This window comes from Pelophylax lessonae (genome assembly GCF_965119305.1).
Source record: "Pelophylax lessonae genome assembly, chromosome: 13".
Taxonomy (NCBI): Eukaryota; Metazoa; Chordata; class Amphibia; order Anura; family Ranidae; genus Pelophylax; species Pelophylax lessonae.
Genome location: NC_138780.1, coordinates 13,832,233 through 13,976,411, shown reverse-complemented (window position 1 = coordinate 13,976,411; position 144,179 = coordinate 13,832,233). Strand labels below are relative to the sequence as shown.

At 44.8% G+C, this 144,179-nt stretch overlaps 2 protein-coding genes across 3 annotated transcripts; one reads left to right on the top strand and one right to left on the bottom strand.

Moving 5' to 3' along the window:
• Positions 1 to 32,928: 32,928 nt before the first annotated feature.
• Positions 32,929 to 91,723, top strand: LOC309543454 (uncharacterized protein). 2 transcript variants are annotated; one of them, XM_082242932.1, is made up of 5 exons: positions 32,929 to 33,039; positions 63,954 to 64,262; positions 66,347 to 66,667; positions 81,879 to 81,953; positions 91,347 to 91,723. In XM_082242932.1, the coding sequence occupies exons 1-5, from the start codon at positions 32,988 to 32,990 to the stop codon at positions 91,502 to 91,504; spliced, it is 915 nt and encodes a 304-aa protein (XP_082099058.1). In that variant the 5' UTR covers positions 32,929 to 32,987; the 3' UTR covers positions 91,505 to 91,723. The 2 variants fall into 2 exon arrangements, with proteins under 2 accessions (XP_082099058.1, XP_082099059.1); XM_082242933.1 differs by lacking the exon at positions 81,879 to 81,953.
• A 28,399-nt stretch (positions 91,724 to 120,122) lies between these two features.
• Positions 120,123 to 143,254, bottom strand: LOC309569090 (uncharacterized protein). Its single transcript, XM_082274854.1, has 5 exons — positions 143,174 to 143,254; positions 126,053 to 126,128; positions 123,169 to 123,853; positions 121,563 to 121,609; positions 120,123 to 120,688 (listed from the first exon to the last, which is right to left on the bottom strand). The coding sequence occupies exons 2-5, from the start codon at positions 126,093 to 126,095 to the stop codon at positions 120,141 to 120,143; spliced, it is 1,323 nt and encodes a 440-aa protein (XP_082130980.1). The 5' UTR covers positions 126,096 to 126,128; positions 143,174 to 143,254; the 3' UTR covers positions 120,123 to 120,140.
• Between the last annotated feature and the right edge of the window lie 925 nt (positions 143,255 to 144,179).

Sequence of the window (144,179 nt, the reverse complement as noted above, 5' to 3'; positions counted from 1 at the left end):
CCAAATCCCTTGGACTGTTTATTGAGTAACAAGTAACTGGGACTAAGGATGGATGTGTGAAAAATCCCCATAGTGACTGTTTGCAGGTACAGGGCCGGTCCGAGGCGGGTGCACGGGGTGCATCGCACCCAGGCGCCGCGAGCTGAGGCGCAGGAGGGGCGCCGAAGCTCCAGTGACAGTGCCGGTGTTCTAAAAGTTAATACACAGCTGACAGAGAGGAGGCAGCAGGACTGGTTGCTTAGCTGGGAGGAGGCGGGATGGAGAGAAGACATTCTCGGGTCTGAGAGGAGGCGGGACGGATTGCTTAGCTGGGAGGAGACGGGACGGAGGTAGAGAAAAAATGTAATCAGCAAGCTCTGCATTATTACAATTATGCTCGACCTCCGTCCCGCCTCCTCCCAGCTAAGCAGTTCGTCCCGCCTCCGCACCGCCTCCTCTCAGACCGAGGATGTCTTCTCTCCATCCTGCCTCCTCCCAGCTAAGCACTTCATCCCGCCTCCGCCCCGCCTCCTCTCAGACCCGAGGATGTCTTCTCTGCATCCCACCTCCTCCCAGCTAAGAACTTCGTCCCGCCTCCGCCCCGCCTCCTCTCCGTCCTGTCTCCTCTCAGCTAAGTAATCAGCAGTCCCGCCTCCTGTCCTCTCTGTCAGCAGTGATGTAATGGTGCCGGCGGGGCGCCATTTTTAAATCTAAAGTAAACTGCAGTGGCCCAGCAATGGCGCGTGCCTCTCATCACGGCCAGGTAAGACCCCTCCACAGCTTCTGACCACCTCCCCCTGTACCATGCCCGCATCCTCAGACGTCTCCCCCTGTACCATGTCCGCAGCCTCAGACGTCTCCCCCTGTACCATGTCCGCAGCCTCAGACGTCTCCCCCTGTACCATGCCTGCAGCCTCAGACGTCTCCCCCTGTACCATGCCTGCAGTCTCAGACATCTCCCCCTGTACCATGCCCGCATCCTCAGACGTCTCCCCCTGTACCATATCCGCAGCCTCAGACGTCTCCCCCTGTACCATGCCCGCAGCCTCAGATGTCTCCCCCTGTACCATGCCCGCAGCCTCAGACGTCTCCCCCTGTACCATGTCCGCAGCCTCAGACGTCTCCCCCTGTACCATGCCTGCAGTCTCAGACATCTCCCCCTGTACCATGCCCGCATCCTCAGACGTCTCCCCCTGTACCATGCCCGCATCCTCAGACGTCTCCCCCTGTACCATGTCCGCAGCCTCAGACGTCTCCCCCTGTACCATGCCCGCAGCCTCAGATGTCTCCCCCTGTACCATGCCCGCAGCCTCAGACGTCTCCCCCTGTACCATGTCCGCAGCCTCAGACGTCTCCCCCTGTACCATGCCTGCAGCCTCAGACGTCTCCCCCTGTACCATGCCTGCAGTCTCAGACATCTCCCCCTGTACCATGCCCGCATCCTCAGACGTCTCCCCCTGTACCATGTCCGCAGCCTCAGACATCTCCCCCCTGTTCCATGTCCACAGCCTCAGACATCTCCCCCCTGTACCATGTCTGCAGCCTCAGACATCTCCCCCCAGTACCATGTCTGCAGCCTCAAACATCTCCCCCCAGTACCATGTCTGCAGCCTCAGACATCTCCCCCCTGTACCATGCCCGCAGCCTCAGACATCTCCCCCCACTGTACCATGTCCGCAGCCTCAAATATCTCCCCCCTGTTCCATGTCCACAGCCTCAGACATCTCCCCCCTGTACCATGCCCGCAGCCTCAGACATCTCCCCCCTGTAAAATGCCCGCAGCCTCAGACATCTCCCCCCCTGTACCATGCCCGCAGCCTCAGACATCTCCCCCCCTGTACCATGCCCGCAGCCTCAGACATCTCCCCCACTGTACCATGTCCGCAGCCTCAGACATCTCCCCCCCCCCCTGTACCATGTCCGCAGCCTCAGACATCTCCCCCCCTGTACCATGTCCGCAGCCTCTAACCATCTCCCCCTGTACCATGTCCACAGCCTCTAACAATCTCCCCCCTGTACCATGTCCACAGCCTCTAACCATCTCCCCCTGTACCATGTCCACAGCCTCTAACCATCTCCCCCTGTACCATGTCCACAGCCTCTAACCATCTCCCCCTGTACCATGTCCACAGCCTCTAACCATCTCCCGCTGTACCTTGCCCGCAGCCTCAGACATCTCCCCCCTGTACCATGTCCGCAGCCTCAGACATCTCCCCCACTGTACCATGCCTGCAGCCTCAGACATCTCCCCCACTGTACCATGCCTGCAGCCTCAGACATCTCACCCCTGTACCATGTCTGCAGTCTCAGACATCTCACCCCTGTACCATGTCTGCAGCCTCAGACATCTCCCCCCTGTACCATGCCCGCAGCCTCAGACATCTCCCCCACTGTACCATGTCCACAGCCTCAGACATCTCCCACCCCCCCTGTACCATGTCCGCAGCCTCAGACATCTCCCCCCCCCCTGTACCATGTCCGCAGCCTCAGACATCCCCCCCCCTGTACCATGTCTGCAGCCTCTAACCATCTCCCCCCTGTACCATGTCCACAGCCTCTAACAATCTCCCCCCTGTACCATGTCCACAGCCTCTAACCATCTCCCCCTGTACCATGTCCACAGCCTCTAACCATCTCCCCCTGTACCATGTCCACAGCCTCTAACCATCTTACCCCTGTACCATGTCCACAGCCTCTAACCATCTCACCCCTGTACCATGTCCACAGCCTCTAACCATCTCCCCCTGTACCATGGCCATTTGGTGGGCACTGATAAGGCTGCATTTGGTGGGCACTGGTAGGCTGCATTTGGTTGGCACTGGTAGGCTGCATTTGGTGGGCACTGATGAGGCTGCATTTGGTGGGCACTGATCAGTCTGCATTGATCTCTTGTATCAAGTCTGCAGTCTCTGACCATCTCCTGTTTGGGGGCTCTGTCTAACAGACTCTCTAACAGATGCCCTCTCTGTGTCCATTAGATAGACCCCCCTCCAGTTCCCATTAGAGTACTCTGCTTCTCTTACTGTAATTTGTTTATTGTTAAGAGATCGCGGGAGTGTCCCGCGGTAAGGAAGACGTCTTAGGGGAGCATCTCTGTGTTTGAGCCATTGCCATAGAAACATTTGTAAAGGGGAGGAGTTAGTAAGATGACTACGCCCACGTGGGGGCGCCAGAAAAATTTCTGCACCCAGGCGCCTGTGACCCTAGGATCGGCCCTGTGCAGGTAATCAGTAGAGACTCAAGAATTCATCACATTTCCTCAATTACACCCTACTTACTACCTGCCCCCCCTCCTTTTTTTCTCTCCTTTCCCTTCTGGATCCCCCCCCTTCTCTCTCCCTCCCTTCCTTCTCCATGCCAGCTATGCCCACCATCCTACCCCCCTCCCCCCCCCTTCTTGTGTACTCAAACTGTCAACTTTATACTACACTTGTGTACAGTACAACTACCTTTGTCATCTTTTTTTTTTTTTTTTGGTGAGAAAAGATTTTTCGATTTACCTCTTGCACGTATTGCACGACGATGACTGCTGTTCTTATATCTCAACACATTGTAATGCCGTTGATATAAGATGGAGTTTAAATAACTGATGTGGGATTTATTTCCTCCACCCTTGGACTTTATATGGACTGTTCTTACGCACCTATCTCTCCACCAGGAATGTATGCACCGTGTACTCTAACCTGCTTTTCTCACATGTCTGTTACGCAATTTGTTTATGTTGTAACTTAACTTTGCTTTTATTGAGTGTGAAACATGTTCACGTTGTTCCTTTTACCTAAATAAAGAATTTGAAAAAAAAAAAAAAAATTCATCACACCGCAAGCCCTACAGGGACAGTGCTACAAATATACACTTGGGCTGGGTTTAAACTCAATGGCGGCTGGTGCTCAAAATTTTTGGGGGGGCGCAAACAGAAAAATGAGTGACCAGCGTGCCCCCTTCAATGCAGAGTGACCACAGCGTGCCCCCAATCAATGCAGAGTGACCACAGCGTGCCCCCCATCAATGTAGAGTGCCACAACGTGCCCCCAATCAATGCAGAGTGCCACAGCATGCCCCCAATCAATGCAGAGTGCCACAGCGTGGCCCCAGCAATGCAGAGTGCCACAGCGTGCCCCCAATCAATGCAGAGTGCCGCACCATGTCCCCAATCAATGCAGAGTGCCACAGCGTGCCCCCAATCAATGCAGAGTGCCACAGCATACCCCCAATCAATGCAGATTGCCACAGCATGCCCCCAATCAATGCAGAGTGCCACAGAGTGCTACAGCGTGCCCCCAATCAATGCAGAGTGCCACAGCGTGCTCCCAATCAATGCAGAGTGCCACAGCGTGCAGAGTGACCAGTTCACTTACCTGATCCAGCGGCGGCTTCTCCTCAGTCTCTCCGCGTCTCCCGTCGACGTCCTCCTCCTCCTCGGCCAATGGCAAAGGTTCGCCTTTCGGCCAATCAGGAAATGGGACCCGCTTCCTGATTGGCCAGGAGGAGGATCCGTGTGACAATAGCGAATATTCATTAGCTATTGTCACACAATGGGTGGGCCCGGGGCGCAGAGCACCCTTTACTGAAGCTTATTAGAGCCTCTGGCTCTAATCACGTGCTTCAGAAAAAAAAAAAAAAAAAAACATTAAACTCCATGTGTCTGGCGCCCCGCATGCAGATTAGGGGGCCGGATGCATGGATGGGGGGGGGGGGGGGCGGCGCCCCTGCGCCCCCAAAACACCAGCCACCACTGTTCAAACTTGAAACGGATGCAGCTGACAGCAGGGGTCCGGTGTGTCCCTGTTCTCGTTTCAGGGATGAATCAGGCCTACATTTTGGCTGAATTCGGACCTAAAACGGAGCCAAAGATGCACAGGTCCCCTGTGCAATCCGCTCTGCAGCTGCCCCGGAGATATGTGAACCTGCTCCATTAGGAGCCCATCGCAGTCTCCTGTCATGCGAATTGAAAACCCAGCCTTAACTGATTTTTTTTCAGCAAAAACATGAGTCAGAATACATTTTGGCCTAAATTTATTAGGAAATTACATTATTTTTAATTGGGTATGTTTTATAACAGTAAGCAGAAAATATATTTTTTGTCTTTTTAAATATTTCAGTCTTTTCGTTTTTATATAGCAAAAAAAAATTAATAAAAGTGGTGATTAAATACCACCAAAAGAAAGCTCTATTTGTGTGAAAAAATTATATACAGTATATATATTTAATTTGGGTTCAGCCTTGCATGACCGAGAAATTGCCAGTTAACCACTTAAGGACAGGAATGTTTTACCCCATTAATGACCAGGACATTTTTTGCGATTCGGCACTGCATTACCTTAACTGGCAATTGCGCGGTCATGTGACGCTGTACCTAAATAAAATTGCCCTGTTTTTCCCCACAAATAGAGCTTTCTTTTGGTGGTATTTGATCACCTCTGCGGTTTTTCTTTTTTGAGCTATAAATAAAAAAAGGTGACAATTCTGAAAAAAATATTTTTTATTTTCTGCTATAAAACATATTCAATAAAAAAAAAATGTAAAAATAAAATTTTTCATCAATTTAGGCCAATATGTATTCTGCCACATATTTTTGGTAAACAAAATCCCAATAAAGCCCCGTACACACGTACCGATGGTCGGCTTACAAATGTTCCTCTTTTCTCCCCGGGATGTCGGTGTCTGCTGAAAAGTGCAAAGACAGCACAAGGACAGCACAAGAATTTTGTCCGCCGACTGCAGAAGTGATGTCATGTAATGGTTAACTTTCCCTGTGTTTTCTATTTTCTGAGCATGCCCAGTCTTGCAAATCTGCGGTCTGTCGGCCGAATTGTGTACTGACAGGCGAACAATCGTCCGTTCTGGTGTCGGCATACAAATATTTTCATGTTTGCAAGAAAGACTTTTGTCCGCGGATTGTGCGCAGACATCTGTCGGAGGCACCATACTAACACGCGTACAATCGGCAGATCCTTCGTCCACCGACGTTTGTATGCCGACGATCGGTACGTGTGTACGGGCCTTAAGTGTATACTGATTGGTCTGCGCAAAAGTTCTCACATCTACAAACTAGGGGAAAGATTTATGTCATTTGTATTTATTTAATTTTGTTTTACTAGTAATGGTGGCAATCTGCGATTTTTAGCGGGACTGCGACGGACTTGCAGCGGACAGATCGGACCCCTAACTGACACTTTTGAGAGGACCAGTAACATTACTACAGTGATCAGTGCTAAAAATATGCACTGTTACTGTACTAAGGGGTGAACAAAGGGTTAAGTGTGTGTGTGTGGGGGGGGGGGGGGATGGATTTACTAGATGAACATAGAGACCTGTGTTCCTGAATAGCAAGTGTTCATCTCTGTCTCTATGGGGAGTGATTGCTGGTGGCCAGCGGACATCGTGTCCGGCGGATCCGCTGATTGGCTGCCCCTCTGGCCAATTGGTGCGCGTGCCCCTAGTGTCTTGTCTATTACGTGAAACGACGTACGGGGACTTAACAATTAATGACACCGTAAGCGCACTGCAATGTGCGCTTGTGCGCGTGTTCTCAGAATGCTCAGATGTGCACAGAGCCTTATAGCTGCAGGCACTGTGGAAAAATTAATCTTCAAAGGTCACATCAGAAACACTGAAGCTGCGTAGGTCATTCTCTCAGCAGCTCAGCTCTCACTGCCAGCCATGACTCAGCAGCACCCACCTCCACCACAGAAACACTCAAACCAGCCCATCATGAATTCAAATGTTCACATGTAAGTTGACCCTTATTGACCCTGATGGGCTCTTTAGAGGCCTGTTCACTAGAGATGTGCACAATGGAAACATTTGTTTAAATTAGGATTTGTTAGTTACGTTAAATAATTCAATAATTTAGTTTCTTGAAAAGAAACAAACAACAAAAGAAACAAACACCACCCAGGGTGGTGTTTGAGATACGTAATTTCCAGTAGAGCGCAAATTGGCAATTCCTATACAATAAATGCTGATTCCTGTCTTCTTTGACGTAAGTGCGATACAACCTTCTTTTTTACATAAATGATTTGAAATACTGCACCATAAGAGTGTTTCTTCTTCTCCTTCCTCTATATGGCAACACTGGAGCTTTGATTTAGCTATTTATATACATATTGAATGGATGATAGCAGCTGTTTGAAAACTTTCCTGTGACCTCATGTATGACATCTTGGATTTTCCCAAATAGGCAATTTGACTCCCGGTAATAGGGGTCAATTAAGTCTGGTGAGTGTATATTGCATCTGCATGGTGGTGGAGAGGAACCTTTCCTATACTCACTGAGGACGCTATTCACGTATGGGATATATATTAACTTCACAATTTTTATGTATTTTTTAAAATTTAAATGAAGATGTATTCATTTATTTGTCTATTCACTACTGTTTATTCACTATGGTGATATGTATTTTATGATGTAAGAGTGCAGTTTCTTTGTTTCTTTTCAAAGTATAGGTGTTTTTTACCCTTTAAAACACAAAGCTCTTTATTGTAGTTTATTTGTTTTTTGGTTATTGAACCTATTGGGTTTCTATATTTTCTTTTAATAATTTAGTTTCATCATATTCTTTATGTTAGAATATTTCTATTCTTTTCTTTTTGGTTTTATTCTATTCTATTTTATTTTCTATTCTATTCTATTCATTTATTTGCTATTATATTCTGTTTTATTCTATTATTTTGTTTTCTATTCTATTCTAATCTATTCTATTTTCTTCTAATCTATTCTATTCTGCTCTTTTCTTTTTGTTTACAAGTTTAAATCAATATTTTTTGCTAGAAAATTACTTATAACCCCTAAATATTTTATATATATATATATATATATATATATATATATATATATATATATATATATATATATATATATATATATATATATATATATATATATATATATATATATATACATATATATAGTCCACGTGTGGTAAATTCAGTTGCTTGGACATGATTTGGAAAGGCACACACCTGTCTATATAAGGTCCCAAAGGTAACAGTACATGTCAGAGCACAAACCAAGCCATGAAGTCCAAGGAATTGTCTGTTGACCTCCGAGACAGGATTGTATGGAGGCACAGATCTGGGGAAGGGTACAGAGAAATTTCTGCAGCATTGAAGGTCCCAATGAGCACAGTGGCCTCTATCATCCATAAATGGAGGAATTTTGGACCACCAGGATTCTACCTAGAGCGGGCCACCAGTCCAAACTGAGTGATCGGGGGAGAAGGACCTTAGTCAAGGAGGTTACCAAGAACCCGACTGTCCCTCTGACAGAGCTCCAGCATTTCTCTGTGGAGAGAGGAGAACCTTCCAGCACTCCACCAATCAGGCCTGTATGGTAGAATGGCCAGACAGAAGCCACTCCTCAGTAAAAGGCACATGACAGCCCGCCTGGAGTTTGTCAAATGGCACGCCCCCATACAGTTAGAAACATGCCCCTAGGTACACATTTAACCCTTTGATCACGCCTGGGTTAACCCCTTTCCTGCCAGTGTCATTAGTACAGTGACAGTGCATATTTTTAGCACTGATTACTGTAGTAATGTCACTGGTCCCCCCAAAAGTGTCAAAAATGTCAGTTAGGGGTCCGATCTGTCCGCCGCAATGTCGCAGTCCTGCAAAAAATCGCAGATCGCCGCCATTATTTTATTCTTTTTTTTACTAATAATGGTGGCGATCTGCGATTTTTTTGCAGGACTGCGGACATTGCGGCGGACAGATCGGTTGCAGACAACAAATTGGGCTAAAATGTTTAGATTTTTTAATTTTTTTTTTTTGGGGGGGGGGGGGGGGGGGGAGTGTCATATAGCAGAATGTGAAAAGTATTGTTTTTTTTTTCAGAATTGTTGCTTTTTTTTGTTTATAGCGCAAAAAATAAAAATCGCACAGGTGATCAAATACCACCAAAAGAAAACTCTATTTGTGGGGAAAAAAGGACATCGATTTTATTTGGATTTCGGTACAGCGTTGCATGACCGCGCAATTGTCCGTTAAAGTAACTCAGTGCCGAATCGCAAAAAACTGGCCTGGTCATTAAGGGGGCAAATCCTATCGGTCCAGAAGTGGTTAATCATTGCTGTGTTTTTTATTGTTTGCTAAAGAAATAAAAAAGGCCAAAAATTTTGAAAAATATTTTTTTATAGTTTGTTATAACATTTTGCAAACAGGTAATTTTTCTCCTTCACTGATGTGCACTAATAGGCTGCGCTGGTGAAGCTGCACTGATGGGCACTGATAGGCTGCACTGATGACTTTACAAAAGGGATAATTTTGGAGTATCTGTACTGTCCTGCCATTTTCGGACCCCAAGAATTGAGATCGGCCGTTAGTACATCAGGATTGATTCATTTTCATGAAATCTCTTGTTGCTGGTGGAGGATCTTTTGATACTGAGGGTTAATTGTTGCTAGAAGGGATCTACTGTTTGGGGAGGGGTCCACTGTTGCTGGCTGCTAGAGAGTCTATTGATGTTGGCTGCTGGGAGATCTTTTGCTGCTGCTGGGGGTCTATTGCTGCTGGGGGGGGGGGGGTCTATTGCTGCTGGCTGTGGGGGATCTATTTTATTGCTTTTCTTGTTATCATAACCTAATCCTATACATTCCAATACAAAATTATACTTGGCCCTATATTCTCTAAAAGGGACTGTACTGGAAGCTGGGTAGGGGGTGGAACCAAGGGTCAGTGCTCGGAGGTTGGAAGGGGTGGAACCAAGGGTTAGTTGCTCGTAGGTGATTAGGGGGCGGAGGCACAAAGTAACTTAGAAGGGGGAGTTCCTGCACCTATTCTCTGAGAAAAAAAGCCCTGTATATATATATATATATATATATATATATATATATATATATATATATATATACAGTATACATATATATATATATATATATATATATATATATATATATATATATATATATGTCCCATAGTTTGTGGACTCTATAACTTTCCTACGGGCTAAATAATATACACTGATTTGGGTTATTTTCAACAACGAAATGTAGTATAATATGTTTTGGCTTACATTTATGAAAAAAATTATTTATTTGCTAAATTTATAACAGAAACGAAGAAAACCTTTTTTTTTTTTGTTTATTTTCCAAAAAAATAACTAAAACCCATCAGAGTCGGTTCACACTACTTCGACTTGTCAATCCTGACAAGTAGCTCCCAATGCTGTGCAATGGAACCATTCTAATCAGAGCAACTCAAGTCGCTCCGACTTAGAAAAAGGGTCCTGCACTATTTTTTGGCAAAGTCGGAGCGACTTGCATTGACTTCTATTATGAGAAGTCGTTTGCAAGCCGCGATGAAGTCGCGCTGCACGGGCGACTTCAAAGTCGCCCAAAGTCAGGGGCGACCTTATGTCAGATTAGTGTGAACCGGCTCTCAAAGTAACATCAAAATGAAGATCTATTTGTGTGAAAAAAAAAAATTATCAAAATGTCATAAGGGTACAGTGTTGCATGACGGCGCAATTGTCATTCAAGGATGCGACAGTGTTGAAAGCTGGAAGTTGGCCTGGTCACGAAGGGGGGGGGGGGGGTTAAAATATAAAGTATTGAAGCAGTTAAAGTTCTAATTCCTTTCCCAACAGATTCCATAAATTAATTACTGTATGTATAGTGAGAAAAACACATGCTTTTTGTTTAAGGCTCCATTCACACCTGGGCGTTTTCAGCTCCAAAAACGCTCAAAAGAAACGTTTCCAAAATGCCCAACAAGTAAAACCCCATTAATTTAAATGGCCCCTGTTCACATCTGAGCGTTTTAACGCCTGAAGCAAAACACCCAACGCTCAAAAAAGTACATGAGCTTCTTTTTGGGCAGATTATAGGCGTTTTTCATTGGTCTCTATTCAATCTAAAAACGCCTGCACAAAAAACGCCTGTAAAACGCCTGCAAAAACGCCCATAAAAACGCCTGAAAAAACGCCTGAAACAAAAACGCCCAGGTGTGACTGGAGCCGTACATGGTAGTATGAATGGGCCCCTAAATAAATAACCAACTCCATGAGTTGCACATTTTAGTTGTTTTACGCCCTCTACAGGATGCATGTGTTGTAGCATGGGTGTTGCCGGTGGGTGAAATGTACAGAAGGAACGTTCCTACGGATTAATAAATACGTTAAAAGTCGCGGAGCCACGGCATGAGAGATAATTGAAACACACGTGAAAACATAAAGATAAAGCCGTCTACTTACTTTTTTTAAGACATTCTCAATCTTCATGCGTTGTTTTTTTAAATTTCTCCCTTTCCCTTCTCCAACTTATGCAGTTCAGCTCCTTTTACTTTCAGTTTGCAAAACACACCCCTCCCCTCCTTTCCAATAACATTCTGCATTGCTTCGTTTTATACTGCACATCATTTTTTTTTGTGTTTGTTAAAATCTGCATTTCTGGCTACAAAATTACTTAAAACCTCTAGAACATTATTTATTTTCTGAACCCAAAGACCTCCTAAGAATATACAGACGGTAGTTCGATTTTTTACATCGCGCTGATCTTTTAAAAAAAAAAAATATATATTTTTTTTTAAATAGAAGGCTGATAGATAAGAGCAAACACCGAGTGCAGTAAGGTGATAGTAGTATCAATGTTTTGGTGAAAATTTAAAAATTAGACTGATATTGTCAATAAAAAAAAAAACCTCAAATTTATTTCATTGCACACAAACACACACTTAATCCCAATTTTATTTTTTTGTACACAAAAAAAAAAAGAGGAGGTAGTGTGGGTTAAAAAGAAACGAAATCCGGCAAGCCTTAAAACTGCGTGTGTCCGCAAAATGGCAAAAAATATGACCGTTTTTTTGTCATCCTCATTTTGGAGAAAACTGTAAATATAGAACCCGGAATTATTGATCTCACTTCAAGGTTGACTTGGATATACTGTATAACTTGTGTAGAAAATCGCTGTTTGCATATATGTGCGCAAACAATGCATGAGTTTGCAATTGTGGGTGTATACAGGGTGACAGTGTTACCATATATCCACTTACCGCATATCAACGTACCGGTACGTTGGTACACTTTGCGGGGTTATACCGGGATGATGCCTCTAGTTAGAGGCATCATCCCGGTACCGTGGTTTGAAGCCGACGGTCGGCTTTCCGTCGGTAACGACCGATGCGGCTCGGGAGCCGCTCAATCGTTACCCGGGGGGGGGGGGGCTTCCCCCCCCTCCCGCCGCCTTCCGTGGCAGCACCCAGCCGGTAACCGTACCGGCTGGATGGAGTCCCGATGAATGCCGGAAACGGCATCGATCGGGTCTCTGATGACGTAACCCGGAGGCGGCGTCCATGACGTCACTTCCGGGTTACTGTGCTGCAAAAGGCGGCAGATTTGAAAAACGGCTGTATGCAAAAATGCCGTTTTCTGCGTTTTACATACAGGGAAGTGTAGTGGAGAGGTTTGGGGTCTTTTAGACCCTCGATCTCTCCATAAAGAGTACCTGTCACTACATATTGGTGTCACAAGGGATGTTTACATTGCTTGTGACAGCAATAAAAGTGATCAGACTTTTTATTTTTTTTTAAAACTGTAATAAAGTTAAAAAAAAAAGAAAAAATAAATAGGAAAAAAAAAAAATAATTTAGCCGCCCCGTCACCGTTAGCTCGCGCACAAAAAAAAACATATACGCAAGTCGAGCCGCAAATTAAATCGCTGTTCAAACCACACATGTGAGGAATAATTTTAAAAAAAAGAGCTACACTCTAACTCTAAACTGGTAACCGTTAAATAAATTTAAATCGTCGCAGATTGAGATCTCTATTGACCGTAGTTTGTCGCCATCCCACGGGGGGGGGGGGGGCGTAATTTTAAACCGTAACATGTTGGGTATCTATTTACACGGCGTGACACCATCTTTCACAATATACAAAAAAATTCAATAAAAAGAAATATTCAGCGCTGGACTCTTGTACACACCACTAATAAATGGACCAGCAGCTAAGCACTCAAGGGCAATATCTCCAAAACACCTTCTGAATACATAATAGAAAAATAGTGCAGCGCAATCCTAGTGGTAAAATTATAAAATCATGCAGAGTCCCAGTGTTAATAGGTGTCCATATAAACAGATAAAAGTCTCCAGTGTAAAGTGGTCCTAGGGCAATTCCATAAGGTGCTTGTCTCCACGAGTGCTCATGCAATCCCACCACCTGTTCACACTGCCGCTCACCTTAACAAAGAGACCCTACAGGGTCAACCAGCATTTCATCTCAAAATCAAAGCATCCTCACACTTTCTTCCTTAAGCGTAGTAAATGATTACACCTCCGATGCACTGTCAGCTCCTCAAACAATGTTACCAATATGTGTAGGAGACAAGAAAAAACGATCTAATGCTCTCTGTATGCAATCAAGCACTCTTTAATCCATATAAGAAAACAACTCACATTTTTGAAGAAAATAACAGCGCATATCTGCAGAGTTTGCAAGCAGGCGTGCATCAGGTCCACCAACCCGGAAGAGTGAGAGGCGGCCGCGGGTCACGTGACATCCCTCGTACGCGTTACGTCCGTGAAAATAAGCGGGACTTCTTCAGCAAGGGTCACGTACCATACTGCGGACCCGTCTTTTATGACAATATGATCTGCCCACCTCCTGTCTTCAATTAACTAATCAGTATGATTCCAAATGGAAACAGGAAACAGGAAGTGATGTACACAGGAAGTGATGTACACAGGAAGTGATGTACACAGGAAGTGATGTACACAGGAAGTGATGTACACAGGAAGTGATGTAAACTAAGGGCAGGAAGTAAACACTGCATGACCCTTAAGCCAGGACCAGCCTGTATTCTTATATGCAGTGTGTACGGGCAATTTAAAAACTTTCCACAAGAACCAGCTTGTGGAAATACATTAAATACAATTTAATAAATATACTATGCCCAAATTTAAAATAATACATCTTCCCATAATCCAAAGGATTCAATGGGTGGTAATCGTCATTGTGACTCCGGCTAAATCTCAACTCTCCACTAGATGGCGTATCTGAGCATTGCCTAATCATAAATGTGAACAATAAGTGACATATACACAATAATGCACATAAAATTATTAAAATTACAAAATATAAACCGCAATGTGAATACTATAAAAGACAAAGAACAAAGCAATAAATATATTCCCTATAAAATATAAAATATAAGAATATGGGAACATTAAAAAGGCAAAAAATATCTCATCGGTCAGAAATAAAACAGTTGAGATCAAACTCAACATTGAGTCCTAATGGCGTTAAAACTTTACATTCAAAAATCCAATAAGACTCCCGTTGACTCAACTGTCTAATAAAATTCCCACCTCTCCAGTGTGGGTGGACTCTCTCTATTCCCCAGAATTGCAACCCACTGGGATTTTTTTGATGGAATTTTTTAAAATGTCTTGAGACACTATGCGTTTCTAAACCTTTACGGATATTAGTGATATGCTCGCCCACCCTGACGTGTAAAGCACGAGAGGTACGTCCTATGTACTGAAGGCGGCATTCACACTGTAACATGTACACCACCCCTTGCGTTTTACAGGTGATCAGATTTTTGATGTTATATGATTTATTAGTAGCAGTAGCTACAAATTCTTTTCGTTTCTTTAGGTTCTTCTTGCAGCTCTTACAGGTAGCACATTTCCCACATGTATAGGTGCCAGAAAGAAAAGAAAAAATATGATTCTCCCTGATACGAGGTGGGTCAACAACCCCAGGCGCGATTTTATCTCGCAGTGAAGGGGCCTTCCGGTAGATAAACTTAGGGAATTCTGTCAGATGGGGTCCTAGAATTTTGTCCTCTTTAAGGATAGGCCAATACTTTTTAACAATACGTTCTACTTTTTTGTAGTGTATATTGTAATCAAAAATTATTCTGTAACCTGGATCCACTGGATTAATTTTGTCTCCATTCAGGAGAGTATCGCGGTTACTCCTTCCCACATCCTCCAATTCTTTTCTAATGGGGTCCTTTTTGTATCCTTTCTCAAGAAAACGCTTTTCCAAAACCTTTGATTGTACTTGATAGTCACTATCCGAAGCGCAATTGCGTCTTAATCTAGTGAATTGTCCCCTTGGAATGTTGCAAAGCCACATCTGGTGGTGACAACTATCCAAGGGGATAAATGCATTCCTATCAGTAGGTTTGAAAAAATTCCTTGTTCTCAAGGCGCCTTCGTGTTTATAAATCTCAAGATCGAGAAAGGCAATCTTTTCCTTCTCCAAATTCCATGTTAAAGTGATATTTTTGGTGTTACTATTCAACCTATCCATAAATGTTTGCAGATCTGCCATGTCTCCTTCCCATACCATAAAAATATCATCAATATAACGTCTGTAACAAATAAGTTCCTGTGGTAGGGTGCCAAATACAGCCTCTTCCTCCCAGTGGGCCATGAAAAGATTGGCCACACTGGGAGCAAACTTGGCCCCCATCGCTACTCCCCTTGTTTGGAGGTAGTAGCGATGGTCGTACCAGAAATAATTCCTGTTTAAACAGAAGTTCAAACTTCTGTATAGGAATCTTTTGTGTTTATTAGTCAGAGTTGAAGTGGCTAGGGACCATTTGACTGCTGCTAAAGCGTCCTCATGTCCAATGATAGTGTATAAAGACCCAACGTCTGCTGTAATTAATACACTATCATTGGAACACGGCAAATCATTCAGGAGTTGGATCATATGCTTAGTGTCTCTCAGAAAGGATCTTGTTTCCCTCACAACTGGCTGTAGATAGTAATCAATATACTGGCCCAATCTTGAAGAAATGGAGTCTATTCCATTCACGATTGGGCGGCCAGGGGGGTTATCTGTACTTTTATGAATCTTAGGGAGACAATAGATAATTGGTCTTCTACAAAAAAGGGGATTAAGATACGAAGCCTCTTTATGACTCAATACCCCTTTTCTTTCTCCTTTTGTCACTAGAGAGTGCAATTCATCCTTAAACTCCAACATGGGATCATGGGGCAGGATCTGATAAGTGCTCCTGTCACCCAGGAGTCTCAGCATTTCCCCTCTGTAATAGGTTCCACTAAGGACTACCAAACCTCCTCCCTTATCGGCAGGCCGAATTACAATGTCACTCCTATTTTCAAGTGACTGAATCCCTCTTTTTATGTACTGGGGATCTGATACTCTTTTCACATTTAATTTCTCTAAGTCCCCACAGACCATGTTGCGGAACACTTCTAAATGTTTTATATCTTGGCCTGGGTTCCTTCTTGGAACCCTCATCTTCCAATATGGAAGGGGGGGGAAATGAAGAAATGGAAGCCTCCTCTTCTTCTAATAATATAAATGTAGAAAGGTCCCAGGGGTCTATACATCAAATTGTAACACCTCTGCCTCAACGTTCCCAGGTTTTCCATCAAAGAGGGAAGAAGGGAAAAAATAGGAGAGGACGGGGTAGGGGACATGACTATGGCCCCCCCTCGTTCTCTACATATGCCCCAATCCCTGACCCACCACCTCCACATAGAGATACCAATCAGTGGCAGATGGTTAGGGGAAGAGGAAGAGGAAGAGGGAGGGGAAGGGGTCGAGGAAACTATCACCCTTACCCAGCGAAGAGAGAAGGAGTTGATCTTTCAAGTAATAGATTTGCTCCTCTTCGAGATTATCAAGAGAATCAAGGGTACTCCAATCCGACCGCTTCTTCCTCTTCTTTTTTAGGGGGAGGGTCCCCTTGGAGGGGACCACAGACTCAGCTCCCCCCACGAGCATTCAGAACCCCGCAACTGGAACACCCCTGGAGAGGGAACCATCCTCAGTCAGGCAAACGAAAAAATCGAGAGGATGCAGGGGAGGACGAAAAGTCAAAAAAACAGAGACCTCGGTAGGAGCTGGAGTCTTTAACCTTAGCGGGATCCCACTCACAGAAGATGAGATGAGGGTTCTGGATAAGGGTTTGAAATTCGCCCCCATCAGAAATCTTAACAAATTTCAGACGTATATTAATATTCAAAAATTTACACGACAGTTGAATATTAAGAAATATTTCCTCTCCAATCCGATTACAAAAAATGCATCTTCTGATACAATTAATCAGTCTAATCTAAGGAATAAATCTACCTTTAACCCTCCAGGCCAAGATATAAAACATTTAGAAGTGTTCCGCAACATGGTCTGTGGGGACTTAGAGAAATTAAATGTGAAAAGAGTATCAGATCCCCAGTACATAAAAAGAGGGATTCAGTCACTTGAAAATAGGAGTGACATTGTAATTCGGCCTGCCGATAAGGGAGGAGGTTTGGTAGTCCTTAGTGGAACCTATTACAGAGGGGAAATGCTGAGACTCCTGGGTGACAGGAGCACTTATCAGATCCTGCCCCATGATCCCATGTTGGAGTTTAAGGATGAATTGCACTCTCTAGTGACAAAAGGAGAAAGAAAAGGGGTATTGAGTCATAAAGAGGCTTCGTATCTTAATCCCCTTTTTTGTAGAAGACCAATTATCTATTGTCTCCCTAAGATTCATAAAAGTACAGATAACCCCCCTGGCCGCCCAATCGTGAATGGAATAGACTCCATTTCTTCAAGATTGGGCCAGTATATTGATTACTATCTACAGCCAGTTGTGAGGGAAACAAGATCCTTTCTGAGAGACACTAAGCATATGATCCAACTCCTGAATGATTTGCCGTGTTCCAATGATAGTGTATTAATTACAGCAGACGTTGGGTCTTTATACACTATCATTGGACATGAGGACGCTTTAGCAGCAGTCAAATGGTCCCTAGCCACTTCAACTCTGACTAATAAACACAAAAGATTCCTATACAGAAGTTTGAACTTCTGTTTAAACAGGAATTATTTCTGGTACGACCATCGCTACTACCTCCAAACAAGGGGAGTAGCGATGGGGGCCAAGTTTGCTCCCAGTGTGGCCAATCTTTTCATGGCCCACTGGGAGGAAGAGGCTGTATTTGGCACCCTACCACAGGAACTTATTTGTTACAGACGTTATATTGATGATATTTTTATGGTATGGGAAGGAGACATGGCAGATCTGCAAACATTTATGGATAGGTTGAATAGTAACACCAAAAATATCACTTTAACATGGAATTTGGAGAAGGAAAAGATTGCCTTTCTCGATCTTGAGATTTATAAACACGAAGGCGCCTTGAGAACAAGGAATTTTTTCAAACCTACTGATAGGAATGCATTTATCCCCTTGGATAGTTGTCACCACCAGATGTGGCTTTGCAACATTCCAAGGGGACAATTCACTAGATTAAGACGCAATTGCGCTTCGGATAGTGACTATCAAGTACAATCAAAGGTTTTGGAAAAGCGTTTTCTTGAGAAAGGATACAAAAAGGACCCCATTAGAAAAGAACTGGAGGATGTGGGAAGGAGTAACCGCGATACTCTCCTGAATGGAGACAAAATTAATCCAGTGGATCCAGGTTACAGAATAATTTTTGATTACAATATACACTACAAAAAAGTAGAACGTATTGTTAAAAAGTATTGGCCTATCCTTAAAGAGGACAAAATTCTAGGACCCCATCTGACAGAATTCCCTAAGTTTATCTACCGGAAGGCCCCTTCACTGCGAGATAAAATCGCGCCTGGGGTTGTTGACCCACCTCGTATCAGGGAGAATCATATTTTTTCTTTTCTTTCTGGCACCTATACATGTGGGAAATGTGCTACCTGTAAGAGCTGCAAGAAGAACCTAAAGAAACGAAAAGAATTTGTAGCTACTGCTACTAATAAATCATATAACATCAAAAATCTGATCACCTGTAAAACGCAAGGGGTGGTGTACATGTTACAGTGTGAATGCCGCCTTCAGTACATAGGACGTACCTCTCGTGCTTTACACGTCAGGGTGGGCGAGCATATCACTAATATCCGTAAAGGTTTAGAAACGCATAGTGTCTCAAGACATTTTAAAAAATTCCATCAAAAAAATCCCAGTGGGTTGCAATTCTGGGGAATAGAGAGAGTCCACCCACACTGGAGAGGTGGGAATTTTATTAGACAGTTGAGTCAACGGGAGTCTTATTGGATTTTTGAATGTAAAGTTTTAACGCCATTAGGACTCAATGTTGAGTTTGATCTCAACTGTTTTATTTCTGACCGATGAGATATTTTTTGCCTTTTTAATGTTCCCATATTCTTATATTTTATATTTTATAGGGAATATATTTATTGCTTTGTTCTTTGTCTTTTATAGTATTCACATTGCGGTTTATATTTTGTAATTTTAATAATTTTATGTGCATTATTGTGTATATGTCACTTATTGTTCACATTTATGATTAGGCAATGCTCAGATACGCCATCTAGTGGAGAGTTGAGATTTAGCCGGAGTCACAATGACGATTACCACCCATTGAATCCTTTGGATTATGGGAAGATGTATTATTTTAAATTTGGGCATAGTATATTTATTAAATTGTATTTAATGTATTTCCACAAGCTGGTTCTTGTGGAAAGTTTTTAAATTGCCCGTACACACTGCATATAAGAATACAGGCTGGTCCTGGCTTAAGGGTCATGCAGTGTTTACTTCCTGCCCTTAGTTTACATCACTTCCTGTGTACATCACTTCCTGTGTACATCACTTCCTGTGTACATCACTTCCTGTGTACATCACTTCCTGTGTACATCACTTCCTGTGTACATCACTTCCTGTTTCCTGTTTCCATTTGGAATCATACTGATTAGTTAATTGAAGACAGGAGGTGGGCAGATCATATTGTCATAAAAGACGGGTCCGCAGTATGGTACGTGACCCTTGCTGAAGAAGTCCCGCTTATTTTCACGGACGTAACGCGTACGAGGGATGTCACGTGACCCGCGGCCGCCTCTCACTCTTCCGGGTTGGTGGACCTGATGCACGCCTGCTTGCAAACTCTGCAGATATGCGCTGTTATTTTCTTCAAAAATGTGAGTTGTTTTCTTATATGGATTAAAGAGTGCTTGATTGCATACAGAGAGCATTAGATCGTTTTTTCTTGTCTCCTACACATATTGGTAACATTGTTTGAGGAGCTGACAGTGCATCGGAGGTGTAATCATTTACTACGCTTAAGGAAGAAAGTGTGAGGATGCTTTGATTTTGAGATGAAATGCTGGTTGACCCTGTAGGGTCTCTTTGTTAAGGTGAGCGGCAGTGTGAACAGGTGGTGGGATTGCATGAGCACTCGTGGAGACAAGCACCTTATGGAATTGCCCTAGGACCACTTTACACTGGAGACTTTTATCTGTTTATATGGACACCTATTAACACTGGGACTCTGCATGATTTTATAATTTTACCACTAGGATTGCGCTGCACTATTTTTCTATTATACAAAAAAATTAGCTAACTTTACTGTTTAGTATTTTTTAAATGCAGTGAAATGTGATTTTTCAAATTTTTTCCAAAAAAATGGCGTTTTAAAGACCGCTGCGCAAATACTGCGTGACAAAAAATTTTGCAATGACTGACATTTTATTCTACAGAGTCTTTGCTAAAAAAATATATATAATGTTTGGGGGTTCTAAGTAGTTTTCTAGGAAAAAATACTGATTTTAACTTGTAAACAAAAAGTGTCCGAAATAGGGCTGGGGCTTAAGTGGATATACACTGCTCAGAAAAAATTAAAGGAACACATTTTAATCAGAGTGTAGCATCAAGTCAAGTAAGCTCCTAGGATATTGATCTGGTCAGTAAAGTAGCAGAGGGGAGTGTTAATCAGTTTCAGCTGCTTTGGTGGTAATGAAATTACCAAAAGGTGTACTAGATGGGCAACAATGTGACGACCTCCAAAACAGGAATGGTTTTACAGGTGGAGAACATTGGTATTATTTTTCCCTACTCATCTTTTCTGATTTTCCCTAGTTTTGCATTTGGCTCGGGTCAGTTGTCACTACTGGTAGTATGAGGCCATACCTGGACCCTATAAAGGTTGCACAGGCAGTCCAACTCCTCCAGGATGGCACATCAATACGTCCCATTGCCAGAAGGCTTGCTGTGTCTCCCAGCACAGTCAGAGCATGGTGGAGATTCCATGAGACAGGCAGTTACTCTAGGAGAGCTGGACAGGGCCGTAGAAGGTCCTTAACCCATCAGCAGGACCGGTATCTGCTCCTTTGTGCAAGGAGGAACGGATGAGCACTGCCAGAGCCCTACAAAATGACCTCCAGCAGGCCACTGGTGTGAATGTCTCTGACCAAACAATCAGAAACAGACTTCATGAGGGTGGCCTGACGGCCCGCCGTCCTCTAGTGGGCGCTGTGCTCACTGCACTGGAGCTCGATTGGCATTTGCCATTGAACACCAGAATTGGCAGGTCCACCACTGGCACCCTGTGCTTTTCACAGATGAGAGCAGGTTCACCCTGAGCACATGTGACAGACGTGAAAGGGTCTGGAGAAGCCGTGGAGAACGTTATGCTGCCTGTAATATCGTTCAGCGTGACTGGTTTGGTGGTGGGTCAGTGATGGTCTGGGAAAGCATAGTAAAAAACAGTGAGGTGTTGGCACTTAAAGGGTGTAAGAACAATTGTACTGCAATAAAAACAAATGGGAGGGGACAGGCACAGGGGGGGGGGATTAAAAGTCCATGTGCATAACACAGGGGATGGAGGGCATAGAAAGGACTGTATGAGAGTTCAACTGTGAGATCCAGAATAGTTCCAGGGGTGAATGGTTGCTGCTCAGGGCAGGCTCTCTGGAAGAGTGAAGTCAGTTCTGCATGGATATGAATAAAAGAAAGGAGAGCGCCTCTGAGTGCAATGAAATTTAGTACAGCATTAAAAATATAGTAACTCACATAAAGGTAAATTAATCAGCATGTGTTATGAACGTCAGTTGCTCCGGTGGTTCTCAGTCGGTGATCTGCAGGGCCCAGGGTGTCCTGTCAGACAAGAAGAGGCTTTCTGTTGTCCTCCGGGCTGGCCGGAGGTGGAGACCGCGAGGCGGAGGCTGGTGGCATCTGACGCCAGGATGAAGGGAAGTACGGGCGGAACGGGCTCCACCTCCCGACAGCCCGGTGTCAGGTCACCTGTGGCCAGGTGACAACTGCACCCTGTTGGAGACAGGGGTGCACCGCAGGGTAGTGAACCCAATAGCTGACTGCTGTGTATGGACAGGAAACGTGAGCCCAAGATTCCCCAGGGCGCGAAGTCTAAGACCCAGCAGGTGTTCACCAGAGCCTCTAGTGGTGAGGATGGAGTTCGCTGCAACTGGGCCCAATTCGCGGCCCCTGGGGTCCCCCGGGTCACGCTCCGTAGGGAGAGAGGGGAAGCAGCCAAAGAGACGAGCCAAAGTCGGTACACAGAAAGGTGGAAGTAGCACACGGCAGACAGGAACACAAGCTAACAAACACTGTTGAACAGCAAAGCAGACCTGCAGTGCACTGGTTAATATATACTTCCTGGAATGGCCTGGGGTGGAGCCAAACAGGGAGGAGAGATGATAAAAAGCAGCCAGAAGGAGAGTCTAGCCTCTAATGCAGACATAGAGGAGAAGGTAAGCTGCCAGACACTATTGCATGTCCATGACAGTACCCTCCCTCTTACGAGGCCTCCCCCTTCCCCGCCTGGGCCTGGGTTTAGAGGGAAACTTCAGATGAAACCTTTTTAACAGATGAGATGCAAAGACCTCCGATGCAGGGGCTCAAGACCTCTCCTTAGGACCAAAGCCTTTCCAATGAACAAGGTACTGAAGAACGCCTCTACAGAGTCGGGAATCCAGAACTTGACTGACCTCGTATTCCTGATTATCCTCAGAGATGGGTACCATGGTAGGGAGAGGACTAGAGAACTTATTGAGGACTAAAGGCTTCAAAAGGGCAACATGGAAGGTGTTAGCGATTTTGAGGCTTTTGGGGATCTGAAGTTTGAAACAAACCGGATTCAGTTTAGAAGTTATAGTGTATGGACCAATGAATCTTGGAGCAAACTTCAGGGAAGGCACTCGAAGCTTGATGTTCCTGGTGGAGAGCCAAACTTTGTCCCCTGGCTGAAGAGAAGGTGGTTTACGCCTGCGGCGGTCAGCAAAGCCTTTGAATTTGTCGGCAGCTGCCCAGAGGGAATCATGAACGTCACTCCAGATAGAATTGAAGGACTCCTGAGTAGGGTTGAGCGAACACGGACTGTATTATTCGGGTCCGTACCGGATATTTGGATTTTTGTTACCCGGACACGGAACCGAAAACTTTAATGTATATTCGGGTTTAAAATCCGTGTTCGGTAATTTTATTTCCTGTTTTGTATGTAATGGCGCGGTTTTAATGGCGCGGTTTCAACAGCCAATCAACAAGCGCTTAACTGGTGTGCCATAGAAGCCATCACAGCTATGCCTACTAATGGCATGGCTGTGATTGGCCAGCTGAAGCATGTGACCCAGGTCTTTATAAGCTAGAGACACAGCGCGGTGTGCATCAGTCTGTTCTAGTGTAGGGAGAGAGCACACACAACGGTGCTGGCTGCTGCTGCTTAGGGACAGAGACAGGAAAAAAAAACATTGTGGCTGAAATGAATGTAGGGACAGGTCGGAGTGTAGGCAGGGAAAGATAGAAAAGCATTTTAGGGACAGGCTGGAGAGAGTAGGCAGGGAGAGATTAGGAGACACGGGACAGAACAATCAACCGTTAGCGATCTACATCGATTTTGCTGTGTGGGGGGTGGTGCAGTGAACGATCTTTTTGCCCTCACTTGAGCCCACTGAGAAGGAGGAGGGAGAAAAAAAAATATTTTTATCAGTCTGTTGTGTGCAACGTTCAGCTATATTTTACTACACAGTGCTGTTTTAATCTGCTATTTAAAAATTACAAATTTAAAGGGGAATTTTTTTTTTTTTCCCTTCATAGCCTACTGCTGACCGTGACATAAAACATAAGACACTGCTGTGTTCACATGTGCTATTGAAAAATCACCAATTAAAGTGAAAAATAATTATTCATTTTTTCATTCATACGTTACTGTGACATACAGCCTTTACACACAGTGCTGTTCTAATTTGCTATTTAAAAATTACAAATTTAAAGGGAGTCTGTGTTTGTATGTGGGAGATACACCGTTTTATATACTTTTTTCTATTCCGCTATTCAATATACACCCTTTTGGGGTGAAAAAATGAAATTGCGGCATAGTCTGTATCGGTACGTGTGAGAGACACCTTTTAAATTTGTTTGGCGCATCTCCTTCCACCGCCGAGGATTGCAGGGCGCTTCAGTTTGCCTCCTGTTCCGAAGTCCTCCTACTCCTCTTCCTCATCCTCATCCTCCGTTTAGGGTACAAAAAATTGTAATCGGGGCCTAGTCTGTGTTTGTACGTGTGAGATACACCGTTTTATATACTTTTTTCTATTCCGCTATTCAATATACACCCTTTTGGGGTGAAAAAAATTAAATTGCGTCATAGTCTGTATCTGTACGTGTGAGATACACCTTTTAAATTTGTTTGGCGCATCTCATTCCACCGCCGAGGATTGCAGGGCGCTTCAGTTTGCCTCCTGTTCCGAAGTCCTCCTACTCCTCTTCCTCATCCTCCCTTTAGGGTACAAAAAATTGTAATCGGGGCCTAGTCTGTGTTTGTACGTGTGAGATACACCGTTTTATATACTTTTTTCTATTCCGCTATTCAATATACACCCTTTTGGGGTGAAAAAAATTAAATTGCAGCATAGTCTGTATCGGTACGTGTGAGATACACCTTTTAAATTTGTTTGGCGCATCTCCTTCCACCGCCAAGGATTGCAGGGGGCTTCAGTTTGCCTCCTGTTCCGAAGTCCTCCTACTCCTCTTCCTGATCCTCATCCTCCCTTTAGGGTACAAAAATTTTTAATCGGGGCCTAGTCTGTGTTTGTACGTGTGAGATACCCCGTTTTATATACTTTTTTCTATTCCGCTATTCAATATACACCCTTTTGGGGTGAAAAAAATTAAATTGCGGCATAGTCTGTATTGGTACGTGTGAGATACACCTTTTAAATTTGTTTGGCGCATCTCCTTCCACCGCCGAGGATTGCAGGGCGCTTCAGTTTGCCTCCTGTTCCGAAGTCCTCCTACTCCTCTTCCTCATCCTCATCCTCCCTTTAGGGTACAAAAAATTGTAACCGGGGCCTAGTCTGTGTTTGTACGTGTGAGATACACCGTTTTATATACTTTTTTCTATTCCGCTATTCAGTATACACCCTTTTGGGGTAAAAAAAATTAAATTGCGGCATAGTTTGCATATTTGATTGTGAGATACACCCGTGGGATACTGTTGTTGTTTTGTTCCGCTATTCAATAAACACCTTTCTAGGGCAAGATCATAAATTACAGAAATATGAGGAGAACGTCAAAAAGGGCCGTTGCCTGGGTCGTGGTGCTGCTGGTAGAGCTCCTGTTGCAAGGAGAGGACGTGGTCGATCTGTGCCAGCTACACGCACAAGTGAAACACCTTCCTCAAGTGTGAGTAGGCGACAGAACCTGCAGCAGTATTTGGTAGGGCATCATGCGCCTCTACAAGTGTTGAGGCAAGAACAAGTACAGGCGATAGTAGATTGGGTTGCTGACAGTGCCTCCAGTTCCTTCACATTGTCTCCCACCCAGTCTACTGGAGAAAGGTCAGAGTTGGCACCTGCAGCCGATGTCCAACCGTCTTTCACCTCACCCCCTTGCAAATCAGGCAAGCAGTCTGAGCCCCAAGTCATGCAGCAGTCTCTTCTTCTTTTTGATGACTCTATCAGCAGGGTTTCCCAGGGCCATCCACCTAGCCCTGCCCCAGAAGTGGAAGAGATTGAGTGCAGCGATGCCCAACCACTTATTTCTCAAGATGAGTACATGGAAGGACCATCGCAGCACGTCTCCGATGATGACGAAACGCAGGTGTCAACTGCTGCGGCAGAATTGTGGAGACCGACAAGGAGGGCAGGGGTGAAGACTGGGTGGAAGATGATGTGGAGGACGATGAGGTCCTCGACCCCACATGGAATGAAGGTCATGCAGGTGACCTGAGTAGTTTGGAGGAAGAGGCGGTGGTCGCACAGAGCCACCTAAACAGCAGAAGAGGGAGCAGGGTGCAGAAGCGGAGCGGCCGTGCCCTAGACACTACGCCTGCTACTGCCCAACACAGCAAGGGACCGAGCGCACCAAAGCCAGGTCAAAGGAGTTCTCTAGCGTGGAAGTTCTTCAGACAATGTGCTGATGACAGGACAAAAGGTGGTTTGCACGCTGTGCAATCAGAGCCTGAAGCGAGGCATAAACCTTCTCAACCTGAGCACAACCTGCATGATCAGGCATCTAAGTGCAAAGCACGAGCTGCAGTGGAGTAGACACCTTCAAAACCAAGAAAGGTCTCTGGCTCCTCCTGCTTCCTCTTCTGCTGCAGTCTCGGCCTCTTCATCCACCTCTGTAGTGATACCGGCACCTGCCACCCCGCAAACAGAGGATCTGTCAGCAACACCACCACCTGGGTCACCAACCATCTCCACAATGTCCCGTGGAAGCGTTCAGCTTTCCATCTCCCAAACACTTCAGAGGAAGAGGAAGTACCCCCCTACCCAGCCACGATCCCTGGCCCTGAATGCCAGCATTTCAAAATTCTTGGCCTTTGAAATGCTGTTATTCCGTCTGGTGGAGACGCACAGTTTTAAAAGACTTATGTCGGTGGCTGTCCCACAGTACGTCGTGCCCAGCCGCCACTACTTTTCCAGGCAAGCCATCCCTTCCCTGCACAACCAAGTGGGGGAAAAAATCAGGTGTGCACTGCGCAGCGCCATTTGTGGCAAGGTCCACCTAACTACCGATACGTGGACAAGTAAGCACGGTCAGGGGCGTTATATCTCCCTAAAGGCACACTGGGTAAATGCAGTAGCGGCTGGGCCTGAGGCGGATAGCAATTTGGCGCATGTCCTTCCACCACCAAGGATTGCAGGGCGCTTCAGTTTGCCTCCTGTTCCTAACTTCTCCTACTCCGCTTCCTTATCCTCTACCGCCTCCTCATCTGGTCAGCGTAACACCTTCACCACCAACTGCAGCACAGCCAGGGGTAAACGACAGCAGGCAGTTTTAAAACTTGCCTGTTTGGGGGAAAAACCACACACCGCGCAGGAGGAGGAGCATGAAACAGCAGATCGATGAGTGGTTGCTGCCAGCGAGCCTCAAGCCCGGCCTGGTGGTGTGTGATAACGGGCGAAATCTCATAGCAGCTCTGGGCCTAGCCAGTTTGACGCACATCCCTTGCCTGGTGCATGTGCTGAATTTGGTGGTGCAGAGGTTCCTTAAAAATTACCCCTATATGTCAGAGCTGCTGCAGAATGTGCGGGCCGTCTGTGCGCACTTTCTGCGTTCTCACCCTGCTGCTGCTCGCCAGAATTAGGTCTCCTCAAGAGAGGTCCAGAGACAAAGGCCTGTTTCAGATCGTGAAATGCAGCGACTGCTTCGGGGGGGGGGGCAGACTTTGACATTAGCACCCTTCTTGGTCAAAGTGATAATAGGCGCAGCAATGGAAGAGTAATTCCTTATAAACTGCCTAGAATCATTTGTGAAGCCAAGAAAGCGCTGTGTGGCCTTAAGGCTAGCAGGAAGAGGCCAGTTGGTAATAGCTAAGACCTTCCCAGGATCCATACGAAGACCCAAACTTGAGACAAAGCATCCTAGAAATAGGACGTCAGAACATTCAAAGGAACATTTTTCTAGCTTGGCATAGAGATTATTCTCTCTAAGGCGCTGGAGTACAGTGCGGGCATGGTTTCTGTCGACACAGAGATTTTCAGAAAAGATAAGAATGTCATCCAGATAGATGACAACAAACTGGTACAGTAGGTCCCTGAAGATTTCATTGACAAAGTTTTGAAACACAGCTGGGGCATTACACAGCCCAAAAGGCATGACCAGGTATTCGTAATGGCCGTCTCGAGTGTTAAACGCAGTCTTCCATTCATCACCTTCTCGAATTCGAATGAGGTTGTACACCTCTCTGAGATCCAACTTGGTGAAAATGGAGGCACCCTTCAACCTATCGAATAGTTCAGATATTAAGGGTAAGGGGTATCGATTCTTAATAGTAACAGCGTTTAAGCCTCGATAATCAATGCAGGGTCTGAAGGTACCATCCTTCTTGGTGACAAAAAAGAACCCTGCTCCTGCAGGTGATGAGGATTTCTGGATGAAACCTCTCTCAAGATTCTCTGCAACATACTTAGACATGGCCTGGGTCTCTGGGATGGACAAAGGGTGGGTACGACCCCTGGGCAGAGTTTCCCCGAGAACAAGGTCAATGGCACAGTCAAAAGACCTGTGGGGAGGAAGCACCTCAGCTGATTTCTTACAGAACACGTCCCGGTAATCGCTGTATTCAGTGGGAAGACCAGAAGATACCAATGTGGTAGCAACCGGAAGTCTCTCCTTTGGTGTCACCTTGGAAAGACATAACGAGAAACATGAGGGGCCCCAAGCCAGGATCTGCCCAGAGACCCAGTCCACATGGGGAGAGTAGAGCTGTAGCCAAGGAAGGCCCAATACAATGGGGGTAGAGGCTTTGGGTAGGATAAGAAAGGATATCCACTCCTGGTGGAGAATCCCTACCAACATCCTAATAGGTAGTGTCTAGAAGCGAATAGGACCCCCTGGAAGAACAGTGCCATCAATTGCCGAGACTACCAATGGCGTAGAGAGGGGTGAAAGGGTGAGCTTCATAGAAGAAGCAGTTCTCCAGTCCATAAAGTTGCCGGTAGCCCCGGAATCCAGATATGCAAAGGTCGATTGGGGAGAAGTGCTTACATGAAGGGACACCGAAAGATGAAGATGGGAAGGTGATGTTTCTGGGTCCAATACTCCACCTTCCAAATGTATTAGACCCGAGCGTTTCCCGGGCGAAGCGAGCAGGAGTCATGAAAGTGGCCCTTGCCTCCACAATAGAGACACAAGCCCAATGTTCTGCGCCTAGCACGTTCCTCGGGGGTTAGTCTGGTCCGGCCCAGCTGCATGGGTTCCTCAGTAGGCAGAGGATGCTCCACAGGACGAAGTGAGGGAAGCTCAGACTGGCTAGGACCTCTCCTGAAAACTAATATCGATCTGGTTGCATAAGGAGATGACATCGTCCAGACCGACGGGGATGGTTCTTCCCGCTAATTCGTCCTTCACTCGGTCAGAGAGGATACGGAACTGGAGAGCATATTGTTCCACTGAACGGGATTCTTGGCGGAGACGTAAAAGAGCACTAGCCTTCTGAAGAAACCCGAGCCGGCTCCTCGAAGATGAAGTCAGACAGGTTGGAAACTACCGAATCATTCTTCTCCCATGGGGGGCAGCCCAGGCTAGAGCTTCATTGGAAAGGAGGGAAATAATATAGGCTACCTTTGCCCGATCTGACAGGAAGTTTTGCGGCTGAAGCTCAAAATGGATGGTGCATTGGCTAAGAAACCCCCTGCAGGCCTTGGAGTCTCCAGAAAAACAGATTGGAGGAGGTAGTTTCAGCGAATGCGAGTCTGTGACTGGCACGACAGGCCCAGCCACTGGTTGTGCTTGGGGTTGCGGGGTTGAATGGCCCCAATGCTCACCTAACTTAACCTAAATCCAATAGAAAAACTCTGGGACATTATGTTTCGGTCCATCCGACGTCGCCAGGTTACACCGCAATCATTTCAGGAGCTCAGTGATGCCCTGGTCCAGATCTGGGAGGAAATACCCCAGGACACTATCTGTCGTCTCATTAGGAGCATGTCCCAACGTTGTCAGGCATGCATACAAGCACGTGGGGGCCATACAAACTACTGAGGACCATTCTGAGTTGCTGCAATGACATTTCAGAAAAATTGACTCACCTGCTGCATAATTTTTTAACTTTGATTTTTGGTGTGTCTTTGAATTCAGCCCTCTGTAGGGTGATAATTTTCATTTCCATCAAACGAAGTGGTATCCTTTCCTTCCTAAAACATTACCTAATCCATGCCAGTATAGATCCTAACACATTACCCAGTCCATACCAGTATAGATCCTAACACATTACCCAGTCCATATCAGTATAGACCCTAACACATTACCCAGTCCATACCAGTATAGATCCTAACACATTACCCAGTCTATATCAGTATAGACCCTAACTTATTACCCAGTCCATACCAGTATAGACCCTAACACATTACCCAGTCCATACCAGTATAGACCCTAACACATTACCCAGTCCATACCAGTATAGATCCTAACACATTACCCAGTCCATACCAGTATAGATCCTAACACATTACCCAGTCCATACCAGTATAGATCCTAACACATTACCCAGTCCATACCAGTATAGACCCTAACACATTACCTAGTTCATACCAGTATGGATCCTAACACATTACTCAGTCCATACCAGTATAGATATCCAGCATGATATTTTTCCGCATTGAAACCTGATGTGTTTTCAAAGTGTTTCTTTCATTTTTTTTGAGCAGTGTGAATAGATATCCCCCACCGGCAGCTGATTGGCTCAGGACTGACAGCCTCCTTCAGGGTTTAGATTAAATCTAGAGGTCTAGAGTCATTGTGTTGCTTTTTTGGGGTATCCTGTTTCCTAACCCTCTCTCCCCTGGAGTTTGTGCAAATAAAATCACTCAAGCAAAGATTGACGGAGTGGTTAATTGATTGCCACAGATGAGTGCTTTGGGGCAGCTGTAGGACAGTTTACCTCTAGAAAGTCTAGGATGGCACAATAAAGTGGTTGTAAAGCTTTACATATAGCCAGTGGCCTCAGGTGAAACACAAGAGGTGAAAAAAATCCTCCTACATAAGTTGTACCTGTTTATTTGCAGTCTTCTCTTCTCTACATGCGTTCAAAATTGCTTAATTTATAAAGCTTATCTCAGAAAGAAGGGAGTGGAGAGCTGAAATTACTCACTGCAAAGCTCAGTGAGGAGAGCTCTGAGAGCTGATTGGAGGAAAGGGGCACACCTTCCTCCACACAGCACACAGAAACAGAGTTGGAGCTGTCAATCACTTGGAGATCCCTCCCCTGTCACCTTTTTTCTCTTGGTGTCAGGAAAACTTTTTAAAGTGATTCATACTGATAGCAAAGGAACGAGGCAGCAGACAGAAATTACACTTATGTGTTGTTATTTGAAACAAATATTACATAGTTACATAGTTACATAGTTAGTGAGGTTATAAAAAGACATCAGTCCATCCAATACACACTATAGAGGGATATGCTTTGTTCATATTTCATATCTGAGGTTTAAAACTACTTTAAATCCAGCTGCCATTTAGGGAATAAGGACTACACTTGAAGTAGGAGATAAACTGAACCAAGAAGAATAATTGACATAAGACCAAAAATGTTATTTTTTTGTACATTTACCTGACATAGTTACATAGGTAATCGGTGTGAAAAAAGACATCTAGTCCATCTAGTTCAGGGGTGTCAAACTCAATTTCATTGTGGGCCACATCAGCATTATGGTTGTCCTCAAAGGTTGAATCTGTAAGACTACATAAATCCGTGCCAGGCTTATTTTCTCAGAGAATAGGTGCAGGAACTCAATCACGCCCCCATCAAATGATGGGTGTGGCCAAATTGCAATGGGAGGATCTTAAAGGGGCAATAGGAGTGTGTTGTGGAGTTCAGGAGTGCACTATGTACAGAGTGCAGGGTTGAGGAGTGCGCTATTGACAGAGTGCAGAGTTCAGGAGTGCGCTACATACAGAGTGCAAATTCCAGGAGTGCCCTATTTACAGAGTGCAGAGTTCAGGAGTGTGCTACATGCAGATCTCAGGAGTGCATACACACAGAGTTCAGGAGTGCACTATGTACAGAGTGCAGATTTTAGGAGTGTGCTACATGCAGATTTCAGGAGTGCACTACGTACAGAGTGCAAAGTTCAGGAGTGCGATACGTACAGAGTGCAGATTCCAGGAGTGCGCAGTGCAGAGTTCAGGAGTGCGTTACTTACAGCGTTCAGAGTTCAGGAGTGTGCTATGTGCAGAGCTCAGGAGTGCAAATGTACAGAGTTCAGGAGTGCACTACGTACAGAGTGCAGAGTTCAGGAGTGCGCTACATGCAGAGTTCAAGAGTGCACTACGTACAGAGTGCAGAGTTTGAGAGTGCGCTATGTACAGAGTTCAGGAGTGCGCTACATTCAGAGTTCAGGAGTGTGCTATGTACAGAGTGCTGAGTTCAGGGGTGCGCTACGTACAGAGTGCAGATTCCAGGAGTGCGCTATTCACAGAGTGCAGCGTTCAGGAGTGCGCTACGTACAGAGTGCAGAGTTCAGGAGTGCACTTCATAAAGATTTCAGGGTTCAGTGGTACGCTATGTACAGAGTGCAGGTTCAGAGGTGAGCTACATACAGAGTGCAGGGTTTAGGGGTGCACTACGTACAGAGTTCAGGGTTCAGAGGTGCGCTACGTACAGAGTGCAGGGTTTAGGGGTTTGCTATGCGTAATGTGCAGGAATCTGCTCTCTTCCACAGGCTGCTCACATCTCACTTCCACCCCTACCCCTGTGTGCAAGGTCCACATAAAAAGGCCTGGAGGGCCAGATTCGGCCAGTGGGCCTTGTGTTTGACACATGTGATCTAATTCAACCAACAGATACAAAAGGAGTAATTCATAAATAAAATCGCATAAAGCCTCCTAAAGTAGATCTTTCAATAAAAGTTTTTTTTTAAATGACATTGGGGTTGAGTTTTATAACCATTTTAGATTTAAATCTTGCACAGTGGAGTTCTTTTATTATTCGTAACCCTTCCTGTAGTGTTATTTCCAGCCACATGTTAAAAATGAGTGTGACCAACACATCTGAAACAAAAACACCAAAGCGTGTCAGGTGTTTACATTTTCTTTCTTCAGGGGGTATCTGTGTATTCTGAAAAGATCCGACAAGGGAGAATTGTCCATCTTGTAATTGCAACAGCAAGTGGGTGGGGGTGGAGCTTATCGCTGAAGACCACAAGCGTGTTATACTTCTTGAAACCTGAATGCTAGTGGGTGCTTGTGGTCTGGTTTTTTTTTTCTTCAGGAAATGGACAGTAATATTTTTCAACTTTAGATGCAAGAATTCAGTCCAAAGTTATGCAAAAATTTATAACTTCATGCTAAGCAAAGAACAGAATGAAGGGAACATTTTTACTCGTTGTAACACTCTTTTCCTTTCCTCAGAAAGGTAAGTTTTGTCAATTTATAAATATGTACAGTATTTATATATATATATATATATATATATATATATATATATATATATATATATATATATATAAATAATTGATGTCTGAGTCAGGATCCCCTGGGCGTTCTTCTATTTTTATTTTCCACTTGATACATTATTTGACTACGTCTCGAGAGTTGCTGAGTTGTTTATATGCATATGCTGGTAACCAATACTGCAACTCCGTGGTTGTTACTGATGGGTTAATAGCACATGGCGTCCTAGTTGGTTCCCTTGGTTACCTTTACCTGATAAATACCCGGAGACAGTCACGTAGCGGCTTACCCTTGAAAAAGTCACGTGTGTTTGTGACGCAACGCGTCGGGAGAAGCCGTGGTGACGTCACTTCTGGTCTACGGCCGAGACCGGAAGCATCAGAGTACACCGCATCGGCGGTTCTGTGTTTGTTCCACACGCATCTACCCATTTTTAACTGTAAGTTTTCTGCATTGTTTATTAAATATTACCCTGATTTACTGCACCATGAGAGTTCCCTCTTGTTTTCAATGAGCGATTGTCCCAGAATATGATGGTATATCGAATTGAATGAGGACATCGATAAAAGCGAAAGGAATCTTTTGGTTTATACTGTGGAGACCCTTATATCCACACCTAGAAGCCTTTTATTTATTGGAGGATATCGTGAGGTCCTGTATGGTGATTGATTGCACCAAAATGCTCATTTGAGTGGTAATGGAGGTGAGCGACCATTGCACTTAATGTTGGATGTTTTAGCTCACATACCATCGCACCTGGCTGTCACCGGAATCATTTTTTTTATAGTCACTGGATTATATATGGACTTTTGTCACTTTCACTTGAATATATCAGCACTTGAATATTGTTTATACTACTTTATACATGTCTTATGGAATTTTGTGATTTTATATTTATCCCTTGTTATTTATCATCTTAAGCATTTTTATAGTGCTTATCACCATATTTTTGCACCTTGTTTGCACACTGAATATTACCTCACTTGCACTTATTCAGCACAAGTTGCTTCACCGTCACTTTCTCAGCAACCCTTGCCTTGTTGCTCATCATCAGTGTGCATTCATTCAGCACTAATCACTTTATTCATCGTTTACTTTTTATGAGCTTTCTATTCACATTTATTACTTATTTATGATCGTTCACTGATCACTTCATCTTTTATCTATTTCATCAATTATATTAATTGTTCTTTGTTATTCATTAGCTTGCTTTTATTGCTGCATCATCATCTGCTTTTTATCACCTGTTTTTTACCTACATATCCAGCTATATTTACATATTTTATATATTCTTTGTGGTGTGGTCCACCATTCCCAAGAAATTGAGTGCTGAATCTCTCTACGTTACCCACTTTACCACCGGAGCATTTTGCTGTCTTACGTCTGGGCCACTTTTTGAGATTCGGCACTGTGCGAATTTAACTGACAATTGCGCGGTCGTGCGATGCTGTACCCAAACGAAATTTACGTCCTTTTTTTCCCACAAACAGAGCTTTCTTTTGGTGGTATTTGATCACCTGTGCGATTTTTACTTTTTGCGCTATAAACAAAAAAATGCGTTTATTTTGAAAAAATAACAATATTTTTAACATTTTTTTATATGAAATTCCCCCCAAAAAAATGTAAAAATCTAATTTTTTTTAAATTTTTGGCCAATTTGTTTTATGCTACCTATGTTTGGTAAAAAAAATCACAATAAGCGTATTTTGATTGGTTTGCGCAAAAGTTATTGCGTTTACTAACAAAGGGAAAGATTTCTGTCATTTTTGGTGTTTTTTTTTTTAACGCGTAATGGCGGCGATCTGCGATTTTTGTTGCGGGACTGCGACATTGCGGCGGACAGATCGGACCCTTGGCTGACATTTTTGACACTTTTGGGGGTACCAGTGACATTACTGCAGTAATCAGTGCTATATATATGCACTGTTACTGTAAAAATGACACTGGCAGGGAAGGGGTTAATTTTATTGGAGAGGGAGGGGTTAATGTATGCCTGGTGCTTACTAACGTGTGTGGGGGAAGGTGACTATGTGACACAAGGACAGATCGAGGGTTCAACTATGCTGAACCCTGCAATCTGACCCTGCCTGTCACTTAGGAGATCCTCCCGCTTGTGTTTACACAGGCGGGCGGATCTCCACACTCGATTCCCCGACGATCGGGGAAGAGCAGCGGCGATTGCCACAGCTCCTCCCCTGGCCCGACTCCTGCTGTGACTGAATACAGTGGGAGCGAGCCTCCGGCGGCGCGCGCGCGCCGCCGAGGAAGCGGAGTGTCTGGCGACGTAGGTCTACGTTGCCAAACGATAACGAACCACTTTGCCGCAGTAGGCTCAACGTGAGCAGACGGCAAGTGGTTAATATAAATAATTATTATTTTTTTAAATCAATTTACAAAATGCAAAGTGGGCGAACCTAAGAAAAAGCTAAATCAAATCAATGTTGGTGTGACTACCCTTTGGCTCCAATAAACAGCATTAATTCAAATTATCAAGCTCTTTTGAAGAAGCACAAAGTAACAGGCAACGCTGAGGACGGTAGACACAGTGGTCGGCCAAGGAAACCTAAAGCAGCAGACGAAAAAGACACATCATGCTTACTTCCCTTCAACATTGGAAGGTGTCCAGCAAGTGCCATCAGCACAGAAATGGTGGAAACCAGTGGGACCCAGGTACACCCATCTACTGTCTGAAGAAGTTTGGTCAGAAGTGGTCTTCATGGAAGAATTGTGGACAAAAAGCCAAATCCTTGAAGTGGAAACAAGGCTAAGAGACTCAACTATTCTGGAAAACATAGGAACTGGGGGACAGAAAAATGGCAGTAGGTGCTGGGGAATAATATGAAATATTTGGCTTTAACAGGAGGCAGTTTGTTCGCCAAGGGCTGGAGAGCGGTGTCTGCAGGCAACAGTAAAGCATGGTGGAGGCTCCTTGCAAGTTTGGGGCTGCATTTCTGCAAATGAAGTTGGAGATTTGGTCAGGATCATTGCTGAGAAATACAGGCAGATACTTATCCATCATGTCTTACCATCAGGAAGAAGCAAAGAAACAAATCACCGCTCAAAGTGCTGACAGCTGGGCCAGTAGGATTCCCAAGTAAACTGTAGTAGTCCTGCAAGACTGGGTGCTCACCAAGGTCCCCAACCTAAGAAGTCCATATGCATGTAAAAAGAAAGTGGCACTTCCAGTCTCAGGAAAGTATAGCAATGAATAAGCACGTGGTGTGAAACGCGTTTGCTGCTTTTCTGTTTGTCTTGCACATGTCGATGTTGAACTTTTTGATTTGAAGAAATAAAACTCAAGTTTCTACTTTCCTGAGACTGGAAGTGCAACTTTCTTTCTACATGCATTACCATCAGGAAGGCATGTGATTGGCCCCAAATGTATTCTGTAGGAGGGCAATGACCCCAAACATACAGCCAATGTCATTAAAAACTATCTTCAGTGTAAAGAAGAACAAGGAGTCCTGAAAGTGATGGTTTGGCCCCCACAAGGCCCTGATCTCACCATCATGGAGTCTGTCTGGCATTACATGAAGAGACAGAAGGATTTGAGGCAGCCGACATCCACAGAAGATATGTTCTTAGTTCTTCAAGATGTTTGGAACAACCTACCTGCCGAGTTCCTTCCAAAACTGTGTGCAAGTCTACCTAGAAGAGCTGATGCTGGTATGTAGGCAAAGGAGGGTCACCCCAAATATTGATTGAATTTTGATTTCTCTTCTGTTCGTGTCATTTCCATTTTGCCAACTGATCAAAAAAATAAACAACACTTCTATTTCTGAAAGCTTTCCTAATTTACAGCATTTTTCACACCCGCCTTAAACTTTTGCACAGTGCTGTATATTTACTATATAATGCATAATTAATATATAAATAAGTTTAGTCAATTGATTGATAACTTCTTCACAGAATCATTTGATTCTTTTATAGAAGATTTATTTTTTTCATCTCATCTGGATGTTCCTTGTTTAAGGTTGAATTTATTTTCAAACTAAGGCCCGGTTCACATTTCCGCTGCCTCAAAGTCACGCGACTTGGAAGCCGACATCTCAGCGTGACTTCGGCACAACCTGCATACGACTTCTTTAACCGCTTGCCGACCGCCGCAAGTAGATATACTGAGGCGGTCAGCCCCGGCCAGGCAGAGTGACGTATATATACGTCACTAGCCTGTGACTGGCTTGTGAGCCAATAGCGGGCGAGCGAACGCTCGCCCCGGCTCGCTCACTGAGGAGTCCGCGCGTGTGACCGGCGGACCCGATGTCCGCCGGTCACACTACAATCGTCGGTAGAGAGGGAGAAAGGCGGAGCGGCTTATGTAAACAAGCCGCCTGTCATTCTCCCCTGTGTAAAAATGGAGATCAGACGGTTCTACTATGTAGAACCGTTGATCTCTGTTTTTACAATAATAGACATGTCCAATCACAGTTAGAATCACGCCCCTAGGACACACTTAACCCCTCCCTCTCCAATACAGTTAACCCCTTCCCTGCCAGTGTCATTTTTACAGTAACAGTGCATATGTATAGCACTGATTACTCCAGTAATGTCACTGGTAACCCCAAAAGTGTCAAAAATGTCAGTCAAGGGTCCGATCTGTCCGCCGCAATGTTGCAGTCCCGCAAAAAAAAATCGCAGATGGCCGCCATTACTCGTTAAAAAAAAACACCAAAAATGACAAAAATCATTTCCCTTTGTTAGTAAACGCGATAACTTTTGCGCAAACAAATCAAAATACGCTTTTTGCGATTTTTTTACCAAACATATGTAGCATAAAACAAATTGGATGAAAATGTTAAAAAATTTAGATTTTTACATTTTTTTGGGGGGGAATTTCATATAAAAAATGTGAAAAATATTGTTATTTTTGCAAAATTGACGCTTTTTTTTGTTTATAGCGCATGATCAAAAAATCGCACAGGTGATCAAATACCACCAAAAGAAAGCTCTGTTTGTGGGAAAAAAAGGACGTGAAATTCGTTTAGGTACAGCGCCGCACGACCGCGCAATTGTCTGTTAAAGTGACGCAGTGCCGAATCGTGAAATAGGCCCTGGTCAGGAAGGGGGTAAAATCTTCCGGGGCTTAAGTGGTTAAATCAGTTAAAAGTCAGTGGTCAGGAAAGGTTTTCTTTTATTTTCAACATTAACAAAACTGCTCAGTGCTTTTTTCTTGGCATATTAAAGAAACACTTTGAATGCCCAAACAGCTCAAAATCCTTCGTCCGGTCATCAACACCACAGTCACTAAAAACATGTTAAGTATTTCCATTGTTAAACAGCCAGTGTCCTAAAAATCAGAACACACTGAGGTGTTTTAAGTGACTGTGGTGTCAGAAACACAATAGGCACATTATTTTGCTTTAACACATCTTGAGAAAATGCAAATGTAGCACCCTACAGGTAGGTGCTAGGTAAATGTATAGTGGGCCTTGTCTGCCTAACAGCAGGGCTGTGATTTATTTAGCTAGGGTGTCAGGGCTTCCAGAAGTGCCTGCTGATGGGAGAAGTGTCCCCACTGGCTCCTGTGAGAGGCTTCTCATAGGGCAGTGTGGGAAGCCCAATCAGGAGACACATCCCAGCTTGTAACTACCCCAGAAGGCAGATTATGCTGCAAAGGATTCTGGGAGTGGGTATAAGTTTGGGGGGAAGTGTGTGTCACGTTGTCTTTGGCTGGGGCAGAGTCCCTGGAAGGAGAGTGCGGCTTTCTCTCCTCCTGTCTGAGGAAGGTGGATGTCTCGGGGTGTCGCCTGAGTGTCCAGAGAGTGCTGAGTTGAGCTGAGGGGATCCGGTGTGCCGAGAGCCTGCGGAGAGTCAGAGGGGTCCAGTCCTAGGAAAGCCTACACGGGTCGTGAGTACTGAGGATTGCCCCTGGGGGTCTGCCTGAAGTTAGAGGTGACCACTCCGGAAGAGGTTCTGGGATCCAGTGTCAGCTAGCTGTAAAGGGGGTACTTAGGTTGGGGACCCTGAAGCTACAGAGGGGGTACATAGTCAGTGGACCCTGAAGTGTTCAAGGTTAAAGGGGGCACCTGCAGTTTGGGCGCTGAATTTCACAGAGCGTGCCAGTTAAAGTGACAGCTATACAGAATCCTACTATATACTACCTCAAGCTGTGTCAGGGGGGGGAAAATATTCAGTGACTTTCATAGTACAGCAATGTCAGGAGTTCTATAGTTCTCAGTCTTGGATCTTCTGGACTATAAGTCGAGGATTCAGCACTTCTTCTGTTCTTCAGAGTGTTCTCAGTGTCAGTGAGTGTTGGCTGGCGCCGGCTGGCGTCACAGAAGCGCCAACGGGCATTTCAGGAGTAAAAGTCCCAATTGTAATTAGTTTGAGCCGCAAGGAGTATCCCACTCATTCCCTTCTCCCATCCCCTAAATTCCAATTAAAAAACCACAAACAAAGATGCCGGACTTGTCGCTGCTTCAGTTGTCACACCCAGGGTCACAGCTCACATAGGCTGGAAAGGATTCCGGTACTAATGGCATATCCAAATCAGGCCATAGGCCTGGAAACCTTGCTACACAAATATTTAACAACTTAAAAATGTAAAGTCATTTCGAGTCATATGTCTCAAGTCAAAGTCAAGTCTCAAGTCATGAATACCAAGTCAAAGTCAAGTCAAGTCTTTTATTAATTTTAGTCAAGCAAGTCTCAAGTCCTCAAACTGGTGACTTAAGTCTGACTTAAGTCAAGTCATGTGACTCGAGTCCCCCACCTCTGGTGGGAGGTTAAATGCCTTGTCAAGCATGTGGTACTCAAATAGCTGGTGTTTTTAACACACAGTGCGATCTGTTTGTTATAGGGTGGCTGCTTTCTACTCTTTCATGATGGCTGCCTCTGGAGGACATCCTGCCTCATTGGAGTTGTGCCTCCCCCTCACTTTCCTCCTCTCCTCTATGTTGAAAAGGTAGTGAAGGGGCGTGTCCTGGACATGGGGGCGTGAGGAAGCACTTGGCCTGAGCTCCTGCCATCCCTCCCTGTACATCAGGTTTTAACTGCCTTTACAGACCCTGGAATGAGCTCTGGATGTAGGAGAGGACCCAGGAAACCTCTCCAGACCTCGCCCCGCTCGGAACTCCACCAATACTTTCCTGAGACCCGCTCCTCCTCAGCTCGAGCCGGGCAGCCCCGGACACGTGCGGCCTCCCTCGCGCCCATGTCTTCTGCTCCGGTGTCCCCGACGGCTCCTGTCCTCTTCCCCTCAGAGACTCAGTCGGCCTCCTCCTTGACTCCATCGATGGCCTCTGGTACGTCCGCCGATACCCGGGATGACGAGGGGGACCTTCGTGCCCTGATCCGGGCCTTGCCCACTAAGCGGGACTTTGAGGCCTTGGCCCTGCGCCTGGAAGAGGCCCACGCTAAAGACATCCAGGCTGTTCGGACTGACGTGACCCTGCTGGCTGATCGCGTTACTGCTGGGGAGTCTTCTGTTTCCTCCCTCGAGGCGTGGGGGTCCCGACTTGAAGAAGCACAGACGACACAGGCCTCCCATGTCACCGCCCTGCAGCTGCGCCTGGAAGAGATGGAGGACCGTAGCCGCAGGAATAACCTGAGACTGCGGGGCCTTCCGGAGGCTACGGGCCCGGAATCCCTCCAACCCACAGTTTTGGCAATCTGTCAACGGCTGGTCCCGGACGTCCCACTGACTGCTCTGGAGTTTGACCGTGTGCATAGAGTGCTGGGACCCCGCTCTTCTGACGCCGAACGACCGCGGGATGTGATCTGCTGGCTCCATCGCTATGCCCACAAAGATGCCATCGTACGGAAGGCCTGGGAGACCGGCGAGATAGACTTTGACGGAGCCAGTGTGAGGATTCTGCCTGACCTCTCCCGGGCTACGTTGCAGCGCAGGGCCCTGCTGCGCCCCTTACTGGAAAGGATTCGTCAGCTGGGCTGCACATACTGGTGGGGCTTCCCCATCTCCCTTACGGTCCATAAGGGCGCCTCATCGTATGCTGTACACCACCCGGAGGACCTCCCGGGTCTCTTTCGATTTTTGGACGCAGACCCGTTCCACATTCCCAACTGGCTACAGCATCTGCAGACCTCCACCCGCAGATTCCCAGCCACCCCTGGTCGGGAAAGAGGCTCTACTCCCCGAGCGCCTAGAAGCCGCCGTCGGCTGCAGACGGGACCGGAGGTACGTGAGGATTAAGTGCCCTGTAAGTTTTGCACCTGAACTGTGCCCGCTGTGACCGCTGCGAGAACTTTTGTTCCCTGTTTGGATGCCCCTGTGCCCCCACGGGTGAATGTTTCCCCGAACCCCATGCTTACCCTAGACTTAGTGCCTGTGCTCCGGAGCCTCCTGCACTTCACCCCCCTTTGCCCCGTGGCTGAGGTGCCCCCTGGGCCCCATGCTCCCCTGTTTCTTGAACTGCCAGCACCCAGAGACCTTTAGATACCCAGGTTTTGACTTTGAGGAACTGCTCCCGGGTGTCCCTGAGACCATTTACTGCTGAGCCCTGATCACGGATGGACGTCCCTACCGGAAAGGCTTTGATGCCTGCCAGCCTTGCCTGCTAGCTATGTTATCTGGTTTTTTTCTTTTACTGCATATATTGGGTGTTCTCTTCTTCTGCTGACTCAGGTTTATGCTGGGTCTCTTCCCCCAGGACCCCCCTTGCTTGTGGAGCCACGACCCCTTATTTACTGTTCTCTGGGAGGCTATCTGTTCTCGGGTGGGTGTCGGTGGGTGGTGTGACGGCTAGCTGGAGGATTACACTGCACAAAGATCATGTTTTTTCTGTATCCTCCTTCCCGCCGTCCTGGCCCCATGGGGGTTTTCCCCTCTGGGGGGGCGGGGTTGGACCTGCTATACCTGTGCTCGGTGGCGGTCTGGGGTTCCCCGGGAGGGGGCGGAGGGGCTAACCTTTGGTTCACGGGCCCCCTTTTGGGGGGGCTCCCAGATGCTCCGTGGTACATGCTGGCTGGGGATGACGGGGCTACCGAGGGGAACCGGTTGCTGGCCGCTGACTCCCCTGGGTTATTGTGGCCTTACTTTGGGGCTCGGGGGGGGGGCTTTGGGTTAAGTGGGGAACTGTCCCTATCCCTGGGCTGGGGGTGCGGCCCGGGTGCCGCGTCTGTGGTTTCTTCGGCTGTGGTTTGGACGGGATACTGGGGACCCCCCACCCCCCTGGCGGCGGCTGATTTGTGATTTGGGTTTTGGTCTTCATAGCTGGGTTACAGGGCTGTTCGGTTTGCATCTCACTTTGGGGTCAGGGTCCTTGGTCCTCGGGCATGCCCCCCCCTTCTCTGCCTGGGGCGGGGGTGCCCCGTGGATGAAGGATCCTTTCTCAGGGGTATATAATTATTTGCACTGATGTTTATGGCAGTTTACTTGTTTATGTTTCATTATCTGTTTGCACCCGATTGAGCACAGGGAGGGCTCTGGCCACGGACCCTGCCTTCTCCTGTGCTGTTACTGTTGTTTTCAGGTTCTAGTCCCCAATAGGCCTGCATCCCGTGGTTGGTTCTCTCTTATTTTGAGGGGATCCCGGGTGCCCTTTTTTCCGGTTTCTCTTAGTGTTCCCCCCTCCCTCCTTTTTCCGTTCCTCCCTCCTCCCCTCTGGGAGACCTCTTCTTCCCCTTCCTCTCCTCCTCCTCCCCCTTCCTCCTGCGCTCAGCTTCCGGCGACCTCTTTCTTGCCTCTTTCTGGGTCTCCTTTCCCCCCTCCTCTTTCTCTGTCTCGGCTTCCCCCTTTGTTTACCCACTGCTTTCTCTCTCTCCCTCCCCAGTCCTCATAGATCACGTGCGGGTGACCTCCCTCAATGCCAGAGGGCTGAATGTGCCAGAAAAAAGGTGCATGCTCCTAGGGGAGTTGAAACGCCTTCGTTCTGACATCGCCTTCATACAGGAAACTCATTTTAAAACGGGGGGCCTCCCCCTCCTCCAGAATCGATTCTTCCCTTGCACGTACCACGCAGCCAACTCGGAGACTAAGTCCAAGGGGGTGTCGGTGTTGATTTTGAACAGGCTTCCTTGGACCCTCCTGGATCGCCGGGAGGATCCGGGGGGCAGGTTTTTATTTTTGAAGGGCCGCGGAGGGGACGTAAAGGTTACCCTGGCCACCTTATATGCTCCAAATGTCCATCAGGACGTCTTCCTCCAGAAGACATTGACCTTGCTTCTGGATTTTGCTGAGGGCAAGCTTCTCCTGGGAGGAGACTGTAACCTCCCCCTTGACCCGTCCCTAGACACTTCCACTGGTTCATCGTCAGTCTCCCGAGGTACGCGCCGTCAGGTTCAGACGCTGCTCCATGACCTTCAGCTAGTGGACGCCTGGAGAGTCCTACATGCCAGGCAACGAGACTACACATTTTTCTCCAACCCGCACCAGGCGTATTCTCGTATCGACCTGTTCTTGCTCCCCCATCATCTCCTCTCGTCTACAGTGGGCGTGGAAATTGGATCCGTTACCTGGTCCGACCACGCACCGGTCACACTGACGGTTGGCCTCAGTGGCATTAGAGGGGAGGCTGACTGGCAGTGAAAACTGAATGAGGGCCTCCTGCAGGACCCCGAGGTGTTGGCAGACATCACCCTGCAACTTCAGTCATATTTCCAACTTAACGCCACCCAGGACATGGCTCCGGGAGTGGTGTGGGAGGCCCCCAGCCAGTGATCAGAGGGGTCCTTATCAGACATGGGGCTCGGATTAAACGGGCCAGGGATGCACGCCTGACAGAACTTTTGATGGAGGTGTCCACTCTGGAGAGCCGACACAAGCGGAGACCGACCTCGGAAGATGGGGTGCGGTTGGCTCATCTTAGAGACCAGATCGCGGACCTACTTCACTACAGGGCCAAGGCGGCCTTACAGCATTGTGGTAAAGTGATCTACGAATCGGGGGATAAGTGTGAGAAGATCCTGGCCAGGTCCCTTAGGGAAAGGCAGGCCGCCTCGTACATCCCCTACCTTGTTGGCCACGATGGCTCTAGAGTACATCTGCCCAAGGATATCTCAAGGTGTTTTTGGGACTTTTACTCCCGCCTCTATGGTCTACCCCCGCAGCGATCTCTGGAACCATCCTTGTCGTCATATTTGGACTCTGTGACACTTCCGCGCATACCGTCCCCAGACCGGGCAGCACTGGAGACACCCTTTACGCAAGAGGAACTGACTTCGGTTATTGCCTCGGTGAAGAAAGATAAAGCACCCAGGCCGGATGGCTTTACGGTGCTGTATTATCAGAAGCTTAGCTCCATACTGGTGCCGCCGCTGCTTGAACTCTTCAATACGGTGGGCCTCGAGTCCTCTTTCCGTGATACCTAAGGAGGGGAAAGACCCTTCTGCTTGCGGCAGTTACCGCCCAATATCCCTACTCAACACCGATCTTAAACTCTTCACCAAACTACTTGCTCTTCATCTCCAGTCTCACCTTCTGGACCTCGTCCACCAAGATCAGGTGGGCTTTGTCCCTACCCGAGAAGCCCGGGACAATACAACCAAGGTCATAAATCTGATCCACTATGCCAGGAGCTCGGCCACACCTTCTATATTTTTGAGCACAGATGCGGAAAAGGCGTTTGATAGGGTGAGTTGGCCGTATATGTTCGAGGTACTTCGCCGTTTTGGCTTCGGTCAGTGGATGCTGGCCTGGATCTCGAGCATATACACCAACCCCAGCGCCAGAGTAAAGGCGAATGGGGTCCTCTCGGACCCGATTCGCATTTCCAATGGGACGCGGCAGGGGTGCCCCCTCTCGCCGCTCCTCTTTGCGCTCTCCATGGAGCCCTTTCTTGCCAAGATCCGTGCTAACCCTGATGTGACGGGCCTGACGGTTGGAGACCTCACATACAAGATATCGGTTTATGCCGATGACCTCTTATTCTCCCTCTCACGGTCGTTGATTTCCCTGCCCTGCCTGTTGAAGGAATTTGCAGTGTTTGGCAAATTATCGCATCTGAAAATCAATTTCTCCAAGTCAGAGATCATGGGGGTGGCGCTGTCGGCGGAGCTTCGGGATCTACTGGCCCATAATTTCGCCTTCCGGTGAGTCACGGACGGCTTGAGATACCTGGGTACCTGGCTGTCTCCAAACCCGGCGGATCTGTTTCGGTTGAACTTCCCCCCTCTTCTGGCAGAGGTACGCACCTTACTTGGCAAATGGTCACGGGGATTGCACTCCTGGTTCGGCAGATGCAACATCTTGAAGATGTCGATCCTGCCCAAATTTCTTGTCCTATTCCAAATGTTACCGGTTTTCATCCCACCGGCCTTCCTCAAGAAGGTCGAATCTGTCTTTACCTCTTTCGTCTGGGCGGGGAAGCAGCCTCGGATGGCACGGCACCTACTCGTCTTACCTAAGGCCTACGGGGGCCTGGCGTTGCCGAAACCTCGACGCTACTATCAGGCCGCCATGCTGACTAGGTGCATTGACTGGGCACGGCATGCCGCTTTGAAACAGTGGGTTTCTTTGGAGATGTCTTTCTTTTCGTTTTACCTACCCAGAGCGCCGCTTCTCCATCGAGACCTCCCTGCCGCGGCAAAACTGCACCCCACGGTGGGGACGACGATACGAATCTGCGCATCGCTCGTGGCCAGTAAGAACCTTTCCGTTGCTCACTCCCCGCTTTTTCCACTTTTGGGCAACCTGAACTTTCTCCCGGGGTGTTCGCGAGATAGATTTGGGGACCTTCTACTAGAGGGGACCTTCCAGGTGTCGCACTTTTTGTTGGCCTCTGTCTGGCCAACTCTCTCCCACTTGACTGCACGGGCGGGCAAGTTTCGGTTGTCCAGGTGGCAGGCGCTTCAGTTACTCCACTTTTTCCGAATGCTCGGCCCCCCCTCTGGGTTTACAAGAGATCTGACGCCCTTTGAGCACCTTCTGGCCGCCCAGGGCCCTATGCCTCACACCCTATCCCAATTGTATGCTCTCCTTTCCCTCCCGCCTGATGACTTTGTTCTGCCAGGGATTTTGAAGTGGGAGGGGGAACTCCAGACGGTCTTTTCTGACTCGCAACGGTGTAACATGCTGCGATTTGCTCTCAAGTCCTCTATTTGCACGCGCATTCAAGAATCAAACTTTAAGATTTTAACTCACTGGTACTACACTCCCTCTAGACTCCACCGTGTCTTCCCCGAGACCTCGGACAGGTGTTGGCGCTGCCAAAGGGAGAAGGGGATTATGGCTCATATTTTTTGGAGTTGCCTCGCGTTACGCGACTTCTGGGGGGGGGGGGTGCGCGGGGTCATTCAGAAGATGACAGAATTTGTCGTCCCGGAGGACCCTGCCTTTTTCCTACTCCATTGCTCTAGGATTGCACCTAGGAAGTATAAGAGATCTGTGCTTCGACACCTCACGGATGCTGCTAAGTCCTGTATCAGTCTGTGCTGGAAATCCCCGACACCTCCGACTCTCTCCCTGTGGATTCGCAGGGTTAAATGGATCAATGATTTGGAGGACATGGTGCTCACTGCACAGGGGAGAAGAGAACGGTACTCCAAAACCTGGGCATGTTGGAACGAGTTCATTCTATCAGACGAGGGTCAGGCGCTGAGTGCCCCTGGCTCCTGAGAGGGAGTCCGGAGGTGGTGGGGTCACCCGCGCGAATCACCTTTCCTACTCTCTCCCAGCACTTACACCCCCCTCCCCCCCCCCTCTTTCCTTTCCCTGCACCTGTCTGCTCTTTGTCTGTTCCTTCCCTTCCCTCCCTGATTCTTCCCCTCCCTTCAGAGAAAAGCGTTATTTCTATCTCTAAGTTTAGCATGTACTCGCAATGGTGTGACTTTCCCTTTTATTGCATTTCACTGTTATCAGGAACAGATACTACTTCTTTTTCACGGTAATTGTTTGTTATTATGATTTGCTCTAGTCCTTCACTGATACGATGTGTATTATCCTAGTTTGATAACTGCTGGATATGTTTTTTGTTTGTGTGCATTGCCATGCCTTCGGTTTACTTTTTCCTGCCACGCCTACTTTGTATTGTGTCTGCTGTGATTTTATGTGCCATGCTACCTTTCTGTTTATGTTTGATCAATAAAGAATTTGAAAAAAAAGAAAAGGTAGTGAAAGGCTGGCCTAGAGATTCCATGGTAGAACACTGCTGACATTTTGCTGCTTCCTGTTACCTAATATGGAAGCTAAAATACGTAACTGTGAAGACTGTGAATTTGGTGGGGTTGATTTACTAAAGGAACAGAAAATGTATATCTCAAGTTGTGTTCATAACCATGCATTTTGTTTTTTTTTTTTAAGTTTTTACTTTTCACTTTTTTTTATTTTTTTTTCCTGTTTACTGAAGTTTAGACAAGGCAGAAAAAATGCCCACGCAGGGACAGGCATCAGCCAAACAAGCAGGTTGCAACCTATAGGCTATATTTTACAGTCAATAAAAAAGAATTAAAGAAATTAAAAAACACAATGCACAAAATCCAGTGTATGTGGCTCATATTCCAACCCAAACCTAATCACAAGGAGAAATCTATAGTGCCCAGCCGGGTCCCCCAACCCGCAAAAACTCGGAAGCATTCAAAAGTAGGATTACATTCTCATGAGGCATCAGACATGAATGCAGTACAATCATCATTCCTCAATCTCCCAACAAGCAGACCCGTGGAGAGGAGGAAACAGAGATTCCAGAGACTGACTGCACAACCTATAGGACTGATGCCCAGTATTGGGCAATAGGAGGGCAAACCCAAAAATTATGAGAGAAATCATCAGGAGAATAAATGCATCTCCAGCAGCACAGAGGGAAACTTGGATGCATTTTGTGCACCCGGTATGGGGTAAAATAATCCCTATGGACCATCCTAAATTGGATGATAAAAGAAAAAGAATTGGCAGCACTCCAGGTTGAGTCAAAATCCAGGTTTATTGACTGGACATCCAAATATGACAATCGTGACAAGGTAGACGCGTTTCACACACTGACTGTGTGCTTAATCATTACCTAATGATTAAGCACACAGTCAGTGTGTGAAACGCGTCTACCTTGTCACGATTGTCATATTTGGATGTCCAGTCAATAAACCTGGATTTTGACTCAACCTGGAGTGCTGCCAATTCTTTTTCTTTTATCAAGTTTTCACGGAGGCGAGCCGGGGCATGCACCTGTGTGAGTCATCAGGCAATTACACCACCTTGAGCAGTGACTCCTTGTCTGCTAAATTGGATGAGCCCGTCCCTTAGAGAAACCAATTGTTTTTTAATGAAAAATCCCATGTATTGGGCCAGTTGTCTCTATCCAGATATGGAATGTCAGTGAGCCACCATTGCCAAAAGGAGGTCAGTTCAGCCAAGGTGATCATGAACAGAGAACCTGTTCAAGGTCAGATGAAGAAAGCACAATAGAGAAGCGAGAAAATCAACTTGTGAATTTTTCTTTGCTTTTACTACTTTGCTTCCAGGACAATTTTTTAAATTTTTTATGCACATAGTAAAATCTGCATTTTTTTCCCTTAACCGCCTCCTTCCCACCATATAGTACAATGACGGCAGAGCGAGGCAGGTCTGCCCATTCAAACAGCGCATGGGCGCCATCGGGACCGCACAGCGCGACACTGTTGGTGGCGGCGTGTCCCCAGTACACAGTTTGTCACTGACAGGGGTAAACAGCCAATGACAGTGGCTGTTTACCACATGATCGGCCGTGATCCATTCACAGCCAAACAGAAATGTAAACACAGACCGGTAAATGGCTCTTAACGGCTCTTCTCTCCTCATACACCATTTGCAGTGTGAGGAAAGAAGAGCCAAGGATCAGTGAGTTACCGATCTGTGTATTGTCAGTGTACTGCACAAGCACATAATAAAGAGAACCTGTCACATTGCTCCATCAGCAGTGTAATAGTCCTCATCAGTGCCCAGCAGTGTTACTGTCGCCCCCCCAGTGCACCTGTCACCCATCAGTCACCACATCAGTGCCCATAAAGTGCACCTGTCATCCATCAGTGCTCATAAAGTGCACTTGTCACCATCAGAGACTGTCATCAGTGACCTTCACCTGTGCACCTGCCTATCATTGATCAGTCACCCATCAGTGACCATCGCCTGTTTCTCATCAGTCACCCATCAGTGACTGTCATCAGCCACCTATCAGTGACCATCACCTGTCACCCATCAGTGAACATAAAGTGCGCAGGTCACCATTGGAGACTGCCATCAGTGACCGTCAGCAGTGCACCTGTCATCCATCAGTGACCATTACGTGTCACTAGTGATCGACCGATATAGTTTTTTTATTGCCGATATTTTGGCCATCGCGTATCGGTATCGGCCAATATTTTCGTACATTAAATTAATTTTTTTTTTTGACAGGTACTGTTGAGGGATCTGGGGGTCTAAAAGACCCCAAACCCCTCATCTGCACTTAAAAGCATTCAAAACGCCAAGTTTGTCTGTTTTGAATGGTGTAATTTTTTTCAATTTGGCACCGAGTACCCGAAAGTGATGTCATGACATCACTTCTGGGTTTTTAGATGGAGACCCGATCAGAGCCGAATGCGGCTTTGATCAGGTCTTCTCTTCAAGCGGCCGTGCAGGCACGCGGAATGTGGCGGGCAGGGGGGCGACATCCCCTCCCGCTCCTTGTAATGACACCCACGCAGCTTATCAGCGACATCGGTTGTCATTACAAGACAACCGACCGTCGGCTATGGACGCCGGTACCAGGGTGATGCCTCTAGCTGCGGGCATCACTCTGGTACAAGCACTTTCCAAAATATCGGCAATATCGGCCACCTTGTTGGCTGATTCAGATATATTGGGGAAAGTGCATATCCGCCCCCAGTATATATCGGCTTTGCCGATAATTGGTCAATCCCTACCTATCACCCATCAGTGACCGTCACCTGTCACCCAGCAGTCACCCATCAATGACTGTCACCTGTCACCCATCAGTGCCCATAAAGTGCACCAGTCCCCATCAGAGACTGCCATCATTGACTGTCAGCGGTGCACCAGTCACCTATCAGTGACTAACTGTTGCCTGCCACCCATCAGTGACTGTCATCAGTCACCTATCAGTAACCTTCACCTGTCACCCATCAGTGACCATCACCTGCCACCCATCAGTGACTGTCAGCAGTCATCTGTCACCCATCGCACAGCCCATCACCAAAGTACCCGTCACACAGCCACCATCAGCATCATGTTCAAAAAATATTACAGCAGTGGGGAGGCATTCCAGATCCTCAGCATGACTGACAAGAGCAGGCTGGAGTTCTCACAGTCAGAGTCCATATCAGATTTTGAATCCAATTCGGTGTTTGAACAGTGTGAAAACAGTGGATTGGTAACTGAATCTGAGAAAAACTGGGAAGCTGCCAGAGATATACCCCAGGATGAAATTCCCAGTACCAGCATTGCAGTATCACCCCAAAGTACCGGCAAAAGAGTTTCAAATTCCCCCAAGCATCAGCACTGGAGTGTCACATCCCCCAGGAGTAAGGACCACTACATACCTCCCAGATGCTCTTGCCAACTCAAAATGGCTTCCTTTCAACTCGGGATCAGCAAGCACTGCCCCTTTCACAAAACAGCCCCCACCCCCCCCCCCACCCCACCCCCGAAAACCTTTGCTCTGATGCTGTTAGCCGACTTCATAAGAGACACTTACCAGACACCATTCCACTATCTGAAGCATGCCGATGGGGCCAAAAAAAGATGTTACATATGTAGCAAAAAAGGAGTGTGTCTCTCCAAACCCGGTCTATGTATTGGAGAGTGCTTCCGATGTTATCATACATCCCTAAAATATTAGCCCATATGTTTAACCATTTTCATCATCTGTGCTGACCATTTTCCATGTTTTCTCAAATAAACACGTCACTGCCTTCCACCTGAACTGACCTTGGCCTGTTTTTCATTCAGAAGGAGTAGCAGAACGTATTTTGGGGTGCAGTTTTTGCTATGTAAATGCTATGTGTTTCTTTACACATTTTGCAAAAACTTGTGGGAAAAAAAATGACATGTTTAAATGGCTCATTATGCCTCTTAGAATATACTTTGGGGTGTTTGCTTTCCAAAATGGTGTCATTTTGGGGGTGTTTCTATTGTCCAGGTGCCCCAGGGCTTTCAAAAGTGTGATAGGTCGTCATGACATTAGATATGTAATTTATGTCCCTAGAACACCCGACGGTGCTCCCTGCATTTTGGGCCTCTGTATGTGGCCAGGCTGTGAAAAAGTCTCACACATGTGGTATCGCTATACTCAGGATAGGGTTGCCACCTCATCTCTCTAAACCTGAACACATAATAATTACACAGGTTCTGTGTCTGATTAGGTGGTAATTAAAGTCACTTACTGTCAGGTCACCTGTGGTCAGGTGACAACTGCACCCTGTTGGAGGCAGGGGTGCACCGCAAGGTAGTGAACCCAGTAGCTGACTGCTGCGGATGGACAGAAACGTGAGCCCAAGATTCCCCAGGGCGCGGAGTCTAAGACCCAGCTGGTGTTTACCAGAGCCTCTAGATGGTGAGGGTGGACTTGGCTGCAGCTGGGCCCAGGTTGCAGCCCCTGGGGTCCCCTGGGTCACGCTCAGTAGGGAGAGAGGGGAAGCAGCCACTCAGGACACAAGGGATAGTGATGGGTAAGCCAAGGTCGGGACAACAGGCAGACGAGGGTAACCAAGGGACAGGCCAAAGGTCAGGGTCACATGCAAACAGGAGTGGTCAGAGACAAGCCAAAGTTGGTACACAGAAAGGTAGATGAAGCACATGGCAGAGAGGAACACAAACTAACAAACACTGTTGAACAGTAAAGCAGACCTGCAGTGCGCTGGTTAATATAGACTTCCTGGAATGGCCTGGGGTGGAGCCAAACAGGGAGGAGAGATGATAAAAAGGCAGCCAGAAGGAGAATCTGACCTCTAATGCAGACATGAAGGAGTAGGTAAGCTGCCAGACACTATTGCATATCCATGACACTTTCTGCCTTATCTGTATTAAATTAGCCTCAGAACCTGTGTAAATACTATGTGTTTGGGTTTAGAGGGATGAGGTGGCAGCCCCTAACTCAGGAGGAGTAGCAGAATGTGTTTTGGGGTGTAGTTGCAAGTATGCATATGCCATGTGAGAGAAATAACTTGTTAATGTGACAATTTTGTAAAAAAAAATAAAAATCTTCATTTTGCAAAGAATTGGGGGAAAAAAATTACAACTTAAAAAAACTCACCATGCATCTTACTAAAGACCTTGGAATATCTACTTTCCTAAAAGGGGTAATTTGGGGGGTATTTGTACTGTCCTGGCTTGTTAGTGTCTCAAGAAATGTGCCGTCAGCACATCAGGTGTGATCAATATTCAATGATTGGCACCATACATTGTAGACTCTATAACTTTCACAAGGATCAAATAATATATACTTATTTGAGTTATTTTTACCAAAGATATGTAGCAGTATAAATTTTGGCTAAAATTTATGAAGAAAAATTACTAATTTGCACAAATTTATAACAGAAACAAAGAAGAATTTGTTTTTGTTTTTTTTTTTACAAAATTTTAGCTGTCTTTTTTTATTTATAGCACAAAAAATAAAAAAGCCAGTAGTGATTAAACAACACCAAAAGAAAGCTCTATTTGTGTGGAAAAAAGGGACACAATTTTTATATGGGTACAGTGTTGCATGACTGAGTAATTGTCATTCAAAGTGTGAGAGCACTGAAAGCTGAAAATTGGCCTAGGCAGGAAGGGGGTGAAAGTGTCCAGTAGGCCACTGGTAAAACAATACTTCAAACCCTCAAAACAATAGTATACTTTCTGAAAGCAGATGCCCTGTAGAAAAAAATGGTGGCATGTGCAATTTTTAATGTTTGCCCAAATGTTTATTACATTTATTATTTCAAGAAAACTACACTAAAATTAATTTTAATGCACACAGATTTTTCTTGGTAAAATATAAAAGATGATATTGCATCATATAAATAGATACCAAACATGTCAAGACTGAAGATTGCATGCACACGAGAAATGGCGACAAGCTACGATATCTAAAATGTTTCATAGGTGATGCTTTAGGCTCCTTTCCCACGGGGCAGACTCCGCTTGTTGAGCGGGGGACCTGTCTGCTGATCCCCCACTGAGCAGTGCGGAGTGGGCAGATGACAGGTCCATATGCCCTTTACTTATTCAGAGTGGACACCGACACAGCTTTCTCTTCTCTATGGGCGGCTGAGTGTAAACAGACCTGCTGTCCTTTTTCAGTACCGTAAAAGTGATCAGGTGGCTGTAGAGCCACCTAGATCACTGTAACTAAACAGATGATCGCTGGCTATAAAAAATAACACCAGGATCATGGCTTCAGCCATGAGTTTGGTACAGTATAACAACTAGCTGACAGAGTTTATATAGAAGTATGGTGGCTAACAAGTTGTTAATGCTCATTATGTAAAAGAGAAATTGGACAAAGTTAGCTGTGTCCAAAAAAAATCAGGCAGAGGGTAAAGGACTTGTAACCAATATTGTCTGTTAACTCCTGCAACTGGTGTTTCTCATTACTGACTTACTGTAAGAAAAATCCAGTATGTATTAGAGTGAGAAGACTCATGCATGTGCATGCTCAAACTTCTAAACTAACTCTTACTGCAAGATGTGTAATAGCACAAACACACAAACATTTTATCTTGCATGCTCTGCACTGACATTGAAGACAAACTGTCTATATAAGCTATTTAAGACATGAAGTGATTGTTGAGTAGTCCTCAGCCAGTCCCTAAATTAACCTACATCCTTACCCGCTACCTCTGCCTTCCCATGCTTGCGCTTGACCTATCTTTTATTTCCTGTCTATCTGTTGTGACCATAGCCTATGGTATGACTCTGCATTCTGCCTCCTGGTTCAGTACATCGCTGCCTAACTGTGACCTAGCCTTGGCTTGTATGCTGACACTGCCTCTGCCTCACATCCCTGTAATTTACTGCCCAGCTGTTGCTGACCTTTGGCTTGTGTCCTGGCTTTGCTCCTGTCTTCTGATCAAGCGTTACCACATTCCAGCCTCTGTTCCTTGTCTGGTGATCCACAATCATCTGCATCTTGCAATCTACAGTTGGAGTTGCCCACTATATCAGCCCTCTTGCCACTCTGTGCCTTCACATTTCCTGTCACCACTACCAGGGAAGTTGGGCAAAAGGTGCAAGTGAAGCGTCTTCTCCAGTTGAATCTCCACCTGTGATACTTACCATGCCTTGTTCTGCACAGTGTCTCCATCTTGGTGGGGCATGGCTTTGCATTGTCATGTCAAAGCCTCCAAAAAGGAGAACACAGTCAGTGACCGGACAAGGTCATCCAGTGCCCAGAACTAAAATGGAAAACTGTGCCCCCCTTCCCCCCCACCTATCACCCCCACCTACTTCTGCTTCCTGTTTGAGGGAGAAGGGGTGGGGCCAATATATTAGCATGCACCAAAATGTTTTTGGCATGCAATTAAATAGTACCAATATTCGGTTTAATATTGGTGCACCTGGCAGCTAGATTAGCACTCCTTCGGAAGTGGAAATCTACTTCCCCTCCCACAATCTCAGAAGTACTTAGAATAACACATCTTCATTTCAGTTATGAAACTATGTTTGCCTCAACAATTGGCAAACACTTACGTATATCAGCTCTATGGCAACCATGGGCACATTGGTATGAGAATCAAGGTAAAACACTTGCTGGTTACGTTTGTAACACTTTATCTTTGTGAGTTATAATCTTATGGAACCTTTTCCTTCTATACTTACCTGTATCTGAACTCTAGTGACTGGATAGTCTTTATATTGTTTATACTGATAAATATATAAGCTGCTGCTCTGATGCTCCCACAAAGTTGGTTTTTGAATTTCTACACTACTTGTTTCTGTACTATCAAAATGTTTGATGATACTTTGTATATTATGTAATATTGAACATTAAAATTGGTGCACCAATATGGGACTAAGAGTGGCAAATTTTCCCAGTTTTGGTGGGTGCCTGAAAGGAAAAAAAATGTCCCTGCATTAGTGGCATCACTTAAATTTTAAAAATATGTACCAGAGTCAGTGGTGTGACCAAAATGAAAAATGTCGGTGGTGGAAGAAACACAAAGCTCCAGCCCTCATCCCACGTTACAGAGCTGTTCCCTTAGCCCCACCCTCTGTTACAAAGCTCTTCCCCTAAGCCCCACCAGTACAGAGCTCCCCCTCCCCAAAACCTCACTATAAAGCTCTTTCTTACCCCCCCCCCCTCCCTACACACCCTATCCATCTGTCCCACCTCCATCTACTTAGCCAGCCCTTTGTGTAGGAGGCACGCTGTCACTTGTAAACACAAATGCCGGCACAGGAAGTCAGCTTCTGTTTTTACAAGTGACTGCAGTGAGCAGAGTGCTAGTGCTGGAGGGGGTCATATTGAGTACCACCATGCTGTGGACAAAAAAACCTCCTAGGTAGGTGCTAGAGAGAGAGTATTGTTTTGGATCCTTTCTGCTTACCAGAAGGATTGCCAGGTAAATCTATATTGTTCTCTACCTACCAGAGAGCAGGATCTGCTAGTGAGGTCTGCTCATTGTGCTCTTGTGCAGCTCCGTTTGTCTGAAGTGTTTCACACTGGTATAGCAGGGAGGCACATTGGACAGTGGGAGGAAACCTGACAAATGAGTGCACAGGCATTTAGTACAGCCCTGGTGATTGGCAGAGGAAAGTGCATTGGTGCATGCTGGGATACTGTATAAATGCCAAGAGCACATGTGCTCGGGATCTTTCAACCGGAGGGAGGGGGTGGCTGCCTACTCCTCTGTAGAAGTTGCCATGCAGCCTCAGGTGGTCGACCTGAGGGCCTAAAGAGGTAGAGAGGAACTGAACCCTGGAGGTCCTGTAGAGCTGATTGGAAGGGGAGACACTGAAAGGATCTGATTCTGCATACAGTGAGTACAGATCTGTGTCAAGGGGCCTGATCTGAGGGGGGTCATCCCTGCAGCTAAAAGAATCAGTGGATGGGTGTCAGTAAAGGGGATGCTAGAAAGTATCCTGAAGATAATGTAGTTCACCAAGTATTTTGCTAGAGATAGAGTAAGGAGACTTAACCCTTTCCATACACAAGGCAGTATGGTCAAAGCAGTGTGACTGCTTCCACAAGTAGTCATGAGAGAGAACAAAGCCGCTCAGGTGTGTCAGTCCGACCTGGTGCTGGTAAGACCCGTCATCCGGATGATTGCAAGAAAAGTAGTGGAACCGCACTCAGGTAGATGAAAGCAATGGAATTACTTTATTCTTCAAATCATAGATGAACAGACAGTGCAGGGAACAGGTGATCCGAGGTTCACCTGTTCCCTGCACTGTCTGTTCATCTATGATTTGAAGAATAAAGTAATTCCATTGCTTTCATCTACCTGAGTGCGGTTCCACTACTTTTCTTGCTTCCACAAGTAACCTGGTGAAGCCAAGTGAGAGTTGTCCTTATCAACTGTAAATAGTTGAAGTTGGAGTATCCCACTATTCCCTTCTCCCCTCCAAGTTACACACTAAATTACACAATAAATACAAAAAAACAGCACCCCTGGACTGTTTTTTGAGTAATGAGCCATTGGAGGATGAATGTGTGAACTGTACCCTAAGGGACGGTCTGCAGGTATACAGAGGAGGCCCAACAAGTAATCATACAGCGGGGACATTGCTACATTGAGCAATACCACGATGCCTAGGTGAAAATTGGATTATCTAGAACCTGGACAATCCTTCTCGCTTTTCATTGACAGTCTTCATAGTGCATGTGCTGCTTCAATCCATATGTCAAGTCCACATAAGAAGGGCCAATCAAAAGATCCCCGAACTGACAAGTTCACCTTAAAAACCAAATTCTAAGACTCAAGTCGCTCCGACTTAGAAAAAGGTTCCTGCACTACTTGGGGGTGACTTCGGAGTGGCTTACATTGACTTTTATTAAAGGGAGCATGTCTCTTTGCAGGAGGGGGCATGCCTATTTGCTGAATTGGACATATCTCTTTGCTGGATTGGGGATGTCTCTTTGATGGATTGGGCATGTCTCCTTGCTGAGAATATGGGGATGTCTCTTTGCAGGATTGGGCTGTCTCTTTTCTATTTGAGGATGTTGCTTTGCTTTAAGGAAACGTCTCTTTGCTGGATAGGCGTGATTTTTTTTTTTTTTTTTTGAGGGGGCGCAGCGTTTTATTCCTTAACCCAGGCAGCACAATGTCTTGGGCCAACCCTGGTGTCAAAGTACTGTTAAGGCATGGGTGTGGCCTCTGATCTCCAAAATGGCAGCTTAGTCAGTGAGCTCTGCCAGACCCCCTGGAAAAACAGAGTAATAGGAGCCCTTCCATCTCTCTCTCGGCCGCATACATGTAGCAGGAGGCTCAGGCAATATTCAGGCATGACGTGGAGACGAAAAGGACCACTGGTAAAGCCCCGCAAGCTGACATGCTTCTTCCTGTTCGTGCCGAAAAGACCACAACAAAATGGCGGTGGAGCCCGCGCCTCACGGGTGAATGAACGGACCACGGCCTCGCCTCACAGCTCTGCAGTGCAGCAGCCCACACATACAAAGGACTTCCCAGGCAGTGGATCATCCTTGGCAGCCTATACTCCCACCACCAGAAGCCCTAAAAATCAAAACAGCGCACAGCGTCACCAGCAGGAAGAGTCTTGGCACAGGATATGGAGGTGAGTGTGCTGCAGGCTATACAGAGGCCTCTTACCTCAGATGCACCAGATCCCATGGCAGGATTACCTACATCTGGCCAGCCTGTATCCGACACTGTCTTAAAGGACATGTTAATGTAACTTAGTTCGTTCTTACACAACAACATGATCTCCACAGTTGGGAAATGTCAAGAGGAGGTTCAGATGCTAGGGGACAGAATTGACCTTGTAGAACAGGCTATGGGAGAATATTCTACCTCCTTTAACACCTTGGTGGATGCACACAGTGCACACAGCGATGAAATGTTATGGATGAAGGATAAAATAGCTTTCTTGGAGGATAGATCCAGGAGAAATAACTTAAAAATTAGAGAAATACCAGAACCGGTAACTCTACACAACTCCCCCAATATGTGCAAAAAAATTTTTCAACCCTGGCAACTACTCTGTCGGCCCTGGAACTCACAGTTGATAGGGTTCACAGAGTGCTGAAACCGTCGGTCCTGGCAGATGAAGTGCTCAGGGACGTCCTGCTAAGGTTACACTTCTATCGCGCAAAGGAAATTCTACTGGACACGTCCTGCAAACTTGACCAATGTCTGGCTCCTTATGCCTCCTTGCAGCTGCTCCCATATCTTTCCAGACACACTCTCCAGTGCCGGCGCAACTTGGCTACCATCAACAAGGCCTTACGTAACCACCATATTCCACACAAATGGAAGTACCCGCGTTTCTCTGTCCATCACCCACAATGGAGCTGCTATTTCTGTGTCATCTTTGGAAGAAGGGCTGTCGGGTCTTCCTCAATTAAAAATCATAAACTCACTTCCGGACCCCACTCAAGTCGAGAGGGCCCCACACACACAAGCAGAGTGGCAGATTGTGTCCCACAAGCAATCTTCGCAGAAGAAAAAATCTAATGGAGGCTCCTAAACAGCTGCCTTCTGCTCAACCATAGCTTTTTTTACTGGCTAAGATCAAACATGGATACCTATCCATTACCCTCTAGTTCATCTGAACATTGCGTAATGTTCACAAATCCCTCCTTGGTTCCTCTTTTTACCAGTTTATCACATTTGTTCCTACTTCAGTTCGTTGTATTTTGTTTCCATTTATGCTTCTCCGGTACACCAACAACCACCAGAGGACATCCTAAGCTATCTGTTTTTGAAGTAACTCAAGTCTACAAACAACCTGATCGTGCCTTCATACATCATCAAAATCTCTCCTCTTCCCCATGGAGAAGAAAAAGCTGGGTTCTACACCCACATTTCTGCATAATCTACAACATATCCATCACAGTAAGTGTTGACCTCCCTTCACATCACTTAACAAACCACCATGACCATTACACGTTTGTCTCTTAATGTTAAGGGCTTAAACCATCCAGCTAAGAGACATTCCATGTGTAAGGCCCTGAAGAGCCAGGCTGATATCCTGTACATACAGGAAACGCATTTTATCGCCTCAAATATCCTTAAATGTTCACACAGTCAATAACCACACATCTTCCTCTCCTGTTCATCACCTGAGAAAAAAATGGGCGGTAGGCTCCTAGCTTTAAGGAACACAATAGCTTTCCAGCTTAAACACTCTATTCTGGACAGTGAGGATCGATATGTTATAATCACATGTGACTTAAACACACTCCCTTACACCTTGGTAGCACTCTATGCTTCTAATATGCACCAAATGAGATTCATACGCAGACTGCTCAAACGTGTATCATCAATCAAAAATGGACACCTACTAATCTGCGGGGACTTTAATCTCATGACAGATCCCCACCTAGACTCTTTTGTTGGTATCAGGAAAGGAAGACCCTCATTACGTAATCTATTGCATGCTGTATGATGTTTGGAGGTGCCAGTACGCAAACGAAAAAGATTACACGTACTTCTACCCCCCCCCAGACATCATGCTTACTCCCGAATTGATATGTTTTTGTTTGATAAATGGTTGCTACAACAAATATCTCCCTCCAGCATTCATGAAATAACGTGGTCAGACAACACTGCTATCTCTAATGTTATTACAGAACAAGGTGCCACCTCTTCAAACTCCATTTGGCGTTGTAACATTAGACTATTGCCCGCACCCGAAAGCTCCAAACTCATTACCCAAAATCTCAAAGATTACTTTGCCTTCAATGCCAAGTCAGTTGAGAACCAATTTACTCTATGGAACATGCATAAAGCGTACATTAGGGGCATTCTCTTACAACAAGGAGCCAGAATCAAGAGATGCTATGATCTTCACCTAAATAAAATTACTGCAGAAATTCACAACTTAGAAATAAGTAACAAATCTTCACCATCATCGTTGTTATCTGCCTCCCTCGAAAAGCTCAGGGAAGAACTAAGCATCTATGCACTAAGAACTAAGAATTAATCAAAGGTATGATAAACACCTAAGACGCTTAAAGCTTAATCTATACGCTAACGCCAACTGAGCAGGGAAACTCCTGCCAAGTAGGGTTAAAGCAGCCCGTTCCAGGGCAAGATTAGAATACTTGATCCCCCCCGCTCACATTTATAAAATAATCAATCCTCAAGAAATCGCCAATCAGTTTGCAGACTACTATGGGGCACTATATAACCTCAAAGATGAACCCCACGCACCTCAACCTTCCAATGAAAACATTGCAGCCTTTCTTGAAGAACTAAACCTACCTCAACTGTCGGAACCACAACTTTCACAACTAAATTCTCCTTTCACTTCTAGCCAAATAGGGAAGATCATAACATCCCTACCAAATGGCAAAACCCCAGCCCCAGGACCTGACGGTCTCCCAAGTGAATATTACAAAACTTTCCATATGCTACTAACCCCATGCCTGTCTACAGTTTATACCACAGCTGCACAAATCTCTTTCTTTCCCCAAGAGACGCTCAAGGCATACGTGGTAACTTTACCCTAACCAGGGAAAGACCCCGTTGCCCCTGCTAATTTCACACCTATATCTCTCCTAAATTCTGATATAAAAATTTATGCCAAATTAGTAGCGCAACGTCTGTCCACCATAATACCTTCTCTTGTACAGAAAGACCAGATGGGTTTTGTTAAAGAGAGGCAATCTTCGAATGCAATCAGAAAAATTCTAAATGTTATACCTTTAGTGGAAAAAACTTGAACGCCTTCTCTGCTACTATTCATTGATGCAGAGAAGGCGTTCAATAGAGTTGACCGTCAATACATGTCATGCGTACTAACAAAGTTTGCTTTTCAGGGCTCCATCAGGGCGGAAATTCTTGCCCTGTACTCCCATCCTTCTGCCCAAGTATACACATCTGGCCTTATCTCTAAACCATTCACCATATCAAATGGAACTTGCCAGGGGTGCCCACTATCCCCCTCTATATTTAACCTCATGATAGAACCATTGGCAGATCCGCTCAAACCCTCCTATTACAGGTTTCCAGTTCCATAGCAGACCACATGTTTTTAACCTCTTTGCAGGAGATGATGTTATCCTCCTCCTAACAAACCCTATACTGTCATTACCCCAAGCAGATCAAATCCTAACATCATTTAGCTATATCTCTTATTACAAAGTCAATTTCTCTAAGTCCCTAATACTTGACCTGAGAGTCCTACCCAAAACTAAACAACACCTCCAAGACATAGGGCCTGATTCATAGTACCACTATTTGTCTTATTACCATTTACATGGAGCTCTCAAGGAGTGCCATACTTAGGTATCATCCTAACATCCTCATCAGCATCTCTTATCCAAACTAACTATACCCCCCTGGGCCAGAATATCAAGAGTCAGCTCCAGCACATATAACAAACTGAACTCTCCTGGGTGGGTAGACTAGCAGCCTTCAAAACAATAATTTTACCCCAGATCCTATGTCACTTTAGGGTGTTCCCCATCCCTGTCCCCCCCGTCATACCTCAAATCCTTAACAGGCTTATTAAACAACTTCATATGGAAATATATAAAACCAAGATATGTTCGCACAAACCTAGGTAGACAAAAATTCATGGGGGTATGGGGATGATAGACTTACATGATTACCTGTGGGCAGCACTGCTAGATCAACTGAAATACTGGTTTCAGAAACAGGAAGAACCACTATGGTTGGACATTGAGACAGCCTTGTCACCTACACCAGATCTCTCCTCCTTGTTAATATTTGACATGTGGAGGTCGTGAAATACATTCTCCCTTTTACCTTCTAGGGCAGCATCCTTACAAGCGTGGCAGCTCCTACTTAAACAATCTACAAAAGCATCACAGATTGAAGTGCCTGTCCTACCTGTCCAAGCATTAGAAACCATAATCCCCTTTCTGTATATAATCCTTCCACTTTACAAAACTCTGGTCCGACCACATCTGGAGTATTCTGTCCAGTTCTGGTCGCCAGTCCTCAGGAGGGATGTGTTGGAGCTGGAGAGAGTCCAGAGAAGGGCAACTAAACTAATTAGGGGATTGGAGGACCTTAATTATGAAGAGCGGCTGCAATCGCTTGATTTATTCTCCCTGGAGAAGAGACGCCTGAGAGGGGACATGATAGCAATTTATAAATACCTCAATGGTGATCTCAGCATAGAAAAAAAGCTATTCAGTCGAAAGGATTGCATGAGGACTCGAGGGCATACAATGCGATTAGAGGAGAAGCGTTTTAACCACAGGCAACGTGGGGGGTTCTTTACTGTTAGGGCTACAAGATTGTTGAATTCTCTACCACAAGAGGTGGTTTCTGCGGGAAGTATGGTGGCTTTCAAAAGACTCTTAGACGTACATCTCAAGGATCAGAACATTCAGGGAGATGATTACGGCCACACACACCTACACAGGTTGAACTAGATGGACTATTGTCTTTATTCATCCTCACCTACTATATGTAACTATGTATATAAAACCACTTCAATTAAGTGGCTTAAACAAAATACAGGACTTCTTCTCTGATGTCAAGCTTAAAAATTAGGAACGTCTGAAGGAAGAATTCCATCTTCTGAAAAACTGTCAATTGGCATTTCTCTGTATCCTGCACTTTTTGTCCAAACATTCCCTGCCAACATTAAATATTCTCCCTGGAGCATAGAAATTCCTCTACACACACACACATGTCCCCAAGGAAAGACATATCCCTATTCTACAACCTACTGCATGAAAAAATCCTCACTACAAAAAATCCCAGCACTTAAAATATGGGAGAAAGACTTAGATAAATCTTACTCTTTAAACCAGTGGCAAATTGCCCTCCAGTCAACTTATAAACTTTCAAAATGCAGCAATCACTGTGAAATGATGCTCAAAATCACGCATAGGTGACACTATACACCTTAAAAACTAGCCAAATATTCTCCAAACAAATCCCTAACTGTTGGCGTAAATGCGGACAAGTAGGTAGCCTACTACATATATTATGGGAATGTCAATGTCTCATCAGGAGTCAAATATTCCACCTAATATCCTCAATTACAGGAATTCTAAGCCCACCTAACCCAGGACTTGCTGTCCTAAATTTGGGAATAGACACATACCCAACCCCTATGAGACAGGTATTGAACCAAATACTATTAGCAGCACGTAACACTATTCTTAAGTAATGGAATTCTCAAAACTCTCCAAATATATATCAGGTTAAGTACCGTACACCTTAACCATACATCCGAAAGATTGCTAGCAGTTAATTAGTTGAGATGTAGTAAGTTTGATAAACATTCGTCATTCTGGACGGACAAATACGGTAATACTAAATAATATATCGGCATTGGGTTAAACTAAAACTTTACATGTTAATACAGATGCTCATACCCTCTCTGTTTTGTGTACCACTTCTTCTACACAGGTATTTCTTAGTTAAAACCTGTGAAACTAATGGTGGATCGCCTTGTCTCCCCTCCTCTTTCACAGTTTAATCCCATATGGGGTGTCGGGGGATGTGGAGCAATACCCTTCACCTTACGCCTTACAATTGGTATTGCTAGTATTTTTCTTATATGGCTGTTATTTGACTATGGCATATGACTCCACTTAAGTGTTTCTCTGTACTGTGTTCAAACTTATGACCATCCTGTTTATTTTTCCTGTTTTTTTTTTTTCTTTTTTAGGTAAACTTCAATAAAAACATAGAAATAAAAAAAAAAAGTACTGCTAAGGCGCAATTAACCTTTTCAAATTTTCTCTATAACATAGCAAATCTCTGTTTCATTTAAGGCAGCCCATTCAGTTGAATGAGCTGCCAACACACCACAATGGACCTAAAATCAGACATAATTTTTCATTATATTTATTACATTTAAATTTTTATACCCACTTGATTATCATAAATATTATATTGTACATTATTTTTTATCAGGTGAAACTTGCGGGGAGAAACAGGTGTCAGGTACAATTGGAGGACGAGTAACTCTACATGTGGATGTGGCTGATATTGAGTACATTTCTTGGGTGGCTGCTACCCCTAATATAAAACTGTTGGCTAAAACAGAACCTAGTAAACCTGTCGTGACACGACAGCCAGCATATATAGGACGACTAAAAGCCACAGCTGATGGATCCCTAGTTATATTTGGTCTGACCAGAGAAGACGAAGGACAATATACCGCTAATGTGCAGAGACTGAAATTAGAACAATGTCTTCTGAAGTTTGTTCTCAGAGTGTTCAGTAAGTAGTTTTAATTGCTGGTGATGACTGAATTCTATGTTTATTTTTTATTTACTTCTTGCATTTTTGGTCTTGAGTAGGGATGAGCTTGTGTTTGTTCAGAACTGGGTTTGAGTCCGAAACCCGGAAGCCAGCTGTCATTTCTGCTCCAATGAGCTGCAGATGGGCATTTAAACTGTCATTCCTGTTCCAATGAGTTGCGGGTGGGGGATTCCCTGATCTGCAGCTGACTTTACAATGGGGCGGGGATGTTCCTGACATCATTGACCTAATATGGCCATATGGCCATATTGGGTCAAGGTGGCCATGTTAGCTCAATTATGTCATAAGCATCCCTGCCCATTTGGAATGTCAGCTGCTGGGATGGGGAAAACCCCATCCACACCCATTGGACTAGAAATGACAACTGGCTTTTGGCTTTGGATCCAAACCGATTCTGAATAAATGCAAGCTTATTTTTGGTCTTGAGGTGTAGATAATTTTGTTGCAGTTTGTATGCATCACACAACAATCACATTTTGGGCAGATGATAAAGCCAAGTGGAAAATTGTTGGGCAAACAGTGACTGCATCCAATCAGCACATTGGCCCCCTGGTCACCCATGCGAAGAAGCCTTACTAGGTCCAACAAGATATACAGGGATCTCTAGCTAAAGTACATTTAAAGGTAAGTAGGGAAGAGCTAGTACCTTAATCAGATTTTTACCATTTGTCTTGGTGACTATTGGTGACCATTATCACAGAGGCAGGACGTGACAGGAAATTCAACATGTTTTCAGTTGTCACTGGAACTGGAGACAATGAAAATGTTCCACTAAAGTCACCTTTTCCAGGGACATCTGTCTCTGAAAGGTTTTTCCCATCACTTTGGAGAGATTTCCTCTTACTTCCTGTTGTGTCTTCTGGAGAGGAAGTGAAGGGAAATCTCCCCAACTGGATAAAGGAAGCAGAAAGAGATGACAAGGATTCTAACTTTTTTTTCTGCTGTACCAAAAACAAAATAATTATGCTTTGGCTTTAGAGTCGGTTCACACTATGGTGACACGACTCTTTACTACTTCGGGGGCGACTTGTGCATTCCCATGCACCACGACTTCGGAACGACTTGCATGGACTTCACATAATGGAAGTCTATGCAAGTCACTCCAAGGTCGCCCCGAAATAGTACAGGACCCTTTTTCTAAGTCGGAGCGACTTGTGTCACTCCTATTAGAACCGGTCCTGTAGCGGTCAATGGACCGCGAGGGAGCGCGACTTGTCAGGCTGACAAGTCGCCTGACAAGTCGCGGTAATGTGAACTGGTAAGTCCAGGCAAAACCTAACTAACGCTAAACCAGCTCTGTGCCACATTCTAAACCTAATCTATCTCACCCTCTAAAGCAAAAATCACTGTACTTACCTATTCTGCAGCCGATCCGGTCCTGTCCCACGCTGAGCTGTCAGCGGTGGCTTCAGCGTGGAGGCGGGTGCAGGAGAGGCACTCAACAATGGAAGCCCCATAGTAGGTCTATGGGTAAGGTGACTTCCTATTCATTTCACAGTCGGTCCTTTCCTGCACACAGCTTCCATCGCTGGAGACCGGACCAGATCAGGTGCAGAAAAGGTAAGTACAGCAATTTTTGCTTTACAGGGTTAGATAGATTAGGTTTAGAATGTGCCACAGAGCAGGTTTAGCCTTAGTTAGGTTTTGCCTGGACTTATCCTTTATGGACAGATTTACACTGCCCCACTGCCCTTTTGCTAACATCCAGCTAACCTGTGTTTTTTGTGTGGGTTAGCGGTGCTTTTCCATAGACTTCTACGAGGTCCTGTAGTTTTGGTGTGGTTTTAGAAAGCGCATTAAAACTCCTGCATGCTGCATCTTTGGTGCACTTTCTAAAACCACACCAAAACTGTGGGACATCATGGAAGTCTATAGAAAAGGAAAGCTAACCCACACAAAACCCATGGGTTAACTGTACTTTGCCCAGAACCGCACTGGGGTAGTGTAAAGCCACCCTTAAACTTTTGCTTTTAAATATTATTGCCATGTCTTAGGAAATCCAATTTAATGATATCCCTACTGACATTTAGATCCTTTACCAGGTGTATTAAATGCTGAGTCCTGTGCAGAGCAGACCAATGTATCTGGAGTTGAAGGAGGACAGATCACTCTTCCCTTGGACCTTGTTGGGTTTACATTCATCACCTGGGTGACTGTCAATGATTTGGTACATTTTGCAGTAACAGAGCCGGGTAAACTGGTCTCAATTCAAGATGATCGGTATAAAGGACGTCTGGGTGTCACCACCAATGGCTCATTAATTATAACTGGACTAACCAGAGAAGACCAAGGAACATATGGAAGTTATATAGTGACACCAACATTAATGCAATGTACACAGCTCTACAACCTCACAGTAGTGGGTAAGTTACTGCAATTTAATACAGGACAGATTCTTGAAGACCAATTGAACCCTCTATATTTATTACTGTAATGCAATCAAGCTCCATATACAATATTATACAGTATACTGTATGCTGCTTTAAATATTTTGCTTTGTTGCTAAGTACTGCAGCAAGGGTTAAAGTACCCATATAGGAGAGTTGGACTGCTACTTTCACACACAACTCACAGGCCCGACTCTGAAGTGGTCCAATGTCCAAAGCACCAAATGGCACTTCTCAGGGAAAGAGAGTATTCTTGATTAGAGCAATATTTGGGGGGAACTGTGGGACTGTGTTAGAGCAGGGCAGCTGCTTTGTGTGTAAGAGCAGCATTCCGACTATCCTACATGCTGCCAGCACAAAGTAAGAAGGGGGGGGGGGCAAGGGATGTGAAAGCACAGAGGCAGGCAGGGGAGTTAGCCATGGTGGTGGGAATGAGGTGAATGGGTGCCCAGGTACGGTGGTGAGCAGCCTCGCAGGCATGATGTGGGGGGGGGGGGGGTCAAGCATTGCTGTAAATAAGGGTGAGGGGCATGCAGATATAGTAATAAAAGAAAGGGGAGGGGATATATAGGTGCAGTGGTAAAAGGCGTGCCAAGATATTGCTAGAGGATACCATGCACACAAAGAAACAAATTGTGGCCAGTAAGAAGGCAACAGTAAGTCTATGAGGATGCATCGTCTGTACAGATACAGCCGCTCATCCCAATTTGACAGGTGTTTGGGTGTGAGTAAGCAGTCCCGGGCACACACTGTCTGCCTCAATGCATTACAGTCATAACTCAAGGTTTTTCAAATGGGCTTTAACTTATTATTTTCAGATGCGTAGTAAATGCCTTTATGATGGAAGTGATAGGAAGTGATGAGGTTTTATACAATTTCCTATTTTAAATAGATTCTTCACAGTTGGCCAAAATATCTTTGGGGCAGTGCTTTAAGTGGGCCGGTATGCACAGGTACTCAGTACCGCCACTTCCAAATATGGCTCTTGAGCATACCGCCACCTCTCCATGCGCCTTAGCGTACCAGTACGCTAATTTTGGACATCTGTGCCCTCAATTGCCCCCCCCAAGAATATTTCCCACTCCAGAGCCAGACCAGTCACCCCCAGTGAGTCCCCCTGCTCAGGAGTACCAGCCCAGGCCAGGGGGGGTGCTCTGTGGGGACCCTAATGTGGGGTGGGGGGGGGTGACAAAATTTATAGGCTATAATAGAGTACCGACACCTCTTTTGGGCCACTTAAAGCACTGCTTTGGGGCAATCTATGCTCTTTGAATATAAGGGGAAGAGGAAGACCTATACACTGACTCACTGAACAGTTTATAAGGACCTAGTGTTGCGTGGCATGGATTCCACCTTCCACAAAACTTCCATTGAGATTCCGGTTTATGGTGACATGATTACAATTAAGCATTTAGGCTGGAGGTCTCCTATTTCTAGCACATCACAACGGTCTTTTAGATTCAGATTCAGACCCCGTAACTGGCCTTCTCTCTGGGTGCATCATTAGAAATCAAGATTCTTTGAACCAGGTTATTTTTTTCCAGTCTTTAACTGTCCAGTTTTGGTGATCCTGTGCCAACCGTAGTCTCAGATTTCTGTTCTTGACCAACAGTAGCAGAACCTGAAGTGTTCTTCTGCTTTTGTAGCCCATCCACCTCAAAGAAAAATGTGTTGTGAGAATCTTTTCTGCTCACCAAAGGGTGTTTCCACCCACAGAATAGCTGCTTGTGGGTTTTAATTTCACACTTTTCCATTCTACCTTAACACTTTCACATGAATATCTCAGGAGACCTGCAGCTACAGAAACACTCGAACCAGCCCATTTGGCACTGTGACATGTTTTGTAGCTACGTAGTGCAACACTTACTTGCTGCATGCCAGAGGTAAGTTTAGGGTTTTTTTCTGCCCACTATTATTTCAAAGAAAGCAAAAGTTCACAAATGAAAAGCTTTCCACACAGGGGGTTCTCACTATCAATGCAACAAAGAAAAAAACAATCAGCCCCATGGCTTTCTTTGCAGCTTTACTGCACAGGCCTCATGCCTTGGTACTCCAGACCAGTGTTCCTCGACTGCAGTCCTCAGGGCACACTAACAGGCCAGGTTTGCAAGAAAACTGAAATACATCACATGTGATATAATTTGCTGCTCAGTGATTGCAGTATTCTAGTCTGCATCTCCCCAAGGTAATACCTAAATCTGGCTTGTTAGTGTGCCCTGAGGACCAGAGTTGAGAAACACTGCTTCAGACCATCTAACACACTTCCCAGTGCTTGTGTGCCTATCACCTCATGCCTTGGTCCAAGTGGTGGCTGAAGCTCCATGGGCCAGGGGGGTGGAGGGGGGTAGCAGGCGGACCACACCATAACCCCCCCCCGGACCACACCAGCTCACCAGCTCGCACACACCCCCCCATCGCCGGCTCACTTACATTAAAGATGTCCTGGAACACTCCTGCCTGGCCCCATTAGAAGCCTCCCATCAGCTTCATCTCCGGTAGCTTCCCCCGGCAGTGACGGCGGCAGCTTCCCTGGTGTCTCCTCCCTCCTCCTCCTCATTGGCCAATAGCATGGCCTCTCATTTTGGGCAATCGGAAACAGGTCTCATGACCCGCTTCCTGATTGGCCAGGAGGAGGATCCCTGTGAGAATAGCGAATTTTCATTCGCTATCGTCACTCAACTGGGTGGGCTCGGGGCGCAGTGCTGCGCCCCAATCCCACCCTTTTTTTAGCCTGTGAGAGCCTCTGGCTCTAATCACATGGTTTAAAAAAAAAAATCCCCATTGAACTCCATGCGTCCGGCGCCCCGCATGTAGATTAGGGGGCCAGACGCATGGATGGGGGGGGCTGCGCCCCTGTGCCCTATATACACCAGCCGCCACTGCTTGGTCCTCCAGACTATCTAAAATGTTTTCCAGTGCTCGTGCACCAATTGCTGTACATATGTCAGCTTGACTTTGTCTTTCATGCAGCTCTCTGCTGCTCCTTCCTTCATAGGCTTGTGTCTTTGACTATCCTGTCCTGGACAGCATGGTGCAGCCATGCACCTCCCTGCTCCCTTACAATCACAGACCCCCTCCGGAGGGTGGGGCCCTGACCTCTAATCCTGTCTCTCCTAAAAAGCTAGCACACACCTGCACCATTAGTGTGCCTGTTTTCTAGAAAACCTGGCCCAGACTGCCATATTAAACAGTGGCATTGCCTCGCACTGCCATAGCACCAACAATAATGCCACCATTAAAATCATTGAGATCACATCTTGCATCATTCTGGTGTCTGATATATAATAATAACTGAAGCTCCTGACCTGTATCTATGTGACTGCAGATATTGCAATGCTGCCACATGATTGGCTGATTAGATAATGGAATAAATAAGCAGGTGTACAGACATTCCTATTACATTGCTTAGTGATTGTACTTATCACAAAGACTTCATTGCTATCAAATGAGTGTGATTCCCACTGCCTTGGAATTTATGGCAGCATTGTCAGCCTGCCATGTTCACTTCTTCACTCAGTCATTGGGCTGCATATTGGATCCATCCACCCAATAAGTAGCCCAATAGACAACTGAAAAAGCCTACACAGAAGGCTCCTGGTATTGGTGAGGCAATGGCTTAGCGTAGTCAGCCTGCAAAAGGAAGCTCTATTTCTAGCAGCTGGATCCTAACAAATCCAAAAACAAAAATTTACTTAAAGTGAAGCTAAACTCAAAAGGGTATATACAAAAAATCCTGGCGCTATGGTGCCGGTAATCAGAAGGCGGGGATGGAACAGTAAGGTCGGACAATGCCCAAAGAGGTCCACCATTGGTTACAAGTCCATGTCCGGGCTGCAGCCTACCCAAACCCAGATCCCAACTGAGAAGAAAAGTAGCGACAAAAATGGGTATATTGGCGCTCCCGGACAAAATGGCACAAGGACAAAATGGATGCTGCTCGGTATCTTGAAACATTAAAACTTGTTTATTAAAATATGCTCCTTAACAAAAAAAAACAGTGGTGTGCCTGGGGTGCAGCAAGCAGCAGTCAGATGTAAAACCGGTGAAAATACCTCAAAACAAGGAGGACCCAGGAGCAGGGGAGTGATGTCTAACCACCTATGAAGCCTGGATGGTGTGGCGCTTGTGGGTGGATTGTCAGCCTCGATCAACCCGGGAAGCCTCTCTGCTGATGTGCCTCCGGACCGGATGATGCCTGGGATGTAAAGAGGAGGGGGGGGGAGTAGAGTACTCAACCCCCACAGACAGCTCCGGTACCGGATGGTACACACCCGGGGCGGCGGCGGCCGCTGCTCCTCGGACACGACTACCGTGGCGCCGGATGATGACGTCACCGGGCGCCTGACGGAGACATGCGCACCGAGGGCTGCTGCACGGATGTAGCTCTACGGCCGCCGGAGGGGTGCAGAAGCAGCGCACCGACAGCTGTGCTGTACAACTGGCTATTCAACTGGCGGCGCTGATGTAGGTAGCCACGGATGGAGGGGATGACATGTTTCGGGCCGAGCCCTTCTTCAGATCTCCTCAGCCCGGCTCGGCCCGAAACATGTCATCCCCTCCACCCGTGGCTACCTACATCAGCGCCGCCAGTTGAATAGCCAGTTGTATAGCACAGCCGTCGGTGTGCTGCTTCTGCACCCCACGGCGGCCGTAGAGCTACATCCGTGCAGCAGCCTTCAGTGCGCATGTCTCCGTCAGGCGCCCGGTGACGTCATCATCCGGCGCCACGGTAGTCGGGTCCGAGGAGCAGCGGCCGCCGCCTCGGGTGTGTACCATCTGGTACCGGAGCTGTCTGTGGGGGTTGAGTACTCCACCCCCCCCTCCTCTTTACATCCCAGGCATCATCCGGTCCGGAGGCACATCAGCAGAGAGGCTTCCCGGGTTGATCGAGGCTGACAATCCATCCACAAGCGCCACACCATCCAGGCTTCATAGGTGGTTAGACGTCGCTCCCCCGCTCCTGGGTCCTCCTTGTTTTGAGGTATTTTTACCGGTTTTACATCTGACTGCTGCTTGCTGCACCCCAGGCACACCACTGTTTTTTTCTGTTAAGGAGCATATTTTAACTTATTTTAATAAACAAGTTTTAATGTTTCAAGATACTGAGCAGCATCCATTTTGTCCTTGTGCCATTTTGTCCGGGAGCGCCAATATACCCGTTTTTGTCGCTACTAAACTCAAAAGGGGAAGCTCCGTTTGTCTGCCTCCTCCCCTCCTCCACTGCCACATTTGCCACCATTTGAGGGGGAGCAGGTACCTGGTTTTGACAGGTACCCGCTCCCACCTTTGGCTTAGTTCGCAGCGGGAGCGGGTGCCTGTCAATAGTTTGCCCCCCCCCTCTTTCCCCCGCAGCCTGCCCATTTACAAAGCGCAGTGCACTTCATGCATGCGCAATAGGCTACTTGACTGCCCGTTTCCCCTAGTCAAGATGGCGGCAGCAGCACCCGATAGCCAACTGAAAAATCAGCTCAGATGAGGACACCGCTGGGTTCCTTGACAGGTAAGTGCCCTAATATAACAAGTCAGTAGCTACAGTATTTGTAGCTGCTGACTTTTAATTTTTCGGAAGGAGCCTGGAGCTGCTCTTTAACTTCTTAAGTCCCAGAATGTTTTTCCATTCTTGGCAATACCTCAGTTCCAGGCATTATACTTTTTAGCTTTTGTAGTCTACCCTAACGTAAAATACATGATTTTTTTCAAGATAAGTAGGGCAATAATTTGGTAGCAAAATCAGATACATATATTTTTATTTCTTTGGTTTTCATTGGGAAAAAAAGTTGTAAAATATTAGAAAATTAGGAATTTCCAGAATTTTTTTTCCAAGCCAGCATTTACAGAATGTAATTTGCGTATCCCCATCTATTTTACCTCAAAATATAATCATCAAAGTCTGCTGATTAAAGTGATATCACATTAGCGTGATCTATGTAATGTAGCAGAATGGTACAGCTCAGAGTGAAAGTATGTGGTTTACTTAAGGGAACTGTTTTACGTTTTGAAACTACATTGCAATACACATAGGAAAAAAAAAAAGATCACATTAAGGGCAAACATTGGCATGACAGTCCCTTTTTCACATGTTTGTGATCGCTAAAAACCTACACCTGCATGTACCTTTGATGCTTTGTGAAAGCAAATGTCATCCACAGCCTCCAACATCATTGTTGGGTCTGGGGGGCTTCATTCATATGGGGAAATGTTTTTCTGTTTATATTTGAGATAATAAATATATATATATATATATATATATATATATATATATATATATATATATATATATATATACTGTTGTACTCATAAGTTTACATACCCTGTCAGAATTTATGATTTCTTGGCAATTTTTCAGAGAATATGAATGATGACACAAAAACTTTTCTTTCACTCATGGTTACTGTTTGGCTGAAGCCATTTTTTTTTTTATCAGTCAACTGTGTTTACTCTTTTTAAATCATAATGACAACAGAAACTACCCAAATGACCCTGATCAAAAGTTTACACACCCTGGTGATTTTGGCCTGATAACATGCACACAAGTTGGCACAAAGGGGTTTGAATGGCTATTAAAGGTAACCATCTTCACCTGTGATCTGTTTGCTTGTAATAAGTGTGTGTGTATAAAAGGTCAATGAGTTTCTGGACTCCTGACAGATCCTTGCATCCTTCATCCAGTGCTGCACTGAGGTTTCTGGATTCTGAGTCATGGGGAAAGCAAAATAATTGTCAAAGGATCTGCGGGAAAAGGTAGCTGCGCTGTATAAAACAGGAAAGGGATATAAAAAGATATCCAAGGAATTGAGAATGCCAATCAGCAGTGTTCAAACGCTAATCAAGAAGTGGAAAATGAGGGGTTCTATTGAAACCAAACCATGGTCAGGAAGATCAAATAAAATATCAGCCATCACCGCCAGGAAAATTGTTTGGGATGCAAAGAAAAAACTACAAATAACTTCAGGTGAAATACAGGACTCTCTGAAAACATGTGGTGTGGCTGTTTCAAGATGCACAATATGGAGGCACTTGAAGAAAGGTGGGCTGCATGGTCGAGTCGCCAGAAGAAAGACATTGCAGTAAACCCCCCTCCATTGCGGGGGTTACGTTCCGGACCCAGCCGCGAAAAGTGAAATTCCGCGATAATAGAAAAACCCTATTAAAATGCATTGTAGGCATGTTTTTTTTACTGTCACTGTACGTGTAAAAGCATTTTAAGGTCTTTAAACACACTTTTAAAACAATAGAAACTCATTTAAACACATAAAAGATACTAAGAGACAGAGCAAGAGCTATGGAAAACACAAAAATATTTCATTTTTACTGATTTATATAGTAAAATAACATTACAAAAAAAACCGAGAATTACCAGGACCACAAAAACTGAACCGCGATGGAGCGGGGGAATTACTGTACTACGCAAATGCCACAAAGTATCCCGCTTACAATACGCCAAACAGCACAGAGACAAGCCTCAAACCTTCTGCCACAAAATCATTTGGGGTGAGGAGACCAAAATTTAGCTTTTTAGCCACAACCATAAATGCTACATTTGGAGAGGAGTCAACAAGGCCTATGATGAAAGGTAGACCATTCCTACTGTCGGGATTATTGGGGGTGATTAAAATAATAATAGAAAAATTATGGATTTAAAAAGCCATGTATATTCAGTCTTATATAGATTGTGAACAGCACAACTTCCATTTTGTTGAAGGTGAAGGAAAGTTCATATGTTCTGTTGTAAAATGTCTCTTACAAGAGAGAATAGAATTTCAACAGAGGTCTTTGTATTTCTTTTAAGAATCTTTTAAGATCGTAAATAAGATGTACATAGTAATTATTTAGCAATGGACAATACCCCAGTATACTCTAGCAGACATTTAAAATGAACTATATAAGTTTTTAAAGATACATTATTATGTGTGAGAAGATATTAGCCATAATTATGTCATTATATTATGTAAGGCATATACATATATATTTAGGAATGTTATATCACATTTTGGGTTTATATTCTTACGGTAGTAGTCTTACTTAGAATACATTTCTTTTAAGTGTAAGAACATGTGTATATTGTCACTAATTACCTCATTTCAGAGAAGTTTGTGTTTAAGTGTTCAAGGTATCATAAATTCTACAAACCAGAGGCGATGTCTGACAGTAATGGCAGAATTCAAATAATTAATGGACTTTCACTAGCAAGAGGTCAATAAGGTCATCAGATAAGAATATATTCTAATTATTGTTAAATACAAAATCTAATGAACGTTATAATACTGCCATCTTTGGACGAAATACCAAATGCAGTCTTGGGGTAATTTAGATATTTCCAATAAAGAAATATTATATTGTATTAAAAATATAATTATTGAAATGGCATTACTTGCCAGGGTAAATGATGGAGATTAGATGGACATTTATGTATGTACTGAGAGTATGGAAAAAGTTTTATGTTGTGTTTTATAGTTAATCTTGAACATAGAAAAATCATCCTTTAATTTTATTATACAAGCATTGGGTTAATTATTAGAAGAGGTGTGTCTATGACAGTTAAGGTATAGAATATCCCAACCAATGGGGATAGTGTTTCATCCCTCTGGGTTTAACTTATGGCAATTTTTATAGCCCTTTGTTCATACCATATAAAAGGAACAACCCAGATGAGAGATAGGACACATTACTACTGACATCACACCTTACACTTACATACACACTACTACATCCATTTATAGACTCACCCAGACATACAGCATCTTGCTCCATCATTCATCTGAAACTTTGAGGGACGCCAAACGAAACTCCTCCCTCACTTACCACCATTTTAAGAAAGGCATCCATCTTAGGACTCTGGTAACGACCATTTGAAGCTAGCAGCCATCTTAAGTGTGGTAAATATGCCTTGCTATGTTATTTGATTTTATTCAATATTGTTTATTTCTTTCCTTATATGTTTTATATTGCATATGTAAGGGTAATAAGATTACAATCCCAACCATATAAACCATAGTAGATTTTTCTCTAAAAAGCTGATTTTTGTTTTTATACATTTTTATTAATATCAGATTTAGCGCATTATTGCAAATTTAGTCTTCCGTTTTGTATGGCTTATTCTCGCTCCATCTGCAGTGGAACGACTTTCGGCAATGCGATTCGCAGACAATTGTGGTCTGTTTATATAGAATACTTACCTATGGTTTATGCTATACCTGGAGAAATGGTAATCTTGCGTTCGTTTTGCCTTCACTTTGTTTCAGTTTCAATTTCATTATTGAGCTAAACATCACATTGCATTAATTGTTTGAAGTTAGTATTTTGTGTAGAGTTATCTTTTTGTGTCATTTTTAGTTTGATCACATATTGTGATTACATGTCTTGTGAATAAATATTTTATATATATTCCATACTGTAGACTGTACTCACTAAGATTGGTATATGCTTTTAAAAAGAAATTCATCAATTAAAAAGAATTCGCTACATATTGATTTGTGGAAATAAGTGAAGATTCTCCTTCCTCACAGATCTTTGTTTATTGACATAAATAGACACTGTTATATTCAGAGCAGTATAAATATTCTGACATAATGAAGTACGAGTGCGAGATATTATTAAATATTCTTACACTACTGTGAAACACGAAGGTGGATCGCTGATGTTTTGGGGATGTGTGAGCTACAAAGGCACAGGAAATTTGGCAAGATGAATGCAGTATGTTATCAAAAAATACTGGAGGAAAATTTGCATTCATCAGCCCGGAAGCTGCACATGGGATGTACTTGGACATTCCAAAATTAAAATGATCCTAAACACAAGGCCAAGTCAACCTGTTATTGGCTACAACAGAATAAAGTGAAGGTTCTGGAGTGGCCATCTCAGTCTCCTGACCTCAATATCATTGAGCCACTCTGGGGAGATCTCAAACATGGCGTTCATGCAAGACAACCCAAGAATTTACAGGAACTGGAGGCTTTTTGCCAGGAAGAACGGGCAGCTTTACCATCTGAGGAGATAAAGAGTCTCATCCACAAATGCCACAAAAGACTTCAAGCTTTCATTGATTCTTAAAGGGGGCAATACACTGTATTAGGAACTGGGGTATGTCAACTTTTGATCAGGGTCATTTGGGTCGTTTCTGTTGTCATTATGATTTAAAAAGAGTAAACACAGTTGATTGGTAATACTGTAAATGGCTTCAGCCAAACACTAACCATGAGTGAAAGAAAAGTTTTTGTGTTAGCATTCATATTCTCTGAACAATGGCCAAGAAATCTTAAATTCTGCCAGGGTATGTAAACTTATGAGCACAACTATATATATATATATATATATATACTGGTATGGACTGGGTAATGTGTTGGGATCTATACTGGTATGGACTGGGTAATGTGTTAGGAATGAGAGGATGCCACATCGTTTGATGGAAATGAAAATTATCACACTACAGAGGGCTGAATTCAAAGACACCCTGAAAATCAAAGTGAAAAAATGATTCAGCAGGCTAGTCCATTTTTCTGGAATTTCATTGCAGCAACTCAAAATGGTAGTTTGTATGCCCCCCACGTGTTTGTATGCATGCCTGGCAATGTCGGGGCATGCTCCTAATGAGACGACGGATGGTGTCCTAAGGTATATCCTACCAGATCTAGACCAGGGCATCACTGAACTCCTGAACAGACTGAGGTGCAACCTGGCAGCATCAAATGGACCAAAACATAATGTCCCAGAGGTGTTCTATTGAATTTAGGTCAGATGAGCATCGGGGCCATTCAATGATATCAATAGCTTCATCCTCCAGGAATTGGCTGCATACTCTCGTCACATGAGGCCGGGCATTTTCGTGCACCAGGAGGAACACAGGACCGACTGCACCAGCGTAGGGTCTGACAATGGGTCCAGGGATATCATCCCGATACCTAATGACAGTCAGGGTGCAATTGTATAGTTTGTAGAGGTCTGTGCGTCCCCCCATGGATATGCCTCCCCAGACCATCACTGACTCACCACCAAACCAGTCATGCTGAACGATGTTACAGGCAGCATAACATTTTCCACTGCTTTTCCAAACTCTTTCATGCCTGTCACATGTGCTCAGGGTGAACCTGCTCTCATCTGTGAAAATAGCACGGCACCAGTTGCGGACCTGCCAATTCCGGTGTTCAATGGCAAATACCAATCGAGCTCCATGGTGCCGAGCATTTAGCACAGCGCCCACTAGAGTTCATCGGCCCTCAGGCCACCCTCATTAGGTCTGTATCTGATTGTTTGGTCAGAGACATTCACATCAGTGGCCTGCTGGAGGTCATTTTGTAAGGCTCTGGCAGTGCTCATCCTGTTCCTCCTTGCACAAAGGAGCAGATACTGGTCCTGCTGATGGGTTAAGGACCTTCTATGGCCCTGTCCAGCTCTCCTAGAGTAACTCTGCCTGTCTCCTGGAATCTCCTGCATGCGCTTGAGACTGTGCTGGGAGACACAGCAAACCTTCTGGCAATGGCACGTATTGATGTGCCATCCTGGAGGGGTTGAACTGCCTGTTCAACCCCTATGGGGTCCAGGTATTGCCTCTTGCTAACAGTGGTGACACTGACCCTAGCCAAATGCAAAATTAGTGAACAACTGTCAGAAAAGATGACTCATTGTTGCGCATCTAGTGCATCTGTTGTTAATTTCATTAACACCAAAGCAGCTAAAACTGTTTAACAACCCCCACTGCTACCTAACTGACCAGACCAATATCCCAGGAGTTTAACTGACTTGATGCTATTCCTTTAATTTTTTTGAGCAGTGTATATATGTAGCACTCTCCTAGGTAGGTGCTAGAAGAGAGAATATCATTTTTTTATATTTTCTGCTTACCAGAGAGATTACCAGGTACATTTATATTGCTCTCTACCTACCAGAGAGCAGGATCTGCTAGTGAGGTATGCTCATGGTGCTCAGGTGCAGCTCAGTTTGTCTGAAATGTTTCACACTGGTCCCATAGCGAGGCATATTAGACAGTGGGAGGAAACCTGACAAATGACTGCACAGGCATTTAGAACAGCCCTGGTGATTGGCAGAGGAAAGTGCCTTGGTGCATGCTGGGATACTGTATAAATGCCAAGGGCTCATGTGCTTGGGGTCTTTCAGCTGGAGAGCGGGGTCCTGGAGAAAGGGGGCAGCTGCCTCCTCCTCCTCTATAGAAGCTGCCATGCAGCTTCAGGTGGTCGACCTGAGGGCTTGAGAGTCAGAGGAGCTGAACTGAGATGTCCTGCAGAGCTGACCAGAAGGGAGATACTGGAAAGCATCTGGTTCTGCATACAGTGAATACAGATCTGTGTCAAGGGGCTTGTCCAGAGAGGGCCATCCCTTCGGCTAGAAGAGTCAGTGGACGGGTGTCAGTCAAGAGGATGCAGTGTGCTGAAGATAATGTAGTTGCATCAAATCTGCTGCTGGAGAGAGCAAGAAGACTTAACCCTTCCATACGAGTGGCAGTATGTTTAAAGCAGTGTGATTGCTTCCACAAGTAACCTGGTGAAGCCAAGTGAGAGTTGTTCTTATCAACTGTAAATAGTTCAAGTTGGGGTATCCCGCTATTACCTTCTCCCATCCAAGTTCCACAAAAAATAACAAAAACCAAAACCCCTGGACAGTTTATTGAGTAATGAGCAACTGAGAGTAAGGATGGATGAGTGAGCTATCCCTTAGTGACTGTCTGCAGGTAATCAGAACAGGCCCAAGAAGTCATCACACCACAAGCCCTACAGTGCTACATATTTATATACACAGTATCTCACAAAAGTGAGTACACCCCTCACATTTTTGTAAATATTTTATTCTTTTCATGTGACAACACTGAAGAAATGACACTTTGCTACAATGTAAAGTAGTGAGTGTACAGCTTGTATAACAGTGTAAATTTGCTGTCCCCTCAAAATTACTCAACACGCAGCCATTAATGTCTAAACCGCTGGCAACAAAAGTGAGTACACCCCTAAGTGACAATGTCCAAATTGGGACCAAAGTGTCAATATTTTTTTTTGTGGACACCTTTATTTCCCAGCACTGCCTTAACCCTCTTGGGCATGGAGTTCACCAGAGCTTCTTAGGCTTTCACTGGAGTCCTCTTCCAATCCTCCATGATGACATCACTGAGCTGGTGGATGTTAGAGACCTTGCGCTCCTCCACCTTTCATTTGAGGATGCCCCACAGATGCTCACTAGGGTTTAGGTCTGGAGACATGCTTGGCCAGTCCATAACTTTTACCCTCAGCTTCTTTAGCAAAGCAATGGTCATCATGGAGGTGTGTTTGGGGTCGTTATCATGTTGGAATATTGCCCTGCAGCCCAGTCTCTGAAGGGAGGGGATCATGCTCTGCTTCAGTATGTCACAGTACATGTTGGCATTCATGGGTCCCTCAATGAACTGTAGCTCCCCAGTTCCGGCAGCACTAATGCAGCCCCAGACCACGACATTCCCACCACCATGCTTGACGGTAGGCAAGACACACTTGTCTTTGTACTCCTCACCTGGTTGCCGCCACACACGCCTGACACCATCTGAACCAAATAGGTTTATCTTGGTCTCATCAGACCACATTACATGGTTCCGGTAATCCATGTCCTTAGTCTGCTTGTCTTCAGCAAACTGTTTGTGGGCTTTCTTGTGCATCATCTTTAGAAGAGGCTTCCATCTGGGACAACAGCCATGCAGACCAATTTGATGCAGTGTGTGGCGTATGGTCTGAGCACTGACAGGGTGACCCCTCACCCCTTCAACCTCTGCAGCAATGCTGGCAGCACTCATACGACTATTTCCCAAAGACAACCTCTGGATATGACGCTGAGCACGTGAACTCAACCTCTTTGGTCGACCATGGTGAGGCCTGTTCTGAGTTCATATCTTGACAGAACCTGTCCTGTTAAACCACTGTATGGTCTTGGCCACCATGCTGCAGCTCAGTTTCAGGGTCTTGGCAATCTTTTTATACCCTAGGCCATCTTTACATAGAGCAACACATTTTTTTCAGATCCTCAGAGAGTTCTTTGCCATGAGGTGCCATGTTGAACTTCCAGTAACCAGTATGAGAGAGTGAGAGCGATAACACCAAATTTAACCCACCTGCTCCCCATTCACACCTGAGACCTTGTAACACTAACGAGTCACATGACACAGGGGAGGGAAAATGGCTAATTGGGCCCAGTTTGCAAATTTTCACTTAGGGGTGTACTCACTTTTGTTGCCATCTGTTTAGACATTAATGGCTGTGTGTTGAATTATTTGGAGGGGACAGCAAATTTACACTGTTATACAAGCTGTACACTCACTACTGTACATTGTAGCAAAGTGTCATTTCTTCAGTGTTGTCACATGAAAAGATAGAATAAAATATTTAGAAAATTGTGAGGGGTGTATTCACTTTTGTGAGATACTGTGTATATATACAAGTGAATATATATAGACAGTCAATATATATATATAAAAACAGTATTTGTATATATTATTTCTTTAGTTATTTATTCATTTTTACTTCTTTTTGAGGAGGAAGGGGAGGGGGGGGCGGAACTATTCAGTGGAGACCAGATCAAGACCACCCCCAGTCACTTCTAATAATGCAATCGCCCAGCAATAGATCACTATAGCAGTAATCGATTGCTGCAACAAGAGGCTGAACAGAAATAGACCAGGTCTGTCACATCCTCTGTACTGAATGGAAGTGGCCTGAGGTAATGTGAAAAATATTGTTATTTTTTCAAAATTGTCACTCTTTTTTTGTTTATAGCGCAAAAATTAAAAATCGCACAGGTGATCAAATACTGACAATAGAAAGCTCTGTTTGTGGGAAAAAAAGGACGTCAATTTAATTTGGGTACAGCGTCGCATGACCGCGCAATTGTGCGTTAAAGTCACGCAGGGCCGAATCGCAAAATAGGCCCTTGTCTTTGAGCAGGAAAATCCTCCGGGGCTTCAGTGGTTAAAATAGCACTGGGGACTTAAGCAGTTAGGAAATCTGAACTCAGTGGGACATGACACAAGACATACCGAAACATAGATTTTGAGTTTACATTTACTTTTAGGGAGATCTTTTCAAATACGTAGCTAAAAAAAAAGAAGTGATTTTTCAGCTTACAGGAGGAGGTAATAGGAAATATAGAAAATTGAACCTTTACTGTTGGACTGGAAAAAAACATAAGCAACATTCTTACATTGCCGCAACACTTTCAGGTATTCAAAGCCGGGACAGTTACGTCACGCATGCTGCCTCTGTTGGAAAGGAGCTCCAGATTTATACAGGCCAAGGTGAGAAAAACTGAACAATTGAATAATACTGAACTATGAATAAACATTTATAAGCTGTGGGCCTGCAGTCCTTACGTGATATGCTAATGACATCGTTTTGGGAAGGGGGAAACCGTAGAGCAAAGAGGTGAAACGCAGGAACTCTACACACTCTGAAGATTTGGATGCTGAAGAAGGTTCTTCTTGTTCTTCTAGCTCTACATACAAGGAAACAATTGATTCAACAGAGGCAGTAATTATTAACATTATAGCTGTTCTTACCTTTTCTAGCTTTGCTAACATTTTTTGGTTAATGACTACTTTAGTTCATCTCTATAAAAAAAAAAAAAATCCATTTTTTTTACTACCTAAATTGTCCAAATATTAAAGGGGAATATGCCTTCAGACTGCAGCAGTCTGAGCATATATACCGTATATACTCGAGTATAAGCCGAGGCCCCTACCTTTACCACAAAAAGATGGGAAAATCATTGACTCGAGTATAAGCCTAGGGTGAGAATGCAGGGCGGCGGGCATGGTGCAGGAGAATGCAGGGTACTGGCATGGTGCAGGAGAATTCAGGGTACTGGCATGGTACAGGAGAATGCAGGGTACTGGCATGGTACAGGAGAATGCAGGGTACTGGCATGGTGCAGGAGAATGCAGGGTACTGGTATGGTGCAGGAGAATTCAGGGTACTGGCATGGTACAGGAGAATGCAGGGTACTGGCATGGTGCAGGAGAATTCAGGGTACTGGCATGGTACAGGAGAATGCAGGGTACTGGCATGGTACAGGAGAATGCAGGGTACTGGCATGGTGCAGGAGAATGCAGGGTACTGGTATGGTGCAGGAGAATTCAGGGTACTGGCATGGTACAGGAGAATGCAGGGTACTGGCATGGTACAGGAGAATGCAGGGTACTGGCATGGTACAGGAGAATTCAGGGTACTGGCATGGTACAGGAGAATGCAGGGTACTGGCATGGTACAGGAGAATGCAGGGTACTGGCATGGTGCAGGAGAATGCAGGGTACTGGCATGGTGCAGGAGAATGCAGGGTACTGGCATGGTGCAGGAGAATGCAGGGTACTGGCATGGACCAGGAGAATACAGGGTACTGGCATGGTGCAGGAGAATGCAGGGTACTGGCATGGTGCAGGAGAATGCAGTGTACTGGCATGTTGCAGGAGAATGCAGGGTACTGGCATGGTGCAGGAGAATGTAGTGTACTGGCATGGTGCAGGAGAATGCAGGGTACTGGCATGGTGCAGGAGAATGCAGGGTACTGGCATGGTACAGGAGAATGCAGGGTACTGGCATGGTGCAGGAGAATGCAGGGTACTGGCATGGTACAGGAGAATGCAGGGTACTGGCATGGTGCAAGAGAATGCAGGGTACTGGCATGGTACAGGAGAATGCAGGGTACTGGCATGGTGCAGGAGAATGCAGGGTACTGGCATGGTACAGGAGAATGCAGGGTACTGGCATGGTACAGGAGAATGCAGGGTACTGGCATGGTGCAGGAGAATTCAGGGTACTGGCATGGTACAGGAGAATGCAGGGTACTGGCATGGTACAGGAGAATGCAGGGTACTGGCATGGTGCAGGAGAATGCAGGGTACTGGTATGGTGCAGGAGAATTCAGGGTACTGGCATGGTACAGGAGAATGCAGGGTACTGGCATGGTACAGGAGAATGCAGGGTACTGGCATGGTACAGGAGAATTCAGGGTACTGGCATGGTACAGGAGAATGCAGGGTACTGGCATGGTACAGGAGAATGCAGGGTACTGGCATGGTGCAGGAGAATGCAGGGTACTGGCATGGTGCAGGAGAATGCAGGGTACTGGCATGGTGCAGGAGAATGCAGGGTACTGGCATGGACCAGGAGAATACAGGGTACTGGCATGGTGCAGGAGAATGCAGGGTACTGGCATGGTGCAGGAGAATGCAGTGTACTGGCATGTTGCAGGAGAATGCAGGGTACTGGCATGGTGCAGGAGAATGTAGTGTACTGGCATGGTGCAGGAGAATGCAGGGTACTGGCATGGTGCAGGAGAATGCAGGGTACTGGCATGGTACAGGAGAATGCAGGGTACTGGCATGGTGCAGGAGAATGCAGGGTACTGGCATGGTACAGGAGAATGCAGGGTACTGGCATGGTGCAAGAGAATGCAGGGTACTGGCATGGTACAGGAGAATGCAGGGTACTGGCATGGTGCAGGAGAATGCAGGGTACTGGCATGGTACAGGAGAATGCAGGGTACTGCCATGGTACAGGAGAATGCAGGGTACTGGCATGGTGCAGGAGAATGCAGGGTACTGCCATGGTACAGGAGAATGCAGGGTACTGGCATGGTACAAGAGGATCCGGGGTTGTGGGCATACTACAGGAGATGCAGTGCTGTGGGCATGGTACAGGTGGACCATGCCCGCAGCACTGCATCCCTTGTAGTATGCCCGCAGCCCTGCATAATGGCAGGTAGTGTCACTTACCTGTTCCAGAGGCGCCTTCATTTTAAAAATGGCGCCGTCCGGCGCCGTCACATCATTGCGCACGCGCCGCCGCCGCTCGTATACTTTCGGCTATTCCCGGCCTCTCCCGAGCGGCGGCGGCGCGTGCGCGGTGACATGTATGCGCCGGGCGGCGCCATTTTTAAAGCTTAAACACGTCGGAGCGGCCAGGGACTTTTTTTTTTTTTCTTGACTCGAGTATAAGCCGAGAGGGACGTTTTCAGCACAAAAAAAATGTGCTGAAAAACTTGGCTTATACTCGAGTATATACGGTACTATGTATTGCTAATGCCAAATCCTTAAATATTGATTATAACATGGAAGGTTTGGGAGACAAGGATTTTGTTGGCACTTAAAGTAGTTAAAATACCTTTTATTTCAACTCATATAAAAACAAAAAAGAAAGAAAACATATACATATAAAAAGAATGTGGCTTGAAAACAAGCTCACAAACATATACAATTGTACAGCAGTTATTGGAGTATCAATTTCATACAGAGATGGAGAAATTTTATACAAATCCTTAAACAAGTGGAGATATTTGACACCCGACGGATTGCAGAGGGAACAATAGCCGCTCAGCCAGGCCAACTGATGTTGTATATGTGTATATATTCAATTGCTCAACATGTTTCGCCTTTTTCAAAGCTTCATCTGGAGCTTATATATGAAAAAACTCTGTATGTTTATTGTAAACCGAGACAGATGTCTCAACAATTTTTGCAATTAACGGAGAGGATGTCGTGGATTTGTCAGAGCTTGATACCTTGGAGGGTAGAAAAGCCTTGGACGTGTAGCCGCCAAGGAGTGGTGTATGCCTGGCAATCAAGTCAGTGCTGCTAAAGGACTCCCATATGAGCCCATGAGGTAAACACTTAAATGTGTTGTGGTCGAGTATCCACGAACATTCTCTCCGGATGGGGGACCGCCGCCAACTAAAGGCGAAACATCACTTCCGGTTGTCGGCCGTGGAACGCGGAAGCATCCCGGCGCGCACGATTTTTCTGATTCTGATCTTCTGAACGAGTGAGTTTACTACGCCGTTATTGTATGACTGTATGACTCATTTATTCACCATGGGGCCTTCTTCTTTTTATGTGAGCACTTAAGGCATCCGCCGCTGACTCTTGACTGCTTGCCCATTACGAAGAGGAATCCCCCCATATACCAGCATACAGGTTGTACGAATATAAACGCCACCCAGTGGCCACTCGTGGAATTTCACCTATCCACATTTCTTCACCAATTTAAAACACAATGTATGTGGCACATTTATTAGTTTATTTGTAATCCATTCACACACTTGTGGTTGTGGGTTATTTTTTCACGGTATCAGTTCACTTTATTTCCTGTATTCATTGATGTGAATAAATATTTGTTCCCACATTTATATATTTTTATTTTTTCATTTATGACACTGCACCATTTGTGGGTCACCCAACCAATATATCCCCTTTCACGCCACTAGGGGCACTATATATGGTTTCATTTATTTGTTCTATAGGTAGCGCCATCACCAATCTTCACATTTCTTTCTAGCACTTTTCACCTTACACCTAAGGTTTGATTGGGGCAGCTTACACCTTTTATTTGTGTTTCCTTCCTCCCAACATATATTTAAGTCCGTAGCGCTGGTCACATTCTCTTTACCATAAAGGCGAAACATGTTGAGCAATTGAATATATACACATTTACAACATCAGTTGGCCTAGCTGGGCGGCTATTGTTCCCTCTGCAATCCGTCGGCAGGACTCTCCTGGTGTCAAATATCTCCACCCGTTTAAGGATTTGTATAAAATTTCTCCATCTCTGTATGAAATTGATACTCCAATAACTGCTGTACAATTGTATATGTTTGTGAGCTTGTTTTCAAGCCACATTCTTTTTATATATATATATATATATGTTTTCTTTCTTTTTTGTTTTTATATGAATTGAAATAAAAGGTATTTTAACTACTTCAAGTGCCAACAAAATCCTTGTCTCCCAATCCTTCCATGTTATAAATTGTCCAAATACTGAAAACTCTGGTCACGTGACACACTAGTTCCAAGCTTTTTTTCATATGCTCTGTGGTTTGAAAGGGACAAGAAAGATGTGGGCACTGCCCATTGGCTGTCAGAATGGCCCCTTTACTGGGTACTCACATGGTCCAGTGATATCAAACAAAGGAGGAAACCTGACCGGCTAGCCGGACCATTGTAGAGATTAGAGAGCAGCTTCAGATCACTGGTACCTTCCAGAGGAGCCCTGGAGATGGAGTAACAGTTGATTCAGGTTAGTTTTTACGTTTTTTTATTTCAATAGAAAATGATTAGCTAGGTGCAGGGGCACACCTTTTTTTGTCTGAAGTTGGGCTTTAAATTTGAAATAAGTTCTTCTGCATATATATAGTGCACATATGGCCTTATTCTTTGGGGTTTACCACAATTTGAACACATTTTAGAAATAAACAAGCTTGCTTAGAAACAGGAACTGGACTGTAGTGCTGCAGAAAGCCACAGGGCCACATGAAGTGTTATTAAGGTATTCTAAAGGAAATTTGCAGATTCATTAAAAATAATTCCTGGCAACCTTCATGCACTTGAAACGATTTGGTAAGACAAGATAAAAAATAAAGGAGATGTGGAAATCCAAAAGCGCCATTTGTCAAAATTGCATATTATAATATTAATATAACCACAAAATAATATTAATTATATATATAATATTCTAGACCAGGGCTCAAGATTTCAAGTCCTGAGTTACTAGCCAAAGTAGCCAGGCCTTAAAGCGGTTGTAAACTGTTAAACTTTTGAATTTTTTTTACTTACCTGCAAGGCATAATGTGCTTTTATGCATCGCATACTAGCACGTTGTGTTAAACTTACCTGAAAACGAGTTTGGGGACTTTCTCACCCCTTTTTCTCTTTATTTTTTGAGAACCTCTAAAGTCCCACACTCCAGATATTACTATGTTTTTCTGTTTACCTGAAAGCGAAGCGTTCAAGCGATGGGATGCTATCACTGGAGGCAGCGTCCATCTATACCCTTCCTTTCGGGTTTGTGGCTCCAGCTCTGTGACTGGCCGGAGCCACGATGACGTCACTCTCGCACATGCACGCTGAAGCTGCCAGTCACGGCACACTGCTCTAAAGAAGCTGCACGAGTGGCCATTCCTTCAGAGCCCATGCGCCAGTGACGTACCTGGCTGCTATCTCAGTAAACATCTCCTAAACTGTGCATGTTTGGAGACATTTACACTATGTATAGGAAAGCCTTAATATAAATTCTCTATTCACACCAGTGATGGGGCACTATTCCTTCCACTGATACCAATGATGGGGCACTATTCCTTCCACTGATACCAATGATGGGGCACTATTCCTTCCACTGATACCAATGATGGGCCACTATTCCTCCCACTGATACCAATGATGGGGCACTATTCCTTCCACTGATACCAATGATGGGGCACTATTCCTCCCACTGATACCAATGATGGGGCACTATTCCTTCCACTGATACCAATGATGGGGCACTATTCCTTCCACTGATACCAATGATGGGGCACTATTCCTTCCACTGATACCAATGATGGGGCACTATTCCTCCCACTGATACCAATGATGGGGCACTATTCCTCCCACTGATACCAATGATGGGACACTATTCCTCCCACTGACACCAATGATGGGGTACTATTCCTCCCACTGATACCAATGACGGGGCACTATTCCTCCCACTGATACCAATGATGGGACACTATTCCTCCCACTGACACCAATGATGGGGTACTATTCCTCCCACTGATACCAATGATGGGGTACTATTCCTCCCACTGATACCAATGATGGGGCACTATTCCTTCCACTGACACCAATGACGGGGCACTATTCCTCCCACTGATACCAATGATGGGGCACTATTCCTTCCACTGATACCCATGATGGGGCACTATTCCATCCACTGATACCAATGATGGGGCACTATTCCTTCCACTGATACCAATGATGGGGCATTATTCCTTCCACTGATACCAATGATGGGGCACTATTCCTTCCACTGACACCAATGATGGGGTACTATTCCTCCCACTGATACCAATGACGGGCACTATTCCTCCCACTGATACCAATGATGGGGCACTATTCCTCCCACTGACACCAATGATGGGGCACCATTCCTACCACTAACACCAATGATGGGGCACTATTCTTCCAATTGACACCAATGTTGGGGCACTATTCCTTCCACTGATACCAATGATGGGGCACCATTCCGCCCTCTGATACCAATGATGGGAAACTATTCCTCCCACTGATACCAATGATGGGACACTATTCCTCCTACTGACACCACTAATGGGGCACTATTTCTCGTACTGATACCAATGGTGGGGCACTATTCCTCCCAGTGATACCAATGATGGGACACTATTCATCCCTCTGATGCCAATGAAGGGGTACTATTCCTCCCACTGATACCAATGACGGGCACTATTCCTCCCACTAATACCCATGGTGAGGCACTATTCCTTCCACTTAGTAAATCTCCCCATTATTCCTCCCACTGATACCAATGATGGGGCACTATTCCTCCCACTGATATCAATGATAGGGCACTATTGCTCCCACTGATACCAATGATGGGGCACTATTCCTCCCACTGATACCAATGATGGGACACTATTCCTCCTACTGACACCACTAATGGGGCACTATTTCTCGTACTGATACCAATGGTGGGGCACTATTCCTCCCAGTGATACCAATGATGGGACACTATTCATCCCTCTGATGCCAATGAAGGGGTACTATTCCTCCCACTGATACCAATGACGGGCACTATTCCTCCCACTAATACCCATGGTGAGGCACTATTCCTTCCACTTAGTAAATCTCCCCATTATTCCTCCCACTGATACCAATGATGGGGCACTATTCCTCCCACTGATATCAATGATAGGGCACTATTCCTCCCACTGATACCAATGATGGGGCACTATTCTTCCCTCTGATGCCAATGAAGGGACACTATTCTTCCCTCTGATGCCAATGAAGGGACACTATTCCTCCCACTAATACCCATGGTGGGGCACTAGTCCTTCCACTTAGTAAATTTCCCCAAGTGTTTGTTCTTACTGGCCACAGTCTGACCCCATAATGTCTGAAGGACAGTTACTTGTTATTTAGGAAGTTTGGAGACCCCTGTTCTAGAGTGACTTGATGACATGTCCCAAGGATGAGTGCCTATATGCTGGCCAAATAATGGTAGATGTCTGTTAGAAAGGTTTTTGTTTCTAACAGTTAATAGGGACAAATTAATACTCAATTTTTTTAATTTAGTGGCACGAACATTCTAAGGCTCAGGTTGGAAAATGTTTCTAGTCTCTTATGTGAACAAATGAAATTTAAAATTCCAACAAAGAATGTGGCTTTTGGTCATAAAATTAGCCACTTCTGGACCGGAAGATTTTGCTGCTTAATGACCAGGCCATATTTTGCGATTCGGCACTGCGTTACTTTAACGGACAATTGCGCGGTTGTGCGACGCTGTACCCAAACGAAATTGACATCCTTTTTTTTTTCTCACAAATAGAGCTTTCTTTTGGTGGTATTTGATCAGCTCTGCGATTTTGATTTTTTGTGCTATAAACAAAAGAAGAGCGACAATTTTGAAAAACAAATAAACAAATAATTTTCACATTCTGCTATAGAACATTCCCCAAAAAAAAAATTAAAAATCTACATTTTTTTAACATTTTAGGCCAATTTGTTTTCTGTTACATATTTTTGGTAAAAAAAAAATCGCAATAAGCGTATTTTGATTGGTTTGCGCAAAAGTTATTGCGTTTACTAACTATGGGAAAGATTTGTCATTTTTATTGTTTTTTTTTTTTTTTTTTTTACTAGTAATGGCGGCGATCTGCGATTTTTAGCGGGACTGCAACACTGCGGTGGACAGATCGGACCCCTAACTGACATTTTTGACACTTTTGGGGGTACCAGTGACATTACTACAGTAATCAGTGCTAAAAATATGCACTGTTACTGCAATAATGCCATTGGCAGGGAAGGGGTTAGTGCTATTGGTGATCAAGGGGTTAAATGTGACCCTAGGGGAGTGATTCTAACTGTAGTGGGGTTGGGCTTTTGAAATGATCATAGAGACCTGTGATCCTATATAGCAGGATGGCATGGTCTCTGTGATCACTTCAGGGAGAATAACAGACGGCTGTGTTTACATCAGCCGTCTGTCCTTCTCTGTCAGCGGGGGGAGCGATCGCCGGTGTCAGACAGCAATCAGAGCCGCCTGACACCCGCACTAGCTTCCCCGCTGACGAGGGGGGGCGGGAGCGCGCCTCTGGTGGCGCGCACTCGCCTCCGGGAGCGTGCACTCGCCTCCTAGTGGCCTCCCAAGCGAATTACGTTTATTAACGTGATTTTGCCTGGGAAAGCCACACTGCCGACGTAAAAAGGCAGTGCAGCAACGGGAAGTGGTTAAACGTACTGTAGTGCATAAAGGACAATACATCACTTATTCAAATTAAATATTAAATTTGGAGCATTGCCATGGTCATGGAATGAAAAGTCATATTACGTTTTCTGAGTATATGATGATATCATCGATAGTCTCACAAACAATATTTTGTACAAACGTTAAAACCAAATTGTACAGGCCAGCCTTATTCTCGCCCCCACAGGAAGTGGGTTAAATGACAATGATAATCATTTAGCCCAGAAGATGACCAACGATGGACCATGGAGCTGTGAGTATGCTGGGGAGAGCACTGGAGATAAAGTATTACAGTGAGCCTTTCTTTTATTTTACCAGGGGCTGCAATGGACGTTATTGAAAAAAAAAAAATACTGGAATTGGGCTTTAATCTTTTTTGTTTTTGTTTTTTTCATTTTCAGGATTCACCCACATGCAAACTCAAGTGGATTACACAACAGAGAACATAATACGGCTGGCGATATCTGGTTGTGTGTTATTGATTGCTTGCTGTTTGGTTACCCATCACATAAAGACTGAAGTAATAGGTCCTTCTACCGACACACAAAGACACCAATGAGTCCTTTAGACCACAAAAGGAAAAGTTAACCAGGGTTCTCCTCATTATTATATTATCATCTGTACAACTAACAATGTTTCACAGAACTATGTAAGCAGGCACATCTCCTGTTGAGTAACACACAAAAATCTCCTGTTGAGGGTAACCGACAATAAGAGACTGCATGGACCATTGACTAATACACTTCACCATCCTAATCCTACATCAGAATAAATCATTCTACACAACCACACTGGAAATTGTAATAACCATAAACAGGGCCGCTGAAAGGGGGGGACCACTAGCCCTCTTGTAGGGGGCCCGAGCACACAGGGGGGCCCACACAGAGAGGGGGATTAGAGATTCAGCACCTGAATCTGATCTGTCCCTCTCCCTGCTATCAGCTTTTATCTGCTGAGAAAAAAACAGTTGTCCCCTCATTAATCCCCTTCCCTGTGTGGGCCCCCCTCCCAGCACTGGCTGTAATGTTATCTCTACTCAGGAGTTTATTTGTAACTTTGTTTCTCTCTCTCTGTCTCTCTGATCACTGAGCTCCAACTGCCCAGCCTGTATATTTTTCCCATCTCATCTTCATTTTTATTTAACAAAGTTTTTTTTTTTTTTTTTTTTAGATTTAGCAGGAATTATGCTAGTTACGTTATATTTGTGTCTGCTAATAGTGATTTTGTTGTAATTTTAGCTAAATATATGTTTAATATTTTCTTGGGGGGGCCCTGCCAGGTAGTCTGTACGGGGCCCCGCAATTTCTAACAGCAGCCCTGACCATAAATATAACATTTCTAACTTCCATTTAAATCCCAATCCCTGGCTCCATGGTCCCCCTGAAAAATCCCCCCTTTTGTGGCCTAAACTGGCAGCATTTTTTGCAATTTTTTTTATTTGAATAATTTTCAAAGTCTGCAAGTTAGGGCCCTATTCATTTTTACCTCCTCCCAGAGCTCAGTGCAGCTATCTGCACCAGTATAGTGCCAATGAAGGGCAAAGTGTAGAAAGGGATTGGTTGGTGAAATAGGGAGTTAATAGTAAAGTCGCATCCCAAAACAAAAAAGGCCATAGGAGAACCCTTAATGCGACTTTTAAGGTCTTAGACAATCATTTGCTGCTAAAATAGCAGTGAAAAAATAGTAGTGATAGTTTTATATAAAAAATATAAATTTTATTACAAAGATAGTAAAAGGACAAAGAACACATATATAGAACATGTAAAGACAAAACCATGGGGTGTCTAACCCAAAAATGACCACATCATGTAAATAGGGTACATAATAGAAAAACAGACAAATGCCGTAGGGATAGATACATCCGACGCGTTTCTGGAGGTTATCCGTCTTCAGGGGTGTTTTACATTATTGTATGGAGTATATAGTACCTCTAGTAAGACAAAACAAAAAGAGGCAAAAATAAGACACAAAAAATATTTATGGGCCGCTGTCATCTTTATAAGATGATGAGCTTCTCAAAGCTCCTATACCCCTTCCAGACTATTCCCCTTCTCCTGAAGCACAGTGATGTCCGCAGATTCAATAGGGCAGTAGCTAGTTTCATATGGAAGGGCCGCAAGTCACGCATAGCCCTGTCTAAACTGTACCTACCAAAGCGGGATGGGGGAGTAGGCTTGCCTGATATTCGTCTATACAATTTGTGGTTTCCCCTAAGGGGGGGGGGGGGGGGGTCTAGACTGGATAACCCAGGAATCCAAGTATACCAACTTGAACCTCAAATCCCAAATGGCCAGCCCTCATGACCTTGTGGCTTTGCTGCACTGTGGGCACAGAGATCTCCCTCCCTATCTACGGCACAATGTCCTGATCAGGGACACTGTCGGGCCCTGGAGGGAAATACGGAAGAAATTGAAAGCTCCTCAGAGGTTATTCCCCCACCTCTCTATCTGTAATCACCCTCTGTTCCCCAAGGCGCAGCAACATACGGCCTTCTCTCTTTGGGCCTCATTGGGCCTGACCAGGTTTTCACAACTGTATGACGCCTCTACGGGCCAACCTCACAGTATATTCGAGTTGTCCTCTAAATATGGAATTCCTCTCTCACACCGTTTTTTCTTACAGCAATGTATATGTTCTGTACAATCACTATGTATGGACAAATCTTTGCGCTTTGCGCCCACTCTGATAGATCTACTAGTACAACAGGGCAGGCACAGGATTTCCCATATATATAACCCTATACGCCAAGAATGGCACACCTCTGCTGCATTACAGGTAGCAAGCACCTGGAATAGAGCTCTAGGATCCTCGTAAGCTCAACACCGCATTCTCAGGGGCTACAACACCACGTGTCTCTTTGTACAAAACGAGTTCAGGCGGGAACAACGACTCAAAATCTTACATGGTGCATCTCTCCCCTGCCTGAAGTGGGCGCCAGACCACACTCACCGATTATGCTCCCTGTGTGGGACGTACCTACCTACTTTGCCCCACAAACTTTGGTCTTGCCCTCGTATTTCCCGATTCTGGGATAAAATCCTGCAATTAATCATGGCCACACTTGGTCTCTCCTTACCCAAAGACATTTATGCTCTCTTGTTTGGCTACTTGGATACAACACTCGCCCGCATCTCCAAGTCTGATAGAAAATCCCTGGTTCGTCATAAACCCTGGATTCTGAACTGTTTCATGATCGCAAGGAGGGCAATTCTGAAGCAATGGACTGCCTCCTCCCCCCCCCCCCCCCCCCCACTATAAGAGAGGTACAACAAGACATGCATACCCTACTGCAGAGGGACCTGCAGTGCATCCCCTTCCACCCCATTGGTGTCCCCCAAGGTTCTGATGCCCGTCCCAATATCCGCTTTTGCCGCATGTCGCTTGATATTTCTGTATTTCTGTGTTTTATTTCTGTGTGTTCTTACATGCTCTTTTGATCCCTTAGATACCTGAGCTGCAACCCTTAGTTATGATATGACCGGCTAGATTTTCATGTTCGGCTGTATGGCCTGAACACCTGCTCCTTGCCCAACCCACTCCCCTACCCCATCTCCTCCCCTCACCTGTTCGCTTAAGTTTGCAGGTCTTTTGGCTCTTTTCAATAGAGGTACTATGTTCCTCCATCTGGACTAAATTGTTTTATTTCTGTTCATGTACTGCAATGTATTGCCGTATTGTACTGCAAAACTTTAATAAAATGTTTAATTAAAAAAAAAAGAAAATAAAGAAACCTAACAAAAACTAAACTCAACACATTTTTCTCCTCTATACATATCAAACAACTTTGTAGTGCACAAACAAAATGATCACATTGATCAAAGCCAAAGTGGTAACAAAGTCGCACTCATCCAAAGTCACATCAAAATTGCAGGTGAAGTCGCAATGGAAATCACACAATTTTTAAGTCGCACAAGTGTGAATGGACTCTTACATCCTGCTGCTTGCCATAAACCCACCCTGACAATGGGAGGCCCTGCATTTAGGGCTCTGTATTACATGCTTAAAGCGGAATTTCCGGCCACAAAAACATTTTTTCAATAAACATACCCCCGGGACAGTCAGGGCTAGTACATTCCACAATGGCTAGCCTCTGATCTGTCCTGGTTCGCACTTACCTGCAAGAAGAAATACTCACTTTTAAAATTTGGGCAGCTGAAACCAGCGCGATCCTCTTCTGCGTCCTCTTCCGCGTCTTCTTCTCCCAGAATGCACCTTCACCGGCCCCTCTCTTCACTTCCGGCGCGGCGCCGCATTCCTCCACAGCTTCTGGGCATGCCCTGGAGCTGTTTAGCAAGGAATGTCGTCGCACCGGAAGTGACAAGCGGGGCCGGTGCCGGCGCATTGATTCCTGGGAGTGATGACGTTCAGCTCCCAGGAATCATTGCAAACCGGAAGTGACGGCGCAAGCCGCGGCCGCCGAGGGGGGAAGTGGAAGACAGGTGAGTATTTCTTTCTACAATTACAAGGTAAGTAAAAAAAAATATCCTAACTATCCAATTCTGTTTCAGGTGGGGAAAAGCAAGCGGATGGCCACAAAATCGGTTATGTCGATTTTGTGGCCGGAACTCTGCTTTAAGGAAGCCACTGAATGCCAAGTGGTAGCATTGCTGGGCACTGGAACTCTCTGTGAAATGCTCCAGCGACGCACCTTAGGTAGGGATGCCTGAACCCGGCCAGGTTTGGTTTGAGACAGATCTGCAGAACCTTAAAGAAAGTCCATGAACCCTAGAACTTGGCACCAAACCCTAGTGAGGTCTATGAGAGGTGAAGTTAGCTATTTTCTTCTGGCCATTTTTAAAGGAAATAGACAAGCTATTGTTGAAAAATGACATGGGAAGCTGGGCACTGCCATGGGGGACATGTTCAGCAGTGAAAGGTCTTTTTTACAGGATTTAGATAGTGCCCACAGTTTACACAGCGCTTTACATTATAAGGGCAGACAGTACAATACAATACAGTTTAATACAGTAGTAATCTGGGGGCACTACTCATTAGAGCTTACAATCTAAGAGTAGAGGGTCAAGAGATACAAAAAGGTAATAACTGTGGTGGATGGGCCGATGGAGAAAATACATTTCCCAATTTTACAGTTGTTAGGTGGGGGCTGGATAGGCCTCTCTGAAGAGATGAGTGTTCAGGGATCATCTAAAAATGAACAGAGTAATAGATCGTCGGACAGATTGGGGTAGGGAGTTCCAGAGGATGGGAAAGAGTCTGGAAAAGTCCTGGAGGTGAGCATGGGAGGTGGAGGTGACAAGGGAGCTAGAGAGCAGGAGGTCTTGGGAGGAATGAAGAGAATGATTTGGTTGGTATTTTGAGACTAGGTTAGTGATGTAGCTGGGGGTCAAGTTGTGGATGGCTTTGTTAGTTGTTGTTAGTATCTTGAATTGTATTTGTTGGGTAAACGACAGCCAATGGAGGGATCAGCAGAGAGGGGTAGTAGACACTGAGCGGTTGGTAAGGTGAATGAGTCTGACTGCAGCATTCATTATTGACTGAAGGGAGGGAAAGCCTATGTAAAGGTAATCGAATGAGGAGGGAGTGGCAGTTGTCGAGGCAGATGACCAGCGAGTGAATTAGAAGCTTTGTGGTATCATTCGATAGGAAGGGGCATAGCTTGGAGGTTGAGCGGCAAGCTTCGGACAGTGATTGAATGTGGGGCCAAAAGGATAGTTCAGAGTCCACTAATGGTGCGAAATTCGAACAAAAATCCTTATTTACGATTTTCAAAACAAAATTCTTTAAGAATTAGACCTATGTATGGCCAGATTTAAGGTGGTTGGCCAGGAATGGTAAAGCCATGGGTCAGCCAGCTGTTTTATCCGCCTCCACAACCATTCATGTGAAAGAAGCCTTAAAGGGGGTAAAATGATCTGTCTGCAAGCTCTGACCTACACTAAATGACTGTGCATGTTGTGCTTTACGTACTCCTGACCCCTATGCTTTCTGTACATTACACATTCCTGACCTGTGGTTATTCATTCCTGAGCCCTGCACTCTGTACAATACATGTGACTGCATGTTGTGCTGTACAAAGACGCACATCCCTAGGCAGGTGCATTGTGTTTTTGTAGTCAGGACAAGCGCTACCAATAGGCAAACTAGGCAGCCGCAAAGGGTACAGCTACTGCATGTCCTAACAAGAGAGCAGTATGTAGGCAAACCTACAGCTGCTGAATGCCCCCTCCTCCTTCTCTTCAGGCATTCAACGGCTACAGGCAGAAAATGGTGGGGATCGGTTTCTCTATTTGAGGCCTCTCCTATCCAGGTCATGCTGCCCCGCTGTTTCCTCTCTCCCGGGCCCGCTGTCCTTTTTCCCGGCCCCACTTTGATCTCTCCTGGCCCTGCAGTTTCCTCTCTCCCGCCCCCACTGTTTCCTCTCTCCTGGCCCTACTGTCCTTTCTCCCAGCCCTGCTTTGATCTCTCCTGGCCCTGCAGTTTCCTCTCTCCTGGTCCCACCATTTTCTCTCTCCCGGCTCCGCTTTGATGTCTCCCGGCCCTGCAGTTTCCTCCCTCCCGGCCCCACTTTGATCTCTCCTGGTCCCCCTTTGTCCCCCGACTCCCCACAGCTCGCCGACTTCCCTCCTCTCCTGCCAGCTGCTGCGGGGGATGTGTCAGGATGGAGAGCGGGTAAGAGGCCGGAAAATGTGTATCGATCACTGACTATGTTTTTTTTTTTCATTCATATATGAGGTATAGTAAACTGTGTTTACTATGTCTCAGTTTATGAATGAACGGGAAGCTCTGTATAGAGTTATTCCTGTTCATTCATTCTGTGCTGCTGAGGCTACAGAGATGGAGATTGAGGGCCGTGTCCTCAATCTCCTTTCTCTGTCTCAAAGGTGAAACAACAGAGGTCTGTTTAGACCCCTGATCTCTCGCTAAAGCCTCCCAACGGGGGTCATAAAAAAAAATGTTAAAAAATAATTAAAAAAATAAAAAAACAAACTACTGACACCAATATAGTGAAGCAGGCTACATTGAGAAACCAGTAGTTGTCATTTGTAATTTGTTTAAAGACCAAAAAATGGGCTGCTCGGTCTGGGCCTATTTTTTCATCCCTGCTTCCCACTGCCGCCCATGTTCCCCACACACTTCGCTGAAGTTCTGTATATCGCTGCACGCTGCAGGATTGGATGATGTTAGCACAGCGTTTAGACACTGCTGTGTCCTAATCTGCTATTCAAAAATCACCAATTTAAGGGAAAAATAATTATTTTTCTGTTTTTTATTCATACTTTACTGTGACATACAGCGTTTAGACACAGTGCTGTTCTAATCTGCTCTTCAAAAATCACCAATTAAAGGGAAAAATAAAAAAATTTCATTCATACGTTACTGTGAGATACACCCTTTGGATACTGTTGTTCTATTCCGCTATTCTATAAACACCCATTTAGGGAAAAAAATTAAATTGCGGCCTAGTCTGCATATGCTACTATGAGATACACCCTTTGTATACTGTTGTTCTATGCCGCTATTCAATAAACACCCATTTAGGGAAAAAATATTAAAATGCTGCTCAGTCTGTAGCTGTACGTGTGAGATACACCCTTTGGATACTGTTGTTCTATTCTGCTCTTCAATAAACACCCATTTAGGGAAAGAAAGATATTAAATTGCAGCCTAGTCTGTATCTGTACGTGTGAGATACACCCTTTGGATACTGTTGTTCTATACTGCTATTCAATAAACACCCATTTAGGGAAAAAATATTAAATTGCGGCCTAGTCTGTATGTGTACGTGTGAGATACACCCTTTGGATACTGTTGTTCTATTCTGCTATTCAATAAACACCCATTTAGGGGAAAGAAAGATATTAAATTGCGGCCTAGTCTGTATCTGTACGTGTGAGATACACCCTTTGGATACTGTTGTTCTATTCTGCTATTCAATAAACACCCATTTAGGGGAAAATTAATAATTTTGCAGCATTTGCTGATTATGTTACTGTGAGATACACCCTTTAAATTTGTTTGGCGCATCTCCTTCCACCACCGAGGATTGCAGGGCGCTTCAGTTTGCCTCCTGTTGCTAACTCCTCCTACTCCGCTTCCTCCTCCTCATCCTCTACCACCTCCGCATCCGATCAACGTAACACCTTCACCACCAACTTCAGCACAGCAAGGGGTAAACGACAGCAGGCAGTTTTAAAACTTGCCTGTTTTGGGGGAAAAACCCCACACCCCGCAGGAGTTGTGGAGCAGCATGGCACAACAGACCTATGAGTGGTTGGTGCCAGTGAGCCTCAAGCCCGGCCTGGTGGTTTGCGATAATGGGCGAAATCTCGTAGCAGCTCTGGGCCTAGGAGGTTTGACGCACATCCCTTGCCTGGCGCATGTGCTGAATTTGGTGGTGCAGAGGTTCCTTAAAAACTACCCCGATATGTCAGAGCTGCTGCAGAAAGTGCGGGCCGTCTGTGCGCACTTTCGGCATTCTCACCCTGCTGCTGCTCGCCTGTCAGCGTTGCAGCGTAACTTCAGCCTTCCCGCTCACCGCCTCATATGTGACGTGCCCAAAAGGTGGAACTCCACTTTGCACATGCTGGCCAGACTGTGCAAGCAGCAGCAGGCAATAGTGGAGTTTCAGCTACAGCACGCACGCACGAGTCGCTCTGCGGAACAGCACCACTTCACCACCAATAACTGGGCCTCCATGCGAGACCTTTGTGCCTTTTTGTGCTGTTTCGAGTACTCCACCAACATGGACAGTGCCGATGACGCCTTTTTCAGCGTTACTATCCCACTTCTATGCCTCCTTAAAAAAACGCTTCTGGTGATGATGGAAGACGATGTGGCACAGGAGGAGGAGGAAGAGTGATCATCGCCAAGGCTTTCAGGGCAGTCATTCACAAGTGGCTCAGAGGGTGGGTTCCTGCACCCACAAACGCCAAGTACACAATTGTCGAGCAAGGGCACAGTTCTGGAGAATGACGAGGTGGAGGATGAGGAGGAGGAGATGCAGGAGGAGGAACCATGTTCACAGCAGGGTGGCACCCAGGCCAGCTCGTGGCCATCACTGGTGCATGGCTGGGGGGATACAGAGGACACAGACGATACACCTCCCACAGAGGACAGCCTTTTGTTGCCTCTGGGCAGCCTGGCACACATGAGCAATAACATGCTGCAGTGTCTCCGTAAAAAAACGCCGAGTTGCCCACATTCTAACTTGCTGATTACTGGGTGGCAAGACTCCTGACGGGGACATAGGGTTTCCATGGTCTGCCTAGCCAGAAGGCCTGGCAGACCCCGTTCTTCATGGTAGCTGAAGCCACCTCGAATACTAGGTCAGGGGGGCTCTCCCGAAGAGAGACCCCCCACAGGGCAGAGGAGGAAGGAACCTGAGGGCCACACATCTAACCTTTCAAGCGCCCATCACTCCAGCAGGTTTGCATAGCCGCCACCCAACCTTGGTTAGGCCGGATGACCGCACAGCGCCCCCACTGGATAACTGATAACAACAGATACTACACTTGATCTTAGCAAAAAGGTCAAAAAGCAATGCTGGTGGCATTCCCACCTGACAGCGGGAGCACAGTGGAAGCACAAGGCAAAGGCAGAGGAGGTCGCCAACGGAAAAAAAAACGGAAAAAAAGCCCCCCGCCGCCATCACCGTTCCTTACCATATACCATATACAGTTCCTTATCGTTCCTTACATACTATACACGTACTGAATGACGGGTCTGCTCCCTTCAACTTCTGGGTCTCCAAATTGGGCACATGGCCTGAGCTTGACTTTACGCCTTGGAGGTGCTGGCTTGACCTGCAGCCAGTGTATTATCTGAAAGTGTATATAGCACGGCTGGGGGTGTTATCACAGACAAGCGCAGCCGCCTGTCAAGAGCCAATGTGGACAAGCTCACGTTCATTAAAATGAACCAGGCATAGATCCCACAGGACTTGTCCGTACCTTGTGCAGAATGGACATGTATACCGGCCTTACCCAGCCATTGTTGTATTTTTGATCTTTCTCACTCTTTTGGGGTGTACCCTAATTTAAAAAGAAATAAAATTAAAAACAAAAACCAGTGTTGGCTACCTCGTCCTCCTCCACCGCCGTTTCCACCTACACCGCCACATCCACCGTTACCTCAACCTCCTACTCCATATGGGCCTCGTCCTCCTAGATCAAGATGATTATTTTTTATTTTTATGCTTTTTATGTTATTTTAAGTTATTTCCCTATCCACATTTGTTTGCAGAGCACTTGCCATGCTCTTTACAAGATTTTGCTGCCATTTGCAGCCCTCTAGCCCTTTCCATGTTTTTTTAGAACCATTTTAGTGCTCAAAAGTTCGGGTCACCATTGACTTCAATGGGGTTCGGGGTCGGGGCAAAGTTCGGGTTAAGTCCGGGTCACGAACCCAGACTTTTTTTTCAAGTTCGGCCGGACCCACCGAACCCGGACATCCAGGTGTTCGCTCAACTCTACATAAGACCAATAAAAAAAAAGATTTTTAATACAGAAATGTTGGCTTGCAGGAACATATGTTCATGTACAATATAGTATGCACCCAATACTTGGTTGGGGCTCCTTTTACATGAATTACTGCATCAATGCGGCGTGGCATGGAGGCGATTATCCTGTGGCACTGCTGAGGGGTTATGGAAGTCCAGGTTGCTTTGATAGTGGCCTTCAGCTCATCTACATTGCTGGCTCTATTGCCTCTCATCTTCCTCTTGACAATACCCCACAGATTCTCTATGGGGTTTAGGTCAGCCGAGTTTGCTGACCAATCAAGCAATCACAGTGATACCATGATCATGTGACCAGGTATTGGTACTTTGGCAGTGTGGGCGGTGCCAAGTCCTGCTGGAAAATGAAATCATCATCTCCATAAAGCTGGTCAGCAGAGGGAAGCATGAAGTGCTCTAGATTTTCCTGCTAGAGGGCTGCGCTGACTTTGAATTTGAAGCGAAGGTTCATCTTCCAACAGGACAACGACCCTAAATAAACAGCCAAGATAACCAAGGGGACAACTGTGTAAATGTCATCGAGTGTCCCAGCCAGAGTCCAGACTTGAACCCAATTGAACATTTCTGGAGAGATCTGTAAATGGCTGTGCACCGACGCTCCCCATCCAACCTGATGGAGCTTGAGAGGTCCTGCAAAGAAGAATGGGAAAAACTGCCCAAAATTGTGCCAAGTTTGTAGCATCATACTCAAAAAGACTTGAGGCTGTAATTGGTGCCAAAGGTGCTTCATCAAAGTATTGAGCAAAGGCTGTGAAAACTTGTATACATGGGATTTGTTTATTTTTATTATTTTAATAAATTTGCAAAGATTTCAAACAAACTTCTTTTACGTTGTCATTATGGGGTATTGTTTATAGTATTTTGTGGAAAATAATGAATTGAATCTGTTTTGGAATAAGGCTGTAACATAACTAAATGTGGAAAAAGTGAAGCGCTGTGAATACTTTCTGGATGCACTGTAATATTAAAAAATGAAAATAAAAAACGATCATTTGAAGTATCCAGAGAATGAAGGTAAACAAATAGGATAAAGGATACCACACAAATAATGTAAAAAAATCTACCACTAGAGGGAGCAGTAATACTAAAAACCCAACAGCATATACGCTAGTTGTCAAACGACCAAAAAAAAAAAGAACAAACTGCACCAATTATTGTAATAGTATAATGTGAAACGATAATTACTACACAAACTATGTAGCATTATTAAAAGAGTGAAAAAAGTATATACTGTATATATTCGAAGTAACTAGATGAATGTATTAACCTCTATTTCCTCATGCATAAATTCAGTAAATCTCGCACCCACACAATCTTTTTTAAGGACTCAAAGAAAATCTGGAAAATTGGATATTGAAAAGACTCAATCAGTTTTATGCCCCGTACACACGTTCCGATAATCATACGACTAATGTTACGTAAATTGTTGCATGTTACTAAAATCGAAACCAACTGTGCGTACAAACCATCAGATTTTCTTCGTACGATTCACTGACCAAGTGTATTTTTTGTAACTACGTATCGGAAGCAATGTATATACGTCTGATCCCTGCGGATTATTTTACTGTTTCCGATTATGCATGGTATTTGTCGATCGACTTTTAGCATACGCATACTGTACTGACGAAACGATTATCGTTAGAGAAGATGTCGTACGACAGAAGTTTTCCTGTTTGTCCCTTCGGATTTTGTTGGACCAACTGTCGTGATCAGCTGTCAAAAGCTGTGTACTAACGATCAGATTATCGTGAGATCAGGTCGAAAGCGAGTTTTGTCGTACGATTATCGGAACGTGTGTACGGGGCATTAGCAGCTTATATGTGTTGCCAAAGGCTAAAGGCAACACATGCCAGCTACTGAAGGAGACCCTTTTAATTCCACTAAACACTAATGAAGAGGGTAAAATGTGGCCCTTGAAACATGTTGGATAATACGTTTATTACATGTTTGGATTCAAGCCTCCTTTTTTGGATTTTACCTTTTCGGTGTGGCACACCAGTCCTCTGATCCAACCATTGTATTTAAATCCTGAGGTTTTCAAGGTAGTTTCTCTGTGCACAGAAGCAGCCCACATGACATTTTTGACACTTTTGGGGTGACCAGCGACATTACTACAGTAATCAGTGCTAAAAATATGCACTGCTACTGTAATAATGACACTGGCAGGGAAGGGGTAAACATTATGGGTAATCAATGAGTTAAATGTGAGCCTAGGTGAGTGATTTAAACTGTGGGGGGCGTGACTTCTGAAATGACCATAGAGACCTGTGGTCCTATATAGAAGGATCACAGGCGCTCTGTGATCATTCCAGAGAGAAGAACGGTCAGCTGTGTTTACAACATCCGACCGTCCTTCTCTCTCAGCTGGGAGCGATCGCGGGTGTCAGGCGGCAATCTGAGCCGCCCCCTAGCCTCCTGCGAGCAAGCGACCTACAACTACGGCGATTCACCTTGGAGCGGCTGCCTGCCGCCGTATAACTGCGGGGGGGGGGGGGGGGGGGCGCGGTCGTAAGCAGGTTAAATATATCTCCAGTGGTTTTACAAGCAAAAAATATTTTTTCTTATATTCAAAATATATCAAATCTTTCAAAATGTAAGTTTGACACCAGTTGAATTACGAGTAGTAGGGACTTAAATTGTGAAGTCCCCAGAGACCATTGAGTTTGGGTTGAGGCATTTCACAGGACCTCAGATCTCCACCAATAGAATAATCCCTACAATAATGGGAAAAATTATTCAGTAAGCATTTTACAAAAATGTGTAAAACAACATATACCATCCATCACATAACAAAGAATAATTTTTAATTTCAATATCTCTTTATTTTAATTTTTCACATAACAAAATAATATACAAACCAAAAAAAAAAAAAAAATAGTATAAAATCCAGTAGCAAAAACAAGAACAACATTGTTGCAGTAAATTTGTCAGTTATAACATTATACTACCAGAGGAAAAAGAAGAGAGAAAAAAAAAAAAAAAAAAAAAAACAACCACTCCTCCCCTCCTCCCCTTCCTTCCAGTATAGTTTTGACCCCCACTAAGGGGGTTACCATATTTAGAATACCGTTATTTCAAATCTCTCTCATTTAACATTAATTTTTATGGAGGAAGGTAAAGCAAGTCTAAAACTGCCTAACGATAATTATATTATCCCAGCTGCTATAATCCTATTCCAATGTTACTATGCATCTTCTATTATTTAACCATGATTTCCAACTAACTTCAAACATTTTCTTTGTTGCACTTAAGGTAGCCACAATTTTTTCCATCTGACATTGTTGATTTAATAATTCAACCGCGTCTGATGGAGTTGGTACCTCCTGAGAGTTCCATCTTCTAGTGATTAAAAGCTTTGCTGCTAATAAGAGATGCATAACTACTACTCGGAACTCCGGGGGAATCTCGTATATATTTAAGTGAAGGATCGCCATTTCAGAGTTTGGGACTATATTTTTTCCCACCAGTTCTGATACCAGGGAGAATATTCTGTACCAAAATGCTCTAATCGATCTGCAGTCCCAAATTATATGAAATAACGATCCTTGCTCACCGCATTCTCTCCAACATAATGCTGATGTTGAGGAATAGAATCTCGACAATTTCATAGGAGTTAAATACCAAAAATTCAAGATTTTTTTGTATAACTCCCAATGGTTGATACATTTGGATGAGATGTATGTAATATCAAAGGCTTTCAACCAGCTGAATCAACCAAAGAATAATTTGAATTCAACAATCTAACCCCTTCTTCAAGAAGGGGTTAGATTGTGGCACTTTGTCTCACTAAAAGTCACGTTATTCTTTGTTATGTGATGAATGGTACTGTATATGTTGTTTTTATACATTTTTGTAAAATGCCTAATTTTGTATTGTTATAAATTATTGTAGTGATTACTGGAGATCCGAGGTTCTGAGGAAGTGGTCTATCCTGTGAAACGCGTTGACCTAAACCCAATGGTCTCCAGGGACTCTACAATTTAAGTCCCTACTATTTACAATGCAACTGGTGTCAAACTTACATTTTTATATAAAAACACAGATTAACATCTGCAGGGGCCGTGAGGGCCACACAAAAAGTGCCAAAGGGCCTCATGTGGCCCTTAGGGCACTTCATGGGCTCCAAGGCGTTACATTGTCTCACAGGCACATGGTTAGATTTGGCATCTCTGTAGTAGGTAGGCTGTATTGCTATAGCAAAAGTAATTTGCACTGCTGGACTATGTTGAGATTGTTTATTTGCATTACGTGCCAATAGCGCTTTATTTCCCAGGAGTTCTTGGGGAACGATCATTGACACCAGTGGCGGCTGGTGCTCCATGGGCCGGGGGGGGGCAGACCACACCAGGCCGCAAACCATCCCAAGACAGGAGACAGGAGAGACAGGAGAGGAGAGGACAGAAAGGAGAGGACAGAGAGGACAGGACAGACAGGACAGGCAGGACCCCCCTTTCCCCACTCACTTACCTGCCTGGATGCAGCAGCAGGCGGTGGCGGCTTCTTCCCCCGTCTTCTGCGTCTCCTCCCTCCTCCTCCATGCCCAATGGCATGGCCTCTTCTTTCGGCCAATCGGTAAACGGGTCTCAAAACCCGCTACCTGATTGGCCAGGAGGAGGACCTGTGTGACAATAGCGAATTTTCATTCGCTTTTGTCACACAACTGGGTGGGCTCGGGGAATCTCTGTGTTTCCCCCGATGGCAGTCATTTCACTACTGGGTATATGAAAGGGTTTACAACCACTTTAAGTAATGGAGATGAGAAGTGGAGGTGTCTGTGGTCTGGAATACTTCCTGTCCTAGGGTGCCAATGCTACTCTTGCACAGATACATTGCAGTAAGTGAGTGTTGTCATCACCTTATAACCTAGTTTAACCCTTTATCACTCCTTCCCTTTAACTGGCAGCCCTTTAACTCCCTTAACATCCCTTTTATGGCAGGGGAGCAGGAAGGACCGTCCGATGATGTGACCATTGTGATAGGCTGTCACAGTGGCCACATTATAGGGAACCAGTCCTACCAGTCTGCCAGCTCCTGATCATTACTACAAACTGGGAGCTGTCTTGGACAGCACAGTCAGTGTACTGGGAGTGCACAGTAAACGTGAACTCAGCACAGAAACCTTGCCCATGGACACATATGCGCAGCCTCTGGGCTTAAAAGCCCTCCCTCTGTGTTGCGGAATATATGCACTACATGGGTGGCAAAAAGTTAATAAGCAAACTGGTGTGCCCTTTACCTAACAGATGCTTTGCGCTCGCTTTATGTAGTAGGCATGTACTAAAAAGGTATGGATGTACTTGGACCTACTTTTGTGTTGCTTCGAACCCACACAAAAAAGCCACAGGGTGACGCTCCTTGCCCATGAACACATATGCGCAACCTCTGGGCTGCTTTGCTCTCCCTTCATGTATTGGGCATGTACTAAAAAGGTATGGATGTACTTGGACCTACTTTTGCATTGCTTTGAACCCACACAAAAAAGCTACAGGGTGCCACTCCAAGTGCTGTGAACAGCTGGGGAGTGCAGGCTAGGAAGGAGCTTGTCTCAGCTCAATGTATGCAAACAGAGAAAAAAGCATAATTCCAGATGCCGCACATCCAACAAAACCCATAGGTAGGTATGGTAAAAGTAGCCTCAGCACTGACTCCATTCATGCCAGGCCCCCCGATGCGTTGCGCCCCACCCAAGTGGGTTAGATATGGAGGTCGACCTATGGGTTTTGTTGTATGTGCGGCACCTGGAATCAGGGCTGGGACAAGGGGTGGGTGAAAGGGGGAGGCAGCCCTGGGCGCAATTGTTTACTGTAGGGTTGGGGATGCCTTCCTTCTGTTACAAAGCTGGGCAGTTTGACATCTGTAGCACCCTCCTAGGTAGGTGCTAGGTAAAGGCATTTTTTTGCTCCATCTGCTTATCAGGGGAGCCTGATCAGTAGTTTTGCCTGTTACATGTGTCCGTGTGTGATTTACTTGGTCTGAGGGAGTTTCCCCACTGTATCCAATAGGGAAGCCTGTTGGACAGAGGAGAAAACCCAGCCAGTGACACACAGGCTTTTGTACCTGTCCCAGTGGGTTGGCACAGAGAGTAGTGCATCCTGGGATTGGCTATAAAAGCCAAGGGCACATGTGACAGGGAGTCTTTGGGTGGAAAGCCAGGTCCCAGGAGGAGGGTGACAGCTTGCCTCCCCTCCTGTCAGCAAGGAAAGTGGTCACAGGCAGTCGGCCTAGGGGACCAAGTGTGTGATGCTGAGCCAGGAGGTCCAGGATACTGACAAGTGGAGCTGAAGGCAGAGCAACCCAGGAAAAACCGTGTCTGTGAGTACCGGGAAGCTTGCCAGGGGTCTGCCGAGGAAGGGGACCACTCCAGTGGAGAGTCAGTGGACAAGGGGCTAGCATGCAGGGGAAGTGAGAAAAGCAGTTGCCAAGTCAGGACCCTGAAGAGAAATTCAGTCAGGAACCAATTTTCTATTTCACTTCAGTGGCAAGGTGAAGCAGCGGCCTTGCCGCACTCATTACAGCTAGCGTCCTCGGCAATTGTGCATAGTTCAAGTTGGAGTATCCCACTCATCCCTTCTCCCATCCCAGTTCTAAAATAAAACACGAAAACCAAAGCCTGGAATGATCCTTTAACCACTTTACCACCGGAGGATTTAGCTGTCTTACGTCTGGGCCACATTTTGCGATTCGGCACTGTGCGACTTTAACTAAAAATTGCGCGGTCATGCAACGCCGTACCCAAACGAAATTTACGTCCTTTTTGTCCCACAAACAGAGCTTTCTTTTGGTGGTATTTGATCACCTGTGCAATTTTTACTTTTTGCGCTATAAACAAAAAAAGAGCGACAATTTTGAAAAAAATAACAATATTTTTTACATTTTTTTATATGAAATTCCCCCCCAAAAAAATGTAAAAATCTATTTTTTTTATCATTTTAGGCCAATTTGTTTTCTGCTACATATTTTTGGTAAAAAAAATCACAATAAGCGTATTTTGATTGGTTTGCGCAAAAGTTATTGCGTTTACTAAGGGAAAGATTTCTGTCATTTTTGGTGTTTTTTTTTTAACGAGTAATGGTGGCGATCTGCGATTTTTTTTGCGGGACTGCGACATTGCGGTGTACAGATCGGACCCTTGACGGACATTTTTGACAGTTTTGGGGGTACCAGTGACATTACTACAGTAATCAGTGCTATACATATGCACTGTTACTGTAAAAATGACACTGGCAGGGAAGGGGTTAATTTTTATTGGAGAGGGAGGGGTTAATGTATGCCTGGTGCTTACTGACGTGTGTGGGGGGAGGTGACTGAGTGACACAGGGACAGATCGCAGGTTCTGCTATGCTGAACCCTGCAATCTGACCCTGCCTGTCACTTAGGAGATCCGCCCGCTTTGTTTACTCAAGCGGGCGGATCTCCAGACTCGATTCCCTGATGATCGGGGAAGAGCAGCGGCGATCACCGCCGCTCCTCCCCTGACCCGACTCCCGCTGTGACTGAATACAGCGGGAGCGAGCTTCCGGCGGCACGCGCGGTGCCCACAAGGGGAGGAGTCCAGCGACGTAGACCTATGTCGCTGGACGATAACGAACCACTTTGCCGCAGTACGCTCAATGTGAGCGGTCGGCAAGTGGTTAAAGCAATAAGTTTGACGGACTGTTGCTATGGGTAATCCAGGGGAATCTACACTCAACAGCTCCCAAGGGGGCGGTGCTACACATCTTTGCCCTGGGCACTGGATAACCTTGCCCCGGCGCTGCCTTGAATGATCCTTTAACCTGTTTATAGAGGTGGCTTGTAAGGTTTGCCCAAACTATAATGAAAATATCAAAATTAGATCACAAACCACCCAATACATGTAACACAAGGAATGTAAAAAAATAAATATCTTTATTAGGTGCCAAAATAAAGAGAATTAAAAATGCAACTTTAAACTTTGCAAATCAAATACAATATCACACAACAGTACATCACACAACTCCTGTTCCTTAGAAAGTAGCTGTTGAAAGTTCCAATGTAAGGCTCCAAATATGAACTCTCCAATTGTCCAATATGTGCTGCTCAAGAGAGAAGAAATCACTGCTTGCATGGTTCATCATAGGGCATCCAAATGGATTCAAGCTTGGCATGATGACACCTTGTACATGGCTTTGTAAAGCCAATTTTCTCAAACAAGCAGGACAGGAAGTAATGAGAAATTTCTCCAAAGGAAGCAAAAGTTCATCTTGTGTAGAGTTTACTTTCAATTGATTGTGCTCTAATAATAAATTCAATTTGTTGATACCTACATCCCAAGTCACATGAAAAATACCAATTCCCTTGACAGGGATACTAGAAAGAGAGCGGGCTAAAGGGGACTTTTATGGTATCGTACCATAAAAGTCCCCTTTAGCCCACTCACTTTCCAGTATCCCTGTGAAAGCGAATTGGTATTTTTCTTGTGTAGAGTTTAGAAGAGTTAAAGCCTTTGAACAACATTTCTAATACTTTCTGCCTTGCTGTCCTGCTGAGGCCCACACCAACACATTCATTTTTATGGGAGTAGCAGGGACAGCAAGCAAGAGAAAACCTTCACACACAGAAATTAAACCTGCCGAAAATCTTACCTTTTCCCCATGCAATCCAACATGGCTTCAGTTAAGCCTGGATTTTTAAAATATCAAAGTTCAATACCTGTCTTGATATAATTGTTTGGCTAGATCGGTATTTTTCCATAGGGTACACCCTACACCCTAAAGTCTACAAATTTCCCAAGAACATTTGGTGGACACCACTAAGCCAGTTCAGTTACCACCCTTAGGGTGGGCTCCTGCTCCACATCATAGTCTTCAGTATGATTTGCAGCTTCTGGCTGTTGGCGTGTTGATGCAGAAATGATTCTTCTTGTTGAGTATTCTTCAAGGTTAACTTGGCAATGTCGTCCCCCCCCCAGATAACATATTGAATGTGCCTCATTCTATGTTGGAGATTTCTCCAGATTAGACAAGAATAGTTGGGTGAGAGCCCGTAGGATAATACAGCTGAACCAGCAGCTATCATGGTGTCTTCTCACATTGATCCTCCTTGAATGCCTAATTTTAAGTATCATTATGGATACTTGGACCCTTTAACAGAGGGGGCCAAGATGATCAGTGATGGAATTTTGTTAGCATTGATATTGGTATAGTTGATTCATATGGTGCAATCAATGTAGAAAGTAAGAGGATAGGAAGAGAAAGTAGTACAGGTAATACTGTGCAGGCATGCTTTAATGACACACAGTTGTTTAGCAAAATATAGGAGTAGCAAGCAACTATAGGAGAGGGGTCTTCTACTATGTGAGCTTACTGTCAAGGGACAAATACTTGCACAGCTAATGCTAATGGTTCAGCACACAGATGAACTCGGGCTAGTATCCAGCATGCACTGACACGTCGGCGCATCTGTGTGTGCCAGCGCGCATCTGCGCACATAATTGCATGGCGCAACCATAGGTTGCATGGCGCAACCTATCTAAAGATAACTATAGTGCAGTGATGGCAAACCTTGGCACCCCAGATGTTTTGGAACTACATTTCCCATGATGCTCAGTTACACCGCAGAGTGCATGAGCATCATGGGTAATGTAGTTCCAAAACATCTGGGGTGGATGTTCTTCAGCTTCCCCATGACCTACGTTCAGGGGCAGACTGGCAACTTTCTGGCCGGGGGGCAAGTAGAAACCATGGTGCAGCGACTCGGCCCCCCTTCCACTCTCCCTATTCCCGTTCTCCTCCTGACTCCCATTCCAGGCTGAAGCTCCACTCCAGATACTCTCTACTTACCGGCTAAATCCAGGTTCCCAACCTGGCCAGCAGGGGGCAGTTAGGGGGAGCTGGGACAGCTCGGTCGGGGCTGGCCGGGGGAGAAGAGTCTCCAGTGGGGCATGGAACCGGCCTCTGCTCAGAAACAGTTTACACCATCCATGCTGGGGGGGGGGGGGGGGGGGGCTGCGCTCGGTCCTTCATCCCGCACTCAGTAGGTCAGTGGGAGGGACTTTTTACTTCTCTTCACCAGGAGTCCTTTAGACATGTCTTTGGCAGAAGCAGTGCAGCCTTTTTATGGGGCATCAGAGCGGCCCAAGGGGCAATTTCCCCCCTGTTCCCTGGCCCAGTCCTCCCCTGCCTACGTTCCTGTGTTACTGCTTTTGCTGACTGATCTCTTGTTGCTGACCTGGTTAGTTCTTGACCTTGCTCTGTGGATTTTGGATACTGACCTCAGCTTGCCTCTGACTACCCTTTGCCTCCTTCCCTGGTGCTGACCTTAGCCTGCTACTGGATCTTGCTCTGACTGCTTCACTGATACTCACCTGGACCTGCTACCTGACCACACTTCTGTCTCACCATGTATGACCCTCGCTAACCCTGTCTATGTCCCTTTCCCTGGCAGTCATCTGCTATCAAGCTACCAACACCCGTGCTTCTTTGAACCTTGTACCTCTATCACCATATTCAGGGGTGCTCGGACAAGAGCCACAAGGGAAGCCTCCAACCAAGGTACGTGACACTTACAGTATAATCTAGATAGACAAGGGGTTGATAATGAAAGAGGGACAAATGTGCACCATATATGAGAGATATATGGAAATTACCAAGGAAATATATGAAAATATCTGGCTGTAGGGAGCTTTGTAGGTAGGTGTTCAAAGTTTAACCACATAACGACCACCTGCCGCAGTTTTATTGCGGCAGGCAGCCACTCCTGGGCAAAGCGACGTTATGTTACGCCACTCGCTCAGGAGACTCTAGGGGGCGAGCACGCGCCACCGGCGGCGTGCTCCTGCCCCTGTTTGTTAGCTGGGGAGCCACTGCGCGTGGCCGGTGGCCTCTGATGACCACCGGCCACTCACAATCTTCCGCAGCAGAGAGAGAAGGACAGACAGCTGATGTAAACACAGCCGTCTGTCATTCTCCCTGAAGTAATCACAGAGGCTATGTGATTCTGCTATATAGGATCGCATTTCTCTGTGATTACTTCACAAGCCACGCCCCCTGACAGTTAGAATCACGCCCCTAGGGACACATTTAACCCACTGATCACCAACAGTGTTAAAACCTTCCCTGCCAGTGTCATTACAGTAACAGTGCATATTTATAGCACTGATTACTATAGTAATGTCACTGGTCCCCCCAAAAGTGTCAAAAATGTCAGTCAGGGGTCCAATCTGTCCGCTGCAACGTCGCAGTCCCGCAAAAACAATCGCAGATCGCTGCCATTACTAGTAAAAAATAATAAACAATAAAAATAACAAATCTTTCCCGTAGTCAGTAAACGCAATAACTTTTGTGCAAACCAATCAAAACGCTTATTGTGATTTGTTTTACCAAAAATATGTAGCAGAAAACAGATTGGCCTAAAATGTTAAAAAATTTAGATTTTTTTAAATTTTTGGGGGGAATGTTATATATCAGAATGTAAAAAATATTGTTTTTTCTTTTTCAAAATTGTCGCTATTTTTTTTCAAAAATTAAAAATCGCACAGGTGATCAAATACCACCAAAAGAAAGCTCTATTTTGTGGGGAAAAAAGGACATCAATTTTATTTGGGTACAGCGTTGCATGACTGCACAATTGTCCGTTAAATTAACACAGTGCCGAAACGCAAAATATGGCCTTCTCAGGAACGGGGAAAAATCTTCCGGTCTTAAAGTGGTTAAAAATACACTCATTTAGAATTTTTTTTGTCGACGACATGTAGCTAAATAAATTTTGGCCTAAATATATGACAAAATATGAATATATTGGATATTTTTTAACTGTCAAAGTAGAAAATGTCAATTTTTTTCGCAGAATTTTCGCTCTTTTTTTATTAATATCGCAAAAAATGAAAAGCGCAGAGGTGATCAAATACCACCAAAAGGAAGCTCTGTTTGTGAGAAAAAAAGGACGCAAATTTCGTTTGGGTACGGCGTGGCATGACCGCGCAATTGTCAGTTAAAGTTGCGCAGTGCCAAGTTGCAAAAAGTGGTCTGGACGTTAAGCAGGAAACTCCTCCGGTCCTAAAGTGGTTAAACCTAAAGTATAGAACTAGCATTTTGAAGAGATTAAAAAAAAAGAGGCAGATAAGTCCAAGCTGGACTGAAGTGGTACTGGTCTGGTAGAGTACTAATAATCGAACAGGAATAAAAAGATCGTGAGAATTAGCATGCATAGGGAAGATCATCAGATAGAATATTTTATAAGATGAAGACAACAGGATGTGAAAAAGTCTTCTTGATTTTGATGTTTTAACCAGATATAAAAGCCTATCTGATGGGTGCCCCTTTTTGTCTTGATCATTACCAAAGATCTGTCCGGCATAGGTGACTCTATGGATAACCTTACTATTGCTAGTAAAGCTCTCTGGCTTCTTTGACCACAGAAGCCCCCCCACTACGTCAAAGTAGGGGCACCATCGGGGGGGTAGGGGACGATGTTGGAAAAGTCACACAGAAAGCAGTTTACTGTTTGGTAACTGACATTCTAAAAGAGATGTGGCATGGTCCATCCTGGTATTATTAGATTCTTTTGGATCCAACATAGGTTGCATTTTACCCTAAAACAGAAGAGCAGAACATTATTAATATCATTGATTTGCAGATCAAAAACTTTTGTGGTTATCATAAAGAAAAGTTCAGAAGGCACACGGTCATGAAGTAACAGTGGAGTTATTTTGTAATATGCAATATTAGTATAAAAATAGCTGAAAGATGGAATTTGTTACCAATAACAGGATTCACCCTATCATTCTTCCTACAGTACCGGAATTATGACATTTATGGCGCTTTTCCACTGCATGGAACCGTACCGGTTCGGCACGCTTTTGTGCTTTTCCACTGCTGGTACCGCATGGTATAGGGTCGGAACGGTTTGGTACGGTACGGCTCTGAAAAAACAGTACCTACTCGATTGTGGTTCCAACAGGTACCAAACTGGTACCATATCCCACAATCCTTTGCATGCAGTCACTACTAGCCACTGATTGGTCAGAGAATCCAACCCACCCCGTTGTTATCCCACCCACTTAACTTTAGTACTACTTTAGTGGAAAAGCAAACCTATACCGTACCGTACCGACACTATACCATGCGGTACCAGCAGTGGAAAAGCAAACCGGGCCAAGCAGAGCCGAGTAGAGCCGAGCCGGTACTAGCCGGTACTTGCAGTGGAAAAGTGCCATTAGACACTGATTGGTTGCTTCAGGCAATTTTCTTTTGGAGACTTTTCACCGCGAGGCTTATAATGCAAGAAACTCTTACTTCATGGCAGAGTATGATGTTCCAAGGTCGTAAAAGTTACTCACACTGGATTCACTACAGATGTGTGAGTGATCACATATCACCAAGTTGATTTTTGAAAAAGAGATTCAAACAAAAAGCAGGAGGTCTATTTTCATGAGGAGTGACAGCAAAAAGCCTGAATTCTTGTTCTAGTATCTTCAATTTATCAAAGGTTTGGCACAGGGATCCTCAAACTACGGCCCTCCAGATGTTGCGGAACTACACATCCCATGAGGCATTGGAAAACTCTGAGATTCACAGACATGACTAGGCATGATGGGAATTGTAGTTCCTGAACAACTTGATGGCCATAGTATGAAGACTCCTGCAAAAGACTAAGGCAGCTGAAGCTGATGGTTAGCTAAAAAAGCATTTTTTATCTACAGCTTTAGTTACATTACTTACCTGTAAGGAACTATGTCCCACGATGTTCAGGCTGCTGGATTCTGTAAAAATCTTCACTACAGGGCTGTCCTATCCTCTTCATGCTTATGAACTTAATTGAAAGTCTGCCCTTTCCACTTCCTGCTGCTAAATGTTACTGCAAGGCTTCCCTGTCATCTCCCTGTTGCTGAACCTCCCTACAGGGCTGTCGTGCCCTCTTCCTTCTGCTGAATTTCACTGCAGGACTGCCCTGTCCTCTTCCTGCTGATGAACTTCCCCACAGGGCTGTCCTGTCCTCTTCCTGCTGATGAACTTCCCCATAGGGCTGCCCTGTCCTCTTTCTGCTGATGAACTTCCCTGCAGAACTGCCCTGTCCTCTTCCTGCTGCTGAATTTCACTGCAGGACTGCCCTGTTCCTGCTCCTGAACTTACCTTCAGGGCTGCCCTATTCACCTCCTGCTGCTGAATTTCACTGCAGGGCTGCCCTGTCCTCTCCCTACTGATGAACTTTCCTGAAGAGCTGCCTTGTCCTCTTGCGGCTGCTGCATTTCACTACAGGACTGCCCTGTCCTCTTCCTGCTGATGAACTTCCCTGCAGGGCTGCCCTGTTCTCTTCTTGATGCTGAACTTCCCTGCAGGACTGCCCTTTCCTCTTTCTGCTGCTGAATTTCACTGCAGAACTGCCCTGTCCTTTTCCTGCTGCTGAACTTCCTTGCAGGGCTACCCTGTTCTTTTCCTTCTGCTGAATTTCACTGCAGGATTGCCCTGTCCTTTTTCTGCCGCTGAACTTCCCTGCAGGGCTGCTCTGTCCTGTTCCTGCTGCTGAACTTCCCTGCTGGGCTGTCCTCTTCCTGCTGCTGAACTTCCCTGCTGGGCTGTCCTCTTCCTGCTGCTGAACTTCCCTGCAGGGCTGCCCTGTGCTCTTCCTGCTGCTAATTTTCCTTCACTGTGGGGGTTAACAGCTTCAGGTATCTAAACTCAACTGCATTAAGATGATCCCATAGGGAACACACTCCCTACTGCCCTCTCCTACATTGAGAAAAGTTTTTTTCACCAATGACACTGCTTGTAACATAATCTGTGAATGGGGGAGAGTCTGATAAATCAAATGGTTCTCTCCCCCATTATCAGTATGCCTGGGTCATCATTTGCAATGTATCCTGCTCATGTAATCATGCACTTGTCAATTTCATCTCCCCATTGGTTAATGAAGTCCTTGTTCAATTAAAAGATCAACTGGTTGGTCCGGGCATGGAAAGTCCAGGGCTAAACATGGGCAAAATATGCCTATATCTTTGGGTCTTCTAATGCAGTTTTCCTCAAAGGGAGGACTCTGCTTATCCACGTCTTCATCATAAGCTAAGCTTGGTGTGTCTAGATCAGCCATTCTCAACCAGGGTTCCATGGAACTCTAGGGGTTTCTTGAACTGTGGCTCAATGACTGCCCATTTGATGATGTCTACATAAATCTGGGGCCAGCACCACTTGGCAGAGCCAGTTTCATGACACCAATGACCTTTTTAGCTGTCTGTAGGTGGCCTTTTGACCACCACTGTAAGTAGGACATTTTCCCACTGGCCACCAATTTATTGATTTTAGCAGGTGTTCCCGAAGATCTAAAAATTATTTCAAGCTTTTCTCTGGGGTAGGCTGCTCTATATTTTTTTTTAATACAGCTTGAATGGTTGAAGGTAGATACTCAAAAACATGTAAGAAATAATTCTGCAATATAATGATAATTCTTACCGTATGAAAAAAAGTAAAGGGAACGGGATTACCTTGTTACTTTTACGTAGATAGATAAAACAGCCGATGATTATGATGATGAATATGCAACTACCGGCGGTTGCCACAAGGATGATCATTTTATCTTCACTATCTGAAGTAGACTCATGTGATGTTCTCTTCTCAACAGACGTTTCTACATTTGGTTCTGTTACATAAATACAGTATATCCTCAAAATTAATATTTTTGACAAAACACATGATAGACATACACATAGACAATACATCTCTAAGAAACTGAGGTTTCATTTAATGCAGAAGGTATAGATATTTTTACATAGTTACATTATTCCATATTGGACCGATGGAAGTATGCATCTTCCATAGCTGTGGCATTCCATGGAAAGCTTGAAATCCCTGTAGTAGGCATCTCTACTCCAGTGGTCTCCACTAGCTTCCATGTCCTGTGCCGAATGGCCATCCTGCTGCATTGTGAACGCTGGTCAGCTTGGAATGGGCACCATTCAGAGAACGCTTTGTATTTTCTCAATATATGCAAAGTGTTCTCTGATTGGATGAAATGGAGAGGTGGGGCAGTAACGTCCTGCCCTCCACCCCGTCCAATCAGGGAATGCTTTGCATTCATTGAGAAAATGCTAAATGCAAAGCCAATATCCAGCCATATTAAACATTAGCAACTGTCAGTTCTTTGGTCTAGCATGGCATGCATGTAAAATCCTAATTCTTGGGCTGTATTCTTGTGCTACCTATTTTCGTTTAATATTTTAAATAAACCCCTAAACATTTTTAATATTTTTTGAATCAATGTTTTCTGGCTTTTGCCAAGGGTGAAGATGGAGAACTTTTTTTTTGGAATAAACCACGAAATATCAACTTTTAAAAAAAAAAAAAATTAAATTTATTTTGAATCAATGTTTTTTGCAATTTGCCAAGGGTGGAAATTTTAGAACTTTTACAGAATAAACCACTAAATATCAACATTTTTAATATTTTAAAGTTAATTTTGAATGAATAATTTTCGGCATTTTCCAAAAGGTGGAGATGGAGAACTTTTTTTTTCAGAATAAATCACAAAATATCAACTTTTTAAAATATTTTTTTAATGTATTTTTTTGGGGCATCTGTCATAGTTGGGGATGAGGACATTTTTCAGAATAAACTACCATACATCAACATTTTTAATATATTTTAAATTCATTTTGAACCAATATTTTTTGGCATTTTCCAAGGGTGGAGATGGAGAACCTTTTTTCCGGAAAAAATCACTAAATATCACCTTTTTAAAATATTTTTTTAAATTTATTTTTTTGGGGGCATTTGTCATAGTTGGGGATGGGGACATTCTTCAGAATAAACCAAACATCAACATTTTTTATATATTTTAAATTCATTTTGAATCAATATTTTTTTTGCATTTCCAAAGGTTGGCCATGGAGAACCTTTTTTGGAAACCACTAAATATCAACATCTTTATATTTTGTAATTCATTTTGAATCAATGTTTTTTTGGCATTTCCCAAGGGTGAAGCTGGAGAACTTTTTTTCGGAATAAACCAGGAAATATCAACTTTTTAAAAATATATTTTTTTTAATTTATTTTGAAACAATGTTTTTTGTAATTTGCCAAGGGTGGAAACTTTAGAACTTTTACAGAATAAACCACTAAATATCAACATTTTTAATATTTTAAAGTTAATTTTGAATGAATAATTTTTGGCCTTTTCCAAAAGGTGGAGATGGAGAACTTTTTTTTCGGAATAAATCACAAAATATCAACTTTTTAAAATATTTTTTTAATGTATTTTTTTGGGGCATTTGTCATAGTTGGGGATGGGGACATTTCTCAGAAGGGCCATGGAGAACTTTTTTTGGAAACCACTAAATATCAACATTTGTAATATTTTTTAATTCATTTTGAATCAATGTTTTTTTTTTTTTTTGCATTTTCCAAGGGTGGAGATGGAGAAATCTTTCAGGATAAACCACCAAACATCAACATTTTTAATATTTTTAAAATTAATTTTAAATCAGTGTTTTTGGTATTTGCCAAGGGTGGAAATTGAGAGATTTTTCAGAATAAACCACTAAATATCAACCTTTTAAATATTTAAAATTATTTAGAATCAGTGTTTTTGGCACTGGCCAAGGGTGAAGATGGAAACACTTTTTCCAGAATATGCCACTAAACCTCAACATTTCTAATATGTTTAATACATTTCAATGTTTTTTTGGTATTTGACTTTCTAAGCATTGGGGTAACTGTTGCATTTATTTGGCTTTATTGTGATGATGAACTCTAAATGGCATCTTTGCCTAGTTGAGGTTGAATAAAGACAACAGTCCATCCAGTTCAACCTGTGGAGGTGTGTGTGGACATATTAATTTCCCATACCCCTGAATGTTTTGATCTTGAAGATGTACTCCAAAAGTCTTTTAATAGTAGCCATACTCCCCGCAGTTACCACCATTTGTGGAAGAGAGTTCCACAATCTTATGGACCTTACTGTAAAAAAACCCTTCCTTAGCCTGAGGTTAAATCACTTCTCCTCTAGTCGCATTGTATAGCCTCGTGTCCTCTAACATTCTTTGCGACTGAATTGTTTTTTTTTCTATGCTGAGATTACCGTTGAGGTATTTGTAAATCACTATCATGTCCCCTCACAGTCGTCTCTTCTCTAGAGAGAATAAATCAAGCGCTTGTAAATGCTCTTCATAATTTAGGTCCTTCAATCTCCTAACTAGCTTAGTTTCCCTTCTTTGGACTCTTTCCAGTTCCAGCACATCCTTTCTGAGGATCGGTGACAAGAACTGAACAGAGTACTCCAGATGTGGCCGGGATGTGGCTAGGGAGAATAAATTAAGTGCTTGTAAAGGCTCCTCATAATTTACGTCCTCCAATCCCCTAACTAGCTTAGTTGCCCTTCTTTGGACTCTTTCCAGTTCCAGCACATCCTTTTTGAGGATCGGTGACCAGAACTGGACAGAGTACTCCAGATGTGGCTGGGATGTGGCTAGGGAGAATAAATGAAGCGCTTGTAAACACTCCTCATATTTTAGGTCCTCCAATCTCCAAACTAGCTTAGTTGCCCTTCTTTGGACTCTTTCCAGTTCCAGCACATCCTTTCTGAGGAACGGTGACCAGAACTGGACAGAGTACTCCAGATGTGGCCGGACCAGAGTTTTATAAGTTTTATAGTGATGCCGATATACTATGCAATGAGAAGACTAGAGGCATGAAAGTGACATTGGAGGCTGAAGTGCTGGACCAGTAAAATGCGTTTCTTAATCTGCAACTACATGTCACCCATCTATACTCTACAGACTTCCCAAGGGAAACTCACCAGAAATGCAGACCCGGTACATTCGCTCCACTATTTTTCCTTTATTTGAAAGAATGCAGGCTCTGTACACTCCTTGATTTCTCCTCATTACGTTACTGAAAATTAGGGAGCCATTTGGTGAGCTGGACAAGCGGCCTTCATACTTTTTCTCTAGAATGCGAATGTTTCCATCAACATTTGTTGCAGCCAAGTAAACCCATCTCTCGGTGAGCCAATCAATCTCTACGATTTCACTTTTTTCAATTACACCATCTTCCAGTGGCAGGATTAAGTTTTCTCCAACTGTAGCATCTACAAGTGTTGGGCCTTCAAAAGAAGATTCATAATATACATTGGTTAATACAAGTAAGTATGTGCCAAATACCATTAAGATCAATATCACAATTATTGGTCCCTTCACACATGCCAGGGTGCTAGGTGTAATCCTGGACTCTGACCTCCCCTCCAAGCCCCACTTCCATTCACTGGCTAAATCTTGTCGTCCTGACTCTCGCAACTTTTCCAGAATCCGTCGCTTCTTAACTAACTACACCACCAAATGACTTATTCACTCCATGGTTATCTCTCGCCTTGACTACTACAACTCTCTCCTCACTGGCCTACCTTTACACAGGTTATCCCCCCTTCAGTCCATTATGACTGCTGCTGCCAGAATTATACTTCTTACTAACTGATCCATGGCAGCTGCCCATCTGTGCCAATCCCTTCATTGGCTTCCACTCGTTCAACATAAAAAATTCAAAATACTAACCACAGCGTACAACGCCATCCACAACACTGCCCCCAGCTACATCACCAACCGCATCATGAGGTATTGCCCAAATCGTCCTCTCAAGACATCTTGCTTTCTAGCTACCTTGTTACCTCCTCCCAAGACTACTCCAGAATCTCTCCCATCCTCTGAAACTCCCTACCCCAGGATATCTGGTTACCTTCTACCCTGTCTTCCTTAAGGCCATCCCCATTTATTCAGGGATGCCTACTCCACCTCCACCTAAAACTGTACTTTGTCCATTTTCAGTCAGATCATCCTCTGCAGTTATTACCTTTTGTACCACCTCTCCCTCCCTTTAGATTGTAAGCTGCGTGAGCAGGGCCCTCTTATTTCTCCTTTATTGAACTGTCATGTAATTGTACTGTCCCCCTTTATATTGTAAATCTCTAGAAAAAGTGTTGGCGCTATATAAATCTTATATGAGAATAATAATATTAATAATAATTAAAATTATTCATCATGATGTCCCATCAGGATGGAGAAAGGGGCCCATCAGGATGGAGATATGGAGCTACCATTGTTGGCTTGTGTTTCGAGGTGTTCACCCATATTGTGATCTCACCACCTAGCAGTCATTGACCTGGGAAAAGGTATGCAGAAGTTCATATTTTTCATACATACCTGTATTATGTTCGATGTACTTATGACCTGCAGGGGAAGAGAAAGGGCTTTCATAAATTTTTCAGCAAGGTTATTTTAGAGTTAACAATGTCAAATTTGCATTTCAGTCCATATCAGTAACCATGCCCCACATACCAAAATCATACATAGATCACCAATCCATCAGTTGCTGTAAGTGAATACATTCACTAAGTCTTCTGTGCCTACTGTGTCCATTATGAGGTGTTCCCACCATCCCCACGGGTTCCTGGGTCTGTACACTTGCTGGGCCCATTAAAAGGGGTTCCCACCAACCCCACACTGAGTTTCCGGGTCTGTATACCTGTTATGCCCATTATAAGGGGTTCCAACCATCCCTGTGCTAAGTTTCCATGTCTGTATGCCTGCTGTGCCCAATATAAAGAGTTCCCACCTTCCCTTCACTGAGTCCCTTGGTCTGGATACCTGCGGTTCCCATTATGAAGGGTTCCCACCATCCCCGTGCTGAATTCCTGGGTTTGTACACCTGCTGTGCCCATTATAAGGGGTTCCCACCATCCCTGAGCTGACTTCCTGTGTCTGTACATCTGCTGTGCCCATTATGAGGGGTTTCCACCACCCCTGTGCTGAGGTCTGGGGTCTGTACACCTGCTATACCCATTATGAGGGGTTCCCATCATCCCTGAGCTGACTCCTGGGTCTGTACACCTACTGTGCCCATTATGAAGGGTTCCCACCATCCCTGAGCTGACTTCCTGTGTCTGTACACCTGCTGTGCCCATTATGAGGGGTTTCCACCACCCCTGTGCTGAGGTCTGGGGTCTGTACACCTGCTATACCCATTATGAGGGGTTCCCATCATCCCTGAGCTGACTCCTGGGTCTGTACACCTACTGTGCCCATTATGAAGGGTTCCCACCATCCCTGTGCTGAATTCCTGGGACTGTACACCTGCTGTGCACATTAGGAGGGTTTTTCAGCATCCCTGTGCTGAGTTCCTGGGTCTGTACACCTGCTGAACCCATTATGAAGGGTTCCCACCATCCCTGAGCTGACTTCCTGTGTCTGTACACCTGCTGTGCCCAATATGAAGGGTTCCCACCATCCCAGTGATGAGTTCCCTGGTCTGTACATCTGCTATACCCATTATGAAGGGTTCCCACCATCCCTGAGCTGAGTTCCTGGGTCTGTACACCTGCTGAGCCCATTATGAAGGGTTCCCACCATCCCTGAGCTGAGTTCCTGGGTCTGTACACCTGCTGTGCCCAATATGAAGGGTTCCCACCATCCCAGTGATGAGTTCCCTGGTCTGTACATCTGCTATACCCATTATGAAGGGTTTCCACCATCTCTGTGCTGAGTTCCATGGTCTGTACACCTGCTGTGCCCATTATGAGGGGTTTCCACCACCCCTGTGCTGAGGTCTGGGGTCTGTACATCTGCTATACCCATTATGAGGGGTTCCCACCATCCCTGCTAGCTTGACAAAACCTCTGTAGGTTCAGTGATCACTTTCAGAGAATTATGAGAGATTTCTTATCTCCTATTTTAAAGTGAAATTTTCAGAGTCCTCATCAGCATCCCCTTCCTTGTGTCAGAGTCCCCTATTAGTCCCCCTTTCATCTACAAAGCAGAAGCCAGAAGTACAGCAGGTCTGGACAGAGAAAGTGCTGTCCTCTTGTGAAGTCTGAAGCAAAAATTCCATTGGTTGCCAGGATGCTGTTGGTCCTCGGGCAGGGGTTGGGTGGTGAGAATAGGAGACCATAGACAGCCTCTGCTGACCTGAATCCTAGTCTGTGCATGTTGAGGATTTGCCCCTGCCAGGTCTTGTAGTGAGCCAGATGTGGCCCAATGGCCATCATTTGGAGACACCTTCTTTAATGTAAATTGCAGCCCCGCTAATAAATATGGACACATGGGAGTAAAGAGAGATGCAGCCAAGATCAACAAACATTTCAGAGGTGTTGGTCCAAAAATAAAAAACAATAACGACTCACTTTGAGCAATGATGTGATACTGTATTGAGGAGCGACTGTTATCATTTGTCGTTATATCCACTGAATATTCGTCTCCGTCTTCCCAAAACAGAGCCTTTATAATCAGTGATCCACCATGAGCGCAGTCTAATTTTTCTCTGTATCTGATGAGCGGAATTTCTAGGGATCCATTTCCATAACTCGTGGCGATATGATCTTCTTTTTTTTTCCAAACATACTCTGTTTGATTTAGTAAGTGTTGAGGCAGCAATAGATTGACCTCTTCCTCCTTGTAACAAACTATATATTTTTTATCAAAACTTTCAGAGGTGACACCTAGACAAAAAACAGAAATGTGTGTAATTGGGGTTGATTTAAGGTAAATAGGCTCTTCACTTTGCAAGGAAATTTTCCCCAGAGGTTAGTGAATGTAGAGTAGGAGCCACCACGAGTGATCACTGGAGTGGGGCAATTGTTGAAATGATCACTGGGGTGGGGTGATTGTTGCTGTGATCACTGGAGTGGGACAATTGTTGGATTGATCACTGGAGTGGGGCGATTGTTGAAATGATCACTAGAGTGGGGCGATTGTTGGAGTGATCATTAGAGTGGGGTGATTGTTGAAGTGATCACTGGAGTGGGGCAATTGTTGAAATGATCACTGGAGTGGGGCGATTGTTGGAGTGATCACTGGAGTGGGGTGATTGTTGAAGTGATCACTAGAGTGGGGCAATTGTTGAAATGATCACTGGGGTGGGGTGATTGTTGCTGTGATCACTGGAGTGGGACAATTGTTGGAGGGATCACTGGAGTGGGGCCATTGTTGAAATGATCACTGGAGTGGGGCGATTGTTGGAGTGATCACTGGAGGGGGGTGATTGTTGAAGTGATTACTGGAGTGGGGCTATTGTTGGAGTGATCGCTAAAGTGAATTGAGAAGTGCGGTGAAAGGCATGAACGGGATCGATGGGGTACCAGAGTAGCTGGGATGGTGCAGATGCCGAGGGCTGGGATCACTGGAGCGATGTGGTGGACTTTGGGAAGACATGCTGGAGCAGCTGGAGGTGTGGGAGTACATGTGGGCTGCAGTGTGGGAGCTGTAGGGGAAACACTCTGAAAGACTACTAAGCATTGGGAGAAGAAGAGCGAGCAGAGAGGTACTGTGTAAACTGAGAGTACTGGGAGAACCACTGAGGGCGAGTACCAAGGGGCACTGTGAGTACTGAGGGGCACTGTCATAAAAACTGAGGAGCACTGTGAGTAATTTGGGGGAAATGTCATAAAAACTGAGAGACACTGTGAGTACCTAGGGGCACTGCGAGTAATCAAGGGTCAAAGTGAGTGCTGAAGGGCACTGTGATTATTGAGGGGCACTGAAAGTAACCAAGGGGCACTGTGAGTAGCAAGGGTAACTGTGAGTAATGAGGGGCACTGTTTGTAACCTAGGGGCAATGTGTAACTGAGGGACACTGTGAGTAACCAAGGAGCAGTGTATAATTAAGGGGCACTGCAAGTATTAAAGGGAGCTGTTAGTTCAGAGGGCATTATGTGTAACTGAGGGGCAATGTGAGTAAACCAAGGGAGGCTGTAAGTATTGATGGGCACTGTGATAAAAGCCGAGGGGCACTGTGAGTACCAAAGGGCACTTTGATTAAGCTGAGGGGCACTGTGAGTAAGCTGAAGGGTGCTGTGAGTAAGCTGTGGGACATTGAGGGGCACTGTGGGTACTGAAGGGCACTGTGAGTACCAAGGGGCACTGTGAGTGCTGAGGGGCACTGTGAGTAAGCTGATGGGCATTATGAGTACTGAGGGTCATTGTGAGTATGATGAGGGGCACTGTGAGTACTGAGGGGCATTGTGAGTAAGCTGAGGGGCATTGTGAGTAAGATGAGGGGCACTGTGAGTACTGAGGGGCACTGTGAGTACCGAGGGGCACTTTGAGTACTGCGGGGCACTGTGAGTAAGCTGAGGGGCACTGTGAGTACTGAAGGGCACTGTGAGTAAGATGAGGGGCACTATGAGTTCCGAGGGGCACTGTGAGTAAGATGAGGGGCACTGTGAGTAAGATGAGGGGCACTGTGAGTAAGATGAGGGGCACTATGAGTACTGAGGGGCACCATGAGTTCTGAGGGGAACCATGAGTCCTGAGGGGCACTGTGAGTAAGATGAGGGGCACTATGAGTTCTGAGGGGCACTGTGAGGTAGATGATGGGCACTGTAAGTAAGATGAGGGGCACTATGAGTACTGATGGGCACCATGAGTTCCGAGGGGCACTATGAGTAAGATGAGGAGCACTATGAGTACTGAGGGGCACTATGGGTACTGAGGGGCACCATGAGTTCTGAGGGGCACTGTGAGTAAACCAAAAAAGCGGAAATCCCATTTAGTTGGTATAAAATGCCCAGTAGAAGGTCCCTTCTTCCAGGTTCATTACAATACGACCAGCCTATACCTTTACAGTAGGTAGTAGTTCAATCCATCGCCCCTTTGCCTGAGTTACAAGAACACATTGGAGAACATTAATATAAACTTACTGTGTGTAACCAGTAGAACTATTGATAATAAATCATAATCCATCTTCCTTTCAGTTAACTGGTTTCTCCCATGGGGCTAAAAGAGTAAAAAACAAAATGTTAAAAGCACAGAAACTTCCTACTATATCTACAGCCCTAGTACATTCTTCCTCTTTGGCAGAGTGGATTTGTGGTTATGACCTCACCAGTGCTGTATTTTGGCCTAGGCCGACAAGGCCCAGGCCTAGGGCAGCACTTTGCAGGGGGGCAGCAAAAAAGCTGCTCCCCTCCACCTGAGACTCTATTGGTCACTGATTGCAAGAGCCGCCTCTCTCACCCCCCTCTCTCTCTCTCTTACCCCCCTCTCTCTCTCACCCCCTCTTCTCTCTCTCACCCCCCCTCGCTCTCTCACCCCCTTCTCTCTCTCTCTCTCTCTCTCTCTCATCCCCCCTCTCTCTCTCATCCCCCTCTCTCTCATCCCCCTCTCTCTCTCATCCCCCCCTCTCTCATCCCCCCTCTCTCATCCCCCCTCTCTCTCATCCCCCCTCTCTCTCTCTCTCTCTCTCTCATCCCCCCTCCTCTCTCTCATCCCCCTTCTCTCTTTCTCATCCCCCCTCCTCTCTCTCATCCCCCCTCTCTCTCAACCCCCCTCTCTCTCATCCCCCTCTCTCTCTCATCCCCCCTCCTCTCTCATCCCCCCTCTCTCTCACCCCCCTCTCTGTCTCTCTCTCTCTCTCTCAACCCCCCTCCTCTCTCTCATCCCCCCCTCTCTCTCTCTCTCTCTCTCTCATCCCCCTCTCTCTCTCTCTCTCTCATCCCTCAATCACCCCCCCCCCATGAGATTTCAGGGGTTCATGCTGGGACTTGTAGTCTTTCAATTTTTGAGGGAGTTACATCCGTTAAAAAGGAAGGAGTGGGGCAAATTTACATAGGACGGGGAGGGGGGCGCTCAATTTTAGTCTTGCCTAGGGCAGCACAAAATCAACATACACCACTGGACCTCACACTAATGATATGGTCACGTTCTACCTCCAGGGCTGTTGCAGGTATTCCAAGCTGCTAGATCCTACCCCATATTATTGTATTGTGAAGATTGTGATACCTCAGAAGGAGAACAGGACTGTCAGAGAAAGTAATGGGTTTAAAATAGACCTGGACTCAGTGAAGATGCTATGTTATAGGAACATCTAGAAAAGTTATTTGTGACTAAAAGCACCCTGAAAATATTAATCTTGTCTCAAAGTCCTCCTGGAAAATAGCCATGCACCTTCTGCACCTTTAGCTGAATATCTGCAGTATGAGATCATCAAAGGTACTTCTCCCTCTGACTCTTGGTCTCACCAGATCTGGAGTGAGGTTTGATGATGTCACTGTTATGCAACAATATCGGCCAAATGATTAGACAAACAGCAATGTGCAATTTGGTGTTTACTGAATTATTGTAGGGTGAATAATAAGGCAGATAGATAAAACAGTATGCAATCAGTATTGAACAGGGTATAACAGTCTATGGAACCAAATACAGTAACATAGATGGTAGCAGTAGTTTCCACACTTGATCACTAGGTGGCAATAAAGTATAACTGATTCCTAGAGAATATTCACTTGCAAAACAAACTGAAATATTATCATGTAATGCAGTCACTTGCAGCTCCCTGGGAAAGGAGTGTAACGCCTCTCTCACTAGGAGGCTGGTTGTAGCTGATAATTTATGTAGCTGACTGCAGGGATCCTCATGGTATGGCTGGAGGATTCTTTGGTCTGGAGGCAGGGGTGTATTTTGGTTTTGTGCTGCCCTAGGCAAGACTAAATTTGGGTGCCCTTCCCCCCCTTCTATGTAAATTTGCCCCACTCCTTTTTTAACAGATGTGACTCCCTCCAAAATTGAAGGACTACAAGTCCCAGCATGAACCCCTGAGATCTCTCGAGAGGGGGGGGGTGAGAGGGAGAGAGAGGGGGGGGTGAAAGAGAGAGGGGGGGGTGAGGGAGAAAGAGAGGGGGGGGTGAGGAAGAAAGAGAGGGGGTGGGTGAGGGGGAGAGAGAGGGGGTGGGTGAGAGAGAGAGAGAGGGGGGATGGTGAGAGAGAGAGTGGGTAAGAGAGGGGGGATGAAAGAGAGAGGGGGTGAGAGAGGAAGGATGAGAGAGAGAGAGAGAGAGAGAGAGAGAGAGAGAGAGAGAGGATGAGAGAGAGAGAGAGGGATGAGAGAGGGGGGATGAGAGAGAGAGAGCGAGGATGAGAGAGGGGGGTGAGAGAGAGAGGGGGGGGCGAGAGAGGCGGCTCTAACAAACAGTGGCCAATAGAGTCTCAGGTGGAGGGGGTGGCTTTTTTGCTGCCACCCTACAAAGTGCCACCCTAGGCCTGGGCCTTGTTGGCCTAGGCCAAAATACAGCACTGTCTGGAGGTTCAGTCAGCTGAAGGCAATGCCACCCCACTGTAAGGGCAGTACTCTGACGTCAGCTAGCACAGTGTCCACCACAGTGACTGGGGTTTGGGCAGGAGGTACCCACTCTTGTGCTCTTTGCCGATGGTCCACATGCTGGACACAAATATATAAGACAAAGTGCCAGTTACACCTCATGTACCCAGCCACTGCTGTCCCATCAGGTATGGTCTCTCTGAGCACTAGAGGGGGAGAAGCAGTGGGGTTTTTATGTCTGGGGCATATCCATAAGTCCTGGGTATTGTATAAATTGTAGCCTGGCTAGACTCACTACTAAACAAGGGGGGGACTCCACTGCAGTAGTACTCTGATGCTCACTATTCTCCTTGCTGGAGCAGATGTTGTACCTGAGGATCTCCAGGGCAAGGATCTCCCTGCTCCTGTTTCATCCATTTTGTGGATCTGTGTTTGCTCAACTTCTATCATTAGTAGATGATGCCACTAATGTGCTGCTCACTGTTCTCCTTGCTGGAGGAGAAGTTGTACTTGAGGACCTGCAGTGCAAGGATCGACCTGCTTCTGTTTCACCCATTTTGTAGATCTGTGCGTTCTCTACCTCTATCTTTACTCCATTAGTTATCAGATGATGCCACTACTGTGCTGCTTACTGTTCTCCTTGCTGGAGAGGAAGCTGTACCTGAGGACCTGCAGTGCAAGGATCTCCCTGCTTCTGTTCCATCCATTCTGTGGATCTGTGCTTGCTCTACCTCTGTCACTACCCCACCAGTCATCAGATGATGGCACTATTATGCTGCTCACTCTTCTCCTTGCTGGAGGGGAAGCTGAACCTGAGGACCCGCATTGTAAGTATCTCTCTGCTTCTGTTTTATCCATTCTGTGGATCTGTGCTTGCTCTATCTCTATCATTACCCCGCCAGGCTACTACTGCGTTGCTCACTGTTCTCCTTGCTGGAGGGGAAGCTGTACCTGAGGACCTGCTGTGCAAGGATCTCCTTGCCTCTGTTTCATCAATCCTGTAGATCTGTGCTTTTTCTACCTCTATCATTACCCCACCAATCATCAGATGATGACACTATTATGCTGCTGACTCTTCTCCTTGCTGGAGGGGAAGCTGAACCTGAGGACCCGCAGCGCAAGGATCTCCCTGCTTCTGTTTCATTCATTCTGTGGATCTGTGCTTGCGCTATCACTATTATTACCCAGCCAGTCATCCGATGATGCCACTTCTGTGCTGCTCGCTGTTCTCCTGGCTGGTAAGGAAGCTGTACCTAAGGACCTGTAGAGCAAGGATCTCCCTGCTTTTATTTCATTCATTCTGTGGATCTGTGCTTTCTCTATCACTATTTTTACCCCACCAGTCATCCGATGATGCCACTTCTGTGCTGCTCACTGTTCTCCTCGCTGGTAAGGAAGCTGTCCCTAAGGACCTGTAGAGAAAGGATCTCCCCGCTTTTATTTAATTCATTCTGTGGATCTGTGCTTTCTCTATCACTATTTTTACCCCACCAGTCATCCGATGATGCCACTTCTGTGCTGCTCACTCTTCTCCTTGCTGGAGGGGAAGCTGAACTTCACTCTTCTCCTTGCTGGAGGGGAAGCTGAACTTGAGGAACTGCAGTGCAAGGATCTCCCTACTTCTGTTTCATGCATTCTGTGGATCTGTGCTTGAGTTATCACTATGATTACCCCGCCAGTCATCTGATAATGCCACTTCTGTGCTCCTCACTGTTCTCCTGGCTGGTAAGGAAGCTGTACCTAAGGACCTGTAGAGCAAGGATCTCTCTGCTTTTATTTCATTCATTCTGTGGATCTGTGCTTTCTCTGTCATTTTTACCCCACCAGTCATCCGATGATGCCACTTCTGTGCTGCTCACTCTTCTCCTTGCTGGAGGGGAAGCTGAACCTCACTCTTTTCCTTGCTGGAGGGGAAGCTGAACCTCACTCTTCTCCTTGCTGGAGGGGAAGCTGAACCTCACTCTTCTCCTTGCTGGAGGGGAAGCTGAACCTCACTCTTCTCCTTGCTGGAGGGGAAGCTGAACCTCACTCTTCTCCTTGCTGGAGGGGAAGCTGAACCTCACTCTTCTCCTTGCTGGAGGGGAAGCTGAACCTCACTCTTCTCCTTGCTGGAGGGGAAGCTGAACCTCACTCTTCTCCTTGCTGGAGGGGAAGCTGAACCTCACTCTTCTCCTTGCTGGAGGGGAAGCTGAACCTCACTCTTTTCCTTGCTGGAGGGGAAGCTGAACCTCACTCTTCTCCTTGCTGGAGGGGAAGCTGAACCTCACTCTTCTCCTTGCTGGAGGGGAAGCTGAACCTCACTCTTCTCCTTGCTGGAGGGGAAGCTGAACCTCACTCTTCTCCTTGCTGGAGGGGAAGCTGAACCTCACTCTTCTCCTTGCTGGAGGGGAAGCTGAACCTCACTGTTTTCCTTGCTGGAGGGGAAGCTGAACCTCACTCTTCTCCTTGCTGGAGGGGAAGCTGAACCTCACTCTTCTCCTTGCTGGAGGGGAAGCTGAACCTCACTCTTCTCCTTGCTGGAGGGGAAGCTGAACCTCACTCTTCTCCTTGCTGGAGGGGAAGCTGAACCTCACTCTTCTCCTTGCTGGAGGGGAAGCTGAACCTCACTCTTCTCCTTGCTGGAGGGAAAGCTGAACCTCACTTTTCTCCTTGCTGGAGGGGAAGCTGAACCTCACTCTTCTCCTTGCTGGAGGGGAAGCTGAACCTCACTGTTTTCCTTGCTGGAGGGGAAGCTGAACCTCACTGTTTTCCTTGCTGGAGGGGAAGCTGAACCTCACTCTTCTGCTTGCTGGAGGGAAAGCTGAACCTCACTCTTCTCCTTGCTGGAGGGGAAGCTGAACCTCACTCTTCTCCTTGCTGGAGGGGAAGCTGAACCTCACTCTTCTGCTTGCTGGAGGGAAAGCTGAACCTCACTCTTCTCCTTGCTGGAGGGGAAGCTGAACCTCACTCTTCTCCTTGCTGGAGGGGAAGCTGAACCTGAGGACCTGCAGTGCAAGGCTCCCCCTGCACCTGCTTCATTGTTTTGTGCATCTATGCTTCCTTCACCCCTTCTGCTGCATTTTCATCATAATCCCACAGGACATTAGATCACCAGTAAGGGGGGGGGGGGGCAGCTCTGACATAAGGAAACATAGAACCTTCTTCTCCACCAAGATGGCTGCCTCCACACAGAAAGTGCAGGACAAAGTATGTTAAGCCCGTAATGGGGAAAAGATCTGCTTCAGGAAGACCACATGGGGTCATACTGGTGACTAGTCTTTTGCCCTCTGCCTTTGAGGAGCACGGCTACCACAGTACAGGTCCTCTTTAATGGTCACAAAATAAGGAACAGATCTTGCAGATGCAGTAAACTCTTGCTAGCTTAAAAAGTACATGGAAATGCAATCAGTCACGAAGAGATTGCATTTATTGCGATGAAATTGCTGACTTTCCTGACTTTTAGACCCAAAGACTAAGAACACAATAAGGAAGAAAACCAAAGTCCACAGTTACCGGCAGCTCCCGTAGTCTGAGCTAATGTAAATCATCTACGCCTACGCTCCTCGTGTCATTTTAACCACTTCTTCTTCTTTTTTTTTTTTTTTTCTTATACAAATGTTAAAAAGCGTAACCACTTCAGCCCTGGAAGATTTACCCCCCTTCCTGACCAGGCCATTTTTTGCGATACGGCACTGCGTTTTTTTAACTGACAAGTGCGGCGCTGTACCCGAATAACATTTTTGTCCTTTTTTTCCCCACAAATAGAGCTTACTTTTAGATGGTATTTGATCACCTCTGCATTTATTTTCATCATTTAGGCCAATATGTATTCTGCTACATATTTTTGGTAAAAAAAGAAAAATCCCAATAAGCGTATTTTGGTTGGATGATTACCTCTGTGATTTTTTGCGCTATAAACAAAAAACGACCGACAATTTTAAAAAATATATATATATTTTTTACTTTTTGCTAAAAAACATATCTAATAAAAAAAATATTTTTTTTTCATTAGTTTAGGCCAATATGTATTCTGCTACATATTTTTAGTAAAAAAAGAAAAATCCCAATAAGCGTACTTTGATTGGTTGATCATGATCACCTCTGTGGTTTTTATTTTTTGCGCTATAAACAAAAACAACGACCGACAATTTTGAAAAAAAAAAAACAATATTTTTTATTTTTGCTAAAAAGCATATCTAATAATAATAATAAAAAAAAAAAAAAAATCGAATTTCTTCATCAGTTTAGGCCAATATGTATTCTACTACATATTTTTGGTAGAAAAGAAAAATCCCAATAAGCGTATTTTGATTGGTTGATCACCTCTGTGGTTTGTATTTCTTGTGCTATAAACTAAAAACGACCGACAATTTAAAAAAAAAATATATATATATATATATTTTTTACTTTTTGCTTAAAAACATATCTAATAAAAAGAAAATGTAAAAAAAAAAAAAAATCTAATTTCTTCATCAGTTTAGGCCAATATGTGTTCTGCTACATATTTTTGGTTAAAAAATAATCTCAATAAGCGTATATTGATTTGATTGGTTTGTGCAAAAGTTATCGCGTCTACCAACTTTGAGATATTTTTATTTATTATTATTTTTTTTTACTAGTAATGGTGGGGATAAGCGACTTATAGAAGGACTGCGATATTGCGGCGGGCAAATCGGACACTAACTGACACTTTTGAAACTTTTTGGGGAACAGTGACACTAATACGGGATCGGTGCTAAAAATATGCACTGTCACTGTACTAATGACATTGGGTTAACATCAGGGGAGATCAAAGGGTTAAATCTGTGCCTAGTCAGTGTTTTTAGTGTAGTGGGGGGAGGTTCCTTTACTAGGGGAAGGCATGGATCCGTGTCTCTGCTTTGCAGGAATACAGGATCCATGCCTACCCTACTAACAGAATGGTGATCTGGCTTGTTTACATAGGAAGATTGCCTGTTCTCCCTCTCTCCTGCATGATCGACGGGTTCCAACGCACATCGAGTCCATGGGACCCGCTGATTGGCTCCCACTGTGTAGAATCAGCAGGTACCTGATCGCGCACCGAAGACCAGGAAATGCAGGATCACGTATATATACGTGATCCTGCGCAGAACAACCGCCATATAGTAGTAAAGCTGCTATAGGATGGTCGGCAAGTGGTCACTGACCCCTCCCCCCTCCCAAAAAATAAAAAATAAAAATACATTCCTTGAAAGCTGAGGCCCTGTAGAATAAAAAGACGATAGTTGCAATTTTGTAAATCATACAATATTTATATAATTATAAATATTATTTAAATATTATTTAAATATTATATAAAATATAATTAAATATATTAAAAATATTAAATATTATTTATATAATTGTTTAAAAGCGGTATTTTCAGGAAGAAATACACCCAACACAATTTAATCCCAAATTTTATGTACCAAAGATTGAGTCCAATAGATAGATACCAAACATGTCAATCCTCAAAACTGTGCTAAGCAGAGTCCGTCCTTCCCCATCTCAAAAAGTTGAGGTGTGCCTAAACAATTTCCAATCAATAAATCAATAAAATACATTTTTTTTTTTACTTTTTAACCCTTTGTTACCTCTCAGCACTGCTGATCTGCTGTCACCTCTTTGCAGCCACTTCCTGACTACGTGCACACCAGCGATGGCTGAATGGCGTTTCTCAGGGAAGGGATTTCTGTGATGATGACAACAGTGAAACAGAAATGTTTGCAGCTCCCTGAGTCTATTTGCGTTAGTTAATTATTACTAAGAAGGTCAACCGGTTAGACAAGTTCTGTAAAAACTCCGGCTTAGTCTTTACAAAACATCTAATCTCGCTAACACTCCCTGAGAAAGTACAGAAATAAAATACAGAAAGTACATACAATGATAGTCAGGTCTATCATTAGGCACTATAGGCTTCAGTCTATAGACGGGGGGGTTAATTTTATCCTGTATAAACCTTACCACAATTCTTCAATAAATTCACAAATGTATTATTCAAACATTATTTGTGCCAAAAAAGTGATCCTAGAAGAGGGGTGTCAATAAGGGTGCCAAATGTGTTGTGCCTACAGGCTCCAGTGCCAATGATGTACACCAGGGATGTGAAAGGTAGACTCTGATGTGAAGGAGGGGTTCTGATATGAAGGTGAGACTCTGATGTGAAGGGTAGACTCTTATATGAAGGGAGGACTCTGATGTAATAGGAGACTCTGATGTGAAGGGGGGACACTGATGAGACAGGTAGACTCTGTTGTGAAGGGTTGACTCTGATGTGAAGGGGGGCTCTGATGTGGAGGTGGGACTCTGATGTGAAAGGTGGCCTCTGATGTGAAAGGTGGCCTCTGATGTGATGAGAAGCTCTGATGTAAAGAGGGGGGGCTTTAATGTGAAAGGGGGACTCTGGCGTGAAGGAGAGTACTCTGATGATAAGGGGGGCTCTGATGTGAAAGGTAGATTATAATGTGAAGAGGGGCTCTAAAATTAAGAGTGGACTCTGATGTGAAGGGTGGACTCTGATGTGAAGCTGGGACTTGGATGTGAAAGGTAGACTCTGATATTATGAGAGGTCTGAAGGGGGGATTTAATGTGTAAGAGGACTCTTAAGTGAAAAAGAGACTCTGATGTGAAGGGGCGGGACTCTGATGTGATGGGGGGACTCTGACGTGATGTGGGGACTCTGACGTGATGGGCGGGACTCTGATGTAAAGGTGGGATTCTGATGTGAAAGGTGGACTCTGATGTAAAGGTGGGACTCCAATGTGAAGGGTAGACTCTGATAAGAAGGTGGGATTCTGGTGTAAAAGGTGAACTCTGATGTAAAGGGGAGACTCTGATGTTATGGGAGGTCTAATGTAAGGGGGGCTTTAATCTGTAAGGGGACTCTGATGTAAAGGGGGGAATCTGATGTTAAAGGTAGACTCTGATATGAAAGTGAGACTCTGATGTGATGTGAAGGGTAGACTTTGATGTGATGTGAAGGGGGGGTTCTGATGTGAAGGGGGGACTCTGATGTGAGGGGTAGACTCTGATGTGATGTGAAGGGGGGACTCTGATGTGATGTGAAGGGGGGGACTCTGATGTGATGTGAAGGGGGGACTCTGATGCGAAGGCAAAGGTGGGGACTCTGATGCAAAGGCGAAGGGGGGGACTCTGATGCAAAGGGGGGCCTCTGATGCGAAGAGGGGACTCTAAAGTTAAAGGTGGACTGTGATGTGAAGGGGGGACTCTAATGTGAAGGGTGGACTCTGATGTGAAATGTAAACTCTGGTGTAATGGGAAGCCTAAAGTAAGGGGGGCTTAAAGTGAAAGGAGGGCGGTACTCTGATGTGAAAGGCAGACACTGATGTAAAGGTGGGACTCTGATGTGAAGGGGGGACTCTAATGTGAATGTGGGATTCTGATGTGTAAAGGTGGGACTCTGGTGTAAAGGTAGGACTCTGGTGTTATGGTAGGTCTGATGTGGGGGGGGGGGGGCTTTAATAAGGGGTTCTAAAATGAAAGGGGCGCTCTGATGAGAAGGAGGGACTCTGATGTGAAGGGGGTACTCTGATATGAGGGTGAGACTCTATAGCGAAGAGGGGACTCTGATGCGATAGGGGGACTCTGATGCGATGGGGGGACTCTGATGTAAGGCGGGGGGGGGGGGGGTATATTGCATTTTACAGACAATGACAGCACTGCAGCTTGAAAAGGAAAGATCATTTTTAATAAAATTCAATTACAATATGATTTGTGTCACAATTGTCTATTGTTATTATTATTATTATTAATATTTTCATATTATATTATTATTATTATTATTATTATTATTATTATTATTATTATTATTATTATTATTATTATCATATTATAATTATTATTATTATTATTGCTATTATTTTAATTTTTTTTTTTTATTATTATTATCATGCTGTTTTTTGCTATATTTCATTTTTTTTTTTCCCCCGTTAAAGTGGAAAGCGAAAGTAACAAAAATATTACTGTCAATACAGTCAATAGCCTCATAGGAGAAATGTAATTCTGCTTCTGGTCCATAGGGGGCGTACGGGGCTGAGTCCTGAAGTGAATAGAACAGGACAGGACTTGTAGTCTGGCACAGCGCCCAAAGCTAGAAATGTTTTCCGAATTAGGACGGGTAAAAGTCTGAGGGAGAGGATTAGAGAAGTCAGCATACAGTCCCGAGACGCTACAACAGCTGTTAGAGCCACACGCTACATTAGACCATACTTTACATTAGAAAAGCTTCCTGAGAAGACAATGGTCACATAGAGAATCCTAGAATAGATTGTACAAAGTCTTACCTCCGTAAAATGATTCGCCGGATGTTACAATGATATACTTTTCTCCTACATGCTACGTATTACATCAACGCTAGGAACTGCGCATGTCCACACTCCTCCTATACTTAACTAGTTGAGTCCCTGAGTTTTTTTCCTTCCTCTACCTCTCTTCAGTCACAGAGCAAGAGCACAAATTACAAAAAAAATCACCACGACGGTGACTCTTTCGCACCTTTATGATGCCTAAATTTTTCATTTTAATTTAAGAATTAGTTTACAATTTAAAATTTTATTATTTTTTTTTTTTGGATGCCCGTTCTATTTGGTGGGTATCAGATGGCAGCATACTACCCCCATGTATGTTGCCATGGATTAGCATCAGGAAAGCTCCACTGTGCCAGGAAAGGAAAATTACGGTAAGAATTTGATACAATTTTCCATTTTTCTAGCACCAAAAAGGCAACCTACGTGTGGTGTTATAGGTTGACACCAGAAAAGGGAAATTATGGTAAGTATTTGATACAATTTCAATTTTTTTTAGCACCAACATGGCAGCCTACATGTGGTAGTATACTGTCATGGGTTGACACCTGAAAAGGAAAATTATGGTAAGTATTTGATACATTTTTCTAGCATCCACATAGCAGCATACATGTGGTAGCTGTCATATGTTGACACCAGAAGAGGAAAAAAACAGTAAGAATTTGATACAATTTTCCATTTTTCTAGCACCAACATGACAGCATACATGTGGTAGCTGTCATGGGTTGACACCAGAAAAGGGAAACTATAGTATGTATTTGATACAATTTAAAAAAAATTTTTTACACCAACATGGCAACCTACGTGTTGTGGTATACTGTCATGGGTTGACACCAGAAAAGGAAAATTATGGTGAGTATTTTATACATTTTTCTAGCATCAACACAGCAGCATACATGTGGTAGCTGTCATATGTTGACACCAGAAAGGGCAAATTGCAGTAAGAATTTGATACAATTTTTTATTTTTCTATACAATTTTCCATTTTTCTAGCACCAACATGGCAACATACATGTGGTAGCTGCCATGGGTTGACACCAGAAAAAGAAAATTACAGTAAAAATTTGACACAATTTTCAATTTTTTTTAGCACCAACATGGCAGCCTACGTGTGGTAGTATACTGTCATGGGGTGACACCAGAAAAGAAAAATTTTGGTAAGTATTTGATACATTTTTCTAACATGAACATAGCAGCATACATGTGGTAGCTGCCATAGGTTGACACCAGAAAGGGCAAATTACAGTAAGAATTTTATACAATTTTCCATTTTTCTAGCACCAACATGGCAACCTACGTGTGGTACTATACTGTCATGGGTTGACACCTGAAAAAGAAAATTAAGGTAAGTATTTGATAAATTTTTCTAGCATCCACATAGCAGCATACATGTGGTAGCTGTCATATGTTGACACCAGAAAAGGAAAATTATGGTAAGAATTTGGTACAATTTTCCATTTTTCTAGCACCAACATGTCAACATACGTGTGGTAGTATACTGTCATGGGTTGACATCAGAAGAGGAAAATTATGGTAAGTATTTGATACATTTTTTCTAGCATCAACATAGCAGCATACATGTGGTAGCTGGCATGGGTTCATACCAGAAAGGGAAAATTACAGTAAGAATTTGATACAATTTTTAATTTTTTTTTAGCACCAACATGGCAGCCTACGTGTGGTAGTACACTGTCATAGGTTGACACCAGAAAAGGAAAATTATGGTAAGAATTTGGTACAATTTTCTATTTTTCTAGCACCAACATGGCAACCTACGTGTGGTAGTATGCTGTCATGGGTTGACACCAGAAAAGGAAAACAACGGTAAGTATTTGATACATTTTCAATTTTTTTTTTAACACCAACATGACAGCCTACGTGTGGTAGTATACTGGCATGGGTCTACACCAGAAAAGGAAAATTATGGTAAGAATTTGGTACAATTTTCCATTTTTCTAGCATCAAGTATTTGATACATTTTTCTAGCATCAACACAGCAGCATACATGTGGTAGCTGTCATGGGTTGACACCAGAAAGGGAAAATTACAGTAAGAATTTGGTACAATTTTCCAATTTTCTATACAATTTTCCATTTTTCTAGCACCAACATGGCAAGAAACATGTGGTAGCTGTCATGGGTTGATATCAGAAAAAGAAAATTACAGTAAGTAGTTGATACAATTTTCTTAGCACCAACAGGGCAGCCTACGTGTGGTAGTATACTGTCATGGGTTCACACCAGAAAAGGAAAATTATGGTAAGTATTTGATACATTTCTCTAGCATTAACATGGCAACATACATGTGGTAGCTGCCATAGGTTGACACCAGAAAGGGAAAATTATGGTAGGTATTTGATACAATTTTTTGCTTTCCTGGAGCCAACAAGGCAACATACATGTGATACTATGCTGCCATGGATTGGTGCCAGGAAAGGAAAATTACAGTAAGTACTTGATACAATTTTTTGTTTTCCTGGGACCAATATGGCAACATACACGTGGTGCTATGCTGTCATGGGTTGGCATCAGAAAAGAAAAATTATGGTAAGTATTTGATCATTTCTCTATTTCCCCGGTACCAACATGACAACATACAGTACACGTGATTGTATGCTGCTATGGATTGACACCAGAAAAGGAAAATTATGGTAAGTATTTGATACACTTTTTTGTTTTCCGGGTTGCCAACATAGCAACATCTTTGAGATAACGTGCTACAATAGATGGGCGCCAGGAACAGAAAATTACAGTAAGTATTTGATACAATTTTCCATTTTTCTAGCGCCAACATGGCAACATACATGTGGTAGTATGCTGTCATGGGTTGGTGCCAGGAACGGAAAATTACGGTAAATATTTGAAACTATTTTCTGTTTACCTGGCGCTAACATGGTGGCATACATGTGGTAGTATGCTGCCATGGATTGGCATCAAAAAGCAAAAATTATAGTAAGTGTTTGATACAATTTTGAATTTTTTTTTGGCACCAACATGGCAGCCTACGTGTGGTAGTATACTGTCATAGGCTGACACCAGAGAAGGAAAATTACAGTAAGAATTTGTTAAAATTTTCTATTTTCCTAGCACCAACATGGCAACATGTGGTAATATTCTGCCATGGATTGGCACCCAAAAACAAAAATTATGGTAAGTGTTTGACAAAATTTTCTGTTTTCTAGCAGTCTGATGAAGGGCTTCATTACGTTCTTGGAAGTGTTCCCCTCACTTCCTGTCCAGGGGATGAGTGTCAAACAGAACAGGAAGTAAGAAAAATGTACTATGCCGACAAAACATCTACTATGAAGGGTACAGAATTTAAAAAAATAGACAGAGGTTCAAACCCCTCCGCACTTTACCCAAAACCAATAAACAGTTTTTGCTACAGTTGAACCCATTCTCCGCCGGGCCGATTTTTCAATTTTCTGAGTGCATTTGTGGTTTGAAATTGTCTTTTGGTTTGGTCTGAAAACGTGATTGGGGAATTTCCTATGTCAAAAAATGTACTTTAGATGGGCGGGAGTCTCAACCTCGCCTCTGGAAAGTGATCCCTGGTGGATTCCTTTTTTTGTGGGTGATAGAGCAATGGCTACCAGGCAACTGAAGGGGATTTTGAATGGGAATACCGCGGCACAACCATGAGCCAAGTATTTTTGCTCACAGTTGCGGCATGGGCCATGCAGTTGAATAAGGCGTTGCCACCAAACATAATTTTTACTGCGCTAATGTGCACTAACAGGGCCCTTGAGCCTGGGCAGTTGGGGGGCTCAACTGGGTATTTTTACTTGTGTGTGAGCGCCCAAACAGCCCAATGGCCAAAGTTGGGAGGTATGCCGTTGAGAGCCTACTATGAACAAAGAGGAGCCCTTCTAAAACTATATACTTTACAAAACTCTGGTTCGGCCACATCTTGAGAATGCTGTCCATATCTGGTCACCAGTCATCAGGAACAATGTGCTGGGACTGGAGAGAGTCCAGAGAAGGGCAACAAAACCATTATGGTAGCTGGAGGACCTCAGTTATGAGGAAAGGCTACACACATTAAGCGTAATTTTCCTGGAGAAGAGATGGTTAAGAGGTGATATGATCACAATATATAAATATTGAAATGGTGATTCTAGCATAGGGAAGAAGCTATTATGTCTCAGGTTGCTCAAGAGGACTCATGGTCACTCAATGAAGTTGGACAAGAAGCGGTTTAACCAGAGGCGTATCTAGAACCTTCAGGGCCTCGCTGCAAGAAACCATAAAGGGCTCTTGTAACCGCCGGGGCTCCTTCTATTGGTCCTTGGGCCCTTTCCTCTGATCCTGGGGCCCTTTCCCCTGGTCCTGAGGCCCTTCGCTCTGAGCCCAAGGGTTTTCCCTTGGAGCCCAAAGCCCTTCCCTGTGGGCCTAGGGCCCTTTACTTCCATCACCGAGCCCTTTATAAGCCCTGGTTCACACTGCTAAGATATATCATGCGGCATGCGTCACAAGTCTTGCATGACAAGTCAAAACATATTCAGTTCAATGGGTGCCGTCTTAATCAATGCGACTCAAGTGTGACCTTTGCGACCCTGGTAATTCCGCCACTGGGTTTCACCTTAAAGTGGAACTTTACCCAAAAGGGGAAGTTTGGCTTGTTTGCATTCGCCCTCCACTCCACTGCCACATTTGGCACTTTCTAGGGGGGAGGGGGAGCAGATACCTGGTTTTGAAAGGTACCCGATCCCACTTCTGGTCAAATCGCTGTGGCGATCTGAGCAGAAGTTCGGCCCCCTCTCGTTCTTCCCGCAGTATTTTGGGACACATCACAGGTCCCAGCAGACTGCGGGACCATTCACAAAGCGCTGCTTGAGCATGCACAATTGGAAACCGGAAAGGCTTCACCGCCGGTTTCTCTTACCTAACGTGCCGGCGCCTGAACCCAAAGCCGATTAAAGAGTCAGCTCGGACGAGGACATCGCTGGATTCCTGGACAGGTAAGTGACCATATATTAAAAGTCAGCAGCTACAGTATTTGTATTTTTTGGGGGGGAGACTGGAGCTCCTCTTTAAGCTGCGTAGAGGGTTCTTAACTATTAGACCGGTAGAGAAGTGGATCTCCCTTTTCACAAGTGGTGGTGTCAACTTTTTCATGGGCATCTTAGCACACTCAATATACAGGAATATGGGAAGAGGAGGAGACTAGAACCTTCAGTGCTCTTCCCTTCAAGCCTGGGGCTCCTCCCACTGATCCTGGGGCCCTTTACTCTTGTTGCAGGGCCCTTTATTATGGTCTTGCAGTGGGACCCTTTCACAAGTTCTGCAGTGGGCCTCCCTCCTGCCATCTTGGGGCCTCCCCCATGTTGGCCCTGGTCGCAAGAGTGACCTTTGTGATCCTGGAAGCTCACCCACTGGTGTCAGTAGTTTTTATTTTTTGGTATTTTAATTGTATTATTTTTTTTAAATTTTATTTTATTTTTTTACAATATCACTGACTATGACTCTGTCCATTCAGAAAAGGAAGGAGCTGGTAAATTACATATTTACCGACCTCTTCCTGGTTCTCTATTGTGACACATCCCCTGCAGCAGCCGGCAGGAGAGGGAAGGGAGGAAGCCGGTAGCACAGTGTGGGGGGGGGGGGGACCAGGGGAGCACACAGGGGCCCAGAGACAGCAGAACGCAAGTGAACTGGATAGGAGGAGCGGCGGGGGCAGCATACAGAGGAACCGATCGCCTCCATTTTCCTCCTGCAGCTACGGGAGGAAAAAGGAGGACAGTGATTCCTCTACATGCTGCCCCTGCCGCCCCCCTCCTATCCAGGTGTAGAGGGGAGCCGCACAGTCATGGGGCCCGGTTGCAATTGCGACCCCTGCAACCCCTGTAGTTACGCCCCTGGGTGGAGACATAAATGCATACACACCCTCACAGGTTGTCTGTTGTCTTTATTCAACCTTACCAACGATGCAACTACGTAAAACACAGTCTCATTGCAAAGTGTCCGTTCTGCTGCAACGCGCATGTCAACGCGTGAGCATGGGTATAAGGCCAGCCTTCCTTGCCACTGGCATATTTCATCTCCTTTCCTTAGTTTTCTGTTTATATTTGACTGTGAACAGAAATTTGCAGCCTTGTAGGCTCCTCTTCAGATGACTCATGTGAAAAGCGTTTCTTGGCGCAATGCCAAATCAACTGCAGACGCGTCGTTGTTTTAAAACTCAAAACCCTTTATTAAATATAAAGCTCCGATCTTCAAAAAAAAAAAAAAATGGTGATTGGTTAAAACGCAGTTTTAACGGAAAACAATTTGGACAATTTAAACCTGAATACAGCTGGAGTGTCGGAGACTAGACTACGACGTATGTTAGAGTCTCAGGTTTCCCCGGCAAAGCTCTCTGTTTAGATATTAGTCATTAGTGGATAGTCAGAAAAATTAAACAAATTCTTACCTCTGTGAAACGTTCAGATGAATCTAGCAATGTTTCACTTCCTTACAACAGCCTTTCGTTTCTCTCTCCCCACCCATTCCAGGAAACCACTTTATTATTTACTGAACTCTGTGCCGTGTGCAAAAAGCTGGATCGAGGTCAAACCCGCGCTCTGAGTTCTTATAGGGCTTGTTTAGCAGATGCACCCACATGTTTATTTTTAAACGCAGTACGAACGCGTATACAAAAAAATAGAATAGCCTAAACGTCTCGTCTGATCAATTTAGACTCGATTTCGATAGGATTGGATTAAACTGACAAAAGTAGGAGGCAAATATATAGCTATCATCCTGTTTTTTATATCCAAACCAAAAATATAGCACTAAGTTGGACTTTACAGGCCAGAAAGGAGTACCGTATTATCCGGTGTATAAGACAAAACCCCCCTCATTTTCAAGTTAAAACATAGGTTTTGGGCTATACTCTCCGTATAAGACTTACCCCCTTCCGAAGCAAGGCAACACCCTATTAGCCTCTTGCATACTTGCCAACTGTCCCGTTTTTGCAGGGACAGTCCCGTCAAATAGGAGCCTGTCCCGGGTAATTTATATTGTCCCTGCAAGCTCCCCCGTCAATCGGGCTGCCCGTAAAAAAATGGTTGCGGTTTCTTTGTAACTGCGCATGCGCCGTTCTGGCACCTGCCAGGCTCGGGAAAGCTCGTACAAGCTCAGGCGGGTGAGCGCATGTGCAGTTACGTGCGCCTGGCGCCGATAAAACCTAATTATACCTGATAGTATAATGAGGTTTTATCGTACTTATTTACACCTTGCGCTTTATTTATATTTACATATTACATTTTTTGTATGGGCACACCTGAGCACATTTGACACTTTAGAATTGCAGGGAAAATTGTGATGAGAATTTTAAACTTAGTCAGTAGTAGTGCAGCTGAATGGGAGAATTATTCCATTATTCTGCTACTTTGGCCTTAAATTTGAAATTCCCTTTTCAATTTCCTGTAATTTTTCTCTTTATTGA

Excerpts from the sequence above, each read along its gene's own strand:
- LOC309569090 (XM_082274854.1), bottom strand. The coding sequence starts at position 126,095 with ATGGATTATGATTTATTATCAATAGTTCTACTGGTTACACACA. Across the intron at positions 123,854-126,052 it reads AGTTCTACTGGTTACACACA|GTGTCACCTCTGAAAGTTTT; the intron begins GTAAGTTTATAT and ends TTTTTTGTCTAG. Across the intron at positions 120,689-121,562 it reads GTACATCGAACATAATACAG|TTAAGAAGCGACGGATTCTG; the intron begins GTATGTATGAAA and ends TGGTGTAGTTAG.
- LOC309543454 (XM_082242932.1), top strand. The coding sequence starts at position 32,988 with ATGAAGGGAACATTTTTACTCGTTGTAACACTCTTTTCCTTTCCTCAG. Across the intron at positions 33,040-63,953 it reads CTTTTCCTTTCCTCAGAAAG|GTGAAACTTGCGGGGAGAAA; the intron begins GTAAGTTTTGTC and ends ATTTTTTATCAG. Across the intron at positions 66,668-81,878 it reads CTACAACCTCACAGTAGTGG|GTATTCAAAGCCGGGACAGT; the intron begins GTAAGTTACTGC and ends CAACACTTTCAG.